The sequence below is a fragment of the Telmatherina bonti genome, assembly GCF_933228915.1.
Source record: "Telmatherina bonti genome assembly, chromosome: 22".
Classification (NCBI taxonomy): domain Eukaryota; kingdom Metazoa; phylum Chordata; class Actinopteri; order Atheriniformes; family Telmatherinidae; genus Telmatherina; species Telmatherina bonti.
This window is the reverse complement of record NC_136631.1, coordinates 33,857,308-34,001,486: the sequence shown is the minus strand read 5'-3', so window position 1 is coordinate 34,001,486 and position 144,179 is coordinate 33,857,308. Positions and strand designations below refer to the sequence as shown.

Sequence of the window (144,179 nt, the reverse complement as noted above, 5' to 3'; positions counted from 1 at the left end):
TCCAGTTTATTCTGGCTTCCAATTTATACTGGCTTCCAGTTTATTCTGGTTTCCAGTTTATTCTGGTTTCCAGTTTATACTGGCTTCCAATTTATACTGGTTTCCAGTTTATACTGGTTTCCAGTTTTTACTGGCTTCCAATTTATACTGGATTCCAGTTTATTCTGGTTTCCAGTTTATACTGGCTTCCAATTTATACTGGTTTCCAGTTTATACTGGTTTCCAATTTATGCTGGTTTCCAGTTTATACTGGTTTCCAATTTATACTGGTTTCCAGTTTATACTGGCTTCCAGTTTTTACTGGCTTCCAATCTATACTGGTTTCCAGTTTATTCTGGTTTCCAGTTTATACTGGTTTCCAGTTTATACTGGCTTCCAATCTATACTGGTTTCCAGTTTATTCTGGTTTCCAGTTTATTCTGGTTTCCAGTTTATACTGGCTTCCAATTTATACTGGTTTCCAGTTTATACTGGTTTCCAGTTTTTACTGGCTTCCAATTTATACTGGTTTCCAGTTTATTCTGGTTTCCAATTTATACTGGTTTCCAGTTTATACTGGCTTCCAATTTATACTGGTTTCCAGTTTATTCTGGTTTCCAGTTTATACTGGTTTCCAGTTTATACTGGTTTCCAATTTATACTGGTTTATACTGGCTTCCAATTTATACTGGCTTCCAGTTTTTACTGGTTTCCAGTTTATTTTGGTTTCCAGTTTATTCTGGCTTCCAATTTATACTGGTTTCCAGTTTATTCTGGTTTCCAGTTTATACTGGTTTCCAGTTTATTCTGGTTTCCAGTTTATACTGGCTTCCAATTTATACTGGTTTCCAATTTATACTGGTTTCCAGTTTATTCTGGTTTCCAGTTTATTCTGGTTTCCAATTTATACTGGTTTCCAGTTTATTCTGGTTTCCGGTTTATTCTGATTTCCAATTTATACTGGTTTCCTGTTTATACTGGTTTCCAGTTTATACTGGCTTCCAATTTATACTGGTTTCCAGTTTATTCTGGTTTCCAGTTTATTCTGGTTTCCAATTTATACTGGCTTCCAGTTTATACTGGTTTCCAGTTTATTCTGGTTTCCAGTTTATTCTGGTTTCCAATTTATTCTGGTTTCCAGTTTATACTGGCTTCCAATTTATACTGGTTTCCAGTTTATACTGGTTTCCAGTTTTTACTGGCTTCCAATTTATACTGGTTTCCAGTTTATTCTGGTTTCCAATTTATACTGGTTTCCAGTTTATACTGGCTTCCAATTTATACTGGTTTCCAGTTTATTCTGGTTTCCAGTTTATACTGGTTTCCAGTTTATACTGGTTTCCAATTTATACTGGTTTATACTGGCTTCCAATTTATACTGGCTTCCAGTTTTTACTGGTTTCCAGTTTATTTTGGTTTCCAGTTTATTCTGGCTTCCAATTTATACTGGTTTCCAGTTTATTCTGGTTTCCAGTTTATACTGGTTTCCAGTTTATTCTGGTTTCCAGTTTATACTGGCTTCCAATTTATACTGGTTTCCAATTTATACTGGTTTCCAGTTCATTCTGGTTTCCAATTTATACTGGTTTCCAGTTTATTCTGGTTTCCGGTTTATTCTGATTTCCAATTTATACTGGTTTCCAGTTTATACTGGTTTCCAGTTTATACTGGCTTCCAATTTATACTGGTTTCCAGTTTATTCTGGTTTCCAGTTTATTCTGGTTTCCAATTTATACTGGCTTCCAGTTTATACTGGTTTCCAGTTTATTCTGGTTTCCAGTTTATTCTGGTTTCCAATTTATACTGGTTTCCAGTTTATACTGGTTTCCAGTTTATACTGGCTTCCAATTTATACTGGTTTCCAGTTTATTCTGGTTTCCAATTTATACTGGTTTCCAGTTTATTCTGGTTTCCAATTTATACTGGTTTCCAGTTTATACTGGCTTCCAATTTATACCGGTTTCCAATTTATACTGGTTTCCAGTTTATTCTGGTTTCCAGTTTATTCTGGTTTCCAATTTATACTGGTTTCCAGTTTTTTCTGGTTTCCAGTTTATTCTGGTTTCCAATTTATATTGGTTTCCAGTTTATTCTGGTTTCCAATTTATACTGGTTTCCAGTTTATACTGGCTTCCAGTTTATACTGGCTTCCAATTTATACTGGTTTCCAGTTTATTCTGGTTTCCAATTTATACTGGTTTCCAGTTTATTCTGGTTTCCAATTTATACCGGTTTCCAATTTATACTGGTTTCCAGTTTATTCTGGTTTCCAATTTATACTGGTTTCCAGTTTATACTGGCTTCCAATTTATACCGGTTTCCAATTTATTCTGGCTTCCAATTTATACTGGTTTCCAGTTTATTCTGGTTTCCAGTTTATACTGGTTTCCAGTTTATTCTGGTTTCCAGTTTATACTGGCTTCCAATTTATACTGGTTTCCAATTTATACTGGTTTCCAGTTTATTCTGGTTTCCAGTTTATTCTGGTTTCCAATTTATACTGGTTTCCAGTTTATTCTGGTTTCCGGTTTATTCTGATTTCCAATTTATACTGGTTTCCAGTTTATACTGGTTTCCAGTTTATACTGGCTTCCAATTTATACTGGTTTCCAGTTTATTCTGGTTTCCAGTTTATTCTGGTTTCCAATTTATACTGGCTTCCAGTTTATACTGGTTTCCAGTTTATTCTGGTTTCCAGTTTATTCTGGTTTCCAATTTATACTGGTTTCCAGTTTATACTGGTTTCCAGTTTATACTGGCTTCCAATTTATACTGGTTTCCAGTTTATTCTGGTTTCCAATTTATACTGGTTTCCAGTTTATTCTGGTTTCCAATTTATACTGGTTTCCAGTTTATACTGGCTTCCAATTTATACCGGTTTCCAATTTATACTGGTTTCCAGTTTATTCTGGTTTCCAGTTTATTCTGGTTTCCAATTTATACTGGTTTCCATTTTTTTCTGGTTTCCAGTTTATTCTGGTTTCCAATTTATATTGGTTTCCAGTTTATTCTGGTTTCCAATTTATACTGGTTTCCAGTTTATACTGGCTTCCAGTTTATACTGGCTTCCAATTTATACTGGTTTCCAGTTTATTCTGGTTTCCAATTTATACTGGTTTCCAGTTTATTCTGGTTTCCAATTTATACCGGTTTCCAATTTATACTGGTTTCCAGTTTATTCTGGTTTCCAATTTATACTGGTTTCCAGTTTATACTGGCTTCCAATTTATACCGGTTTCCAATTTATACTGGTTTCCAGTTTATTCTGGTTTCCAATTTATACTGGTTTCCAGTTTATACTGGTTTCCAGTTTATTCTGGTTTCCAATTTATACTGGTTTCCAGTTTATTCTGGTTTCCAATTTATACTGGTTTCCAGTTTATTCTGGTTTCCAATTTATACTGGTTTCCAGTTTATACTGGCTTCCAGTTTACACTGGTTTCCAGTTTATACTGGTTTCCAGTTTATACTGGATAGATTTAAAACCTGCTGGATGTTTATAAATCCCAGAACGGTTCTGGACCAGAATCCATCTGTGATACGTTCAGAGAATATAAACCAGGCAGAACTCTGAGGTCTAAAGACTCAACTAGTCCAGACCAGAGTCCAGACCAGAGTCCAGACCAGTTTTCAGACCAGAGTCCAGACCAGAGACCAGACCAGTTTTCAGACCAGAGTCCAGACCAGAGACCAGACCAGAGTCCAGACCAGTTTTCAGACCAGAGACCAGACCAGAGTCCAGACCAGAGACCAGACCAGTTTTCAGACCAGAGACCAGACCAGTTTTCAGACCAGAGTCCAGACCAGAGACCAGACCAGTTTTCAGACCAGAGACCAGACCAGAGTCCAGACCAGAGACCAGACCAGTTTTCAGACCAGAGACCAGACCAGTTTTCAGACCAGAGTCCAGACCAGAGTCCAGACCAGTTTTCAGACCAGAGACCAGACCAGTTTTCAGACCAGAGTCCAGACCAGAGACCAGACCAGAGTCCAGACCAGAGACCAGACCAGACCAGAGACCAGACCAGACCAGACCAGAGTCCAGACCAGAGTCCAGACCAGAGTCCAGACCAGAGACCAGACCAGAGACCAGACCAGAGACCAGACTAAACATGGAGAAGCAGCAAACAGGTGGAATAATCTGCCAGTGGAGATTAAAATCTCACCAAATGCAGAAACTTTAAATCCGGGTTAAACACATTTCTTTTCTCTTGTGTTGACGCATTAAATCTGCACAGTAACTTTTAATTCACTCTGCTTTTAATTATTTTAATATAATTCATGATTTTATTATGATTTTGCTATTTGTATTTTATTTTATGCTTTTTTCTGTAATGCTTTTAATGTTTCATGTAAAGCACATTTAATTGTCTTGTACATGAAAGGTAAACTTGTATTTGCATAATGCAACACCAAGATCAGAGTGGAGCACTTATCACTGCATTCATGTTGTCTGCTAAATAAGAGCTGTGTCAGACCTGCTGGATCCTTATTATTAGACATTATTTGCACATAGACGTTAAACTCTTCGGGGATATTTAGAGATTTATACTGTTTCATGGGTGGTATTTTTGACTTAGACCTGTTGTTAGACCTGTTTAGCAGCTGGATATGAGGCAACAACACAAATTTTAATTTAGTTAATTTAGTTTAATTTAGTTAGCTTAGCGCCACTGAAATAAATTTCTCTCTGAATCTACAAAGTGAGGGTGCTGTGGCGGCCGCTGGTGGTGACCCTTCACACAACCCTACTTTAAAAATAAAAAACAAAACAAAGCAAACCTCTTATTTAGAAACACAACATTTAGAAACATCCCACACTCTCTGTCCTTATATATCACATTTTTCTGCATGTTTAGTCTCGTTCCGTTAACGAGGTTAAGTGTTTTATGAACTTACAAATTGCCTTCTGTTGGATCATCACAATAACATAACATCAAACTAAGATTTACAAATGATGCACGAGATTTAGAGCAGTAGCAGCTACTGACTTTATAGACTATGGCAATATGCATGCATGCAATCATGCATATATATAGCATCTGAGGATCTATTGTTGACATAAAAGCACGGCTGGCCTGCACTGACTCGGGAACAATAGCTTGTATATTTGAACGCTTTTTCCCAGCTCTTCATCGGGAGGATTCCCACTGGGAGCAGATTAGCCTCTTCATGGGGGACGTGACGCCCAGAGAGGAAGTACCAGAGGAGGACAAACACAAGGACAAATCATCTGGCCGACACTCAATATTCACCACAGACAAGCAGGCAGCAGGAGAGGGTTTCCTCTGAGCTGCAGGCTGAGCTTTTCCATCTCTTCTTCTCTTTGTTTTCGCTCTGATCTTTGTTGTCTGTGGCTAAAATTAAAATAAAAACTCTAGATTTTACATAAAGTCTCAGTCACAAAAAGAACCGAGTTTAAATATATTCAGCATTCATACTTAGTAAGACTAGTAAGCAAATTAATTTTCCTTCCAGTTTTTTTTTTTAATATAAACAGCTAATAACATTCTTTGAAAAACATTTTAAACCATTTTTAAATGGTCGTTTTTTAAGATTTCTTAGAAATAAAATTAAGTTACATTTTTCTTCTTTAGAGATGAGAAATAATTTTATATTTTAGATTGTAGTTAATTTAATCACCAACAGATGGCGCCCACATATAAACTTACTAAGACCGAACTAAATGTCACAGTTTCATACAAATATGTGTTTACTTTAACAACAAGTGTGTGTTTTTATGCAAAACATCTCTCTCTCACTTTACACACACACACACACACACACACACACATTGGTTGTGTCTCTGCAGTAGCTTTTTGTCACTTAAAGTTTGAAAAAAATCTATTAGAGCTTTATTAAAACTTATTTAGCTTCTGTTTTAGAAAACATCAAGATATTATTAGTGATCAATAGAAGAGTAACATTTCTTCCTGCCTATGTCCTTTTCTCCTTCCTCCTCCTCCTCTTCCTCCTCCTTGCTGGTGATTGACAGCTGCTGAGGTCAGGCCTCGGATCTTTCCCTCATGGCTGTTTAGCAGATAATTAAACTATAAATCGGACAAAGGCCACTAAGTCTACGGTTAAGCGTTACAAAGAGAGAACCCACATCCCCAGAGCTGGTAAACCAACACCTTATTACTGAGCCCAAAAGAAAAACACGCCGCTCCCTGCCAGCTGTTCACGACAACAGGCGTGTTGTGTTTGCTGCGAGGGCAACGATGCGTTCCAGCACCGTCGTAAATATGCGAATTTTATCATGAGCTACGAAATTATTTTCCTGATTATAACTGAAACGTAAAACTCATAAAACTATTTGTTTGCTTGTTTTTGAAAATAAATCTGAAATAAAATATCCGTGTGTTTTTTCAGTATTTTTCAGTATTTTTCTGTAAATATTTCTCTGAAAGACTATTAATGGAATTTCAACAACTACATCAGAAATGCTATTTTATACTTTTTAAATAAGATTTTTCTTCTTTCTTTTAATTTTTACACTTCACTCGAGGGGAAAAGTTCTTTTTCTATTAAAATCTTTGCGACTTTTTCCCCAAACCTTGTTTAGAAACACATTTGTTCTATGATAACCTTCTTGTTTGCTAATCATCTATCCTACAATAATAATATTTAGTTCTTTATTTAAACATAGACAACCATACTTACTGTTGTGGCAAAAATTCCAGTGCAGTAGCATATGTATGTTTCATTTTTCTGTCTCATATTGTTATATCACTGTTCACATTTATTATAATATCCGTGGAGAGGTTTGCATACATGAAGAGTCTGGATTCTTAGTTGTGACATTTATCTTTCAGCTGTTGATGTATACAAACATTATAGGCTTGTAGTCACTTTGCACTTGCATTTATGTTTACATGTTCAACAGCTTTAGTGAAATCTAGTTGACATGAATCAATTTTACTTTAGGAGTGCAGAATTGACATGAAGCACCTGAATGTAGCCAAAGATTGTTATGGTATAAGACTCATCTACCTGAAGGCAGTGAAAAATGTGATCACACCTCATGTTAAAGACACTACTCAGGATTTATGTCACTGTTATAATTATGACTAAAATACCTCCAACCTGACAGTAATTAAGCACAAATGTATTCATGACACAAGTCGTGTGTTCCTCATTGTTATTCTTTTTTTAGCTAAGAAGAGTGGGATGAATTCTGTTCAGCCCTCATGAAGCTCACTATGAAGCCCAGTTTTCAGTCTAAATATTTGGATTCTCATGAAAACACCGAATCACTATAGTTGGCAGAAATAACACTGACAGCTGCTGCGGCTCACTTTCCATCATTTCAGGCACAAGAAAAACTGACTTGTTTGCACTGCGTTTCTGACACTATACAGTTTATTCTGTTCACTGATCCAAAGATGCTGATGTGGTCATGGTTGTATGAAGCTAGCATCAGAAACTACTCACATCTGCCAACATAACTCAGTTTGTCAGGATTTATTTAAAGCATTAAAGCATTTAATTACTTCTCCAAGTGAATAAAAAAAACTGTCAGAAGCAGCAAAAAGTTGTAGGTAAATACTGTGTGCATCCCCGTGAACAAATCAGGACAATATAAAAATGACTTTCCCCCTTTTTGCTTCATTGTAAAAATGCTCCTTGTAGCCATAATGGCACCAGACTTTACTGAAAGTAAAGACCTGAAAATAGTGAGTAAATTTAATTTATGATCTCTTCTCTTATAGGCATTTAAAGCTGTAACTTTAGAAGCAAAAACACTAGAAACACTAGAAAATACAGGGGAAAAAATCAAATGAAATCACTTAAGCAAGAAATATAATAATACAAGTCAAAACAGTCAAAAGCCTAAAATTTTGTTTTGTTGCTGTTACTTTGTATCTTAATACTTTTACAGTTAATTGATTTTTATTTTTACTTTTTACCCCTTTAACTCCAGTTTTTATTCAGGGGAAACCTCCATGCCAGGAGTTCTGCTTACGCAGTCTACAGGGTAGTTACCGTGTAATCACCGTGTAGTTACCCTTGTCTGAGTGGCTGGAGGTCCTGCACTGCAGCCCTAGGGCTGTGACGTGGACCCCAGCTCATCCTTTTCTGATTGGTTCCTGTGGTGTTTCACAGCAACGTCACGTCAGATAATTATTTTACTATTAAAATTTAGTTTAGACATGAATATGTGTGCGTGTGTGAGTAAGAGAGAGCTGGTTCAGGGTGTTTAAATGTTTTTTTTAATCTTCCTTTTGTAAACAGAACTGAAAGAAGAAATATTTTTCCTTTTTCTCCAAATAGCAACATCAAAGGTTTAAAACACCCGAGAGAGCTTCAGATTTGATCTCCTGAGTAAATCTGGGACCCAGGACTGCTAATCGTCTACTTTAGTCACCTAGAAATGGTCAGTTCTTGTTCTTTTTACCTTGTCCTGTCAAAACAAGCAGAATGGTGGTGTGGCTGTTACGCTGTGCTAAGTGAATTTGTTTTGCCAGGTGAAGCTTTATGAATATAAATACAGCAAACCAAAGTGTGAGTGAACAGCAGAGGAAATATGAAAACCAGACAACCAGCTGCTCCATCTGTAAAGTACCAGAAAACGACCTCGTGCATCTGCATGAGAACAAAGCTGAACAACAAAAAATAAAAAGAATCATAAATTACAAAAAACTAAACATCAGAATGGAAAACACCAAAACTTAAGTTATTGTGGATTAAAGCTGGACAACACAGTGATTGTAGATTCATGAATGTGACTGCACAATATAAAGAATGAATAGTCATCAGGGACATAAATAGAGTGAATAAGCTTTAATAAGCCCAGATCTAATGACTTTGGGAGTCTGAAGAGTAAAGAGTGTTCATATTTTACAAATGGAGTATTTTTAGCTGGATCCTAAACTTGACTGGAAGTCGACGTAGGGACACGAGGACTGGGGGGATGGGGGGGTTGTGTGGGTTCTCAGCGGCCAGTTTTGCTGCAGAGTTATGATCTAAATGGAAATAACTGATAATCTTGAACTAAACTAGAATAAAGAAAGTTGCAGTGGTCTCTGATGAATGCACAAATATTTGTTTTCCAGTTGCTCAAAGAGAAAATAGATGAATTATAAAGCTTCAGCTGAAAATGGCATCTATGTTTAACAAATGACCTCATATCAGGCCACTGAATGATGTTTTTATTGGGATTCAGCTCAAAGGAAATTTACAGATACCAGTTTTTCAGGTTATAGATAATAAAGGCTGAGTATCAGCTATGTGACTCGGTCAGGTTTCATTAGTTTTGTATCTTTCTTGTTGGATTATTTGTGCTTTTCTGACCTCTGCCTGAATAACATCTGGATGTGTGGTACACACACAGAGCAGCCGCAGCTGCTGCAGGCCACGTCAGTCTGGGTCGGCGCGAGCGTCACTTACGAAGACGAGAATGCAGCATTTCATTACGTTCATCAGGAGGGAGAAAGAGAACCCCGATTAGGTTTCTAATTACTCCGTTTAAACCCTAAGTAGGCTATTTGCACTCTGGTGCTTGAACTGGATCCAGCTCAGGCCTCCTTCTATCTGTCTCTGATGGCTGGAAGAGTGCTGAGTGTGTTTGTGTGCGCAGCAGCTGCTGACTCGTACCAGAGTGTGTGTTTATACGCGAGTCTGCATTCAATCACAGCATCTTACCCGTGGATTAGTCGTAGTTATGTAACAGCTGTCGCTGTCGGAGTCTGATATGAATCTGAGAGCCTGATGAGGGGATGATTGACAGCTCAGCTCTAAGAATAGATGAAGAATCTCTCTTTGATGAAACCTCGAGCTCTGAGCTGATCTCTTCATGGGGCCCTCTGTGGAAATCTCTCTGCCCTCTTATGATTGGTGGAGATCATATCTTAATTGGACAGATTACTCTGTCAAACATATTGCTAAACATTTCAAGGCCTCATTTAGAGCCTGTTAGACGCCTTCAAGGCTCTCCATTAGGTTTGTCTTTTAGGCTATTAGGGATGTCGGGCAGCAATAAAACCTCAGACTAAGTGCACAACAATTATTTAGCTACTTGTTGCTCTTTTAAAAGAAAACATAAAGAAGAAAATTATATATTTTTAAAGATCCACTGAGCAGCTTTTCTGAAGTTTTAAATCAAATCACATGATCGTCATCAGAAAACAAAGAAGGCAAATGCAAAGATATAGATTTCCCTCTTTTCATGTGTGGTCCTTTTTTATGCTGCTTTTTTGTTTTTTAAGTTTTTATCGTCACTATTGAACATACAGCAAAGGTAAATTTCTTTATATTTATCTTTGAGATGTTCTTAAATGTTTTAAAATGGTCTAAATCAAAATCAGCTTTCTGAACATCCTTCAGTGAAATCACTGAAGGATGATTTTTAATACCATTTTTTTTGTAGTTTTTGTCTTTTAACACTGACCTATTAATGAATCGAGTATGGAAAAAGCACCTAACGTAAGGGGTGAACTAGTCCTGTCTCAACACAGCCAGGAGACATGTCACTTGTTCCCTGTGTTTGCTTCTTTAGAATTTGCGAGAGATAACACCGTCTCATTGGCATAAAATGATATGTTTGCCCCAACAAGCAAAGACCCATCAGCTGAAAACTCCGTACATCTCTGCATGGGGTGTCAAGTCCAGTACAGAGCTGACAGAAAACCAGAAAGATGCATCGAGGCCTTCAGCTGATCTACTGTTTACTGGAGCCTCAGCAGACATGGTCTCGCTTGGTAGCAGCTGGGACAGGCTCTATAGCCCCCCCACTATAACACTACATTGGGTGGCTGTAGCTCAGGATCAGCAGTCATCTGCCAACCTGAAAGTCGGTGGTTCAATTCCAGTTTTCCCCTGACTACATTCTAAAGTGTCCTTGAACAAAACACTGAACCCCTCATTGTCTACTTATGTGTTGTTTGGGGTATAAATATATGTGATAAAGCAAAACAGTCAGTACATCAAATGTAAAAGTGCTGTTTTTTTATCTATTCATTTATTCATGTATTTATTAATTTATGAATTGATCTTTTATATCTCATTGTCTTAATTTCATGACATTTCAGTTGTACTTTTTATGTATTTTATATTACTTAGGTTTAATCTTATTGTTCTAATTATTGTTTTACAGAATTATAGGTTCATTTTTATTCTCTTTTTCATTTTTTAGTTATTTTACCTTGTGTTTCTTTCCTAATTTATCTTTTTAACTTTTTAGCTCCAGTGTTTTCCTCATGGGGATCCTCCTTGTCAGAGGCTGTGCCTGTTTGATTGGCGGGGGTTGTCCTGGCCGGGGTTGTTGGTTGTGGTTGTGCGCTGCAGCCTTTAGGCTGTGGTGTGGACCCTGACCTGCCCCGTTCTGGGTGTTTTCTGTGACTGTGTCTCCAGTGGTCATTCATGGGGCGGCTCCTGATGTGGACGGATCATAACAGATATCGTTTCCTCACAGCAGCATCAAGTCAGACACAGATATACAATCCTGAAGGTAGTTTTATTTAGGTCAAGAGAAAGATGGGGTGTGTGTTTAGGCTGCGTGTCTGTATGGGTACTTATTAAATTGTTTTTATGTTGTTAAGCACCTTGAAATGCTCCTGTATGAAAAGTGCTATATGAATAAAGTTTGATTTGATTTAGATTTGAAAGTGCTTTGAGTGGTCAAGATGACCTAAAAAGACAATTTGTATGGAAATAAATTGGCAGAAAACAAAGACTATTTTTTTGGATATTGTGTCAAAAAAAGGAGATGGTTCAAGACCATGATATGTTGAACAGCAAAATCTACCAGAGTGCTCTGTACAAAATGATAGAAAAACTCTTTAAAAATGCACAGTGGCGAGAAGTCCACAGGACAATACAGTGAGAAGAGTGTGGTGAAGATGAGTGAGATCATGAAAATGTGACTGTGCATTTGCAAAGGTCAGACAGAGGGCCGAGAGACCCCAAGACCCAAGTGATCAGCAGACCTCAACCAACACACCATGAAGATGACATCCACCCAGATGGCAGCAGAGAATGGCCTGAGCCAGAGTCGCCTGCAGCCATGTGCCACAAGTAGCGGTGGTTTGAGACTAGCAGACACCGACTGCACCAGCCACAGGTCGCCCAGCGGGTACGGAACATATGGAACCCCAGGAGTACGTTAAGGAATAGATGAAAAATTAAAAAAAAAAAAAAAAATAGGAACTTAGCGCCTGATATTCATGTCATGTAGTACTTAAGTTGTTTATATATAAACATATATAAGTACTACATATATAAGTACTATATATATAAACATATATAAGTACTACATATATAAGTTTTATATATATATATATATATATATATATATATATATATATATATATATATATATATATATATATATATATATATATATATATATACATATGTTGGAGACTGTTTTCATGTGACTGATCAGGTAATAAAGCTGAAATTATTTAAGAAGCTGCATAGCTCTGTGCTTTTGGCCAGAAACATAACTTTTACAGTTCGTGTGCAGACTTTCATACCTTTATTATGCATTTCTCTCCATTCCAGCACATGGTTTTAATGTTTCTTTGAATTGTAGCTGTGACACTGATATGTAACTGCTTATTTGCCACAAAAATATAATATAATTTCGCTCACTTCAGACTGTCTAATAAGGATTTTCATCTTCTCTCATCGGTGCATGATGAGCAGGCCGATGAGGCATTGCTGAGCTGGAGGTTTTATTGCTCAGTGAGGTCCAACAGAGGGTGCTGTGAGCTTCAACTCCTGTCTGAAGTACATCTCACCATCTCTAGGAGTAAAGAAAATCACTTTATCTGAAAGTAGCTAAAAAACTTTTCATTTGCAGAAGCAAACAGGCCATTTACACTGAAGTGAAGCTACATTAGTTCAAGAGAATAATCACCTAAAATATCCAGGACAAATATGTCACTCTAATTTCTGCTTATGTATTGTAAGGTTGTTTAATTTTCAACAGCATGCTATTTATTTTACAAGCTCATTTATACATATATGTTTTTATTCTGCTACATATCTAAAGCTGTGGGAAAATATAGTAAAAAAAAGGAAAAAAAATCAGCACTATAATTCAGTATTTAAATAAATGTCCAAACAGAGGCTATAAGGGTTGTCTAACAAATTTAACAAAGGTGGGACAGTGGTTAGCACTGTGGCCTCACAGCAAGAGGGTCACTGGTTCGATCCTTGGCTGGGGAGGGGTTTGGTCAGTGGCCTTTCTGTGTGGAGTCTGCATGTTCTCCCTGTGCATGCGTGGGTTCTCTCCAGGTTCTCTGGCTTCCCCCCACCATCCAAAGACATGATGTTAGGTTAATTGGTTACTCTAAAAATTGCCCCTAGGAGTGAGTGTGAGTGGTTGTTCGTCTCTCTGTGTGGCCCTGCGATGGACTGGCGAACTGTCCAGGGTGTACCCTGCCTGTTGCCCAAAAGCCAGCTGGGATAGGCTCCAGCTTCCCCGCGACCCTGAACTGGATTAAGCGGTTCAGAAAATGAATGAATGAATGATAACAAATTTCCATCAAGCTCATCAGGGCTGTGGGAAAAACTGAATCGAGTTCTCACGAGCCATGCAAAGCAATTCACTCGCTGCTTTGCATCCACTGTGCTTTGCTTTGCAGGAAAACAACACACGGGTCGTACAGACAGAGGGGGAGGTTGGAGAATGGTGAAAAGCTTTTGCATGTGAGGTTATGTTTTCAGTTTAAGGCATAATGTTATTTTATTTGCTTACTGTAGATCATGTGAAATCGAGACACCCTACTGTTTGGTTCTTTATTATTATAAATACACATATAGTATTGACATGCAAGTCATTTACTTATACAGCACCTTTCAAGCTTAATTGAAACTCAAAATGCTTCACATGAAAGAAAAACTGTTTTAAAAAGGCAATTTAACAGAACAATTGTCATAACACAATCAACCTACCAGCTAAAAGTTCATAAATCCAATAGAAATGTAAAATGTGTTCGTAAATGGAGTGGAAACAATGTGATTAATTAAAATCATATTTAAAAGGTTTAAAAAAAAACAAACAAAAAAAACTGATTGCTAAATGCTGCAAAATATATAATGTAAGCTTTAAACCAAAGTTTTAATAAAAATCTTTATTCATTTTTTAACCAATAGAATGATGATCTAAAGCTGTTGTGCTGAGAAAACTTGCTTTGCAAAGGGGAGCTTTCTGTGTATACAGCTTCTCTTCATAATCAGATTTCCTAAATATTCTCATTTACTCATTTTTAACTTTTTTTTTTTTTTTTTTTTTAAATCACAGACTTTACATATTATTGCTGGTTGGGGAAAGAAAAAAAAATCAACATCAATGACAAGTACATAAGAACCAGTTTTGCAGCTATTTTTATTATAAATGTGAAACACCAGCTCAACACCAGCATACTACTTCACTTTTTGCAGCAACTGAGAAGGAGAAGAAAGACAGACCACCGAACACGGGAGGCAAAACAACGCACGTCATCGGGACAGGACAAGGTAACGAGCATGCTCAGAACGAATTAACTTAGAGCGGAATGAAGGTTTACATGACAGAGGAATTAAATAGTTCCTAAACCCTTCCCAACCCGCCGCTCTAAAGAGGAATTAAGTAAGGACATGTTTCATGTAAACATTCATTTGGAATTATTACTTTCATGTAAACTCGTACCAGAATACGTTAATTCCAAATGATTAATTCCGAATTAAAAACATCATGTAACTGTAGCCTGTGACAGTTCACAAAACACCCCTACTGGGCTCACAAACACAGAGTACAAATCTGTACTACACCACAAATCCACAAAACCACGTTTCAGGCTGACAAGGCAAAATGAGGCAAACTGAGCAACCAACACTCAGCTGCCTTGATTGTCTGCCAACCTGCTCCTTAAATAGGAGTGACGCGCTGGACCCAGCTGGAGAGGATGAAGAATCAGCCAATCCTGTTCAGGGGACCGTACAGCCAGTCAACCACAGAAACAAGGCAGTGCAGCCAGTCACAGCCAGCCAATGGTCTAGATGGGATCACACCGTCAAAATTGCATGAAGTGGTTGAGGAACGTAACACACCTGTACAGAAATATAACAGAAAACATTGTGTGGTCTCTACAGGAAAACAGACATGGGGAGCACCTGTATGAAATGAAAAGGCTGAACGAAAAACCAAAACAAGCTGTGTATCTAAGCAAAAATCTGGGTATGACAAACACACACAGAAGTAGCTTTTAGTGTATTAAGCCACAGGACAATGCACTGAACGTGTCAGCTTGCAGAATGTGAGGAATGCTCAAAGTAGACCAATCAGCAGCAGTCCTGAGCATGGATCCCAGCCATACCCCCAAGATGACATTGCATCCCCCGTGAAGGCCCCAGAACAAGGCCTCAATGAGAACCCCCACCATGGAGTGTGGTTCTGAGACCCGTAAACGGCCACAGAGGGTGGACAGAGCACCTGACCCAGGGCACCAAGAGAACTGACAATTCAAAGTACTACAGTATAATCTGTATACACCCATTCACAACCACCTTCAAACAGCACCTCTCTGTTTCGATAAATGGTTATATTTAAAGCCTTTGCTTTTTTATTCATATATTTACAAGCTGCTGAGACATTCAGTGGCGATTGTATGCAGATGATGTTGTCCTTTACATTTAAGCAGACTCCAAAACATCCCACTGAAATGAGCACTGAAATGACAGTGGCTTAGGAATACTGTTGTTTTAGTGTGCTTTTCAGTCAGACTTATTATTTGATGACATTTTAATCATAATTGATCGAGGAGACATTTAAAAGAAGAATATTTGGATATTCTTTTGGACTCATACACGTTTTGAGGAATATTAGGAAAGTATCATATTAACATAATCATATTAAAGTAACATAGTCACATATTAAAAGAATCCAAAAGAGATCCTGTGTGATTATTAAGGCTTCTCAACAGTATGTGAACATTTCTTGAATTGAATTGTCAGTCAGCAGTGACACATTTTCATATCAGCTTCAAAAATTTTACAGCAAAACCAATGAAGTGGCATCGCTATAATGTGTTGAAGAAATACTATATACTTCAATACATCCTAAGTGTTTATGTTTTTCCTCCATGCATGTGTGTGTATTTATAAACAAGTACAACAAATTAGCCAATAAACCAAGTTGTACATGCGTAGTCTTGCACATAGACACAAATGTGGAAGCAGTGACAAAGAAAAGCCATCAACGTCTGTACTTCCTCAGGAAGTTACAGGTTTTTAATGTGGAGAAAAAAAGTCTTTTATTGAATCTGTTTTAACATTCTCTTTTATTTCTCGGTTTGGAAGTGTCACAATAAAAGACTCCACCAAGTTAAATAGGGTGGTGAAGGTGGCCAGCAAAATAGCAGGCTTCCCACAGTCCTCACTGCCTGCTGCATAGGAGCAGCGGGTAGTAAGAAAGGTGAGATGCATTGTGGGAAACCAGAACCACCCTTTACACTTTAAGACTTACCTTTAAGACTTTGAACTGCTCCCCTCTGGCCTCAGATTTAGAACCCCAAGACTGAGGACAGGTTTCAAAATTCCTTCGTTCCTTGTGCCATGAGATTTTTGGGCTCAGTTTACTTTACTCCCTTTTATGTGTGTGTTTTTTTTTTTTTACTGTCTCTCATAGTGTTTTTATCCCCTTGTGGCATTTCTTTTATTTAAATTTTTAATTATTTATTTTAAAATTCTTTTAAAATGGTTTTAAAATTGTTTTTAATTATGGTTGTTGTGAGTGACTGGATTTATTGTGTGACTTTTGAATAACCTGTCTGAAAATCAAGTTTCCCATTGGGGACATTAATAGAGTAAATCTTGAATCTTGACTAGACAGTATGACATGTGCACTGGGAAAGGCAGTGTTTGAATCATGTTCACAAATCATCCTCTCACAAAAATATTCTCCTTCTGCTAAATTAAGACTAAAACAGCTTATGATTAAGTTTACTGATTATCTACCTTCTAATAGTTGTGGAAACAACGATAAAAATGGACGTCCATAAAAGCTAAACAAATGCAAACCAGGAAGAGCCAAACTGATTTAGTAAAGCGTTGTATTATCAACACTCATAGATAAAAAAAAACAGTTGTCACATGTTGGTATTTGACACAAGTCATTGTCTCATAAATGAATCAAATAGTGTGTATTTCATTTCAGTTGAAGGTTGGCGTCACGTTTAGGTTGATTTCCTTGACAATATAGGGGCTTATAATAAATTCTTTTGCCATCATTTCTTCATCTGCCATCATCAGTCCTTCTTGGACTTTTTTTTTTCATCCACAATCTTTTTTTTTCTTTTTCAGTCTCCATCAGAGAAGTTTAGATCAAAACAATTCCACATATTAAACCTATTTTCTGAGGCTTAGAAAATAAAAGGCTCCCTCCAACATGTCTAATATTCTTTCACCTGATGCTCCCAAGTCTTAATTCAAGAACTTTGATTTTTAAACTGAAAAGTCATTGTGCACATGAAAACGGGTATTTTGAATACTGTGAATAAAAGTAATTGCTTCAGTCAAGACCACAAATACAGAGTTAATGGGAAAATGAGGAATAAGAACATTTTCTCTGAGATTTTTGTATGCTTCTGCATTTGACTGAGCTGGTATGCCAGCATGTTACAGCAAAGAAAGTTGCACACAGTGCCTGGAATTTCATGAGGAAACCACTAGCGCCCACTATAGCAACTATTTATTTTTATTAAGCTATTTCAAGATCATGAGTCAATTATTCCAATATTTCCAGGTATATGTAAAAACAAACAAACAAAAAAAAAACATAGGTTCTTTTTTTGCATTGTCTTAAGAAATTATCCTTTTCCCCATACACCATCTACTGTCACTGATTGTCACAAGACAATAAGTTTTGTTTTTCTGAAATTATAAGTAAGCCGAGCTAAAAAAAGGGGTGGTTGCCGAATTTCCGTAATTGTTACGATCGGGAGAAATCAGTAAGTTAGGACATGGACAGGTTTTAACTTTCCTCAACTCTTGTAGTTTATAAAAACAAAAAACTGTTGTCTTAGATTAACAATTTAATATAATTATATCAATCTAAAAATAATTGTTGACACTAAAGTATGTTACCTCCCTGTCCCTGCTGATTTACACTTGTTTGTTCTCAGTTTACAATTCTATTACTTCTTTTTAATAAAATGCATCTTTTAAATGCTTTAAAAGATGCATTTTTTTCACATTTGGTTGAACAATAAACACGTTTCAGTCTGAGATCTTCCACCCAGCTGCTCCTCAATGTCCCATGTTCCAGATTAATTTTTGGAGGAGTTTCCCTACCTGCCTGTAAAACTGTGGGACAGTCTGCCTCTGCACATAAGAACCATTCAGTCACATTCTGGATTTAAGACCTTGCTCAAAGTGTATGTCTTTGCACCAGCCTTCACACGAGCCTGACATTTATATTAGGTTTATTTATTTATTTTTGGTCTTATTTCTCGCATTGTTTTATAATTTCCATTTTTCATTATTATTGTGCAGCACTTTGAGCAACCTAGGTTGTTGTAAATGTGCTCAACAAATAAACTCTCAATATTTATAGTGATGATAAAAACATTCAGTCATGGATGCCCTCTCCTTCAATAAAACTTGGTTGAGAAAATGTGGTTTTGTTTGGGAACAGAAGAAGGAAAAATGTCCATGTTTATGTGTGTTCAGCTTTATTTGTTGGGTTTTTCTTTTACCTAAATCCAAACAGGGATCCATTTATCCATTTTCTGCAGCTTTTCCAGGGGCAGCAGCCTAAGCAGGGAAGCCCAGACTTCCCTCTCCCCAGCCACATTTGCCAACTCTGCGGGGGGGATCCCGAGGCGTTCCCAGGCCAGCCGAGAGATATAATCCCTCCAGCGTGTCCTGGGTCTTCCCCGGGGTCTCCTCCCAGAGGGACGTTCCTGGAACACCTCACCAGGGAGGTCCAGGAGGCATCCTGACCAGATGCCCGAGCCACCTCACCTGGTTCCTCTCGATGCGGAGGAGCAGCGGCTCTACTCTGATCTCCTCCTGGATGACCGAGCTCCTCACCCTATCTCTAAGGGAGAGCCCGGCCACCCTGCGGAGGAAACTCATTGTGAGGTGAGGGTAGGAACGTAGATCGACTGATAAATCGAGAGCTTCGCCTTCTGGCTCAGCTCCTTCTTCACCACGACAGAGAGGTGCAGAGTCCACATCACTGTTGATGCCGCATTGATCCGCCTGTCGATCTCACGCTCCATCCTTGTGAACAAGATATCCGTCTATTACTCAAAAAGTTACAATTATTAAAATTTGTTCATCTAATGAATGACAGTATTTTTAAAGCTGATGTATAAAGCTCATGGGACATCTTTGCTGAGCAACATAGAAAAAAGATTTGAAAATGACAATGTTAATATTAAAAGGATGGCATGGGTTTCACTGCATGTAATCAGTTTATGGAACAATCTGGATTTAAAAAAGAAAACTAAACAAGCAAAATCAATTACTGTGTTAAAAAAAAAAAAAAAAAAAAAAAAAAAACATTGTTAAAGACACCATGAAAATATAATGAATAAGGCATTAATGTTTCATTATTTGTGTGAGAGGACAGATGTATCTAAAAGTTTCTTCTTTCTTTTTCTTTTCATGCAAGTGTTTGAATTTATGTTGTATTGATTGTTTGTTTGTTTTTAGTAAGTAATGAAATACACAATATTGCATAGATGTCTATTTTTTTTCTTTTTTAAATTTCTGTATTTGGGTTTCTAACAAACCAAACATGCTTCATTGTGCTGCCAGAATCATAATTCTGTCTTAACAATAAGAAAATAATCAAACAACTTAAAAATAAATTACAGGCTTGTATCTCTATTTATCAGAACCATTTCTGCTCCACAGTTCATTTCTCTGAAGAGCATTTTTTTCACTTCAAACCTGCATTTCTAACTCACTCAAAACCAATTTATTCCCAAACCTCATTACTGTCACCACGATTAACTTCATATGAAACATTACTGACACATGCCTGGTATCTAATTAATGTGACCACAGTGTACAAATTGATTTTTCAAGGGTAACGATAAAACTGAACATTGGGTTCAAAACATGATTAATATTAGTCCCAAAATTGTATAACCCCCCTTTTTTAGTTTTATTCAGCCAACTACTGTTTAAACCAAACAAAACATAAATATTGAAGCAGAATTAGTTGTGAAAGTTTAAAAATATAAAATTATGGGGGAGGTTTGTCGGAAACAGGAGGATGGTGCTATAAAGTGGAACCCACATTTTCAGCTTTTCGTTCCACTTCAGATTCCACAGATTTCCTAAGTGGCCCAGTTAACTCACTCTTATCAAATCTGTTTACTCAGTCTTCACCTGAGTGGAAAATCTCAAGTGCTTCTGTCAAAATACCACCAAGGAATCCACTCCAAGGAAGAAAAAAACTGTCCTGTCTGCACAAAAGTGGCATATAAAGTAATACTTTATAGCTGATTGCAAGACAACAAAGGTTTGACAACAGCTGGCTTCTGATGAAAAGGCTTTGACATAGAAAATCCAGAAACATGCAACACTTATTAGACTGAATGAAATGTCTGCTAAAACTCAATGCTGTTCAGTGTCTTATATGGATTCGTCAGTCATGGAAAGCAGACATAACACATACTTGCACTTAAAGTCATAATAAAATATTTAAGAAATTCTTTCATGCCCCTTATTTCTTCCATCCACTTTCTTAACTGCTTCGTCCATTTCAGGGTCACAGAAAGCTGGAGTTTATCCCAGCAATCTGTGGGTGAGAGGCAGGAACACCCTGGACAGGTCAACAGTCCATCATAAGACCCCCCATAGATCAGTCTGTATTAATTTAATTTACGGTCCGTGCTTATAAATAAAGCTAAATCTCGAGAAATCTGTCAATCCAGTTCTGAGTTGGTTTGTGAAGAAGTTTGATAGAAAATATGCTGTCAATTAAACTAAACTAAACTCAACTAAACCACTAAATTAATTAATCAACTAAGAAAATAATTAGATGCTTCCCATTGGAATAATAGTGCAATGATTAACTCAATAATTCAACTCGGCCTTGCGACAGATTGGCAACCTGTCCAGGTTGTAAACTGCCTCTCACCTGCTAATTGCTGGGATAGGCTGCACTTTCCCCACAACCCTCAATTGGACCAAGCAGTAAAAAAAAAATTAATGAAAGAATAATAATTCAATTTAATTTAAATGACTGTGTTTGTCCCTACTGGGCAATTCAAAAGGGCAAAACAGCAGCTTAAACAAGACACATACTAGCCATTCTAAAGGTCATTAATTCAATTCAATTCAGCTTTCTTTGTACAGCGCCACTTCACAACAATGTTGTCTCAGGGCACTTTACATACATGAATCCACATACACATCATTTCAAGCCAATTCATACATAGCCTATATAATAGAAACCAACTGATTGCATTGAATCATGACTTTAATCCAATCCCCCATCCTGAGCTGCACGCGGCGACAGTGGGAAGGAAAAAACTCCCCTTTAACAGGAAGAAAACCTCCGGCAGAACCCGGCTCAGGGAGGGCAGCCATCTGCGTCGACTGGTTGGAGTGGAGAGGACAGGAAAGACAGATCAACATGTACAACTTATTAAAAACACATTTAGAGAAACACATAAAATGAATGAATTAATTAAACATAATAGTAATTTAAAAGACACAAAAAGTTGTTTAAAAACATAAAAGTCGTTTGGAAAACACAGTAATTTAAATGTTTTAAAGGGCATTTAGCTTTTAATGTTCATAATGAAGAATTTGAGGAGCAGGACAACCATGAATGTAAAGGTAGTCCTCCTCCTCTGCATTGATTATCCTGGACATGGGAGTTTACGTCCTCAGGGGAGCTCAACTCAAACAGGGAACTCAAACTTAAGATACAGTATGTGGGAAGAGTCCTGTAAAAGCCTGTGTGCTGCCTGTTTGTTGATCATACAGAGCAGTGAGACTATGCCCAATGATTTTAAACAGGCTTTCACCCTGTTCAGCTCATGGTTGCTATTCTGCAGTGTAATGAATTAATCAAGTAGAGGAGAGGGTTATCACATTTTCAGTAAAAGCTTAATGAAATGTTATGTCACAATATCATACAGTAAAATATGTTTCAGCTTTCAACAAGTTGTCTTTGTTGGAAATAGTGTATGTTGGAAGAAATGTCACTATTTCAGGAGTAGCAGTGTTAGAGATTTCTAAAAGAACTAAAACTAAGAATTTTGCAATTGTATTATTAAAACTTGAAGGGATGGTAATGAACCACTGTGGCATAAAGACTGCAGCCTTGTACATACTGCTGAATGTGCAGCTGTAGGGACATTTTTACTCACATCTGGGATTTTCATTAGTTTACTGAATGCTGCAAGTATAAGTTAAACATCAAATTCTAGGCTAAGATGTCAGGTAGTATTTGGGTTCTTGTTTTTACTTAACACTGCTGAAGTGATATGTGCATTGTGAACAGTCTCGCAGCAAGATGTGTAAAAATTACCCACAAGTGCAAACTGCTCAAAAAATAAAGGGAACACTAAAGTAACACATTGTAGATCTGAATGCATTAAATATATTCATTAAACACTTTCTTTCCATAGTTGAATGTGCTGACAACAAAATCACACAAATAATCGATAAAAATAAAATGAATCAAACCACGGAGGTCTGGATTTGGAGTTATACCCAAAATGAAAGTAGAAAAACACACTACAGGCTGATCCAACTTTGATATAATGTCCTTGAAACAAGTCAAAATGAGGCTCAGAAATGTGTGTGGCCTCCGCGTGCCTGTATGACCTCCCTACAACGCCTGGGCATGCTCCTGATGAGGCGGTGGATGTTCTCCTGAGGGATCTCCTCCCAGACCTGGACTAAAGCATCCGCCAACTCCTGGACAGTCTGTGGTGCAACTTGGCGTTGGTGGATGGAGCGAGACATGATGTCCCAGATGTGCTCAGCTGGATTCAGGTCTGGGGAACGGGCGGGCCGGTCCATAACATCAATGCCTTCATGTTGCAGGAACTGCTGACACACTCCAGCCACATGAGGTCTAGCATTGTCTTGCATTAGGAGGAACCCAGGGCCAACCGCACCAGCATATGGTCCCACAAAGGGTCTGAGGATCTCATCTCGGTACCTAATGGCAGTCAGGCTACCTCTGGCGAGCACATGGAGGGCTGTGTGGCCCTCCAAAGAAATGCCCCCCAACACCATTACTGATCCACTGCCAAACCGGTCCTGCTGGAGGATGTTGCAGGCAGCAGAACGTTCTCCACGGCGTCTCCAGACTCGGTCACGTCTGTCACATGTGCTCAGTGTGAACCTGCTTCCATCTGTGAAGAGCTCAGGGCGCCAGTGGAGAATTTGCCAATCTTGGTGTTCTCTGGCAAACGCCAAACGTCCTGCACGGTGTTGGGCTGGAAGCACAACCCCCACCTGTGGACGTCAGGCCCTCATACCACCCTCATGGAGTCTGTTTCTGACTGTTTGAGCAGACACAAACATTTGTGGCCTGCTGGAGCTCATTCTGCAGGGCTCTGGCAGTGCTCTTCCTGTTCCTCCATGCACAAAGGAGGAAGGGGTCCTGCTGCTGGATTGTTGCCCTCGCACGGCCTCCTCCACGTCTCCTGATGTACTGGCCTCATGGTAGCGCCTCCATGCTCTGGACACTACGCTGACAGACACAACAAACCTTCTTGCCACAGCTGATGTGCCATCCTGGATGAGCTGCACAACCTGAGCTACTTGTGTGGATTATAGACTCCATCTCATGCTACCACCAGAGTGAAAGCACCGCCAGCATTCAAAAGTGACCAAAACATCAGCCAAAAAGCATCGGAACTGAGAAGTGGTCTGTGGTCACCACCTGCAGAACCACTCCTTTATTGGGTGTGTCTTGCCAGTTGCCTATAATTAGGGTCCGAGCCATACGAAGTATGGCAGGGCCCTATTGTTTTCCAAATGTTTATTATTTTTTTCCTCAGCACAACTCACTCAATTTTGACCCCCTTAGCCCCCGTCAAAAGTTGCCAAACTTGGCACACACCTCACATCCGGCAAAAATAGCGATATTCTGGGGTGCATGCCAATGCAAAAATGCCTCGACAGCGCCCCCTAGAAACGCCAAAAATGGCACCTCGAATGGGGTCAAAAAAGTTTAGTTTGACGTAGGTCGACGAAATTCGGTACACATGTCTACCACCTGAAGACGAGTAGAAAAGTCAATGAAACAGCTGTTGTCATGGCAACAGGGTGTCCACCATCTTGGCGTTTACGACCATATTTTTGCCCGTTTTTGTCAATTTGGGCACATCGTATTTGAACGAACTAGTCTGAGGCGATTCATGCTATTGGCTCCACATTCGCCATGGAGCTTCGTGACAAGACGGGGACAAAAAGTTATTCAAATCTTTCTAATAGGAGAAAGCGTGTTACTGTGGCAACCCATGGAAAAAAGCGTTCTTGCCATGAAACACGGTTCACTCATATCTTCGCAGAAATACATCCGATCTTAACCAAAATTAAAATCTTTCTTATTTGGTAGGTCCTTAATGCATTGTAATATGTATTGTGGAGGGGGGGGGGACTTTTTTGGGGGGGCCCCTAGGGGCCTGATAGTCTACTTTGACCTAGGGCTATGAAATTCGGCACACGTGTATTAACCCTAGACAAGCATAAAACTCAATTAATCACCTGTTGCCATGGCAACGGGGTGTCCGCCATCTTGAAAAAAATACTCCTCGCCATGAAACACGGTTTACTCATATCTTCGCAGAAATACATCCGATCTGCACCAAAAGGGTTAGCATTCATATTTGGTAGGTCATTAACACACTGAAACATGTAGTGTGGGAGGAGCATTTTTTTGGGGGGGGGGGCTAGGGGCCTGATCTTCTACTTTGACCTAGGGCTACGAAATTCGGTACACATGTGTAACAACCCAAGGCGAGTAAAAAAGTGCATTGACCACCTTTTACCATGGCAATGGGGTGTCCGCCATCGTGGCGTTTACGCCCATTTAGCACTGTGTGAGCATTGTTTTTGAACAAACTAGTTTTGGATTCATGCCTTTTACTTCACATCCACCCAGAAGCTTTGTGGCGAGTTTGGGTGGAGGGTTCGGCATGAGGCGAGGACCCGATGGATGCCGCTTGCAGCTTTAATTTCCACTTGTTGTCTATTCTATTTTCACAACAGCATGTGAAATTGATTGTTAATCAGTGTTGTTTCCTAAGTGAACAGTTCGATTTCACAGAAGTGTGATTGACTTGGAGTTACATTGTGTTGTTTTGGTGCTCCCTTTATTTTTTGAGCAGTGTATATAATTTTCAAAAGAGACTGAAATTGCAAAAATTTAAGGCTCAAAATGTCAGCAGGCTGCCTACCCTTTGTAAACGTGATCACACTTGTGTTTTTGCAACACAATAACCTGTCAGAAATGCGAAGTTCTGCAATTACGACACTTTTTAATTTCTTCCAAGTAGATAAGGTGTGTGTGGTGACTTTATACCACCAACTATTACACCAAAGAATCACTTAACAGTCCTATGCAACTAGATACAGTCCGAGAACTTTTCACTCTTGTACTTTTCTGTCACGGGCAGTGAATTAGATTTAAGGATTTATTAGGCTTACATAGTGTGACTGCCCTGCCCTTCTAAGTGTTTTCAGGTGCCGTCGGATTCGTGGCATGGGCCACACCTGGGCTCAATGTGCTCTGCCACTCCTTAAAACTTCACCAGTATGAGCTCATCGTGTCTCCCAGGCTTGGGCTGGGAGATCACCCTTGCTGTGAGCAGGCGTGGCGCTTGGTTTATGTTTTGTTCTGGCTTAGGTTGCGTTGGTTGGTTTTGTTTTGTTTTGGTTTGTTTTGTTTTGGTTTGGTTTGGTTTGGCTAGGTGTCTAGTTGTGTTTTTTGAATAAAACTTATTTTTGTAACACCCACTTTGTGCCTGCCTCCCTCCTTGGTTGCAGCCTTTGAGCCGGGCTGTAACAACAGCAGTGAGTACGTGGTTACAGATTTGCATAAAGTTGCATGACTGTTGTCTGATAATATAAAAATGAAATCATTTCACATTTCCTTTTGTCTGGTTTGTAACTCTGCAATGTTGTGGACAAGTCAAGACTGAGTCGTCACCTTATTGTGGTGGAGAGGTTTGTGCATCCCAAAGATCCTAGCAGCTATGATGTCGGGAGCTTTATGCCCCATGGTAGGGTCACCCATGGCAAACAAGGGTTACATGGGCCCCACCTCCCGTGGGCTCACCATCTGCGGGAGAAGCCATAGGGGTCGGGTGCAGTGTGAGCTGTGCGGCAGCAGGGGGCGGGGACCCTGGCGATCCGATCCCCAGCTGCAGAAGCTGGCTCTAGGGACGTGGAATGTCACCTCTCTGGTGGGGAAGGAGCCTGAGCTTGTGCGCGAGGTTGAGCGGTTCCGGCTAGATATAGTTGGACTCTGGAACCAGTACCCTCAAGAGGGGCTGGACTTTCTTCCACTCTGGATTTGCTCATGGTGAGAGGCGCCGAGCAGGTGTGGGCATTCTCATCAGTCCCCAGCTTGGTGCCTGCACGTTGGGGTTTACCCCGGTGGATGAAAGGGTAGTTTTCCTCCGCCTTCGGATGGGGGGACGGGTCCTGACTGTTGTCTGTGCTTATGCACCGAACAGCAGTTCAGAGTACCCACCCTTTCTGGAGTCCTTGGACGGAGTGCTGGAGGGTGCTCCTTCTGGGGACTCCATTGTTCTGCTGGGGGACTTCAATGCTCACGTGGGCAATGACAGTGAGACCTGGAGAGGAGTGATTGGGAGGCATGGTCCCCCCCCTCTGAACCCAAATGGTGTTTTGTTATTGGACTTCTGTGCTCGTCATGGATTGTCCATAACGAACACCATGTTCCAACATAAGAGTGTCCATATGTACACCTGGCATCAGGATTCCCTGGGCCGCAGTTCCATGATCGATTTTGTAGTCGTATCGTCGGACCTGCGGCCACATGCCTTGGACACTCGGGTGAAGAGGGGGGCGGAGCTGTCAACTGATCACCACCTGGTGGTGAGTTGGCTCAGATGATGGGGGAGGAAGCCGGTCAGATCTGGCAGGTCCAAACGTGTTGTGAGGGTCTGCTGGGAACGTCTGGCTGAGTCCCCTGTCAGAGCGAGCTTCAACTCCCACCTTCAGCAGAGCTTCAACCATGTCCCGAGTGAGGCGGGGGACATTGAGTCTGAATGGGCTGTGTTCCGTGCCTCTATTGCTGAGGCGGCCAGCCGGAGCTGTGGCCGTAAGGTTGTTGGTGCCTGTCGTGGCGGTAATCCCAGGACTCGTTGGTGGACACCAGCAGTGAGGGGTGCCGTCAAGCTGAAGAAAGAGTCCTATCGGGCCTTCTTGGCCTGTGGGACTCTGGAGGCAGCTGATGGGTACCGACGGGCTAAGCGGCATGCGGCTTCGGCTGTCACCAAGGCAAAAACTCGGGCATGGGAGGGGTTCGGCAAGGCCATGGAGAAAGACTTCTGGACGGCTTCGAGGAGATTCTGGTCCACCATCCGGCGGCTCAGGAGGGGGAAGCAGTGCTCCATCGACACTGTGTACAGTGGAGGTGGGGAGCTGCTGACCTCCACTCGAGACGTTGTGGGTGGGTGGGGGGAGTACTTCAAAGACCTCCTCAATCCTACCAACACATCTTCCGATGAGGAAGCAGAGCTGGGGGACTCAGGGGTGGACTCTCCTATCTCTGGGGCTGAAGTCGCTGAGGTGGTCAAAAAGCTCCTTGGCGGCAAGGCCCCGGGGGTGGATGAGATCCGCCCGGAGTTCCTTAAGGCTCTGGATGCTGTGGGGCTGTCCTGGCTGACACGCCTCTGCAGCATCGCGTGGACATCGGGGACAGTACCGCTGGATTGGCAGACTGGGGTGGTGGTCCCCCTTTTTAAGAAGGGGGAACGGAGGGTGTGTTCCAATTACAGGGGAATCACACTCCTCAGCCTCCCTGGTAAGGTCTATTCAGGGGTCCTGGAGAGGAGGGTCCGCCGGATAGTCGAATCCCGGATTGAGGAGGAGCAGTGTGGTTTTCGTCCTGGTCGCAGAACAGTGGACCAGCTCTATACCCTGTCTGGGGTCCTGGAGGGGGCATGGGAGTTTGCCCAACCAGTCTACATGTGCTTTGTGGACCTGGAGAAGGCGTTCAACCGTGTCCCCCGGGAGCTCCTGTGGGGGGTACTCCGGGAGTATGGGGTACCGGACCCCCTTGTACGAGCTGTCCGGTCCCTGTACGACAGGTGTCAGAGTTTGGTCCGCATTGCCGGTAGTAAGTCGGATTCGTTTCCAGTGAGGGTTGGACTCCGCCAAGGCTGCCCTTTATCACCGATTCTGTTCATAACTTATATGGACAGAATTTTTAGGCGCAGCCGAGGTGTTGAGGGGATCCGACTTGGTAGGCTCAGGATTGGGTCCCTGCTTTTTGCAGATGACGTGGTCCTGTTGGCTTCATCTGGTCGTGATCTCCAGCTCTCACTTGAGCAATTCGCTGGCGAGTGTGAAGCGGCCGGGATGGGAATCAGCACCTCCAAATCTGAGACCATGGTCCTCAGCCGGAATAGGGTGGTTTGCCCTCTCCGGGTCGGGAGTCAGGTCCTGCCTCAAGTGGAGGAGTTTAAATATGTCTGTCGAAGCTCTCGATTTACCAGTCGATCTACGTTCCTACCCTCACCTTTGGTCATGAGCTGTGGGTCGTGACCAAAAGAACGAGATCTCGTATACAGGCTGCTGAAATGAGTTTCCTCCGCAGGGTGGCTGGGCTCTCCCTTAGAGATAGGGTGAGGAGCTCGGTCGTCTGGGAGGGCCTCAGAGTAGAACCGCTGCTCCGCCGCATCGGGAGGAACCAGTTGAGGTGGCTCGGGCATCTGGTTAGGATGCCTCCTGGACTTCTCCCTGGTGAGGTGTTCCAGGCACGTCCCTCTGGGAGGAGACCCCGGGGATTATATCTCTTGGCTGGCCTGGGAACGCCTCGGGATCCCCCCCGCAGAGTTGGCAAATGTGGCTGGGCAGAAGGAAGTCTGGGCTTCCCTGCTTAGGCTGCTGCCCCCGCGACCCGACCCCGGATAAGCGGCACGAAGACGAGAGAAGAGAGACATTTGTCCTAAAATAATTACATTTAGACCTTTTCATACTTAAGGTTTCAATTTTTAATTTTTGTAAGATTGTCATAGATAATAGATATTTTAGATTACATCCTTCACTGCAACTTTGGGTTTATAGGAATGTGTCTTGTTATAAATGTGCTTGGTGAGACAGACTAAGGCCAACCAGTCCATTTGACTCTTCTTCAAAGGAACAACCAACTAAGTCCTACTTGGACACAGCAAATTAATAACAGAAATATACTGCTTATCTGCTGTCATGTGAAACCACCAACAGGACACATCAACAATGTCAGCATTGTGTGTCTACATGTGGTTGACTAAATGTCATCACTAATGATTGTCATGTGTGGGATAAGTTTGTTTCAGCACTCTCTTGGCACATGAGCATGTTAACAGCAGTGAAAGAGAAAAACCTTAAGCTTATATTTATAAGAAAGCTATTAAACATTGAAGAGTTTGATATAATGACAGACTGAACATAAACTATGATTACAACCCTCAGCTCTAAATATGTGGAAAACCACCAGCTGATGATGATAAAGTCTCCATGTATGTGCACCATCCTGTGTTCAAAACAGATATGGTGGAGAGGCTGGCACTAAAGGACAGCCCCTTTTTTTACATGAAAAATTAGCACTTTTACTTAGATATACAAAGACAATATACTGTTCATATGTTACAGCACAGATATTCAGTTTTTATTGTCAGAATGAGCCGATTATGATCAATATTTGGCTCAAACCATGCTAGCTGGACAGCTTAGCTTGAACTTGCTAGCTAACTTACTTGTTAGCCAGCTTAACATTTCATTTTTTAGCTGACTAAACATTTACATCCGCTATACATTCAGAAAAAATACTATGAACTGTAGTAATAGTTTAGAAAAGTTCACAATTGGTCCAGATGGATTCTTGTACATTTTGAAATCTGATTTGGCTGCATATTTCCAGCACAGAATTAGACCCTTTGTGGCTGGTAAAGTTAAAATGTTAGCCTGGGACCATGTAGCATTGCTAATCTAGTTATATGGTAGCACTAGATTAGCTTTAAGATAACATGTGGAAACCATGCCATATGTAGTTTTCAATGAGTGTATTTAGGAACTACACATCCTACACATTAACAAAGATTTTAATATTGGAAGTGAAAATACACAACAAAGTTGCTCAAAGGGTATAATATCGCTGTTACTTAGAATTGATTAAGGGATTACCTTGGTTAATTTTGAAGTCATATGTTTAAGTTTTAATATAATAGTTAATTACATTCATACATCGTTACAAAGGGGTTAGCACTGTGGCCTCACTGCAAGAAGGTCATTGGTTCAAGGCTTGGCTGGGAGTAGACTGGAACGGTGACCTTTCTATGTGGAGTTTACATGTTCTCCCCATGTATGTGTGGGATTTCTCTGGGTGGTCCGACTTCCTCCCACCTTCCAAAGCACAGGTATCAATCTCCAGTCCTTGAGGGTCGGTATCCTGCAGGTTCTTTTTGTCTCCATGCTTCAACACACCAGATTAAAATTAATAAATAGGTTGAAAAGAAGCTGCTGGATCCATTTGCTTTGAATCAGCTGTGTTGGTAGAGGGAAAACCAAAAACCTGCTGGATACCAGCCCTTGAGGACTAGAGTTTGACACCCCTGTTCTAAAGACATGCATGTTAATGGGTTACTCTAAATTGTTCCTAGGAGTGACTATGAGCTTGAGTGGTTGTTTGTCTCTCTTTGTTTGCCCTGAGATGGACTGGCGATCTGTCCAGGATGTACCCTGCCTCTCGGCAAATGATTGCTGGGATAGACTCCAGCTCCCCCGTGACCCTTAATCAGACTATGCTGTTCAGTAAATGACTTATGACTGATAGTTCATTTCAACTGAGTAAATCTGATTACCACAACAGAAATGTCTATAATCACTAAACCAATCACGCTTTGATTATGATGTGTGTCTCATTTTTTATGTCTCCCTGAGATAATGCTGATTTCTAGCCAACTATTGTAATAAACATTAACATTCACTGGCATTTCTGACTTTGTCACATGCTTGTCTTCTGACCCTTTCATCTTTTTTACCAGTGTCAACCTTGTGACCTTAAGCTAGTCAAATTAGTTACACTGCTGTCCCTAAAGGTAACCTACATACTACAGCTTCCAAATGTGTAGCATTCTTTCTTTCATTCATTCATTTTCCTAACCGCTTGATCCAATTCAGGGAAGCCTATCCCAGCAGTCTTTGGGTGAAAGGCAGAGTACACCTTGGACAGCTCGCCAGTCCATCGCAGGGCCACACAGAGACAAACAGCCACTCACACTCACATTCACTCCTAGGAGCAATTTAGCCAATTTGGCAAATAATCTAACATGCATGTCTCAAGACAGTGGGAGGAAGCCAGAGTCAAATGTGTAGCAATAATTTGAAATGATGTGCACAAACATCACTTCAAGCATACAGTCATGAATAAGCTGTCATGATAAACATGAGTATGAGTAATTAAAAGCAACTATATTATCAGCCTGATGTATAAAGAGAAATTCTTTCCCCTATGATTGCTGCTCCTTCTGGATCCTGCGTTGGCTTTATTCATCTGACAGTTTGGCAAAAATGTGTCTCTCCCACCAGAGCAACCAGTAGAGAAGGAGAATGGGAAAAAAAACCGGTTTTGTTAGGGCAGGTTTTCGCATGTTTGATCGAAGCTCAAGCATGTCAGCCATAGTTTGAAGCATTATTACAGTCTATGAGTTGAGAGGGGGGGGGGGGCTGTAGGACTGTTATTATATAGCTTCCTCTGGACTGAAAAGCCCTGCCTTGATGTGAAATCTTTGTTTTTAATAACTCTTTGCATCAGCCGCATCGGTATGAACTAATCACAAAGTAAATAATTCCTGAACCCAAAGCAATTTACGTACGGAGTTAACCCATTAACTTTGGGACTGAGCCCACGATTGTCATCACCTGGTCGGCCTGTCTTATTCTCTCACCTTTTTTTTTTTTTTTTTATCCCTGTCTTCATTTATTCCTTCCTTATCAGCATTCTATCCTGTCTCCCTCCCCTCATTCACTTATCCATTCACACATCATCCTCTCCTTCTCATCATCCCTCCATCTTCCTCAACTCTCATTCATCACCCAATCTTAGCTTTTCTTGTTTTTCTTCATATTATTTTTGTTGTTTTTTGAGCTACCATCTGGGCCATCCCAGTTGATTTGGGTCTCTGACATCCTGACATCTGACATTTCCGATATTGTATGACAACTTGGTCACAGGCATGTGTTACTACTCTTAAGCCTCTTGAATCACTATTCAAAAGTTCTCTTAAAATTCATGATAAAAAAAAATCACGAATTTATCATCATTGCAAAATTCTTACTAAATATAGTATTTTAAGTTTTGAGAATTGTATTAGATATTCTAATCTATGCTTATTGTTTAGGATCATTCATGGCACTGTTGCTCCACCACTGAAGACTTTTATCACTCTGTGTTCTGAAGTTTCTTCTCGAGACACTCGGACATCTCTCCGGGGAGAGTGCTATATAAGAAAACTCAACTCTGCTTTTGGAAGATCAGCATTCTCTTATGTTGCAATGAACCAATGGAACAAGTTACCTACGGAGCTTTTGAAATGTACAAATTTTAGTGAGTTTTCACACTTGCTGAATCGATGGCAGCTCTTGGCCCATCTTGTACCCATTACTGATTACTTCGAATGTGCTATGGTGGCAGCCTTGTTTGTAGAGGCTATGGTTAATAATTGGAAGCTTATTGTATGTAATGTTGGGAATTTTTTTATGTGTTGTGTTTTTATAACCTTGAAGTATCCCAACGCATCTTCAGCCTGCTCTGGGACTACAGGTGGAAATTAGCACTTGTGCTATAACCTGGCATGACGCATCTTTCCCTGCGGGGTTAATGTTGTTTGTGCACTGTTCCATGGATCAAATAAATAAATAAATGAAATGAAATCCTAAGACAAACACCCACACTGGGTCTCATACCACTGTAGAAGCTTGAGACACTCATGATAAGCCAAATACAGAACTTTTAAATCTATCATTAACTTCATTTATACTTTTAATTAAACCAGTAAACCCAAATTGTTGTGGTGTGGTCCTTATCAGTGAACTCAGTTATAATATTAGCATGCTAACATGGTGATTTTTGTGGTATAACATGAGTTTAATTGTGTTTTGATAGCAACATTTTGAGAACAACTAAGCAAGTATGATTGGGAATGCCAGTTTTGCAGGCATTTTATTAAGTCTTTGGGACTTCTCTCTAAATGCAATCACAAATATCTTGCAATCAATCTGTTTTCCTTTCAATTAAAATGATGGATAATCATGTCTCTGGGGAAAAAGTTACATAACTGCTGTGCTCATGCAGTTTTTAATGATACATCTCCATGACAACTGAACAAACATTGCCCATTGATGGTTGAAAGCAAAAGCACATGTTTCAATCTTGTGGTTTAGTTAGTGCAATTAGTTTGCAGAAATAAAGCTAAATCTTTTGGTTTTTGGAAAACATCATTCTTCTGGTTCATGCTTTAGGACTCTAAGGGAACCAAAACAGTCGCTTCATACCACTAGCAATAGATTCATTTGAACATTCATTTGTTCTGGTCAGTTTTTCAGCAAAAATATCAACAACTTGTTTCATTCTTTACATCTTTTTAAATGTTAATGCCCTTGCTTTTGTCTTAAAAGAACTTTTAAACACAAAATATACGCTGCTTGTGTATTTATATGGAAAGAACTTTAGTTTAATAAGGCTTGTAGTTTTAAAAGAATGATGTTTTGGAGCTGGAATGAGGCCTTTCTCATCAGGATGTCTGAATGTGGACTCGGAATTTACTTTAGGAGGGAGGAGTGGTGCTAAATTCGCTGAACAACACGCCGAGAGGAAGCATCACACCCTGCGTTCCTGCACAGGCGTTTCTTGTGCTCTGCACATGCAGACATGTGTTGAGTTGCAGCTGAACTTCCTCGTCCTGCAGAAGAAGAAGAAGGATAGAGGCGTGACGTCGCCGTCCGCAGACAGGCCCGTACGACAGGGGGAGCGAAGCAGGGGCGCGCCGTGCGGGGTCGGACGCTGCTTCTGCCGCAGAGCAGACTGCCCAAACGGAGGAGCAGCCGAGGCTCAAAGCAGCCCGACAATCACGGCAACTTTGCAGACACGGTTAGACGGCCATAATGCGGCACCGCTCGCCTACAACGGAGCTGATGTGACTGTGCACCCTGAGCAGAGAGGAAGCGGCGGACGCCACCACCACCTCTCCCCGGTTGCATCGGTCGGTCGGTCGGTTTGTCTGTCTGGAGGGGGGTGGGGGAAATGTCCTCGCTAACCGTAGAGGAGGAGCAGAAATGGGTACCAACACACGTCCTGGTGACAGTGCTGAGAGGCAGGGGCTTACGGGGCAAGGGCAAGCATGGCACCAGCGATGTGTACACTATCATCCAGGTAGGGAAGGAGAAATACTCGACCGGCGTGGCGGAGAAGACCACCGAGCCGGAGTGGAAGGAGGAGTGCTCGTTCGAGCTGCAGCCCGGCGTGCTGGAGAACGGCGGGCGGAGTGGATACCCAGCCGGGAGCAAGGAGCTGATTCTCACCGTCATGCACCGGGCGCTCATCGGACAGGACGCGTTTCTCGGACAAGCCGTGATCCAGCTGGATAAAGTGTTTCACGAAAGTAGATGCCTGAAAAACGAGTAAGTTTGTGTTATTTACATGTGTTTGTTTTCAGGACTCCTCACGTGCCATTTTGTTCTATTTGTTTTCCAGTTGGGTGAACCCATCAGGGGGCTTGTTTCTCCTCTAATCTGCTGGTTTATTTGCTACACAGTTTGTTACCAGACATGAACACAGCTGTCAAATCTGTGGTGCTGCATCAGGGCCCTGCAGACACACCCTCCCTCCTCCCACAGATACACTAAAACTAACTCAGAGCTCATCCAACCATCACACTCCTCACAGAGGCTCCTGACAACTTCTAGAAACCCTCACATCTTCCTTTTACAATAGATGCTTCTTGTAGGCTCTTAAAAATGTTGTTTCCCATTGGCAGAGACATTTGGAGAGCAGGGGAGGGGGGGATTAATGCTTGTCCCAAATCCAGGGATTAGCTAACAGTTTCATGATCCCAAAGCTACAAGGTATTTTTAGCATTATATGTTGTTTTACAAAAGCCTGAGAAGAATAAAAAGAGCTGAGGGTTGTTAGATTATAAAGTTTTTTTGTGCACCAACATATCCTTCATCCGAACCCATTTGTATTGAGCTACAAGAATAATCCCAAAGAATGATCCTGGCCTTGTTGCATTAAAAACGTGGAGTTTTGGTAGCTAAGGAAAATTAAAGTTTTGACTGTAAAGAAACTCATCAAAATGTTGTCATTCGGACTATAAAGGAATTTCAGCATATCCGGGCTTTAGGTTTTATGAATAAAGAGTTTAATGATGATGTTTTTCAACTTCAAAACAGATTGTTTTTAATTCAGAATACAATTTTTAATATTTTAGTTGCTTTTGTGATGACTTTTAAATCGTCATGTTATATGTTACATCTTATGTCAACCCTTGGTTTTTTAAACAAATCAAAATAAGTTTTGTGGCAGTTTTTATGATATCGGCAAACATCCAGTTTTTCTCCAGTGAATCGATATGTTGTATGATTCGTACTTGTGACTTGTGATTGACTTGTAACTTGGGATTTACATTCTTAGGAACAATTTAAAAGTCATTACAGTATTACACAAAGATGTCACTGCAGTAAAAGAGGGTTGCAAAATAACTGTTATGGAAATTAGTACGTTAATACATGCCTGTCATAACGGGATGCGAAACTAATAACTCACAATTCAATTCGATTCCAATTTTTGGGGTGACGATTCGATTCAGAATCGATCCGATTTTCGAATCATAATCATTACACTTAAGTAACAAAAGGTGTTAATTTCCCAATTAACTTCATTCTTCTACAAGCTAGGAAGAACTGAGACATTATTAGAGCCTATTTGATTTAAAATACGTAATCTACAAAACTTTTTTTGCTCGTCATTTTTCCTCATTTAAATTAGTAAAAAACAACACAGTAGCCAGACCATCATTCTGCAGCTATAATGCCCAAAAAGACAAGTGAAAAGATCAATAAAAACAAAGAAAATGACAAAACATTTGATAATGGATTATTTTTATTTATTTGAAAAAAAAATCGATTTCTTTTAAACAAAAATATCGAATTATAAATTGTGAAGCAAAAGATCCAGATTTTCAATTTTTTTCTATTCTATTCTCCGTCCCTCCTGTCATAAGTTTAGCTGCATGAAGGGCATAAATTTCAACAACTAACCAAGAAATGCAGTCAGCTCAGAGACTGTGCCAATAAAAACCTGGACATAATCTCAATGTCACACCAAGTCAGAATTAAATTTCCATTACTTTTTGAACATCGTAAAATATAAAAACTCTTTTTGATAGAATGTCAGCAGGGTTAAACGGCATTTGAAATTATATATTGATCAGAGTAGGACTGTAAAATATCAGGAAAACTTGTCTTTGAAAACAGACGTTTTGACATATATAAACAAATATGAACAACCAAAATATTCTTGTCATCTTTTGTGATGATATGAGTAACTCCCAGATTTGGCTGTCCTTTCACTCAGATATAGCTGTGAATTCGAGATGAAAAATGGAGCCAGTCTCCTCCTATGGGCCCTGTTGGAGATGGTCACTTGAAGGTTAGAGCCAGCATGTATTGGTGTGTCAGCAGTTTGGTGATTTGGTACATTCAGTGTCTCCATGTGGTATTCAGTCAATCTGGGTTTACCAGTAGCAACACTTATCATAATGCTCTTCATGCATGTAAACCCCCTTTTTTTAAAAAAAAAAAAAAAAAAAAAAAAATCCTGGATCGAACTGAAACTTCACCACTGGAGATGAACAATGTCTTGATACAGGCATCAATGTATGAGTTGGAATTAAATAAGTTTTACTTCATAAACACAAAAACAAGCTGCAAGTTTAAGCATCTCTAAAATTTCTTTGCCTCTTTCTGTCAGCACACGTCTTTAGAATTGGTTAAAAATATCAACATATCTTAAACAGTATTCTTTTTGTTTAAAAAAATAGGAAAATTATGTAGAAATTGACTTTTATTCTTAAAAATTCTTACCATGCTTTTCATAAAGTGAGGAAATAATTCATTGTGCTGTTAATGTGAGCTGAAAGTATTGCACCTCTGGCTACATACCAGTTGGTTGTGTTTGGTACAAGTGGAAAACTATTAATAACTGTTAATCTCATTATATTAAGTTCTTGGAAAATGATTGAAGGCAAAACTTTTTGTTGGAATAGAAGAAAGGCTTAATGTTAGCTAATTGAATATGCAATGTTCACAGCAATATCTGTGTAAAATGTTGCCAGTGCTAACATTTTGTGAGACAGCAGTGATTCTACTTTAATAGGAAATGTAGAATTCCCTCTTTTCAGTGGTTGCTACTCTTTCCTGGAGTCTTTTATTAAAATTTCTTTGACGTCACTGTTCACAGTAGCAGAGTGATACAGAAATCCAACAAATCTTTCTTTCACGTCTACAACTCTGTTTATATCAGCCAAGTTTATAAGATGAAAAGACTTGACAAATATTACATTGCTAATGTTTATATGATCCTCTTGACTCCACTCTGCTATTCTCCTTCATTGTTGAGATGAAACTTGAGCTTTTCACGATAATACAAACTCTCAAGCACAAATGACACAAATTGACTTGAGAAACTATCAGTCCTTTTGTGTTTTGTTTAAACTTTTGGCTTATATAAGCAATATTTTACTCATGTTACTTAAAAAAAAAGCTCTGGGTTTGTACTGCAATCAGATACAAATTATAATGCAGAACATCCAAATTAAACTAGGAAAAAAAGTTAAGCAAACAAGGCTGTAGCCCGAAAACATGTGGCTTGTCTTCATGCTTGTTGATAAAACCTTTATGTGCTGAGAATATGCTGCGCCTAGTGGTCATGAGAGAAACTATGTATGGATGTCCATGACGATGGTGACATTATGAACTAGAAAAACACTCAGAGTGCAAACCTCCACCTAGGCCTTTAAAAAGTTCCTGGATCCAAACGGTGACCCGGATCACCACCACAATTAAATCCGTTCTTCCTTTTTTGAAAATTAGTCAATAACTTTTTGAGTTATCTTGAACCCTTAGCCCTAATCATGACAGCTACTTTAACTCTAATCAAGTATTTTTACTGCCTGAAGGTAACCAGAAACTTATTTACTAATTTTCACTTTATTATTACATTATCATTAGTGGAAAAAGCCTTCTGTTGCGATGTACAAGTTCAGGTCCGGTTGGGGGATGTTGTGTGGGGCGGGTGGCTGAGCGTGTCTCAAACAGATTATTGATTGGAAGGGGAGGAGCCTAGACAGGATGCCACTTTAAAATCTTGCTAGTTCCCCAACAATGCCTACCCCAGCTTTAAGAGAATCTGGAAAAATATCTGCATTTAAGTGTCAAGGTCTAAACCAGGGGTGTTAAACTCCAGTCCTCGAGGGCCAGTATCCAACAGGTGTTTGTTGTTTCCCTCTACCAACACAGATGATTCAAATTAAATGGATCCAGCAGCTTCTTGTCAAACTATTTCTGAATTCCGATCAGGTGTGTTGGGAGCATGGAAACCTGCAGGATACTGGCCCTCGAGGACTGGAGTTTGACACCTGTGGTCTAAAACCAACATTGAATGTCCATGAACCTTCCACCTCTCAGTTAGCATTGCATTAAAAAGTGACTCAGGAACATTTTAGAACACCATCGTCAGGAAACACAGTTTGCCACTACAGCTACATGTGTGAGTTCAAACTTCATGTTGGAAAGTCGAAGCCTGTGATCAAGAAGACCCAGAAAATGCTGCCAGCTTCTCAGGACCCGAGTTCATCTGAGATAGACTGATGCAAAGTGGAAAAGTGTGCTGTGGTCTGATGAGTCCACATTTCAAATAGTTTTTTTAAGTCATGGAAGTTGTGTCCTCCAGACAAAAGAGGAAAAGGACTGTCCCGATTATCAGAGCAAACTTCAGAAGCCAGCATCTGTGATGGTATGGGGGTGTGTTAATGCCCTTAGCATACGTAGGCTCCACATCGCTGAAGGTTCCTTAAGTCCTGAAAGGTACATACAGGTTTTAGGGAAACATATGCTGCATCCAAGCTATGTCTTTTTCTGCGTATTTCAGGAAGACTATGCCAAGCACATTCTTCAGGTGTTACAATAGTGTGGCTTCATACTAAAAGAGTACTGGTACCAAACTGACCCACCAGCAGTCCAGACCCGTCTTCCATTAAAATTATGTGGTGCAAAATACCACAACGGAGACCTCAGACCTTACATCAAGCCAGAATGTAAAGGAATTTGACTTATAAAGCTTCACTAATTTGCGTCCTCAGTTCCCAAGTGAGTGTTGTCAAAAGGAAAGGTGATGTAACACAGGGGTAAACATGCCCCTGTCTCCGCTGTTAAGGAATTTGTTACAGACAGCAAATTCAAAATTATATATTTGCAGAAACAAGCTAATAAACAAAATAAGTTTTTAAATATTTGTGTATTCAGTGTGATCAGTTGCATATAGGTAAAAAGAAAAAAAAATCTGAAAGATTTCATGGTTATGAATGTGCACGATGTCATACCAATGTGTTGATATGCATTTCGACTGTTATCTTAAAATGCAGCGATTTTCTACTTTATCGGGGGGTTTTGCTGTAAATAGAAAATATCTGTTTTTAACCAATGTTAAAATCAAAAGCAGAGGTCTGGAAACTTGTAGCAAAAGCGATGCAACTAGAGATGCAGCGATATCAATATCAGTATTGGTATTGGCTCATTACTATGTGTGTTTACTCGTACTTGGTATTAATAAGTGTACCGATACCACAACTGATACCCAATACCACACTAATCAAGCCAGCGCAGATATGTTTGATGACATGCTTAGGACGTGTTTTAAAAGAAATAAATGCCTTGAATGTGACATTTTTTTATTACACTAAAACCGAGATCTTTGTTGCAAAATTGCACAAGTATAGCTGTATTTAGGTAAAATGTTCCAAATCAAAATAAAACTTGTTCAAATTGTTAGATCTGTAATGTTATTATATTTGTATTCGTGGGGTAACTTAAGAAAGGGTGGGTAATTTATTACAAGCCAATGAAATCCTACACATCTATAACAGCAATAATAAAAAGTAGTCACAATAATGTTCACAAAAACAGATTTGGTATCTGCAGATACTCAAATTTCAGATATCTGTATCTGATTGGAACTCCCAAAAAGTGGATTGGTGCATCCCTACATGCAACTCTGCACCACAGTTTGAGTCTTTTGGGTGTGCTCTACCTTTAAAAGATAAAAAGAAAATAGACCAACTCGGGTAAATTTGAATGCATATCTGTCCTCAACCTTTTCAGTCATATACCCACAAACACACAAACAGTACTAGCCATCTAATCTCCTCCGTTAAAGTCATTTATTAAAGCCAGATCAACAACTGCCCTCAAATGGGTTCAAACTGTTTCATACTGAATTATTAGTACAGAGCAGCTTTACTGGAAAGGTGGGCGTCAGGTGAATTCCCCTGCAGTGTCTGTCAGGAAGAAGCCACAGAAACACATAGTAGCATGCAAGCCATGCAGAGTATTCATTCTGCTTTGTTTTTCAATGAATATTATGTGTTCCACACAGTTTTTCTTCTTAATCTGGTTCAATCCCAAGACAGTATCATGTTTCAGCTGTTTTCTTCTTTTTTGATGCTGCAGGGCTGAAATTCTGGACTGAATTAGCTGGTGGCTCTAATATTATCATTTAGATTTAGCATTTTACTATGTCACTTTATTACATCTCTGTCTCAGTCCCAAAGCTGTTGTATATCTGTTGGAAGCAAACAGGGATGGTTTTTAATGCCTGCTAGCTGAACCTCCATCTGCTGAGTGAAGCAGAAAGTGTGTGTCTGCGATGTACATCCAGAAAAATCCCCTACAGTCAATAGTAACTGCAGCCTGGCGAGAACATAGTCTAATGGGCATTATAGGTTATATAACGGCATGACCTGGAAAGCCAGAGTGGATAAAATAAATGTAGCTTTGGTTTTTCTAAACATTTTCAGTAGAGATATATCAGATTAAATTTTATTGCCATGACTTAGAAAGCAGGATATGTAGTCTCAAACATTCCACTCATTCTTAGTCGTTTTCCTGAGTCATGTTGAAGTGATATGTCTGCATCTCACATCTCTTATCAGTTTTACAAAACAGATATATGTAGTAAGGAAAGTGCAATATCTCTTCAGAGTGCAGGTAATGTTATATCTTTCTGTGCTCTTCTGTGTGTTACATACAGAGTGTTTAAGGACTGAAAAGAAGGAACATAGTGGGGAAAAAAATGAAGAAGAGGATGTAGCCGCGATGTCACCCTGTGGCATTAATTGTATGGTTTTGAATCCTCAAATTTGGAAGTTTTTGGTCAATATGTTGATATTTTGGGAGCTAGAAATACCCATATTTGGGAAATGGGGAGGTGCTTGAAACATCACTGGACAAAAATGTACATCTTTTAGGAATAATGTCAACTGAAAATAAGTTTAAGTTTATAAAAAGTAACAGATTTGTATTTTATGAGGCGGGCGTCCTGTTTCCATCAAGGGATCTTGGCTGGGATGGGTGGTGTGGTTTGCTTTGGTAAACCCTGATCTCTATTGTGTTTCCACAGCCAAGTGTACCTTTACTGGGTAAGCAGGATATAAGCTGGAGAGATAACTGCGCTGTGACACATTCCTTGAATAATAATGGAGATTGCAACATAGAAACAAAGGATGAGAGTGGTGGACATCCAGCAGTTTGTGTTTTTTCTACTTGGCATGTGGCTTTAAACAACAACAAAAAAGATCACAAAATAGTTAATGGTGTTACTGGTTCATGAGAAGAGGCATTTCTTTCCACAAATCAGTGGATTGGACCAGTGGAGCGTCAAGCTCCACCCTACATGGTTAAGATTGTAAGATAGGAGCCCAAACAGAAGGGTTCCAAAAAAGGGGGATGGCACAGATCAGATAGTCTGGCACAATTTTTTGTCTATTTTCCTGAGGAAAAACAAATTAACAAACAAACAAAAAAAAAAAATTACTGTTGTGGAGTTTTTTGGTTTTTTTTTTTTAAATTAGAGTCTACCGGAGTAAGAAATGATAGTGGCCATCAGAGGTACTGCACTTTAACTCAATTCCAAGTTGAAATGCAAATACCGAGGTCCATCTTTTAGATGGGTATGTAGTTTTTTTGTGCAAAGATCTTACCAGAGTCCACAACACAATGTCCATCCATCCATACATCCATCCATTCTCTTAATTATTTAGTCCAATTAAGGGTTTTGGGGAAGCTGGAGCCTATCCCAGCAATCACGGCGCTAGAGGCAGGATACACCTAGAACAGATCTCCAGGCCATCACAGGGCCAACACAAGGAGACAACCATTAACACTCACACTCACTCCAAGGGCAGTTTGAAGTAACCAGTTAACCTAACATGCATGTCTTTGGATGGTGGGAGGAAGCCAGAGTATCTGGAGAGAACCCATGCTTACACGAGTAGGACATAAAAACTCCACACAGAAAGGCCACTGTTCGAACTGCTCCCCCACCGAGGCTCAAACCAGGGACTATTTGCTGCGAGGCCACAATGCTAACTACTATGCCACCATGCAGACATAATTTCTGGATCTAATTAATGAAAAGGGATTAGATTCCTTTTAGTGGAGCATTTTTTTCCAATATTTATTTCCAACTTGTTACAAGAAAGTATTTGATGCCTAAAACTTGGGTTGATAGACTTGATACCTTGTGGGAAAATTAGCTAAGAATAATAAGAACACAGGTAATAATTGGCTCGATAAATAACTTCTTGTAAATATCCTTATCTGTGTAATAATGCAAACAAACAAAAAAAAAAGAATCCTGCTTAGGTTTTTATCACTTTGTTTTATCATCAACATGAAACAAACTTCCATTGTTCCTGCTGATAGCTGGCATGGCTTGTCTCAAATCAGAGAATTATTGATCCTTCTGCTGACCAGTCTAATGGCATTTTCCATTACATGTTACAGCACAGTTCAACTATACACACTGGTAATGTTTCTGTGTGATCAATGACTGGTCTCCATCATTTTCATGTCATATGGGATCAGCTTGTTATGTTTTGAACCGTAGTTGAGGTAGAATTTAAAAACAAACAAAAAATAAAAGAAGTAGTCATTTTTGGATTTGTGGAACTACCAACAATGTACCCACCAGACCAAAAATAAAAGTTTCATATTCTACTATGTGATGGGGGAACAAAGCCAAAACCAGGCTAGAAACATGAGGATTTTATTTACATTGAAGAGTAAATAAAATGACAAATTCTAATATGAGCTGCTAAATGCTGCATGCTTCACCTTAATTATGAAATTGACAATAATTTCCAGATTCCTTCGTGTCATATTTGCAGCTCAAAGTGAATTTAGTGCCTGTGTATTTTAACTGACTTTAAATCATTATAATAGCCCACTTATAACCCTATAAATCATCATAATAATACCCCCACCCCCTTACATTCTGGTGCTTCCCCGTGTCAGCCCATGAATGATCCCTTTCAGTCTTCTGAATTTTATAGCTGAAAATAAACGCTTGTTTCCATCAGATCGGTTTACAAAATGTCAGACTGCCCAGTCATACCACATAAATTAAGTACATTTTGATGAAATCTAACATGAAAAAACTTCCTCAGATTTCCTGAAATTAAGTATTTTTGCACAGTTTTTATGCTTGTCAGATTTTTGATGTGCTGTTTGTTTAGTTACTTTGGTGAACACAAGACTTTTCCGTTGTAATGCAGATTGTCCTTGAAGATCTCAGAAGAGGGCCTTGACTGAGTTGTAGAAACCAACTCAGTCGTTTGAAAGCTGATTGTGCAGAATTATTTGTTGCAAGCTCCATAAGCACACAAAATATTGTTTGCTGGTTTTCAGACCATTTTTTTTTATCTGCAGCACCTTGCTTTTGTGCTGCCTGAGCAGTTGCTTTAGGGGTCCGTACCTTTTAAACCCTCAGCTTTTCTTCAGTGGGCATATAGCAGTATTTCAGTACTCAGCACTCATGTTAACTGCTGAGCTACAAATGTTTTTTAATCAAGTGTTTTTTATTCTGTGGTCATTGATCTGACACAGTAATAATAGCATGACCATCTATTATCTTCTGCAAGCAATAATATTCATTTTGCAATGTAATTACAAAGTTTGTCCTTGGGGAAAAAACTCTTATTTAATTTTTTCTTATATTTTAGCTTTAAAGCACCCCAACCGCTCTCACATCTGGCCTGTAAAGTCTTTATTTTCATTTTAATTAAATGATAGATTTCTAGTCCATTATTAAATATTTTTGTTGTGTGTTAGGTTTTTGAAAGTACTTGTTTCCATAACAAGCAGACATTTCTGGGATTATTTATTACAGATCCCTGACATGTGCCTGGCCATACGTGCCTTTAAGTTCCAACCCAAAGCTGCGTGGAAGTTTTCGAAGGGAAGTTGGTGGTGAGATTTGAGATCATCACATCCAGATGTGGAATGTAGTTTTGATCCTGCAGCCTGTCTGCTGTTGCTGCTGACAGAACAGGAATCCAGGACATGTGACCAGCATTACACAAAGTCTATTTTGAGGATCAGTTGACGTTATTTATTAAAACATGTAATGGTGAAGTATCTGATTTGTAACAAATGAAACAGATCCAGTTGTTTACTCGACACCTTTCCTAAGACAGTCAGTGAGACAGCCTGCCACCATGTAACATCCTACATCTATGCCATTTGGTAACTTTTCTGCTCAGTTGTTGATCAAATTTACAGTTGGACTAACCTATTACGTTTTTTACTTGCATAAAATATGGGTGTAACAATGACTAAACGCTGACTAAATGAACCAGTTGCATTGATCCAAATTGAAAATATTGACCAAACAGCATGTGGTTATTATTGGTGAAATGCTGAAGCTTAAGCTGTACCTCATGTTGAAGTTGCAGCTTAAACTTTAAGGTGCAATGCAAGCAACAAGCTTCAACATGAGGGACAATCTGAGCTATAACACAATCTACAAGTCACAACACAAGCTACAAACTACAACATGAGGTATCGTTTGAGCTACAGCACAAGCTATAAGCTACAAGCTACAACACAAGCTACAATATGAAGTACGGGTTGAGCTACAACACAGGCTACAAGCTACAACATGAGGTACAGTTTTTGCTGAAAAATAAGCTACAATCCACAATACAAACTAAAATATGAGGTACCGTTTGAACTATAAGATTTTCTGCAAGCTACAACTTGAGATACAGTTTGATCTACAACACAAGCTATAAGCTACAAGCTACAACACAAGCTACATGCTACAACACAAGCTACAATATGAGGTACAGTTTGAGCTACAACACAAGCTATAAACTACAACACAAGCTATAAACTACAACACAAGCTACAATATGAGGTACAGTTTGAGCTACAACACAAGCTATAAACTACAACACAAGCTATAAACTACAACATAAGCTACAATCCACAATACAAACTAAAATATGAGGTACCGTTTGAACTATAAGATTTTCTGCAAGCTACAACTTGAGATACAGTTTGATCTACAACACAAGCTATAAGCTACAAGCTACAACACAAGCTACACGCTACAACACAAGCTACAATATGAGGTACAGTTTGAGCTACAACACAAGCTATAAACTACAACACAAGCTATAAACTACAACACAAGCTATAAACTACAACATAAGCTACAAGCTACAATATCGGGTACAGTTTGAGCTACAACACAAGCTATAAGCTACAATCTACAACACAAGGTACAAACCACAACATGAGGTACAGTTTAAGTCTTGAACTGTAACTTGTGTTGTAGTTTGGCCGTAGTTATACATTGTAGCCTCTGTTAGTAGCTTGGGTTGTCATTTGTAACTTGTGTGGTAGTTTGTTGTAGCTTGAAATTTAGCTTACTTGGGAGCTTGTGTCCTAGCTTCCATTTAGTTTGTTTCATAGCTTATATTAGGATTGTAGCTTGTGCGAGCGAATGTACATGGGATGTAGACTGCAACAATTATGTATCGATGTCATTTTATCATGAATAAAAATATTAAATCTTCTTTTCATTTAGCTCACCAGGTTTTCTCAGATTGTTAATAAACATATAGCAGAATTGTGCCTGTGTTGCTATTAGCTGTTTTTGTGTCTAATCAATCTCTGCCAGTTTGGGTTAATCTTGCAAAGAAGCATAAATCAAGATACTTGGTGGTTAGAAACAATTTTCTCAAGCCATTGTGTTTTATAAAGTAGCAGTGAGATAAGTCTTGGAAGCTGTGCCTTACCTAAAGTTCCTCTGGTGTAACTCAGAGTAGTACGTTATACTCACATTTTTTAAGAATAAAGTACACGACTAAAACCTGACACAGCTTCTGCACCCTCTGAACTTGTTTTATTTCTGTCTTTTGTCTGGCCCTGATACAACCCAGGCTTAAAGAGCCCCACAGAGTCTCACATCTCATACCTGATAAAGTAGGTTGAGGATGGCCCATTTATACTGTCATTTCTGTCTTGTATTTTCTTGTAATGTTGTTGGACTGAGGTACACGTAGTCTGTAATAAGGCATCATTTTCAGGTGCAGAAAACTTGTCCAGCCTCCTCCACTGTGTCCCCGGGAGAGGAGATGAGGAGATGGGGTGGGGTATTGTGATTTCCTGCTTTTTGTTTTTTTTTTCTAAGATGTGGAAGCAGATATGCAGTCATGCTCTGAACCTGTGGAATGAGATTGTTTATGTAAAACTCTGCACAAATCGACTCATAAGAATAAAAAGGAAAAGCAGGTAGATGATCTAGTTTCTTATGGCACATTTGTCCCAAAGAGCATTTCAGGGTTTTAAGCATTTTATTTGATGCTGAAAACCCAAAAAGCGCCACCATCAATAGCCTTATATATGGTTTCCGTGTGGGATGCTGCTTTTGAGAAACTGGGTCCTTTTTGGTAACAAACTGCTCTGCCACAGTACGTGGGCTTTAAAATGTAGGCTGCTGCTTTTGTCTGTGGTTCAGTTTCTGAAATTAGACTTTTTTTGTGTTATCTCACGTCCACATGAGTTATTGTCGAGCTCTTTTGTGCACATGAGCCACAGATACACAAGCACACATAGTACTTCTGTATATCATTTTCATAAGGAGGATATGGTTTATGCATCAGTAATATTTTCCGGCTTTTGTCTTATCGTTATTTTCTATGTACCGTGTTAACATTGACATTACTCAATGAGATATTTTATTCTAAAACCAAGAAGAGAAATAAAAAAATTACTTAGTTTTTTTTTGTTTTAGTGTTATAAAGAGGTAAGATAAGGTAAAAAATTAAACTTTTCAGAAGTTTTAATTTATAGTTTGACGTTTTTCTTGGACAGTGGGAAAATTAAAGTAGTGGTAGTTGTTGCAGTAGTAGTAGTAGTAATAGTAAGGTTTTTTGTTTTTATGCAAGGGAATACCCTTACATAGTTCCCTCTTTCTGCATGTGGAATGTGAACCCCACCTTGGCTACAGGGAGTTGGCTGACACGCCAGGCTGAGGACTGATACTATTGTTGGAGCATCGATGTGAAATTCGAGTCTACACCTAACATACATTTTAGGTTCCATGAGAGCCTGCACGGAAATCTTTTCTGCTCGAATGCCTCTTTATGTTAAGAAAAGGCAGGTTCAAAGCTGTTAACATGTAGCTCAGTAATCCAGTAATAGGATTTAATTCAATAAAATACAGCACAGTAAATAGGCTATATCTGGATTAGAGACATACAGCCTGAGACGAGCTGATTTGTTAAACAAAATCAGCGTATATTGTCTGTACTTAAACATGGGAGGGCTGCTCCTCCTCCTCCTGTGTTTTTTCACATGTACAATGATATCTGGATTGTTTTAAGAAATATATGGCATGTCTTTGTTGTTTTTGTATGAATGGTAAAGTTTGTTGTTCCTGCAGAGCTTTAAAAGGCGGTGGCATTTCTTTCCTCCATCTGCTGCTCTATATTAGAGTTGGACTGCAGGGAGGTTGTTTGTTTACTAATTGTTTTCTTTGCTGTTCTTCGTTGGGTGTTGCCGTGTTTTCAGGGCTGAACTTGAGGTCAGCAGCAGGAGGATGATAATTGCGTAACAGCCTGTGGAGTGAACTTGAGTTTTTTCTTCTCTGCAGCCTACAGTTACATCAGCGTTGTTGCAGCAGGAAACTTTCCTCTGTAATCAAATAGGAACCTAACAGGACGTTGAAATAATAACTTTTAGCAGATTTGTTCTGTGCAATAGGCAGCTAGTTCTGGTCCACAACTTTGTCTCAGACGGCAGGTTATACTTCTTTGTTCAGACATTTGTTAAGTGCCATTAAACAAATAGTTGTGAGGAAACAGAACTTGTGTTTTAAAAAAACATATAAAAGTAAAATGTTTTACTAATTTATTTAAATATTGTCCCATTATTTGAAAGCCCACAAAAATAAAATTGGTGATGACTTTAAATGAAGAGATCATAAGGATAAAGTTGGGTTGTTGGGGTGGGAAAATCAGGACTTTTTGCTTCACAATTTTAAAATAAATTTTTATGTAAAAAATATCAATTTTTTTCATAAATAAAAATAATCCATTATAAAAAAATGTATTTTTATTGTTTTTATTGATCTTTTTACTTGAATTCTTGGGCATTATAGCAGCAGAAAGGTGATCTGGCTACTGTGTTGTTTTTTCCAATTTAAAATCAAGAAAAATGACGAGCAAAAAAAGGTTTTATACATTTTTTTTGTTTTTAATCTACAAAAATCAGCAATATTGAAAAATTGTGAGAATCACAATTTAAATTGAATCAGCACCCAAAAAATGTGAATTGAATTGGGACAAAAGCCTATCATCAGAGCCCTAATAAATAGGATTAAATTGAAAATGCTGAAACAGAGTAATTAAATGATTTTTTTTTTTAGAAACTAAACATTTGTTGTTTTTCTCTTTATTAATGTAATTTATTTATTCTTTTAAATGGTGTTTTGACAAGCACACCTTGTCTTTTCCATTTGTATTTTTTATTCAGAGTAAGAGGTTGTTGGATTTTTTTTTTTTCCCCAACAACAGAAGTAAAGTGAAATGCACCAGTTTTGAGGAACCCTGCAGGTTTAAGATAACTTTCAGCGAATCAGCATTTGACAAACAAGAAGCATCACATCTGGAGCACTGTTCGATGTTTTTTTTTTTTTTTTAATGTCTGGACATCTGTCTACTTGAGTACAGTAATGGTCATGTGCACAGACTGGGAGGAATGAAAACTACTGGCCATTTTATCAGGTACTGCTGTTGATTTGCTTGTTTTTGCAAATATCTAGTCAGTCAATCTTATGGCTGCAACTCAGTCCCTTTAGTCACATAGACATGGTTGAGATGTTGAACTGAGCATCAGAATAAGGAACAAAAAGGTTTCAAGTGACTTTGAGCGTGGCATGGTTGTTAATCTGAGCATTTCAGAAAATGTTGATATGCTGAAATTTTCATCCACAATCATCTTTAGGGCAGAGTCATTCAACTCGGACGCACAAGGACTACAGTCCGACAGGTGTTTTATCGATCCCTGCTTAAACACACTTCTTCAGATGTGTAGAAGTAGGGATACATTATTGTGGGACCAAGTTGAATGGTCCTGCTAAAGAGTCAAGAGAGAGTGGTCTGAAAAAGAGAAAATATCCAGTGAACAGCAGCAGTTTGGTCCATAATGTCTTGTTAATGTCAGAGGAGAATGGGCAGACTGGTTCCAAATAATAAAAAAGATGAAAAAAAGGTGTGTGGAACAGGGATACATCGAAAACCTGCAGGACAGTCTTTCTGATTGTTCATTTGTAAAAGAGTTATAGATGCAGATATCAAAGCAAATACAAAAAATTAAATAAGTAAAAAGAATGCTTTGTCTAAAAAAGTGTGAACACATTATTCATGAAACTATATGACAGCACAATACTACTTTTGGTTGACATTTATGTCCCCATACAAACCGTTTAACAACCATCCAGCTTAAACTTTTATGTTGCAATTGTTTCATGATCAAGGACTTTTTCAGCCTCGCAGTGCTTTGCTGAGTCATGCTGTAAGTTTATAGAAAAAGGAAGGAGGGAAATGAAAAGATGGTTTCATAGATGGCCACAATGTAAAGTTTTTGTTCTCAACTAGCTTCCTCAAGTTGAAGTTCCTTTTATCTGTTGATTTTATGTTTCTACTTTCCTCACAACACATGCTTTCTTTTTACCTTCTTCCGTTGCATTAGTGTGTGTTGCATGACATTTAGATGGTATTGTACTCAACTTTAAACATCTTTTTTTTCATTACACATTATAGGGATTTGTACAACTGTGCATTTTCCCACATGCTTTAACATGTCATGTGCTGCTTGTTATCTTCACACCCAACATGATTTTATTATAGATTTTCACGCCAAATTGACTCCTAATTCTGGAGTCTTTTATTTAACCCTTTTCATGCATAGTGGCCATATAGTGGACATCTATTTACAAGCTTTGTTCTTGCATATTCATAAATAAGGATGGTATATTTGTAAATAAACCACTTCAGTGGCTGTTAGTGCATCAGCCAATGTGTTTCCACTCACTGGAGAATAAATAAATGTTATAATGGGACATAATGTAGTTATACAAGTTTGCCTTTGTGATAAATAGGAAAACAAAATAATACAGGTATATTTTATAGAAGATTTACATGATATAATTATGATTGTATATTATTTTATAAATATTTTATACATTAAAATAAATCATGATAAATTCTAAATATTACAAATAAACAAAAAAAAGTATAATTGAATAAGTCTGTAGAGGTAAAATACTGTATTTAAAAAATGTTGCATTGTTTTTTATTTATTTGTGCCTGACGGGGTTAACCTCATTTGAAGCTACTGTAGCAAAACTGTTGAAATATGACCACAAAATGCTCGTACAAAACAAGCTGGGTGGGTATTTCAGGCTTGATGTGAAACCAAAAACATAGGAAATGAAAATCTAAAAACAGATATTGGTTTAATTTCTTTTTCTCCATCTTCCCTGCAGTTCTTATAAATTCACGCTTGGCTGCAGACAAGTGTGAGACAGGGAAATTTCTCTTAGTCATTTTATATTTCTCACATGTAAAAACATCAAATGGGTGAGGCTTCCCCCTGAAGTCATGGTGTTATGAACCAGTTGCCACCTCTCCGCCCACCAGTGTGCAGCATTTCTAAGAACTGCACCTCTTACTTCGTCCAGTAAAGGAATTTACAGTTGGCCAGACTTGTTTTTGGTTTGATCAATGTAGGACACTCCCTTATTAAATCAGGAATGAACATTGTTTTCCTTCATTGTTCTTGCTTATTGGTGTCATGACAAAAGCAAGGGGCCTCACTGAGGTATTGTGGGATGTCTGGCCTGATATAGACTTATAAACTGTGACCCTGCGTGAGGGCAGATCATCCTCGGTCATTTATATACATGACTACTCGTTGCTGAGCTAACTGACAACAGAAACTGACACAAAACAGGTTCATTGTAGTTTTGTGTGCATGTTTTCGTTTTTTCAGATAATCTTAAATTGAGAGTTTTTCTATTATTTAAGAAGTTTTAAACAAAGAGAGGCCATGTTTTAGTTTTGTTGGCTAAATGACTGTTTCAGCCCGACATATTGACACACTTTAAAGCTCAGACAAACTTTTTCAAAGGCTTGAATCAGAGTTCAATGTGTTCATTTCATGTGATGATATACATACTGGATTGCTGTTCAGTGTAGGGCTGGGCGATATGACCTTTTAGTAATATCCCGATATTTTTATGGCATGTCACGATATACGATATATATCTCGATATTTACCTCAGCCTTGAATGAATGCTTTGGTGCATACAATCACATCAGTAAGATGATTTTGTGTCTCCATTAAAACATAATTGTTCATACTGCATTAAGATATGCTGGTTTTAAACATTCATGCCAAAAGGATGAAATTGTAACGAAGCAAACTGATCAAAACCGTATTTATTGAACAGTTAAAGCAGTGGCAGAAACATGTCATTTTAAAACAAAATAAAGTGCCTTCGCATGATGTAATAAATGCAAGGTATGAAAATAGGTGCTCTAGGGGGGGCTTTTCAAATGATGAACTATTATAAGGCTTTGCTTTATGGATACGTTTTTGACTTATCGTGTATTTTTTTTAACCGCTAGATTTGTCGCTAGTCGCTTTTCACAGGAAGTCGCCAGATTTAGCGAGAAAGTGTCTCCACGCTGCCTCTCATGACGTAGCACGTAGCTCACGTTATGTACGTAACGAGGTGCGCTTGCTTTAACTCTCTGTGCAAAGCGGTGCAGAGTCGAGGAGGAGGGAGGAAACCCCGCCCACAGCTAAAAACACCTGCGTGACAACAGGATACTCGAATATGATGAATATAGACATTTTCTATATCGCACAGAGGACTAGCAACGATATATCAAGTATATTAGATATATCACCCAGCCCTAGTTCAGTGTAATGTATCAGTGATCAGAATTAACAGTACATAAAACTGTATCCTTAAGTCAGACAGTAGATTTTTTATGTAGGCCACAGCTGGGTGAAATGGCTGTATTTAACCCCAATAGTAAGTTAACTAAGTAAATTCGTTCTGAGCATGCTCGTTACCTCGTCCTGTCCCGATGACGCGCGTTGTTTTACCTCCCGTGTTCGGTGCTCTATCTTTCTTCTCCTTCTCAGTTGCTGCAGAAAGTGAAGTTGTATGCTTGTGATGAGCTGCTACTTCAAATTTATAATGAAAATAGTGGCAAAACTGGAACTTATTATGTAGTTTTTACAAGTTATGACTGAAAAGACGAGAATCAGGGAGCCAACTTTGTTTATTTCCAGTATACATCATACGTCATGTGCCCCAGCTGTCCAATCAGAACCCTTCCCAACCCGCCGCTCTAAAGAGGAATTAAGTGAGGACGTGTTTCATGTAAACCTTCATTTGGAATTATTATTTTCATGTAAACTCGTCGAACAATACGTTAATTCCGAATTATTTAATTCCGAATTATTTAATTCCGAATTATTTAATTCTGAATTAAAAACATCATGTGACCATACCCATTATTTCCCCAGTCTCTGGAATGACCTGCCAGAGAACCTAAGGCTGAAGACAGCATTCATAATTTTCAGAGCAGACTCAAAACTCACCTTTTTAATTGGACTTTAACTTAGTATTGATTGTCTTTTTGTGTATATTTTAATTCATTTTAACCAGCTCATTTTAGGGACATTTTATTCTATTTTAAGATGCTCTTTATAAATTGAATTTTGTGATATTACTTTTTTTTTTTTTTTTTAAGTATTTACTCTTTTATTTATTTATTTATTTATTTATTTTGTATTTTATCATGTATTTTCCAGTTTTCGTCAGAGAGAGCCCTCTGTGCCAAGTGTAATGTTGGTCTTGGCTTTCACACCATTGGTCTTTTGACTAGTGCTGCTGTGGTCTGGACGAATTCTGGTCCAGATGCTTCTGTGATTGTGTTTTCCTCATCGGGCTCCTCTGTGCTCAGGAATGTATAACTAGGTGTATGATGATAAAGACGAGCATTAGAAATGGGTGTTGGGTGAGTGTGTGTACGTTAACGCAGGGATCCTCATTACACGTCGTTGAGGACTGGTGTCCTGCAGGTTTTCCAAGTGTCCCAACTGCAACACACCTGATTCAAATCAATGTGTATTTAGCAGACTCATGCAGAGCTTGTTTGAGTCTGAGTCTGGTGTGTTCCTGCAGGGACACTGGGAAAACCTGCAGGACACTGGTCCCTGAGGACCAGGATTTAGGATCCCTGCGTTAAAGTGTGTGGGAAGAGCAGAGCTGATGGATTTTTCTTTGTTGTGCTTTCATAATGTGGATTTGTAGGAAAGGTGCTTTATAGTTTGATTTGATTTGAATGTTGTAGATTGCCAAATAAACACATTTTTTGTTAGCTGGCATTGATCCAAAACATCTGTATTAATCTTGCCTTCTGTTTTTCCTCTGACTATGTGTTATGTGACTGAATTTACAGTAAGGTGATTGTTCATATGTTTCAGCCTGAAGTGATGACTGAAATGCTTCAAGACAACAAGTTAATCGGATCTTACAGATGCAACATTGTCTGGAAAACCTATTTGTTAATCACAGCTGAGCTTTGACTGACTGTATTTTATACTTTAAATGAAAAGAATAAAAAAGTTAGCTTACTTGTGGAGCTTATAGAGAAGTGTTCTGTCACACTGTATACAGAGTGGAAGGAGAGGTAAAGCCAGTCCTCGTAGTTATTGGGCTGCTGTGAAAATTAGCTGAAAGAAAATCAAATTTGACCAAAAGCTTGACAAATTTGACACTTTTTTTTATTTAAACTAAAGAATTTAAAGAAATATTATGGAACTGTTAAATTCAGAAATAAGGAAAGTTGTAGGTTTTCTCAAATCTCAAGAGGTCTCAAATGGGCCTAAATACACCACACATACTTAAAGAAGAAGTGTATATATTAATGCAGCCCTTTTCCTATTAGTTTCTTCTTTTCACATATTTTTCTGTTTCTTCAGAACGCTGAATATTTCTGAAATCTTCACCAGAAAGCAGCCAATGGAGAGTACTTATCAACTCGCGGCTGGCTTAAACATTTCCATTATAACACTGTTTTCTGACAAAACTCTGACTTCATAACTGCAGCCTCAAAGCGACAAAATCGCTTTCCAAGTAACTACAAGACGACTCCAACATCCACAGAAAACATTGGAGGTGCCAGAATGTCTTCCACATCATCGCATCACAACATCGATCATGCTTCTGTCAATAGCTGCATTCTCCTCTTGCGCACCAGGATTATAACAGCATTACAGTTAAATGGTTGGACTCCAAACTTACTAAAAAACTGTCACTGTCACCATGTTTGCTCACAGGCTCAGAGTGAAAACATATGTAGTAAACACTGTGTACAGATGTCACACCTGAACTTATTGCTTTCCAGTTTAAGTTTAGAAAACTACTGGGATTTTCTCATGTACAAAACTACCCATAATTGGCAATCATGACATGATAAAACCCATTCATTCATTCGTTCAGTTCGATTAAGTGTTGCAGGGAAGCTGGAGCCTATCCCAGCAATCATTGGGCGAGAGGCAGGGTACATTCTGGACAGGTCACCAGTCCATCACAAGGCCAACACAGAGAGACAAACAACCATTCAAACTCACTCATAGGGACAGTTTAGAGTAACCAGTTAACATAGCATGTATGTCTTTGGACGGTGGGAGGAAGAAGCAGCACCTTGAGAGAACGCACACATACATGGGGAGAACATGCAAACCACACAGAAAGGCCACCGTTCCAGCCTCCCACCAACCACAGTGCTAACCACTACGCCACTCATAAAACTCATTATGCTACAATTTCCTAGTCAACAATATGACCATTGAACAGTATAATGTGTGATTTAGTGTTGGCCATGTTGGATTTCAAGGATTTCATAAAACACTGATGGAAGTTGCACTATTATATGTATGACTGATTAAATGTGACATGCTAATAAACAGTTCTGCACTTCAGATATAATCATTTTCTCATGTGCATGTTTGAAATATTTCATTTTGAAGTTGTAGCTTGAGAAGTTCCTCCAACATTCTGAATTAGAAACTTAACTTGGCTGAGAATTCCCGATGTGTTTTCCTGCTAGGAACTCCCAACAGAAAAACAATTCATTCAACATCTGTTGGATCACAAATGCACTTTATAGTTATCAATCTATGACTGATGCATCCACTGATTTCTGTAAGACAGCAGTCAAATAGTTCTTTTCTTTACTACAGACAGATTAAACATTGTGCGTTTGTAGCTTATGTGAATGATTGCTTTTCTGTTGCAGGTGGTACAGACTCCACTCTAAAACAGGAAAGAAGGAGAAAGAGCGGGGAGACATTCAAGTCACCATCCAGTTTATCCGAAACAACCTGACAGCCAGCATGTACGACCTCGTAATGAAGGACAAGGGATCCTCCACCTTCAGTAAGCTGAAAGAGCGTATTAAGGGGAAGAGGAGCTCAAGCGACGACGACTCCTCCTCGGCTGTCCTGCCAGGTGGATACGGGTCTCTGTACCGATTACGCCAAAGACTGCCAAGCGACGGAGGTGGAGAGGAGGATTATGAGGACGACGAGGGGGGTGAAGTCCGTCGGAGTAAAATGAGGACCTTCTTCTTCAGGGGAAAGTTGCGGAAATCGTCCGACACTCGCTCCAGCACCTCTCTGGGCTCTGAGAGTAGCGAGTCATCATCGCGAGGTGGGAGCCTCAGTCCCACTGCTGGCATCAGCGTGGTGGTGTCTGACCTCTCAAACTCTCCCAGTAACAGCAGCAACCTGACAGTAGACAGCCCAGGTGAGAATCGCCAGTAAACCAAAAGCTTGTTGTCACTCGGAAGAACATTCAACATTTCTACACCCAAACGTATCTGTTTGTTGGAAATACACCACTAGAAAAAGATATTATTCCCTGGTTATTGATTTAACTTGACGTCTAACTGCTTTTACTGTTTTGTGCTTTTCTTGTATTATTTTGCAGACCACACAGCGAACACGTCACCTAAGTCATCCTCTCTCAAATGTGAGTTTGGTGATGAGGCTGGTGAGATCAGCATCGCAGTGCCTCAGCACACTGTTTGTGTTAACGGAAGCCATGCTTACAATGTCCAGCCTCTGGACCCTGGCTCAGGAAAACCTGGAGGTTGTTTAGGCCCCGGCCCGTTGCAGAAGTCCTTGCCTCTCTCCGTGTCTCTACAGAACCTCAGCACGCGGCCGGTCACAGACCTGCCGAAAGGCCCAGTGGGGGACGGGCGTCGCTGGTCTTTTGACAGACCTGGTGAAGCGGAGAAAGCTGCCATCGCAGCGGCCCTGGAGAAAAGTGGCCCCATGACGGTCGAAGAAGAGGAGCAGCCTGAACAGACTGCCCTGCCAAAAGCTGCCTCGTCATTTTCTGCTTCCAAGGCGGAGTCTGAGATCCATGGGAAAAAACAGAAGAGGAACTTGTTCTCGCATGGGCGGAGTGAGTCTGCAGGGAAGGGTCAAAGTCAGTCAAAGGACGTGTCTGAACAGGTCTCTGCTGTCACTGAGGAGAAACACAGGGGCTGGTTTGGATCAAAGGACTTGCACAGCAAACCCAGGTGAGATGCACTCTGTGATCACACAGGAGACTAATTGTACACTCACAGCTTCATTTGTTACAGCCTTAAGCAGATGATCAGCAATCATTTCAGTACAATTTTACTTTAAATGAAGAAGATCAGGAGCAGTCAAATTGAGCATGAGAGCAGCTGCACAACAGTGTCATCGATGACAAAGATATTTGAAAATGTGCTGGATTTTTACATTTTTGTTTCATTTGGTAGTAAATAAATCAAGACAGAGTAGTTTTCAAGTGTAGGCAGTTGAGATAGGATACAAATGTACCTTTCAGTGATAAACAGTTGAATGTAAGTGTATTGATAAAATTGACAAGCAGGTTTAAAAAAAAAAACTTAGAGTGTAGCATAGATAACTAGATAATGAACATGCTGTAATTCTTGCTTTTTTTTTTTCTATATTTTTCAGTTATCAGTGATTTTTACCTCTGCGCTTCACCCAACTATGACAGGGGCACCCACATAACCCATCTGACATGTTTTTGTGTACATATTAAACAAGTTGATGGGTACATTTTGACCGATCCAGGGTAGCAAAACCGGTCTTTACAGCGGAATATCATTAATGCCAATTGCAGTGCTAGCATTCTTGGTATGTATGCCATTAAATTTGTCAGGCTAGCAATACTGGCTACTATAAATGCCAGACTAACATTAGTGGCTTTTATTGCTAATATCCTTGCGAGTGTTTTTTTTTTTTTTTTTTAAATACTAAGCTAATTGTCAGACTAGCATTACAGGTAAGCTACCAGCCTGGCTAGTGTTATTGTTTTTTATGCCAAGCTTATTGTCAGACTATAATTACTGGCGTATATGCTAAGCTAACAACCTGGCTAGTGTTATTGTTTTTTATACTAAGCTTATTGTCAGACTATGATTACTGGCGTATATGCTCAGCTAACAGCCTGGCTAGCATTATTATTTTTATGCTAAGCTTATAGTCAGACTATGATTACTGGTGTATATGCTTGGCTAACAGCCTGGCTAGCATTATTGTATTTTATGCTTAGCTAGTTACCTGGCTAGCATTACTGGTTGTCATACTATGCTGGTTGCCTGGCTAACATTACTGGGACTTATGATGAGCTAATAGCATGCTGTTACTTAACACCCAGACATAAACTGTTACATTTTCAAAAATGCGGGGCCTTTTTTTTTGTCAGTCAGCAGATATTTCTTTTCAAGGCTGGAATTTATTGATTTGGCATAGAATTAGATTATGAGTGCTATGCGTGAGTAAAAATAGAACGATTACTATATTTGATAAGCTTGAAGTGGAGTTTACACTTTAGATGTGCCCTTATAAATTAGGGTCAAATTTCAATGTAGTTGTTTACTTCCTGTGCACCAGCATCATACCTCCAGTTCTATACACATTCCTTCTGGTCCCAGTCTCTAGTTATAGCAGGTATCTGCAATGCAGATGGAGAAGGGGAGCTGCTCTTGTGAAATTAGCCTCATCCTCGCTTTAATGTGGTTGAGTTATATTGTTTCATTGAAAAGAAATGATGGTGTCAGTTGGAAAATCATTATTCTGTTACAGCTTGTGGATGAGAGACGTAATTTGTGTTTGAGCCGGGAGGAGGGAAGAACATTCCCATCTCAGTTTAGATGCACTTATAACATAAGCACATGCTCAAATGAGTAATTCATTTTGAAAGTGTCATCTGATGTACAGAACTATCTCTTCTACTACTCCCTTAAATGTGTTTTACATCAGATGTTACAAATGCTCAGAAGCCTAGGTACATGGGAGCTCTTGCGCAATTGCTGATGAAATAAGGACAGCTTTGCCAGATCAAAGTACACAAATTACTCTGCCAGTTCCATTATTCAGAATCAAATTATTTTAGATTATAAAGAATAAGATGGGGAAGGTGATGGGGTGGTGGGTAGCACTAAGTAATGACTACACCCAAATGTTTCACCACAAAAAAACAAAACATCATTTATCAAGGTAATCCCAGATAAAGCAGAGGCAGTGGGGTTTTAGAAATATTTCAATGCAATTGTAAAAGTTTGGATTTGTAGAGGTTCCTGTATTGACTCTTGCTCACACAGGCAAAGTTTCACCAGCCTTAACAAGGTTTTTGCAATGGTGGGATCAGGCTATGCAATATGTACATTTAACCATTGACCATTGTACTTACATTATATCCCAGACCTACTCTGAAGTTGAAGGTAATAGAACCGTATGCAAGAAGTACTATGATCTATGTGTGAGTAAGCATCGTCCAAATTACCATAAACCATAAAGTCCGACTTCTTGTGGGCTTTTTGTTGAAATGAATATTTCGACACCTCCATACAGTAATTTTTCATTTCTGTTGCAATGTTTGATGTGAAAGAATGTTTACAGAGCCTCCATATTCATACTTGTTTCAACTGGTTGGTGTCATGACACCCTTTGCCAAAAGGCTGTAGTCCTGAAGTGAAGAGTAAAATAAGATGAAAGAAATGAAATGGCAGCAGAGAGCTATTTATATTCAGATAATACACTAAGACACATTTCTACTACGTCTGAAGACTTTACATAAAGCTGTCTGTGTGGTATTTTAATGAGAATTCTGCATAATTTTACATTTAAGATTTGATTTGACACAAAAAAACCTTCTGCCCTTCCTTTCACAGCCTGGTGGTTTCACCTAATCTAGAGCCCAACACTGACCCCCACCCACCACCCTCTCCACCTGTCCACCACCCCTTGGGTACCCTTGTAGATTCTTTGGTTTTTACACTGCATCACACTAACCCCTTCTGCCACTCACATTCCACACCACCTCCAATATCCCCCTGCAACCCTTTCTTCTCTCTCCTGCAGCACAATCCTTTCTATGAAGAAATGCAAACCCCTAATAGCCTAAAACCTTCGCTGCCTCTTTTGCCCTATCTTTCCAGCTCCCGCCCTCCCATAACCCAGCTCTTTCCTCAGCCGAGTAACGCCAACTCTGTCCTGCCCCATGACAACCCAACCAAAGAAGACTCCATCGTTGGTGCTGATGCAAACAGCGAAGAGAAAGTTGGGAAAAGACCTCTTCCGCCACCTCCCACAGAAGAGAGAAAGACTCTTCCTAAGAAGTTGTCCAACCCTTTTATGTCTGTAAGGGAGCTTGAACCGGACTTCGAGTGGGATGAATCCTTTGAAGCATTTGCAGCTGGCAGGCTGCAGTCTCCTGAGGGCCTCGCTACAGAATGCAGAACACAGCAAAATACACTCACTGACCATCCACTGGAACACTGCAATAATAAAGCAGCATTACTACCAGTAATAGATGCTGATGAACACACAAAGGTTTATGACTCACTAAATCATCGCCCTGGGGTAGAATTTATATCTCAGGCACATGAGGTCTCCAGCCAGGAGCCCAGCCCTAACACACATTATCTGGACACTTTTCCACAATTCCTTGAAACAATCCCAGAGCACAGAAGCTTTGAGATAGACGATGTGGCTGAAAACACTCCGACTAACTCTCCAACATTGCATGCTCTCAATGAAACCAAACAAGGCAACACTACTAATGATTTAACCAACACTAACACTAATTCAGGCCCTTTTGATGTCTCACAAACACAACTCAACAGCGGCTCTCCTGATCCTGTGTCATCAGGCCTCGGCAGTTCAGCAGAGGAAGATGGCTTCTCCTGTTTCTCCTCTCACTCTGAAAAATTCTCTGCATCCTCCTCTGAGGAAGCTGAAAGCAGCATCATCCACCTGGAACATTTCTCTGAGTCAGCTGCAGGAAAAAATATAAAGCCCTCAGACTCTAAAGATGGCATTACTGAGTGGTCAGATGATCTATATTTAGTTAATGTTGCCCCGCAAAGTCCTGCCCAGCATGAAGGTGGCAATGGTGAACATGTAGAGTTGAGTGATTCAGAGGGGTCTTTAACTTTGCAGACATTGGAAACAGAAAGTACAGGCAGAGATGCACCAAACATTTCTATGGCACACCCTGATCTGTGGCCGAAACCATTTGAACCACAGTCAGACGATGAAAGTAGAGACCAAAGTCAAGAGGAATCAAAGGTCAGCGATTGCTCTGTGAACAATGCTACTGCTGTGATTCTTGGCTCTCCAAGTGATGACGTCTCATCCACTGGACCATCTTGTCAAATCATAACTTCCTCCCCTGAAATCAAGCTTGGTTTATCGGAAGAAGCTCTTGAGAACACTGGGGTCAAGGAGCAGGGTACCAGCCATGACTTTCTTGTACCTTTTAGCCTTTTTGGTGGCTCCCTCAACATCAGTAATATTGCAAACAGTCCAAACCAAGACTTTGACAGCAATTTGTTGCACACACAGATGTTCAATCAGAGTGGCAGCAGCTCACTGAAAAGCCTTTATGTCAGCACTGACTCGCAGGAATACCAAACCTGTGTATCCTACCAGTCCTCCAAGCTTGCCAGTATCTCTGAACCAAATGAGACTCTTCACTCTGCTAATTTGACACTGTGTGGTGAGTTGAGTGATATCCAGACAACCTCTGGTGATGCTAAAGGAGAAACCAGCCCATTTGGTAAGTTCATAGAGTCCTGTGAGGTTCGGGAAAAGATGGCAACACTTGAGGAAAGCCTCACAATGGAAGATGGATTGGAAGAACTCCCTGCATCACCACCTCCCTCTTACATGGCCGATAATCCAAAATGCTTCAGTGAAGAAGAGGTAGAGAAACCGTGTGGTGTTCCATCTGACATGTTCTCAAAATGCTCTGAATCACAAAATGCTACACTACACCGCTCCCAGTCCGAAGGTAGCCTGGCACCTGCCTTTGACCTACCCTTCCTACCCTCTTTTGGGAGCGATCCTGGTGCAATCCAGGAGTCTTTTTCGGCTCGTGTAGGCCCTGACTTCCCTTCTCTGTTCCCTTTGGCGCCTTCTTTAACCCCTGAAAGCAGTAGCTTCCAGGTAGCGTTCTTTGCCCCTCCTTCCCTTTCAAACATTTCAGCGACATCGCCGCCCAGCGCTCCACAAGGCGCCGCGCCAAAGCTGGCGCCAGAGGACATAGAGCAGCAGGAGATGGCCGACCCGCAGAACAGGTGAGGTTGCACATGCTCTGTGCTGGTGGAGAGAAATTTCAATCCTGTCATCTCTTCAGTCTCCCGCTGCTCCGCTTCCGCCTGCTTCTCTTCTATGCCAATTGTCGGGGGCATTCTCCTTTGTGGTGTGACCCTCTATTTTTCATCACTTTGTTAAAACGCACACACTCACAGGCACACAAACTGGTTTTAACAGGACTCTTCTGCAGGTTTCTTGTGTGTGTCCTGGCTGTGGTAACAGGAGGGGAAACAAAGCCTCAGGCCAATTAGCAGTTATTATTTTGCCCTGATCACTGCCATCCCCCTTTACAACACACAAACATACACACAGACCCTCCCTCCTCCCCACTGGGCCAACCACCGTTCACACACACACACTGACATGCTCATTTGCCAATACATCAACCAGAATTGGGGCTTTGTTTTGTTTTTGTTTTTCTTTTTTTTTTTTTTACAAGGAAAAAAAGGTGTTGTTTTGTCATTTCCTTTTCACCTTGGGGTAATAACTCACTTAACACAATTCTGCATGTTTGATTACACCTATGCATGCAATTAAGTCACTGGTTTTAAGATCATTTTAATTCTAATTCTTTACTGTGTTTTTCTGAGAAAACTTACACCTGTCAAACCTTCTTTGTGCTTGATCACTGAAGTGTTACCCTGAGTTTGAACATGTTCCCGTATGTCTGGTGTCATATTGGAGGGCTAAAAACATCACTTTATGCTCAAATAATAGCGAACCCCACAAATCCCAGGGCTAAAGAGAGACTGTGACAGAGTGCAAGTCACTGCTGGAAGTCTTGTAAATGTAGGTCATTGACACAGGAAACTGTCTTTCCTGTGCTATTGTCGACTCGTCTCAAAAGATTTTTCAAGTTTAAGTATTCGAGAGCTGGTATGTGGCTGTTTGTTTGCTGGCTTCCAAAGAGGAAACTATAGTTTCCAAACATAATATTGTTTCCAAAGGAAATTATTGTTTCATCTGTTATTCATTCTGTGAGTCAGAAGAAGAGATTGTTGTGATTGGCTGAGCATTTGCAGTGACTGAATAAAAGATAAAAATATATACATATTAACATTCAGCTTTCAATGCACAAAGCTACGTACAGATATTTCTTTTACATATAAACTTGAAAACTTGTGTGTGATCAATTATTTCTTTATTGTAACAATGCTTCATGGCAATAAATTTATACAGTTAGAGAGCATGTTTATTTCCCTTTTAAATGCAGCCACATTTGTAGGATGAGCAGCAGAGTTAAATAACAGTGGTCCCAGGACCCTGTCAGTGCAGTAATCAGCATAGCATTCTGCACGTCTTCTCTTCTCTGACTTTATTATCCAATCACAGTGGGCAGAATCTTAACTCATAAGTAAGCATAATGTTCCTGCTCATGGTTGGCTTCTATTGCACAAGTTTGCCTTCATTTTGTAAATATAATATGAAAATTCTCCAAAAAATGCTGCAACTTGGTTTTGCAGCGCACCAACCTAAAGTTGCCCAATGGCAGTGGACGCTAACTACAGGCCTCAAGATCTACCATCCTGCAGGTTCTAGACTGTGTACATGTTAGGGCTGGGCGATTAATTGGATTTTAATCTCAGTACGATCTGGGTTTTTTAACAATCATTAAAATAAAAGGGTGTGATTATTTTTCTCTTTGCAGTTTCCTCTCCTGCTGTCTTCAGTTGCCAATCGAGCGGCATTGCAGCGCTGTGCTGTAAACTCCTCCCACAGCCGCTTTGCTTTCATTCAGACACTGTTGCCAACTTGGCGAGTTTTTTAGCTAAGTCTGGCGACTTTCAAACCGCCTTGGTGACTTTTTTTTTTTATTAAAAGCGACTCGTGACAAATCTAGCGACTTTTACTGGAGACTTTTCTGGTGTTTTGGCGACTGACTTGAAGGCACGTATTGTTCTCCAGTTACATTGTCCACAAGAAGCAAGAACTGCGTTTTTCCTCTAGAGGCTGCAAGAACAAGAAAACAATTATTTTTCATCTGGTCCGTTCATGCTCCACGAGAAGCCCGTCTGATGGAGGAGGGGTCACTGCGGGTGGCGATGTCTGCTTTAATGTGCAATGAACCCGGTTGTTACCTCCGCCAAGTAGGTTATGTGTTTACCAGCTTTATCTGTTTGTCTGTTAGTATTCAAGATAACTCAAAGAGCTATGGACAGATTTTAATTAAATTTTCAGGAGTTTTTGGAAATGTGAAAAGGAAGAACTGATTAAATTTTGGTGGTGATCCAGATCCCCGTTTGGGACCAAGAACTTTGACATGATTCTTTAACATTGTGCTTGGCAGAGGTCTGTGCTCTCAGAGTGGTTTTCTGGTTTCATATTTAACGAGCAACTTCGTCCGCCACGGGGCGGGTTGTGCACGCAGCTGGGTCCGTGTATTTTAATGCCACATGTCGTAAAAATGTCCGAAAGCACTCAGAGACACAAGCCAGTCTCACAGTCGGCTCCAGCTGCAAGTGCAATGTAGAATAATTGCAGTAGTTGTGGAAGTTCACTACAACATGGTTTATATTTATCTATTCAGTTTACATCAGTATTTGCACTTTGTGAAGACAAAGCTTCATGTTATTTGATTGTTTGCTAAAATTTGTGGAATCCTAAAGGCATTGTTTAAAAGCTACTGTTTATCCATTATCTTCAACAAAATGGAATTTACTTAACATTAATTGTGTTAAATAATCGAGATCTCAATTTCAGTCAAAATCGTGATTGTAATTGTTGCCATAATCGAGCAGCCCTAACACATGTAGTCGGGTTTTTGTTAATGTGTTAATGTTTTAAACAAATCCATCCACATCTATTCGCATGTCTGCGTTGTTAATGCATTCATAAGCAAATCAAACCTTTAGGCGGCAGAACCGCCCATAATCCTATCCAATCAGAATAACCTTCCATTTTACAACGTCACTTCTACAAAACACGCCTCAAACGTGATCTGGTTAGGTAACGGAAAGTAGCTGTCCTTAATCTCATACTTCCCTGTTGGTCGTCTATGTGGAGCAGTACTGACGGCAGTGTAAAAACAAACACAAAGCACCTGGACAACGGATAATGCCAACACAGTTTTGAAAAAAATGTCCCATATATGACATCATCGGATTTTTTTGTTGCAGACAGCGAAGTTTTAAAACTTAAAACCCCCTGTTATATATGTCAACGTGCAGACGTGCAAACGCAGTATTCGCAAATTTTCACTTTGGTCGGATGTTTTCTTAAAGAATCGTTTTTAATTGCATCAGTCTGCGGTTTTGTGTGAATTACAGGCCAAATTGGATAAAAATATATTTGTTTTGTGAGATATCCGGCTACGTGTGGACAAAGCCTCATTGTTTCCCTGCTGCAGCACACCAGTTTAAAATGAAACAGTTCGCCAGCAGCTTGTTGTCAACGTTTGCCACCAGCCTGTTAATGCCCCGTTGGTTTGATTCAGGTGTGTTGTGGCGGGGGAACATAAAAGCTGCAAGATAGTACTGGAGTTGGTGACCACTGCCCTATGGCATTGGACTCTGTACCAGTAAAACTTGGGATGTTTTGGAGCAGATACTAATCAATCACTGATGTAGGATCCGTAACATGTACTGCTAATCAGACATCTGATTAGCAGCTCCTTGAGTGCCAGAAGCTCAAAACAAGTGTCAACAGCAGAATAAGCTGTTTGGCAGTGCAAGAAAAGATTTAGCAGGTTTTTCACTTTTTGCTCTATTCTGTCTACATGATCCCACACTGCTTTAATGACGGAAGTCCAGGCTCCGCAGAGGATTCATCACTCCATCAGACCTGTTGTTGATGATTTTTAGTCAAGTTTATGTGTAACTTGTCATATCTTGGCCTTCTTGACAACCTTCATTTGGGATAATTTTACTTCATCCTATAGATGCTTGCAGTCATTTAGGGTTTTGTCTTTCTGTGTTTAAGTGCAAATATCAAAGTTAACTGCGAACTCATCTCAGAGCCTTTTTTATTATGTGGGACTTAATAAGTAGGTGGTGTTGTACTAAAACACTTTAGCTGCACATGGTTGTAAATCTGCAGGCAGATGTACACATGTAGCCGGTTTTTTGTAACACTAAACACATTCCGTGTGTTTACATGGGAGTTTTAATTCATCTTTAATTCCCAATAAAAGTTAATTCTGCTTTAAACTGATGAAAAACAACCATGTAAACACTTAAATCCTAATGCAAATTTCTATTCGGAATTAAACTTAATTATGATGTAAGTAGCTGGTTTATTAGCATTTTAATTCCAAACTATTTAATCCCTCTGTCATGTAAACCTTCGTTCCGCTCTAAGTTAACTCCAGTCGTTCTGAGCATGCTCGTTACCTTGTCCTGTCCCGATGACGCGCGTTGTTTCGCCTCCCGTGTTCGGTGGTCTGTCTTTCTTCTCCTTCTCAGTTGCTGCAGAAAGTGAAGTTGTATGCTCGTGATGAGCTGCTACTTCAAAATTATAATAAAAATAGCAGGAAACTGGAACTTATTATGCAGTTTTTACAAGTTACGACTGAAAAGACGAGAATCAGGGAGCCAACTTTGTTTATTTCCGGTATACGTCATACGTCACGTGCCCCAGCTGTCCAATCAGAACCCTTCCCAACCCGCCGCTCTAAAGAGGAATTAAGTGAGAACAAGTTACATGTAAACCTTCATTCAGAATTATTACTTTCATGTAAACTTGTAGGAGAATACGTTAATTCCAAATTTAATTTAATTCCATATTTAATTCCGAATTATTAATTCGGAATTAAAAAACATCATCTAACCGTACCCATTGTTAATACATTCAGAGGACATTCATGTGGCTTTTGAGTATAAACACTGGTCGCACATGTGACATTGAGCATTTTTTGTTACAGGTAGTGACGTTTCGAAACCTAAATCCTCGGTTATGTACGTCCACATGTAGATGCGCAAACAGAGTAATTGTAAATCTTCACTTTGGCCAGAGGTTTGATGCCGTAAATTTGTGCTTTCATGTGGATGGTACATCCAATCATGGAAAAACATTTTTGTTTTGTGAGATGCCCTGCCTGATGTACTGGGTCACTTCTCTACAGCGGAGTTGGGTCTGAGTAGGGTCATGATTTATGGTTAAAAGCCTGGTTAAAAAAAAAAAAAAAGTACCACACATATTTTACAAGAATGACACTGCGTCTCTAATATTACCTACAGTGACTTGTTTCAGACCTTCAGTATGACAACCAGATTTTATTCTTCATATCAGCTGCGAGTTTAATGGCAAGAAAGGCGCCGAATGAAGTGGAATATCTGACTTGTTTGTGTTATACGTGTCTCCTGTCCAGCCCCCACCCAGTGAAACCCCTGACTACTGCCATACTGGCCGAGGAGAAGAGGTCAGTGCTGGCCACCAGCCTGGAGAAGCTGAAATCCACCATCCATCCAGGGAAGAGCAGCCAGATCACCGAGCAGGAGATGGAAAGGAAGAAGGTATGTATGGTTTCTCTTCTCTGAGAAATGCTGCTTCTGTAAAATAAAACTATCAGTAATTAGTTTTCACTCCTCTTCCTCCCCATCTTTCCGTTGCCCCGTTAGTCTCTGACGGAGGGTGCAGGCTCGTACTACCACCTGACTCACAGCGAACTGGTCGCCCTGCTGGTGCAACGCGAGGCGGAACTGGAGCGGCAGAAGGCAGAGTTTGAGCGTCAGAAACTTTTGCTGGCTAAGCGGGAGACGGAGCTGAGGAAGCTGAAGCCGCAGGTCAAAGACCTGGAGGACTACATTGACACGCTGCTGGTGCGCATCATGGAGCAGAAGCCCACCCTCCTGCAAGTGCGCTCAAAGTTCATGTGACAAAGGAGGGGGAGAAAAAAGGGGTTCGCAATCCAGTCCGCATCCGTTCACTCTAACCTCCACAACAGCTCTTTAGTCTTTTCACTGCTACGCTGTCCTTTTTTATACGAATATTTAGGCACTGAGAGATGTCGAGGCGAGGCTTTCAGGTCGGCATGCTTCACTGTACTGAAACGCGTCCTCGACGGCAGGTTCGAGCGGTTTTGAATGTAGCGCGTCCTCAGGTTGTTTTCAGGTTCATAAAGCCAGGCGGTGGGCTCCAAACCCAGACGCTTCCGTTTGGGGATCCTGATTGTAGAAGCATCAACATCCTCCTTTTCCCCTCACCAGTCACTTCTGTCATTTTGTCACGAGGGAGAAAACTGTCGGGTTTCAGTCCATAACGGTGTTCTTTCACCATTTATTCGACAGTGTTAACTTGAGGCGTGATCAAACGTTTTGTCCAATAGGAGATGTTTTCACAGCAAAGGTTTTAGTTCCATTCTCCTCTTTTAAAGGCAGAAATTCCTTAATGTGTTCAAAACCAGAAGATGTTTCATTTATAACATACGGCAAACAAAGCAAATAAAAGGAAATTGTTTGTTTTTAGTTAATAAACTGGTAAACGAGTTATTTGAGCTTTATAATGTCGGCTTTCAGAGCGCCAAGAAGAAGCTCCACCCACAGCTAATGCATTACACAATCATTACACCAAAAGAAATAACAAAAGGAGCACAGTGTTTCTTGGAAGATCTGGCTTGACTGAGACGATCCAAAATTGTTGGGAAGGAAAGTGGGAAAGAAATCAGTCTAATATCAGATATTATTTGCAGAAATGGTCAAATTTGGCACATGAGGAAGATGATCCAAAACTTCATCTTCTTTGCCTCCTTGTGTTTTATTGGCGCCACATTTTCCAGATGTTTTGTCTATGCTAATCAAGAAGCCCAGGAGCTGAGCCTTGTCACGTGCACATAACAAGGAACCAATCGTAGCTTCTGAATGTCAAAAGTGTTCTTAGCCAACATGTGAACGGTTTTTGTTTTCAGCGCATGATAAGTGCCGTTTATCCTTTGCTCGTTCCTTCCTTTTTCCTCACGTCTTCTCTTCTTCAGTCTGTCCTGTGGGGGTCTGCTCCCTGAAATTGTTTTATGATGCTCGGCGGCGTGAGCTGGCTGATGCTCATAAGGGTCACAGTGTTATCAGGTGAAGACAGCATCACTCAGTATCAAGATCAGGCAGAGCAGCCTCTCTGATCTTCATGCTTCTTCCTTTCCCACAAGTGTTATCGACACAACTCCAGGGCGATGAGAGGATGCCTGCGACATGCTGGTGCTTGACTCACCCACCCGTCTGCCACCCCTCCGTCCGTCAGTGTCTGTGTCACATGCGCACGCATAACGCTTCAGGTGTCACAAAGGGAAATATAGTGCATTTTTACAGCATATATGCCGTATTGAAATGCCAAATGCTGCCTTACTTTTCTGTTTCGACGTCCGTTGACTTCACTTTACTCGTCGGGGCTCGGGGAAAGGTTTTGAAAACGTGAAGCCATCTGTTCCGTCCGAAGGATTTGGTTTTCTTCTTACTCTTCTGATGCTTTATGATATTGTTTAGATCACTGCACACAGAGAAATCATATGCATACCAATAGGAAATAAGTAATAAATGCCTAAGAAAAAAAAAAAAAAAAAAAAAGCAAACAAAAAAAAGGAAAAACACAAAGCCTTGAAACTTAATCTATAGAGCTGATTGATACACCATTACGTATTCTGATATGATGCCACTTTTAACAGCATTTGTGGATGTTCTTGCACTACTTTATCATCAGAAGAACTCTACTGTACCCGTCTGTGTGATATCGGTAGAGATAGATCGACTGTACTGCACTTTTTAAATCGCTCTGTGATTAAGCACTCGGCCTTCTCTTGACACCATGATGATGATTTTTCCAGTCAGCTCTAGGCATTCGACATCCAAAAAGAAAGAAATGCCATCACCTTGGTTCTGCTGTGTGACTGAAACATCAGCAGTATAGATGACTGTAGGAACTTATTTAATGACTCGGCACTTGCAAAGTACGAGAATAAACGTCTTCTTTCATGTCTTCCATTTGACAAGGTTTTTATTTAAGTTTGAACTGATTGTATTTTGTCCTCGACTGTGTAGCCGGTGGATTGTGCTCAAGGTGGTATGTATGATCGGAACGTTTACAATCCGTGATGCAATTCTGTTTCACAAATTTTGTATATTTAATAAAGAGTATTTTGTGTTTCCTGCTCACCGTATGTTTGGTTTTCCTTCTTTTTTGGGGGGAAATAATTCCTTCAGTACCATTTTTATGATAGGATAAATGACTTTGTGTCAAATTCCTCTTCATTTAGAAAGATTTATTTAATATCCCCAGTTCCACATGTTTAGAACTAATTTCTTTGCTATAGTAAACAACAGGCACATGCAATGAAACTTATAAACTCCAATCAGCCTAACATATACTATGATACAAAAAGTGAGGGCTTTGGATTGAAATTTGCACAAAAAGTAAAGAGTTAATGCTACACTGATAGATCACATGTAGGATATTTCAGTGGAATCACGTGATGATCATTTCTTCATCTCTGATGCTTTCTGAAACAAGTGGTGGTGTGTGTGTGTGTGTGTGTAAAGTGAGTGTTTAAGTATGTGTGTTTAACTCAAATTGTCCAAAATAATTTTTAGAAGTGAACTTAATTTGACCATCTCTAAGCTTTTAAATGCACACATACAACTTCACAATGTATAAACATTGGTTTCATAGCATGCTGTTAGCATAGATATTAACCACAAAACCGAAAGTCTGAATCATGAATGGAGCACTAAATGTTCTGGTTCAACGACAGCTTGCATCTGAACAGTCATCTTCGTCATATTGTTCACATTTAGACATCATTCAACCAAGACAGCACTTAACAAGTGTTAATGACACATTGATAGTTTATGTTTATATACTCACCACTTGTTTCACAAAGAAACAGTAAATTATTAGAGATTAAGAAATTATCATCACATGATTCTACTGAAATATCCTACATATGTGATATATCAGTGTATCATTAACTCCTTACTTTTTGTGTAAATTTCAACCCAAAGCCCTCACTTTTGTTGGAAATGTCTGAGGATGTGAGACCGCCCCCCCTTTTCCCTTGAAAAAAAAACCAGCCACAAGGGGGCTTTGTTTCCCCCACAGGTTCATACTTCATGTCAGCGCACTCCAGGAGCAAAACAACTTCACAACATGTCATTTGGATCGGTTGAACTCCGACCTTTTTGCTACTGGATCCGCTCGATTTCCGTCACCCGGGCCATAACCCGGGAGGAGTGACGAGCAGGGGATGAAGGAGGAGTTTGCGGCCGAAATGGTGGAAAAATGTATTTTAGTTATTCTCTTGACAAAGTCCAACAACTCAGAGTGCAGACCCCAGCCAAGCCATTCATTTGATTCTTCCCCCACTATGAGTGTGAGTACCCTTACTGTTTGTGAGAAGCTTTAATTGATCCTTATCTTCCCACAGTAAAGAATCCTTTAAAATAAATCCACGGATCCGCCCCCCCCCCCCCCCCCAAATCTAATCACTTGTTCTTTATCCCAGGGATCCCCAATCCTGGTCCTCGAAGACTGGTGTCCTGCAGGTTTTCCAAGTCTCCCAGCTGCAAGACACCTGATTCAAATCAGTGTGTATTTAGCAGACATGTGCAGAGCTTGTCTGAGTCAGGTGTCTTTCAGCCTGAACACATGGAAAACCTGCAGGACACTGGTCCTTGAGGACCAGGGTTTGGGATCCCTGCTTTATCCCATTCATGAGATTTCCAGAAAAATGTGATAAAAATTAATCAATAATTTTTCGAGTTATGTTGCTAACAGACAGACAAACCAAGCCAAAATACCCGCCTTGACAGAGGTAAAGAGGACGATTCAGTATAAAGGAGTTGGATTGAGACTATTTTACTGCTTAGAGCAGCTGTTCTTTGAGAAATCGTTTTAACGTTCTGTTATGAACTTAAATAAAAGCTATGATCAATGTTATTTATTAAGATGGAACTATAACTATAACTATATATCTGCAAACCCACTCGGATTTGTTTGTTCCACTCGTGTGTTTAAAAGAGGCGTTTTCTGAGTGAGTCAGCCAGCTGATCGCCCGGTTTGAATGGCGTGAAAACTCCGCCCGCCCGCTCGGTTACCCGGTCAGTAAATGGTGCGGACCCACTAACTTCTTTTTTTTAACCCAAAGTATAAAAATCTGGGTAATGTAGTCACTTTTAAGAAAGGAAGCTGCTGATATAAAGACCAAAATACTCTTGAAAACGACATTACCCATGATGCAATTCGTAGCTTGCCATAGCTGGGCAAAAAGCGTTTTATAGTCCCAAAAAAGAGGAACGCTCCAGACACGAAAACAGTGTGTTGCGTGTTTGCTGCAGAATGTCTGAATATCCGATCTTCCAGTACGGCAAGCCCCGTTTCAAGCAGGTACATTTATTTATTTCCACTGTGCAGCAGACGCTCACATGACCTGCGGGTTGCTACTGAACCGATGACACAAAGTTATTAGCCAGAATCTTTTGGCTCTGTGGCAAGATTCTTAAATATTTCCAAGAAAACAAACAACAACAACAAAAAACTAACCAACTAATTATGTTTATGAATAACACAGGTTATTATAGTAGATCTAGGAGGGTTGGAGGGTTAAATCTGAGCAGAGTTTGAACGCAACACCAGAGGAAACAACAGCTGTCAAAATTTACAGTAACTTTTCAGTTTTGTGCACAGGTCATAACAGGCACGTGCACACAATGCTGTTGGGTCAAATAAAAGTTTAATTCTAAAATTTGCGTCAAGAGAGACTTTCTGTCTTACCCTGACGCCAAAATTTAGAGAAAATTTTAGTCTCAATAGACAAAAATGTAGACTGTGATTTAATATTGTCGTAGTGCTTTCGATCCAGATCAGCCCAAGACCGTCTGCACCAGCTCCCTAAAGATAAACAACAGAAATGTGAACTGATAAAATATCATTTTATTAAATTAACATGTCTACTGATATGCACTAACACTGCCACAGAAAACCTGAAGGTAACACATTAAGTTACAACAATGACAAAAGGAAAAACAAAAGACCTGCGCAATGTCTGAGTAGTTTTGTCTCTCAAATTTGAGTTTAATTTTTAAATTATTTTCAATGGTTCTTCTAAATGTACAATTAGAATCGAGTCACAGTGGTAAGTTGTTCTTTTTTATGTATAAATGCTCCAGGCTGCCTCCACGTGACCTGTGCCATCATGGCCATCATGTTATCCGTCCAACACGCTTTATTCACGGAAATGTGTCCATTAAGTTCTATCCAAAACATTTACTAAAATTTGCACTGATGTAGCTCATTTGTGTTCTATTTGTCACACATTTCCGTTTATTATTCTTTATTCTTATACATTGTTTATTTTGCTTTACTACAATGTTCTTGTGTAGAAAATTTTGGAGTAAAATTCTTTGCATTCAATTTAATTGTAGCTTGCTCAGTTTTTGTTGTGCTACAAGGTTTTATGATGAGGTCAAGACCTAAATAGTGACCTGACTATCAAAGCATGGCGATGTTGAGTCACCTGATGAAACAGTTACATTTTTTTCATAAATTAATTTTAATCTAGTTTTATTTCTGTTGTGTTCTTGATATGAAATGTTGAAACTGACAACACTCCATTCTGCATTCATCATCTCTGATTGTATTGGATTTTTGTCCAGGTGTTTCACCCAACATCATCCTACAGATGGTGTCAAGACAGGGCTGTATCTCAACTCTATTTTAACAAATATAAGGATCATTTATGCCAGGGGTGTCCAAGTCCGGTCCTGGAGATCTACTATCCTGCTGTTTTTAGGTGCAACCCTTCTCCAACACACCTGAATCGGATAAGTGTCTCGTTAGCAGGCCTCTGCAGAGCTGGATGACATGCAGAAGAAGAATTCAGCTATTTGACTCAGCTGTGCTGGACAGCGGTTGCATCTAAAGGTTGCAGAATAGTAGATCTCAAGGACTGGACTTGGGCCCCATTGGTTTATGCTTTTAAAATTTAACTAATAAAATGACCATTTCTATATATTTCCTTGAACTTTTTTTCTTTTGCAAGAAGATTGTCTTGGATTTACCTAAAACCAAAAGTACTTTGAAATAAACCTTTCTGCTCTTTTCGACGTATGAACATGGCAAATCCTACTTTTATGTACATATAATGTTACAGATTCCTTTAAATTATTTAATAGAAGCATTAATATAACTGTATCAACATCTTGACTGATGTTTTGCACTGCGTGATATTAACAGGTAAACTGCGTTTACATAAATTACTAACAGTATTGTAAATAATGGAGACAGCTCTTTCCATGGGATATTAATGTTAGAAATAACCTGCTTCCTAATTCTCTAGTCAGTGCACAGTTGAACTGCATCACTTAGGAACATTTTTTTTTTTTTTTTTTTTTTTTTTTTTGTCTTGTCCAGCATTTAAGCAAGCAGACTGATGTTCTGGATGCTGTGTTCTGCTAAGCAAATTTATTTTGCCAAGGGGAACTTTTGTAGATGTAATGATCCCCTTGTATTTCTTGATTCTTATTTTATTTTTCAATTTGTTTTGGATAATAGTTTGTATTACAGAGATTATGCTGCTGGACCCGACCGGAAAGGACAGGAAAGGGGCAGAAAGAGAACAGAAAAGAGAACAGAAAAAAAAAAAAAACAAACAAAAGAAAGAGATCAATGCATACATGTATATGCACATACATACCCACCTACATATATATGTATATACACTCGCACATACATTATATATATACATATATACATACATACATACATATACACATACATACACATGCATACACACACATGTACACATACATGCATACATAAAGATAGATATACATACATACATTTACACATACATACACACACATATATATATATATATATATACATATATACACATATACATACTCACATACATACACATACATATACACATACACACACATACACATACATATACACATACACTCACACATATGCATACATATATACATATCCATACACATACACATAAGTACACACACATACCCACCCACACAAGCCAACTCTAGATTCGTGGAGAACAAAACCGTTGACAATCATGAGGACCAGAAACTAGCAAGTTAAGTCAAAAAGACAGAAAGAGAGGTACCTGCTGTTAATGAATAAACTTGCTGGATGACTCAGTGACTGTGACACATGCAGAACATTCATGCAGAACATTTAGAGTGGAACGTGTTTAGAGAAGAGTGATCATGCCAATGTGACCCCGCCCGCCTAGGGCTAGAGGCAGGCCAGGAGAACCCAGAGACCCGGGTAACCGACAGTCACCCCCAGGTACAGATCCCAACCCCCCCACTCCAGAGCCAGCCATGCATCTGCCCAGGAGGTGGCGAAGGAGGTCCCCAACCAGAGTCCCCCGCAGTCAGGGGGAACAGGCCCCAGCAGGCCCAGGCCGGCAAGGGCCGATCCCGCCGGGCACCGGCCACCTAGGGCAGACAGAGCGCAGGCCCCAGGGCCCCAAGAGCCCGTGAGCAGCCCCCCGCCCCCGCAGGCAGAGGGTACAGCCCACACCGACGGAGGACCAGGATCCCCAGACCGCCACCCAGCGGCAGCCAGGTCGAACCCCAGTGCACCAGCTGCGCCCCCGGGTACAGGACACCACCCCCCCACCACCAAACCACACACACATATACATGCATACCCCCCCCAACACGCACTCCCCTCACACATATACATGCATACCCCCCCCCCCCCCCCCCAACACGCACTCCCCTCACACATATACATGCATACCCCCCCCCCCCCCCCAAACACGCACTCCCCTCTCAACCCCCATCCACACAACCCTCTGCAATCCATGCACATCATCCATCACATATACAACCCCACCCCACCTCTACTCACTCACCCATACCAAGTCACACGAACCCCAATCGCCCCCCCCCCCCCCCCCCCACACACACGCTCACCCCCCCACACACACGCTCACACCCCGCCACCCCATCCCTCTACTTCTACCCAACCACACATGCCCCACCAAACACCCCTCCACCACCCATAGCCCCCCTCCAAACTTCACCCTCACTCACACATCCCATTCCGCATATACACCCCCCCCTACACACACACACACACACACACGCACACACACACACACACACACACACACACACACACACACACACACACACACACACACACACACACACATACCCTCACTCCTCCAACACAGGCACACCCCAATACAACCCACGCGCCAACATACCCCTCCACACACACATCTACTCATCCTCACACATCCCTATCCCCTACCCACCTATATCCCCAACCCTAATCCCCCCCCCAGCCATCCCACCATCCATCTGTAACCCCATACACCCACTCCCACACATCCTCACCTCACCCCTCCATCATGTCCCATGTGAGATACCTCAGAGGGGGCAGAGGACAGGATGGCCCCGATCAGGGCCCCCATAATTACCGCCCACCACTCCCAGCGTCCCCCCCACCACCCCACAGATGCAGCCGACCCAGCACCCCCCCAGGGCCGGCGACAACCCTCCTACAGCCAGGCCAGCCCAGACTTAGGCCTAATGGACGGCACTCTTCCCCCACCCGTACCCCCCCCCAGTAAAGCCCCGAGAGCAGGGGCATGAGAAGACCCTATCGTCCCTGCCTCCCCCCCGCTTATGACTGATTGTGAAGTATGTATTAGTTGCAATTAAAATTGAGGGAAGTGCCACGCGGTGCTGGGAGAGGGACCACCTAAGCAGCCCCGCCCACCATACACCGCATGCCCCCCCCCCTAATCATGTGAGTCGTCAGTGTTTTGGTGTTTGGTGTCTAAGTGTAATTAAAACTGGGAGGTGAGCCGAGGCTGGGTGCAGCGATCAAGACCACCTTGATGGCCTTTCTCACCACCCAGCGCCACGTGCACACCTCCCAATACCCTGCCTGTGTGTGATGGGGAGCGGGGAGGAAGAGGGGTTGAGGGATTTAAGTCTGGAGGAAAGTGAGCTTTCCTCCAGAAGGTGAGCCGCCCGCGGCACTGGGCATGCCCCCTACTCCCAGGGCCCCCCAAGGACCAGGACAAGCCGGGGACAGCCATCCCCGTAACCAGAGCCTTCGGCGACTCTAACCAGAGAGTCATCACCGACCCAAGAGGGGACCAACTCACCACACGCAGAAGGGGGGCATGAGGACAAAGAAGAGGAGGGGCGGCAGAAGGGGAATCCCAGACCGATTGTCCACCGCCCCCTCACTCACAGAGGACACCCCCACCTGGGGACATGAAGTCCCCCCTTGTCCACACATCGGCACTTCACACTGTCTCAGCACACACCTACAGCCACACACACACACACTTCCGGACACATTCAGGTCCACCCAGCCACCCGTTCAGCCCACCCTTAAAACCATCCTCCTGACCCCCACGTCACATCCAAATCTCCCCCACTCCCATCCATCATATCTACACTTATCCACCAACCTACCACACACATGCACCACCCACTCCCCCATACATACACCCCTTCCCCCCCCCCCCACACACACACAGACAGCACGCCCCCCCTCCCCCCTCCCCCCCCCCCCCCCACACCCGTATACATGCACCACCGCCACTCCCCACATACACGCATCACCCCACTCCCCTACACACACGGCACTACCCCCCCCACAGACACCACGACACCCCCCACACACACGCATCATCACACTTCCCCACCCACACACATCCACATACCTATGTACCGCCACCAGTCCTCAACGCACACCCCCTACACACACCCCTCCATACACACTCACATCCCATCCACACTATCAAACACCCCCCACTCAACAAGTCCCAGGGTTGCAACCAGGCACCAGAGCACGTACCTGCCTGCCGCCGCAGCGGCAGGTCCAGGTCAGCCCAGCCCCCCCCCGGCACAAGCCGACCCCCCACCCCCAAGAGACAGGGGACAACCCCGGGCACCGGAGCCCGGGACCCAGCCCACTCCACGGCGGCACAGGCGCCCGTTACGGAGTCACGCCCGCCAACCCATCCCCCGCCAGCGACCTCGCCCCGCCGCTGCGCGGCAACTCCAGCTGCTGGCCCATCCAGGTCCACAGTAGGGCTAGAAACCTAGCCCTACTTCTTAAAAAGGGGGACCACCACCCCAGTCTGCCAATCCAGCGGTACTGCCCCCGATGTCCACGCGATGCTGCAGAGGCGTGTCAGCCAGGACAGCCCCACAGCATCCAGAGCCTTAAGGAACTCTGGGCGGATCTCATCCACCCCCGGGGCCTTGCCGCCAAGGAGCTTTTTGATCACCTCAGCGACTTCAGCCCCAGAGATAGGAGAGTCCACCCCTGAGTCCCCCAGCTCTGCTTCCTCATCGGAAGACGTGTTGGTAGGATTGAGGAGGTCTTTGAAGTATTCCTTCCACCGACCCACAACGTCCCGAGTTGAGGTCAGCAGCTCCCCACCTCCACTGTACACAGTATTGATGGAGCACTGCTTCCCCCTCCTGAGCCGCCGGATGGTGGACCAGAATCTCCTCGAAGCCGTCCGGAAGTCTTTCTCCATGGCCTCGCCGAACTCCTCCCATGCCCAAGTTTTTGCCTTGGTGACAGCCGAAGCCGCATGCCACTTAGCCTGTCGGTACCCATCAGCTGCCTCCAGAGTCCCACAGGCCAAGAAGGCCCGATAGGACTCCTTCTTCAGCTTGACGACATCCCTCACTGCTGGTGTCCACCAACGAGTCCTGGGATTACCGCCACGACAGGCACCAACGACCTTACAGCCACAGCTCCGGCTGGCCGCCTCAGCAATAGAGGCACGGAACACAGCCCATTCAGACTCAATGTCCCCCGCCTCACTTGGGACATGTTCGAAGCTCTGTTGAAGGTGGGAGTTGAAGCTCACTCTGACAGGGGACTCAGACAGGGGACTCAGGTGGTGATCAGTTGACAGCTCCGCCCCCCCTCTTCACCCGAGTGTCCAAGGCATGTGGCCGCAGGTCCGACGATACGACTACAAAGTCGATCATTGAACTGCGGCCCAGGGAATCCTGATGCCAGGTGTACATATGGACACTCTTATGTTGGAACATGGTGTTCGTTATGGACAATCCATGACGAGCACAGAAGTCCAATAACAAAACACCATTTGGGTTCAGAGGGGGGGGGACCATGCCTCCCAATCACTCCTCTCCAGGTCTCACTGTCATTGCCTACGTGAACATTGAAGTCCCCCAGCAGAACAATGGAGTCCCCAGAAGGAGCACCCTCCAGCACTCCCTCCAAGAACTCCAGAAAGGGTGGGTACTCTGAACGGCTGTTCGGTGCATAAGCACAGACAACAGTCAGGACCCGTCCCCCCACCCGGAGGCGGACGGAAACTACCCTTTCATCCACCGGGGTAAACCCCAACGTGCAGGCACCAAGCTGGGGGCTTATGAGAATGCCCACACCTGCTCAGCGCCTCTCACCATGAGCAACTCCAGAGTGGAAGAAGGTCCAGCCCCTCTCGAGGGTTCTGGTTCCAGAGCCCAAGCCATGCGTCGAGGTGAGTCCAACTATATCTAGCCGGAACCGCTCAACCTCGCGCACAAGCTCAGGCTCCTTCCCCACCTGAGAGGTGACGTTCCACGTCCCTAGAGCCAGCTTCTGCAGCCGGGGATCGGACCGCCAGGGTCCCCGCCTCTTGCTGCCGCCCAGCTTACATTGCACCCGACCCCTACGGCTCCTCCCGCAGATGGTGAGTCCACGGGAGGTGGGGCCCATGTAACCCTTTCGGGCTGAGCCCGACCGGGCCCCATGGGCGAAGGCCCGGCCACCAGACACTCGCTCTCGTACCCCACCTCCAGGCCTGGCTCCAGAGGGGGGTCCCGGTAACCCACGTCCGGGCAAGGGAACATTCATGCCCAGGTTGGTCGTCATCATAGAGGTCTATGGGTTCAGAGGTCAGGGTCTTTTCTGATGAACAGTGGGACAAAATACCTGTCAACAGGTGCAGAAATCTGACTGAGAGGAACAGAAAACACCTGACTGGAGTGGAAATATCAAATGATTTTTCTACTAAATATCATTTTATGAGTGATGTAACAATCATTTTATCGTATTTGTTTCCTTTTTTAAAAAAATTCTATAAAACCAAAATGAGAAAATAATGTAATGATTTTCATAATTATTTTTTATTTATTACTTTTGTCAATTTCTTCTTATTTCACAGTTAGCTGTTTTTGTTCTTCTTTAACGGAAGGGTATAAACAAATATGAGGATGACTGTATCTGGTTATACTGGGTTGGACCTCCTGTTGTATTCAGAACTGCATTAATTCTTTGCAGTGTAGATTAAACAAAGACTTGGAAACCTTCCTGACATTTTGCTCCATATTCACACATTGTGAGTTGAGAGATGATATTCTGCATATCATGGTTGGAACCAGTGCTTATTTCACTTCCTGTTATCTTTTTTTTTTTTTTTTTTATCATGTCCCACCAGTCTGTCCATTCTCCTCTGACCTTTGACATCAAAAAGATATTTTGGTCCAGACAACTGCTGCTCATTGGATATTTTCTCTTCTTCAAATCTTCTCTGTACATCCTGGAGATAGAGAAAATTCCAGTAAATACTCAGACCAACAACCAAGGCCGTATTGTCCAATAGGCTTTATGGGCACAGGCCCAGGGGCCCACGCCCACTTGGGGCCCATGTGGGGCATACACCAGCAGTTTGGACATTAAACAAAATATACATAAAAGCCAGATAGGTACACCACAGTGTGTAGTGTGTTGCCATTGGTACCACTGGCTGAGAGATGTTAGAAAAGTCATTTCAAAGTGTATCATTCACAATTTTCACAATGTTGCGGTGGTGAAGGGGCCCCCTGGAACACTCTGGGCCCAGGGCCTCTGCACTTTTAATCCGGCCCTGCCAACAACCATGTCATGTTCAAAGTTACTTAAATCACCTTTCTACCTCATAATGTGCTGTTTGAATGATACCAGGTCATCTAGACCATGTTTGTTTACTTAAATATACTGATTTTCTCCCATGTGATTGGCTGATTAGATATTTATATTAACAAGCCATTGGGCGAACGTACCCAACATCATGGCCGGTGAGTAGATGTGCAGCTACTGCAAAATCAAGCCAACATGCTCTTCACATGTAAAAACTGTGTCATTAGGATACAGTGTGACACAGATGAAACCACTGTTGCCCCAGCAGTGAAGGTAAAACCCTCCCAGTTCACCAGCATCAGCTCAGACTGGAGAATAATTGAATTTAACAGATTTCAGAAGCTTTTCCCACATGCCATGTTTTCAGCACCCATCCATATGTTCAGTCAGTCACAAGGCGCAGAAATGAGTCAGAAACCAGATTTCCATCCAAATTAGCAATAAGTGTAATTAAACTCCGGTTAGGGAGGGATGTGTGTGTGTGTGTGTGTTGTAGCCGCATGGTGTGCTGCTGCATCTCGAAACGGTTCCGTATGCTCCTCGATGAATAAATGATCGAAAGGTATTTCTGGCGCAGTCATTACAGGAATTAATTGCGTTGGGCGTGAGTGGATTTGGGTCTCGAAAAGATGCAGATAGGAAACAGTTTGCCAGAGGCATTAATGAGGAGGCTCCACCTGGTGTGTTAAAACAGCTGGCGGGCTCTAATATCGCTGTTTGCTGGGAGACAGCTGGGATCTTCCTTGCTCTTCCTGAACAAACTCTCCACAATCGGCTTCGGCTACATGTGTTTAAACAGACAAACAGATCTATCAGCTGCCAAGCGGACAGAAAGTTACATTTTCTTCACTTAGACATTTTGTGGGTTGAATAAACACAAAGTTTAAAACCTTTGCAGGTGCTTGTATTCCCTTATGTTTGGTTTCTGCTGATGATAATGCAGTAATATTGAGAAAAAGTTGATTATTTTACTGAGTTTTGAGTTTTATGTATGTCTTTCTCCTAGGACACATTTTTTGGACGGTTCAGGCACTTTCTGGATGTGATTGACCCCAGCACACTCTTCGTGACAAAGGTACACAAACAGATTCATTAGGTAATCATGAAAAAGTAAGTAATACATCCTTCAATGTTGAGATTTTACATAAGGATGTTTTACATAATATGTCAGGTAACTTGTCATGAGAAAACCATTAACAGATGACACAGTGCAAATCCTCTTTATTTATTTAACATAAACTGAACCTAAATGCAGAAGCAGTGTGTAGAAAACTAAAATGGAGGAATTTTAGTCCATTTTTTGATCAAAGGTTGCTTCAGCGCTCTGAGACCTGCAGGCGTTCACACATGGACAGTTTTCAGAAGGTCCCACTCTAAGTTCCGCTCTAAGTTAACTCCAGTCGTTCTGAGCATGCTCGTTACCTTGTCCTGTCCCGATGACACGCGTTGTTTTGCCTCCTGTGTTCGGTGGTCTGTCTTTCTTCTCCTTCTCAGTTGCTGCAGAAAGTGAAGTAGTATGCTCCTGTTGAGCTGCTACTTCAAAATTATAATAAAAATAGCGGCAAAACTGGTATTTATTATGCAGTTTTTACAAGTTAGGACTGAAAAGAAGCAGGGAGCAACTTTGTTTATTTCCGGTATACGTCATACGTCAGGTTTACCCTCTGTCCAATCAGAACCCTTCCCAACCCGCCGCTCTAAAGAGGAATTAAGTGAGGACGTGTTTCATATAAACCTTCATTTGGAATTATTATTTTTATGTAAACTCGTAGGAGAATTAAGCTAATTCTAAATTATTTAATTCTGAATTAAAAATCATCATGTAACCGTTGCCATTGTGAAAGTCAGACAGATGGTCTCACATTTGATTGGTTACTTTGGGATACAGAGGAGTTGATGTTTGATTCAGGGACTACAAGGTGTCCATGGAGGTGCTTGGTGGTTCCCTGGTCCCCTGGGTCTTGAGGCACACCTGGTCTGCCTGTGACCTTTGCAGTGGTACAACCACGCTTATCACTGAACACAATTTGTTTCTGATATTTTAACCTCACATTCCCTAACCTGCTGATACACACACTTATGCTGAAGGTGGGAGTTGAAGCTCGCTCTGACAGGGGACTCAGCCAGACGTTCCCAGCAGACCCTCACAACACGTTTGGGCCTGCCAGGTCTGACCGGTTTCCTCCCCCACCATCTGAGCCAACTCACCACCAGGTGGTGATCAGTTGACAGCTCCGCCCCCCTCTTCACCCGAGTGTCCAAGGCATGTGGCCGCAGGTCCGACGATACGACTACAAAATCGATCATGGAACTGCGGCCCAGGTAGTCCTGATGCCAGGTGTACATATGGACACTCTTATGCTGGAACATGGTGTTCGTTATGGACAATCCATGATGAGCACAGAAGTCCAATAACAAAACACCATTTGGGTTCAGAGGGAGGGGGACCATGCCTCCCAATCACTCCCCTCCAGGTCTCACTGTCATTGCCCACGTGAGCATTGAAGTCCCCCAGCAGAACAATGGAGTTCCCAGAAGGAGCCACCTCCAGCACTCCCTCCAAGGACTCCAGAAAGGGTGGGTACTCTGAACTGCTGTTCGGTGCATAAGCACAGACAACAGTCAGGACCCGTCCCCCCACCCGGAGGCGGAGGGAAACTACCCTTTCATCCACCGGGGTAAACCCCAACGTGCAGGCACCAAGCTGGGGACTGATGAGAATGCCCACACCTGCTCGGCGCCTCTCACCATGAGCAACTCCAGAGTGGAAGAAAGTCCAGCCCCTCTCGAGGATACTGGTTCCAGAGCCCAAGCCATGCGTCGAGGTGAGTCCAACTATATCTAGCCGCTCAACCTCGCGCACAAGCTCAGGCTCCTTCCCCACCAGAGAGGTGACGTTCCAGGTCCCTAGAGCCAGCTTCTGCAGCCGGGGATCGGACCGCCAGGGTCCCTTCCCCTTGCTGCCGCCCAGCTCACATTGCACCCGACCCCTACGGCTCCTCCCGCAGATGGTGAGCCCACGGGAGGTGGGGCCCATGTAACCCTTTCGGGCTGAGCCCGACCGGGCCCCATGGGCGAAGGCCCGGCCACCAGACGCTCGCTCTCGTACCCCGCCTCCAGGCCTGGCTCCAGAGGGGCCCCGGTAACCCACGTCTGGGCAAGGGAACATTCATGCCCAGGTTGGTCGTCATCATAGAGGTCGATGAGCCGTGCTTGGTCTGGTCCCTCCCCTAGACACCTGTTTGCCATGGGTGACCCTACCAGAAGCATAAAGCCCCTGACAACATAGCTGCTAGGATCTTCGGGACGCACAAACCCCTCCACCACCATAAGGTGACGGCTCGGGGAGGGGATTGCCCTCTCTGGGTCTGGAGTCAGGTCCTGCCTCAAGTGGAGGAGTTTAAATATCTCGGGGTCTTGTTCACAAGTGAGGGAAGGATGGAGCGTGAGATCGACAGACGGATCGGTGCGGCGTCTGCAGTAATGCGGACTCTGCACCGGTCTGTCGTGGTGAAGAAGGAGCTGAGCCAGAAGGCGAAGCTCTCGATTTACCAGTCGATCTACGTTCCTACCCTCACCTATGGTCATGAGCTGTGGGTCGTGACCGAAAGAACGAGATCTCGTATACAGGAGGCTGAAATGAGTTTCCTCCGCAGGGTGGCCGGGCTCTCCCTTAGAGATAGGGTGAGGAGCTCGGTCATCCGGGAGGAGATCAGAGTAGAGCCGCTGCTCCTCCACATCGAGAGGAACCAGTTGAGGTGGCTCGGGCATCTGGTCAGGATGCCTCCTGGACCTCCCTGGTGAGGTGTTCCAGGCACGTCCCTCTGGGAGGAGACCCGGGGAAGACCCAGGACACGCTGGAGGGATTATATCTCTCGGCTGGCCTGGGAACGCCTCGGGATCCCCCCGCAGAGTTGGCAAATGTGGCTGGGGAGAGGGAAGTCTGGGCTTCCCTGCTTAGGCTGCTGCCCCCGCGACCCGACCCCGGATAAGCGGCAGAAGATGGATGGATGGATGGATGGAGTTATGATTATGGTCCAGAATCGATATTTAAATTCACAAATTGACTAATTTAGAAATAAAAACAACTATGATGTATCAAGAGGAGCCTTATTTCCATAAAGCTTCTCTTGGCAAAGCGCATTTGTTTAGCACAACACGGCAGCCGGACCCTCATTCTGCCCGCTGTGAGGCTGGACAGAACAAGGTAAAAGATTAATAAACATCATTTTACACTTTTCTAAATCATTGCTGGTATTTATTTCTTTGGCTTGGCATTGGCACAGACCTGAATGCTGCAGACCAGCAAACAGCTAAAAGCTTACACTGATTAATCACACTGATGATTGATCATGTGATCAAGTGCATCTGATGCATAGGTAACTAACTGCTATGGAAACAGTCAGGCTTACTAGTTTTTTCACGCAATGCTTCTTTATTTTTGTTTAGTTTTTGTGAAATAAGTCAGGATAGGTTATTATGTATCACATGTTGGTTCATAATTTTGTAACTTTAACACCCGGTGAGGAACCAGTCTACAACAATAACAATGACTGATGATAGTGTATGACAGAAATAATCAGCGTCTCATTTTTTAAAATGCCAGAGCTCATTTTCCATCATTTAATGAGACTAATTTCCTGGCTGAACTGCGTGTGATCTTTGTGTGACAAACGCTGCTCCCTGCAACATTTCCACAGGGCTGACATGTGTTGCGGTGACTGTGCTCATGCAGCCATCAGAGCTGCGGCGCTCTGGGTAATGAAGCTGTTAGCGAGCTCTTTGGTGATGGTAATAGCAGAGGTAACTCCTGGGATGTTGATCTTAAACACAACACCTTACTGGGTTAGGCGTTGCCTCAACTTGCCCTTAATGGTGAGAGTGGAGGACAGGAAGGCTATCGTTCTCACACACACACACACACACACACACACACACACACACACACACACACACACACACACGACCCCAAAACCAGATGGAAAAAAAATGCAAGCACACACACAAGATGGCAAACTCATTGGAACAAAACAACTGTATTTTGCTCAGCATCAGAGCGCTCACGCTGCAGAAACCTACTTATTACCGTTTCAGGAAACTCATTTCTCACCTTAAAGCTGGGGGAGGTAATCTTGCTCAGAGACATCTTTTCCTTTTCCTCTGGGTGAAGTGGTTCCTCGTCCTGATAGTAGTTTATACATGTTGTAATCATGTTTAGTGTAAATGTTACTGTAAATCTGTAAAAACTCTGACCAATCCAAATGTTCGGACCGAATCCAAGTTGTTCATTTCTTATATTTCGTAGCTTCTTCTCCCGGCTCCCCTCCTCCCCCTCCAGCAGCGCATACCTGATAGCCACACCCTGCATATAAACAGTGTGTTAGGATGAAAATAGAAAGTAGTGAAGAAGAAACTCGGAAGGCAAACATGGCTGAGAAAATGCAGGAAGGATTTCCCGACCCGGCGCGGTTTATTTGCCTCCTCCTGCTAAACGGCCGAGAAAGAGAAAATTGTTGGTGGTAAAAGCTCTGAACAATAAAATCACTCGGAGACCGCAAACCTCCGATAATTTTTTCTTTTATTTTAACCTTTATTTCACCAGGAAAGTCCCATTGAGGTTAAGAACCTCTTTCTCAAGGGAGTCCTGGCCAAGAGGCAGCAAGAGTTGCAGGCAATTTACATGTTACCACTTAAACAGAACAAATAATTAAAAGCGATTACAATTAAAGAAGGACATCTCAAAATCTCTCACTCTGGAATTAAAACGTTCAAAGAAATAAGCTGGGACAATTTCCAGTCTCTCTGCAAAGCGTTTCACGTAGACGGAGCGGAAAGACTCGTAATTCAAGAAAAAAGACTTGGATCACGCAAGGAGGTAAAACCAGAAGGGAAGGAGACAAGACAGGGCGCCACTTTCACATCTTGCTACACTATCCAACATTACCTACCCCGGCTTTAAAACCTGCATGAATATTGTTGTAAAAAGCAGGCATCCCACACTGCACTGTGTAGTTTATATTAAAGCTAATTCATTTCCAAGGTATCCATGTAACTCCTGTAACTTCTGTCACATCAGAAACGGCTGCAGGAGTGTGTTGAGCTGCTTGATCGTTACAAACAAGGAACTCTGCCTCCAGGAGTGACAGATGCTCAGGTAAAAACACATCTTAATGACTAAACTAACACAGGATCAGTTTTTATGGACGTGACAAAGTAAGAATTTTATTATTGTTTATTTTTAAACAGGACGTCTTAAACTAATAACTATTTAAAATCCCATTGTCCCGCTTAAACACGAAAGAAATACCTCAATTTATTTATGACACATCAGCTAATGATGATTACTTTTTTTATTTGCAGACATACATATCCGCATATACACATATTTACACACACACACACACACACACACACACACACACACACACACACACACACACACACACACACACATATCCATATCCATGTACATACAAACATATATATATATATATATGAATAACATAATACTAATGTTTACACAGACATACAGTATATCTGAAAAGTAATAAAGCTCTAGTATAATTATAATTTTTCTAGGGACCCATATTTCTTGACATGTCTTGATTTTGAATCGTAGTCTTGCTGCTACGTTTATCATTCCCATCACATCCTCCACCCTTTCCTATCAGATGTCTTTGCTTGGAGATTGTGGTTTTACGCAGGAGATTATTAACTTTTTTGCTACTGTAATAAGAATTTGAGTATCTTTCTTATTTTTTGTTGACATAGTGCTGTATGAAACACTTGTTATTTTCTTTTCTTTTTATTTTGGCAGCTTTGGCAAGCCCAGAAGATAAAGCAGGTATGATTTCCTTTTGCCACAATCTGGGATCTCAATCTGATTGTTTTGACATTTTGTTTGTGAAAAAGCAAACAAAACTGACACCAGTTATGAAAAAAGATGACCATGTCACTGAGCTGCATGTATGATAAGGTAACTTAGTGTGTATATGGTGACAGTATGGCTAAAATGCTTTGATTTGGAGTCCTGTATCTGTTTGCATTGTTGACTATGCTTCTCTGTTTGATCTTGACTTCACTGCTGACAGCAGGACAGATAAAACTAATCACAAGTTATATCAAACATAAACCACTGTCTGTGGACATCAACTCACTGAATATTCAATCAATCAATAAAATTGTATTTATAAAGCACACTGGATTGTGTAAAGTGCTTTATAAATGACTTTGCAAATGTGCAAGCCATGTGCTAGCAAGCTAAATAAATAAATAAGTAGTTTGGTTTATTTATTAGTTCTGATCGGTATTTATTTAATTAAAATTAATTAATTTATTTAAAATTAGTGGCAAAAGTCTTGTTTTTAATGTTAAATTTCTCTGTCGGGTGGTAAACAGGCTTAGTTTCTCAGTTACTGAAACAGTGTGTGTTGTTGTAGGCAAAAAGATTTTACATATTGACTACATTTACATGAGAGTTTTAATTCCTCTCTAATTCAGAATAAAAGTTAAATCTATCTGGAAAATGACCATGTAAACATCAATGATAACTCCAAATTAAACTAAATTCTGAAGTAAGTGGCTGGTTTATTCCCATTTTAAATCCAAACTGGTTAATTACTCGGTCATGGGTATGTTTATTCCACTCTAAGTTCATTCCAGTGGTTCTCCACATCACCATTACCTTGTTACCCCCGCATGATGATGCACATATTCAGCCTCCGCCTCCCGTCTCTGGTACTTTATCCTCCTTCTCCTCCTCAGCTGCTGGAAGTGCAGCAATATGCTCACGTCAAGCTGCTGCTTCAAAATTAGAATAAAAACCAAAGCAAAAGTGGTTCTTATTGTGTGTTTTTTCTATGTGGTTGTTAAAAAGAGAAGAAGCAATAAGTGGAACTGTCTTTTTACGGTACGACACGTCCATCCCCTGTCCAATCAGGACGTTTCCAACCTCCAGATCTAAAGTGTAATTCAGGATAGGCAAATAAACGTGTTTTCCAAACCATGTAAATGCAAAGGAAAATACTTTCATTCCTATTGGTTTAATTCCATGATGATCAGTCTTCTGCGAATACATTTCACTCCATGTATTCTGCATGCTGACACGGTCACCGAGTTGTCCTGCAGGTTCATCTCTAATTTCCCTCCATCCATCCCTCCTTCCATCCATCCCTCCATCCATCAACCTACCTACCCATCCATCCATCCCTCCCTCCCTCCCTCCCTCCCTCCCTCCATCCATCCATCTACCTACCTACCTACCCATCCATCCATCCCTCCCTCCCTCCCTCCCTCCATCCATCCATCCATCTACCTACCTACCTACCCATCCATCCATCCCTCCATCCATCCATCCATCCATCCATCTACCCACCTACCTACCCATCCATCCATCCCTCCCTCCATCCATCCATCCATCCATCCATCCATCTACCCACCTACCTACCCATCCATCCATCCCTCCCTCCATCCATCCATCCATCCATCCATCTACCCACCTACCTACCCATCCATCCATCCCTCCCTCCATCCATCCATCCATCCATCCATCTACCCACCTACCTACCCATCCATCCCTCCCTCCCTCCCTCCCTCCCTCCCTCCATCCCTCCCTCCATCCATCCATCCATCCATCCATCTACCCACCTACCTACCCATCCATCCATCCCTCCCTCCCTCCATCCATCCATCCATCTACCTACCTACCTACCCATCCATCCATCCCTCCCTCCATCCATCCATCCATCCATCCATCTACCCACCTACCTACCCATCCATCCATCCCTCCCTCCATCCATCCATCCATCCATCCATCTACCCACCTACCTACCCATCCATCCATCCCTCCCTCCCTCCCTCCCTCCCTCCCTCCATCCATCCATCCATCCATCCATCTACCTACCTACCTACCTACCCACCCATCCATCCCTCCCTCCCTCCATCCATCCATCCATCCATCCATCTACCCACCTACCTACCCATCCATCCATCCCTCCCTCCCTCCCTCCATCCATCTATCCATCCATCCATCTACCTACCTACCTACTCATCCATCCATCCATCCATCCATCCACCTACCTACCTACCTACTCATCCATCCATCCATCCATCCATCCACCTACCTACCTACCTACTCATCCATCCATCCATCCATCCATCCATCCACCTACCTACCTACCTACCTACTCATCCATCCATTCATACATCCATCTACCTACCTATCCATTCACACACCCATCTCTCTCTCTCTCTCTCTCTCTCTCTCTCTCTATCTATCTATCTCTCTCCCTCTCTCTCTTACTGGTGCCCCTTCCAGTTGCTTTCTGTGGTGGGACCATGAGATGTCTTTTATGTTGCTGTACAGGTGTAACAGATGGTGAAAAATCTGTAATTGGATTGCAGTGTTTCCTAGTTTTGGTGTATTTTGTTCTTGTCTTTGTCTTCTGGTTATTTTCCTATTTTTCTGTTCTTATTCTGTCCTTTTTTTCTTTTTTCTGTCTACTTCTACTGTCAGGTTCAGCAGCACCATGTAAACTTACTAAAAGCCAGTTTTCTCAGCACAACACAGCAGTCAGACCACTATTCTGAAAAAAACAGAATTATTTAATTCCAAATAATCAATTCAGAATAATAACAAAAAAAAAAAAAAAACAAAAAAAAAAAAACATCATGAAACCACAAATGCCATGTGCCATAAAAACCATAAATTGTTATAGAGGCAGCTGCCTTTATTAGCATTTTCTGCAATGTGATGTTTGCATGTAGATTTCAGACTTTTCAACATTTTCAGGAACAACAGAGTAGCCAGGTGGACCTTTGACATATCATCACTGATGTGACCTTTTTTTTTTTTTTTAATCCAGTTATTTATATGTCGTAAATCACAACTAACGATACTCCCAGATAAACATGATGTCATACAGCAGGAAAATGTTCCAGAGTTATCACAACAGGATCACGCGTCTCTGATCCGAGTCAAAAACTGATCCATGGAGTCTGTTTTGTTTTAGTTACATGTTATTCATGTTTCATTGTTTGCAGTAGTTAAAATGTCATAGATTTCTTATAAGAGTTTCAGTTTTTTTTGTGTAATTTATGTAAGACATACTAACGCATACCTTTCTGTACTCATTAGTGTCTGATTCTAATCATTGTGCTCTTATTACAGGCCATCATCCATCCTGACACAGGGGAGAAGATCCTCATGCCCTTCCGGATGTCAGGTAATGCACCTCGGTGTGGAAGTCTCGGGGGACGTGGGGTCTGGGGGCTTGTTATGTGGTCCAACACTGGCGCCGTTGTTCACCCTGGGAACTGTCACGGCTCGACGGGGCTCTTCAGGTTGTCTCAGGCCTGGAAAAGGTCACACTCAGCGGGGTGCTGATTAAAACCTCTCTCCCACGGTGATAGAGCAGTTCAATGGTGGTTCTGAAGAAGCAAACATCCATATTTTGGTTGAGTTTTAAAGCACCTTTTTTTGTGGGGAAAACTTTGAAATGTCAGAGGGAGGGCAGGAGTGAGGACGGCGAGGAAGACAGAAGGAAGGAGGAAGAGACAGCAGGGATTGACCTGTTAGGACCAACATACTGTAAAACTACGGACTCTCATACATGGAGCATTAAAATTAAGAAGAAAATGTTTCAATTTTTATATTTATTCTTAAGAAACACAAACTGAAAATGATTTAGAGAAAATCTGTCTGTGCACTTTAATGCAGCTTTTCCTTTATAATGAGAAAAGGAAGAATAGGAGCATCAACTCTTTCCTAAACCAAAATAATGATTCATTATCCGTTTTCCAATTTATACTCGGAATTAAAATGGACATAAGCAAAAAAAGTGCCTTGATTTGATTTAGTTTTTTCATCTGAGACGAGGTAAACAAGTTGCGTGACTCAGGCGTTAAATCAGCCCTGTTTATGCTGTGTTGACAGCGCTTCCACAACTGTGTTGAACTCTTTACATCATCATAATAAACACATATATGGAGAGAAATTTGTGTCTTTATTAGTCAATCAAAAAAGTTAGATTTGATTTCTATCCCTCAAAAAATTTGATTCTCACTTCCTTTTTTTTTTTTTTTTTTGCTCTCAAAAATCATTTTGGTTTCAAATCTAACTTTTGATTGCATAATAAAGACACAAATTTCTCTCCATATACATACAGAATGAAATATGTCCTTACTCTGTTTCTCATGAGCATTTGATATAAAAGATGATTTTTGTTTCCACCTGTATCTGTAAATACTAAGCAGCTGAATTCAATTCAATTCAATTCAACTTTATTTGTACAGCGCCACTTCACAACAATGTTGTCACAGGGCACTTTACATACACGAATCAACATCCACATCATTTCAAGCCAATTCATACATATCCTGTAATAGAAACCAACTGATTGCATCGAGTCATGACTTGGATCCAATCCACCATCCAGAGCTGCACGAGGCGACAGTGGGAAGGAAAAAACTCCCCTTTAACAGGAAGAAAACCTCCGGCAGAACCCGGCTCAGGGAGGGCAGCCATCTGCCTCGACTGGTTGGGGTGGAGAGGACAGGAAAGACAGATCAACATGTACAACTGCACTTATTCAGGAAGACCTGCGGAAAAAAGGAGAAATAAGTTAGAGACGGCAATATTGTCATATATTTATACATTAATATATGAGAGAAATAAAGCGAGGTACTTCTCAGTGCATCAGGTAACATCCCCATTGCTACATAAGTAATGGATGACTAGACTACCCATAACTATAAGAGCAAAGAGCAGAACCTGGACAGTTGGGTCCCGTACATGCAGATTCCAACTCAGGAGATGCTCATATCCTCACTATAAGAATCATGGAAAAGGAAGGTTTTCAGCTCCATCTTAAAGGTGTGGAGGGACTCTGCCTCCCGAACCCACGGTGGGAGCTGGTTCCATAAGAGAGGAGCCTGATAGCTAAAGGCCCTTCCTCCCATAGGACTCTTTGAGACTCTGGAACCACCAGTAAACTGCAGTCTGAGAGCCAAGTGCTCTGTTTGGAATATATGGAACTATAAGATCTTTTATGTACAATGGAGCTTGGTCATGGAGAGCTTTATATGTGAGGAGAAGAATTTTAAACTTTATCCTGGATTTAACAGGGAGCCAGTGTAGAGAGGCTAAAACTGGTGAAACATGATCTCTCCTGCTAGTCCTCATCAGAACCCTCGCTGCAGCATTTTGGATCAGATGGAGACTTTTCAGGGCATATTTGGGACAACCCATAAATAAGGAATTGCAGTAATCCAGTCTGGAAGTAATAAAGGCATGGACTCATTTTTCTGCATCTTTCTGAGACAAGATGGCCCTAATTTTTGCAATATTACGCAGGTGGAAGAAGGCGGTTCTAGAAACCTGTTTTTTTTAATGTGAGCTAAAAGACAAGTCCTGGTCAATAATGATTCCAAGATTTCTCACAGTGGTACTGGAGGCCAGATTAATGCCATCCAGATTAATTACATAACTGGATAATTTTGTTCTAAGACAGTTTATGGTGTAACCATACATTGTGTAACCTCTCTGATTTCGTCATGTGCTCATCATAGCAGAGAAATTTAAGTGAAATCAGTTTCTTGAGCTGTAAGTCAAAGTTTCCAGTCACAAAGTTGTCTCTCTTTGAACCAACTTTGATCACCATGGCAACTGATTCAAGACTCATCGCCCAAAAGTCTTTTATTTTCCTGTAACTGACTGAAAGATGACAAATAAGAAAAAGTACTATGATACTGTAGTAAAGAGGAAAGCTGATGGAACAAACTTATCTAGGCAGCCATCATGTTATATGTCCAACACAGCTGCACTTAAAATTGTTAAACTTGTCTCAATAGGCATGAATTTGAATTGAAAAGTTCAATGATCATTTATTTCTTGCATTTAAAGGTTGTATTGTGTAATATATGCAAGTTAAATAAACAATTGAACACATGTTAATCAGCAGCGAGTGCCTACAGATGTGTCGATCAACCATAACCTATTAATCTAAATGCTAAAGATCTATGAATACATGAGGAAACAAAGACATTTTCTGACACATAAAATCTTCATTTTCTTTTTTTTATAATTCACACTGAAAGGAAATACTGCGTTTGTTAAGACGATCAAACAAATTCAGCACCGTTGATACGTGTAGCCAACACTGTGCACACAGAGCAGAGATCATTAACAGGTCATGTGACTCGTCTCAGATTAAAAATGAAACAAATCAAGGTGCTTGTTTTCTGTTATTTCTATTTATATAAAAACAGATAAAAGTCTGTTTTTTTCTTTAGGAAGCAACATATAGGAGAAAAGTGCTTTTTTTTCTATCAAAGGAAATAAAGATCACAATATGGTGATTTTATTCACAGATCGAACCCAAACCCACCATAAAAGATGAAGAAGTTTAATTTTTTTTTTTTTTAATAGGAAAGTGGCTGCAGAGAAACTTAAATAATTACAGGCAGTAGATGGTGAGAGTCATAATACTGAGTATCTTTTAACAGGTTTCATCCCTTTTGGCACACCAGTGGTAAGACTTGGACTATAGTCATCCAAATCCACTTTTTCTACTCATTTAACAAGTATAAAGCAAGACTGCCAAGTTATTTTTGGTAATTTGATTTATTTTTTCCTGCTGCAGGTTGTTGGCCTCCTCCTCCCAAATCAAACATTGGTGTCAACTGTGTTCTGGCAGGTATTACTTCACCTTTACAACTCCGACTGACATTGTGCCAATGTCACAAACAGCTATTAATCACTTTAAAGAGATGAGTACTTAAAATACTTATAAAGAGTTATAGGTATTTTTGTGAATTTTATAGTTTTCTCTTGCAAATTTCACACTGCAAACTTGGCAGTGAATAAATGTCCATCTAGAGCAACAAGTCCAACTTCAACTAGACGACACTTTAAGTCCTAAAGGGGCAATAATAGTTAAGATTAATATTTATAATATTGTTTCTGTTTCATTTAAAGAAGATGTGGATGAGAAAAGCATGAAGCTTGACTTCAGCAATGTCTTTTCTGTGTTTAAACGTGATCCTTTTCATCTTTTTGCAAAAATCAGATGATAACGCTTTCTAAAAACACAAAAAGTCCTTAAATCAGACATTAATATATATTCCTGACAAAACTATTTACTGTTTATTTTCAAGCTCCCATTTGTTTTGTTGGTTTTTATTGTTTTTTTACCCTTTGTTCTCTTTCTAGTGGTTAAACCAGAGTCACAATGCCTGTGTTAACTTCTGCAATCGCAATGCCTCCAAGGTAATGGCACGTTAAACAACTCCCAAAAAACAACTTATAAAGAATATTTAAAATGATTGATCTCTTCATTTCTGCCATGCGGACAGCCGGCTCCAGTTTCCAATTTCCTCCAGGGATACATCGGAGCAGTGACCAGTGCCGTGTCCATTGCTGTGAGTTACTTTGAGTTGCTGTTACTTTTCAGTTCATCATGATGGGATTTCAAAAACATGAAGACATTTATGTAGATGCCTCACTCAGTCCTTTAAAATCCATTTTTTACAGCCACCAGCCTCCACATCTTTCGCCGGGATTTTAAATTTGGAATTTTTTTGCTTTGTGTACTGATGCTCCAAAAAAAAAAAAAAAAAAAAAATATATATATATATATATATATATATATATATATATATATATATATATATATATATATATATATATATAATTTTATTTTATTTTATTTTTAAAAACTTTTTTATTTTATTTTATTTTTAAAAACTTTTTACTTTTGTTTTATTTTTTTCAAAGCTTTATTTTTTAAGAAACTTTATTTTATTTTCTTTTAAAAGCTTTTTTATTTTATTTTATTTTTAAAAACATTTTCTTTTGTTTTAGTTTTTAAGCTTTGTTCTATTTTATTTCATTTTATTTAAATTTAATTTATTTTATTTTATTTTATTTGCATTGAACCTCTAAAATACTTTTCTATCTAGTTATTGGTCATGGTTAATATTTACATGTATCATCTGATTTTTGTGCAGATTGCACTTAAGATGTAAATAAGTGTTTATTTCCAAAAGTACAAACAATTGATATGTGTGATAAGAAAAAAACAATATACTTTAAAACTAATTACTTATATTAATATTGATTTAAATTATTACAGAAATCTTATTTATACAGTCTTGTATAAGTATGGATGTATGGATTCCCTGCGTTGTGGCTTTTTGGAGCGTCACTGAAGTGAGGAGCAGATGAATCTGCATCTACGTTCATGTTATCAGTTACATAAAGAGCTGACACCTCATGATCTCTAACAGTCTGTCATACCAACTCTTTACATGTCAGAAGACAATGCACCACAGGCTAAAGGTTTCCATGGTTACGCTGCAAACCTTAATTTGTCAGTAATCTGATTTTAATGTGTTATTTCAGATTGTTTGTCACTGAATCAATCTTTTTAGATCCAAATCCAAATGTTTCATAGTTTAGTGGGGAACCAGAATTATAATACCACCATCAGTTTTTCTCTGTGTGTCATCAAAGATCCAAATATCAAAAGATTAGAAAGTACATTTGTACACCTGCCTGTCTGAACCCCGAGCATGGACTTGGAGCTCAAAGTGACCAATTACTGGTTCTGCTGGGCGTCATCCGGCTGATGGCCTCAGGCTCAACAATGATGGCAAGCGCAGGAAAAAATGGCAGGGAGTCTGGAGGGAGGAACGACAGGCCGGGAGGGGGCAGGAGCTTTTCCAATTAAGCATCCTTTCTGGTGACGACCCCCCGCTGGGCTGAGGAGAGTGAGAGGCTGAAGTGTTGTGTTGGTGTGTTATCTGAGCACATGCACCGACCTCTCGTATGTTAAGACTTGAACCAATCAGTTATTTATACACAGTGTCAGGAATTTCTGTCGCCACCCCCAGATTATCACATTAAGTTTCCAAATATGCAAGGTGTGAAACGTTGACTTTCTACATCGGTGTCATGTGTTTACCTTCAGGTTGGGTTAAATGCTTTAATCCAGAAAGCAAGCCACTTTAGTGCAACCACCAGGCTTTTGGTGCAGAGATTCATCCCTTTTCCTGCAGTGGGTAAGTTTTGTCTACATTCACCTGCTCCAGTTTTACAATAAACATGTTTTTGAATTATTATTTTGGTTAAATTTAAGGACAATCACCATCGCATTGTTTTCACACACTTGATTTTCTTTCCATTCTTCAGTCAGGACAATGTATCCTGCATCCTCTGCAGTTCTGGTATAAGCTCATCCTTACCCTACAGTGTAATAAAAACCTTTTGTTACTCTGCTGTGATCACAATAATTCTCTGTGTGCAAGCCGAGGTGGTTTCATCCAACTCCTCGCAGTCCGTTTTCGCCTCTGCAGGGTTAGGAGAGCTTGCTTTGTCAGACGTGTAGAGCCACAAAGCTGATTTTCATGCCACTCACCCACAAACACAATCGTCACCCAGGGGTATAAACCTGTGTCCCAGAATGCCCCGGGTTGCTGGCTCATAATTAAATTGTTTTCCCGCTCCCCTCCCACCTCCCTGCCTTACCGTAGCGGCTCTTCTAATTAAATCAACAGGTTTCTGCAGCGCAGCCTTTGCCTGGTAATTGGCTGATGGTTGGAACTCTGCTGCAGCAAACAAATTGGATAATTACCCCTAAAGTAGCGTCTATGTCAAGGCCTCATTTACCTGATTTCAGTCAGTGCATTGTTGTTGCTGTTGTTGTTTTTGTAGGCTCACATAAAAGGTAATTAAAATGGCTAATTGGAGCGAGGGAAAGCAAAGTGCTGTTTGATTTTTCACCCGTTTGATTCTGTTTGCTTACTTAAGGCTAGATTTATTTGTAATAACCTAATCAAGTGGCAGCCTGTCATTCAATTAAATTATGAAGACCTTAACTGGAGGGAAATCCGTGCAAGCTGAAATTTGTGGGTTTAATTAATTAGTTTTCTTTCGAAAATATTTGTCATTATTTGCAACATTTAGGACTTAATTATGTGAAAAATTCATGGTTGCATTTCCATTAATGTACCATAATTATCAGATATAATTAGAGTACATAAATGTAATTATTTAAAATAATTACAAATTGCAATCAAATGCCAACATTAAGCTGTGCTGATCTTGCAATTATCTAAATTTTCTAATTACTTTGATACCTTTATTATTGTAATTACAAATATGTTTTTGAGAATTTGATCTTTCTGCTGCAGTTTTTTTTTCATTCCTTGCCAAAACCATAGTATCTGTCCTCATGTTAATTGCTTTGGATTATATATATTAGAAAAATCCCTTGTAGGTAAAAAGAGCTGTTTGTTCAGTCAATTAAATCCCCTGACAAAGCAACCTGCCATCCCTGGAGGCCTCAGGAAAGATAACTGTGAACGCTGTTGTCTTAAATTAAAAAGGCTTGGGGCACCACCACTAAACTCTCTAAAATGAGTTTTTCTTATTCCTATTAGAGTCAAGAAGAAAGGTCCATCTACATTAACATACATTTGTGTTCATTTTGGCTTTCGTGAATAAATCAGAGGGGAACGACACTTGTGTTTGTCAACCTGCCAACCACCTCCGTTTCATCCCCTAATGCTGATTTCATCTTATTTCTTTCAAAGTCACACTCGCACCTTGTGCTCAGTTTTGTGAATTATGACACAAATGACAGCAGTGATGCTCTTCATTCAACCTGTGGGCAAAGCAGAGGAGTTTAGTGTCTTTCAGAGAGTCTGTTGGAGGCAAACGAGATATTTTAATAACAGGATAAATCCTGCTTCTAGTTTATTTAAGGAGGATCCTTTTCAAAAGGATTTGTGTCTTTATTATCCAATCACAAAAGTTAGATTTGAAAACAAAAATTATTTTTGAGAGCAAAACAAAAAAAAAAAGTGAGAATCAAATTTTTATGTAGATATATAAACAAATTAGGTTCCAATTAAAAAAATATATATTTGAGAAAGCAGACTTCTCCAACTTCAATCAGAACTAATGTTTTCAATCAAAACTACAGTTTTCTTCAATCAAAACTAATGTTTGTAAGTCAGAAATTACAACCATTGTGCATAAAAATAAGTCCTCTTCTCTTTTCAGTTCAAAACATTTGGTTACAAGTTCTAAAGTTTTGTTTGCAATTCAGTCCTCTTTGCTTGCAACTTCTAAAGTTTTGGTTGCAAATTTACTTGCATTTGATGGGTGGGGCCTGCGCTGGTGAATGAGAGCAGAGTTTCTATTGGTTGGTTTCTGTTGTTTCTATTGATTGGATGATAAAGACACTAATTTCTCTCCATATGATGGCACATTGGTTTTGTACTCATAAATACTCCGTATTTGGGAACAGACTCACACTCACAGGAAGTAATGATGGCAAATCTGCTTTTATTTTTTCGTAAAATAAAAGCAATATTTGTAAATTTCGACAAACAACAATTTGTGGGTGTTTCCATTGAACAATGTTTAGCGCATTAGCTTCAAGTCTCGTAAAATGTCATTATTCTCGTGAGATTTCATGAAAATTGCATTTGAAGCAAAATAGCCACGCTGTTATTTTGGAGTTTTCTAGTTGCTGTGAAGAATTTGCTGCAGCTTATTGATGCTTTTCCACCTTATTATCTTTTCTAAAACTCTGAAATTTGCTGTTGTTTGTTCCACACCGTGCCATCTTTATTAAAAAAAAAAAAAAAAACTAGTCATGACCCCCCACGTCACGTCAGGGGACACGTAAATGCGAAAAAAGTGTTTCCATTGCACTTTTGCGATATGTCTCTATATCAAAGCATCTGAAAAACCGCTTCATGAGAGCGTAAAATCTTTTCTAAGATTTCATGAGGTGAAAAAAGTAAAAACGCTCTATTTGAGACTTTTTTTTTTCTAAATGTAAGTGTTTCCATTAGCGTTTTTTTATTGTGATATTTTGTTTTTGTGCAATTCTAGGTGTAATAAAAAACACACCATGTGAGATCAATTCAATTCTTGGACCCCTTTTTATTCCCCTTCTAAAATGCTTCTTTTAGGGAACCTGATTCAATATTTAATCTTTTATTGTGATAAAACACAAGTTTATTTAGAAGTCTGGAAACTTTTCAAATATAAACTTCAATTCACAACTCAATGTCTATATTTTCTTTGGCTTCCACATATCTATATGAAGGCAAAAGCATTGGCATGTTCTTATTTGCTCAGCTGTTATTGTTCTGCTTACCTCCAGCCTCTCAAGCTTTCTCTATCTGAGGAGTTTCAGGTTTTAGAGGCTTTATTCGCAGGATTTATTCTTATTTTTTGTCCAAAGTGTGCAACTAAGATGAGGAAAAGAGTTCGGTTAAAATAATAGAAATACTGCTGGAAATGGTGCTACAGTTTCTGTTCATTAATCCCAGCCGAGTCCTCTGACTCTTTTCATACTGTACAGGGCCGGATGAAAAGTGGAGAGGCCTCTGGGCCCAGAGTGTTCCAGGGGCCCCCTTCCCCAACGCAACATTGTGAAAATTGTGAATGATACACTGTGAAATGACATGTCTAACATCCCTCAGCCAGTGGTACCAATAGCAACATACTGGATACTGTGGTGTAACTATATTACTTTTATGTGCATTTTGTTTTAAGTCCAAACTACTGGTGTTTTCCCTACGTGGGCCCCACATAGGCCCTACATGGGCCCCATAATGCCCATTGGATAATCTGGCCTTACACGCTTCCCAGCTTCCTTCAGAAACGATGCCCTTTGAGATGATTTTTACCACAAACTATGGATTCAGACTAAAATTTCCCCGAACTTCCAACATAAAATGCAGAGTGATAGGATCAGAGCCTAACACCAAACTTTACTTATGCTCATTCATAATAATTCATGTGAGCTGTCTGACTGAAATTACTTGTAATTCATGTAAATGCTACCTTTGCTTTTTATTTACGTTTGAACAATTATTCAGAATAAGTTATTAACATCTATGTTTTGTATATAAGTCAAATTATTCAAAGGGAGAACAAAGGTACATATCAGTTGAAAATGGGGGAAAAAAACAAGGGATGAATAGTTCTGTAAGCCATCATAAAAAAAAAAATAAAAAAAAATCAAGCTGATGGCAGCACTACAGGAAAGGGAAATGGGTCAAATAAAATGGTGCCTCTCAGCAAACACACTGACATCAGCGTGCGATGAGTGATGATGCTTCAGTGGCTAAAACCTCTCAGGAAATTAGACGTCTGTTTGAAGACGGAGCTTTTCTTTTTTTCTTTTGTTTCAAAATGACATTTTCCATAGTTCGTCAAACAGTTTTGTTTTTCTTTCTCCTGATGACACATTTATTTCCCTTCATCAAAGAATCCACAGACACCTTGTTTCTGCTGCCTGATCTTATACTCGAGCCATATACTATGAATGTTGAAAAATAAATATGCTTTGACTCCACAGCAAGTGCAAATGTCTGCAACGTGGTGCTCATGAGACACTCTGAGCTGTCAGAGGGAATCAGTGTGCTTGACGATGATGGGAAAGTAGTGGGAACATCAAAAGTGGCTGCCAGGCATGTATGTCTCATATCTGATGCACAATGATCATGTTGTTTTCTATTACGGACAAACAAGGGCCTAGATTCAACAGATATGATTTTTCATGACAGGCATTGTTGGAGACAGCCCTGACCAGAGTGGTCCTGCCAATGCCCATACTGGTGCTTCCTCCTTTGATCATGACTGGACTGGAAAAGTAAGAAACTCCTCTTCAGTAAAAACGGGTATATGATGGAAAAAAGAAACAACCTTTTTCATTTTCTAAGACATTCGCTTAATAGATTACAGTGCAGCATTTCTAGAATGTCTTATGTCTTGAAATTTGACCTTTTCTGTGGCATTTTCTTTGATTTGATCACAATTTGACTTAATTCTTCTCAAATAAAAAAAAAAAGGTTTATCTTTCAATGAATATTTACAAAAGAGGACTTGTAAAATTTCTTTTGTCTGCTTATGATCTGATCAAAAACACATCATACGAGCACAAAGCTTGCATAGTCTGCTTGTTATCTGTCATATAAACTTTAATCTGTCTAATTAAATTGTCACTTTCTATAAATAAATAAAATCTACTCTAACTTCAGGAGAAATACAAAACAATTTACATATATTTCTGGAAAACCTGATTGGTATTTAAAAGACATTACAACATGATAAGAATTTTGCCACTTTACTTGATCTACTTTTATCATTTTTGGAAACAAATTTTCAAATTAAGAGTCCAGAATCCGTTTAAAAGATTTCCAGGCAACATCAACAGGTGTTATTACCTCCACCAAGGACGTAACGTTTTTGTCGGAATTTATCTGTATGTTTTCTGTCTGTGTGCAACATAACTAAAAAGTTATGGACGGAATTTCGTGAATTTTTGTAGGACTTGTTGGAAATGTGAAAAGGAAGAACTAATTTGATTTTGGTGGTGATCCGGATTACTGTTTGGATCCAGGAACTTTTTAAAAGCCTTGCCGGAGGTTTGCGCTCTCTGAGTGCTTTTCTAGTTGGAAATGCAGAGTTGGTTTTCATAAATTTAATGTAAAACACTTTTTTTTAAAAAAAAAAGAAAATGTCTTGAATTGAAAATGTACATATCTACAGTTTCTGTCTGCTTTAATGTGTTACTTTGTCATTTTTAGGCCACTTCTCTGTAAATTGCATGATTATTTTGCAATTCTAAAGCTAGAAGTAGAAATACTAGACTGGTACTTTTAATCAGATCATTTAAAAAAGTCTCTCAAGCTTCCCTTTGAATTTTCATCCACCAAAAAAAAAAAAAGACAAAACAACAACATAATTAATATTTTTTAGTATGGAAGCAGTCACCTTCCCCTTTCCTCCACTACATGATTTCTGTAGGTGAATTTCTTTTACCCAAGCAAACGTTTGTGGCAGCATTGTGGCCGTTTAGCCTCCTCTTGTTTCAAATACCATTTCTGTTGCTGCTACATCCCTTAATACGCATTAAACTGGATAAGGATAGTTAAAACTTGCTAATTGTGCACTAAAGCATTGCTTTTACACGACTAGCTGTTATAAACTAGCTGTAAACTCATAGCTGTGACTAAACGAACAATAATACCACATGAATTTTGATGATGTCTCATAATTTACTTTCCCTCAGATCTTTGCATGATTTTATGAACAGCAGAGCTGTTGTTTCTAAAACATCCACCGTCAGATCCACCCTCTCCACCACTGAGATTCAGTGGCGTATGATTTGACTGTAATGATGCCTTAATGATGCGACATGTTTACATGGACGTCCTGTGATCGATGGGCTGACTGTGCCGAGGAATGTGGCCTTCTTTGTAACTCCCTGACAGCACTTGTCCCAACCGCTCTGAGTAGGCGGGCTCAGACAGCGCGTCCGGCTGCCAGGTGTGTTTAGGGTTCCTGGCAGCTGAAGGACTGAACAGGGAGATACAGAACAGAGGGTTTGTGTATGTTTGTGAGAGAGGGAGGGAGGGAGCAAGGAGCTGGCTATGTTTGCATGTGACTGGTGCTCAGCTATTCTTTATGTCAGCTTACCTTCACTGGCTTTCAATGGAGCGAGAACAAGAGGACAGAGACGGGCGGCCCCACAATGATGGATTACACTGCTGAGAACACAGTTAGTGCAATGACTGCAGGTTCTGTCTTAATGCCCACCTATCAGTGTGTTACTTTGCTGTTGTCCATTTTAGCCCACATACCCCGATAACCTGATGTGGGACCAAAAATGGCTAATATGTAGGTACAACTCTGTTGTTTTGTATAAAGGTAGCAATGTTCTGTGACCATAATGCTACTTATGTAATAACAAAGTATGTTTTGGCCCTGCAACAATTAAGCAAGTTTTTCCTCTAAAGAATTTGAATTATTGTTGTTGCAGCGTACCATTACTGACAGTAAATCCTGCTACATACTAGAGCTGGACGATATGACGTGTATGTCCTTTGGGCGATAGAAAATGTCTATCATTTCATGAGGCTCAATCGTTTACGCCACAATATGCTGCTTTACAGCAGTATTTTACATCAAGATGCGCTTTACGCCATGCGTGCTGCAATACACAAACAAACATGGAGGAAGACGGTAGAGGACACGTTTCAGAGCAGGATTATTGATGACTAGCAAACCCAAACCGAAAATATATTAAAAAATATATTTAACAAAATTTTACACCGTATAGTTTAGCAGCCTCCCTCCGAAGCATCATCTTGCTGCAGAAACTTGAAATTTATCAGCTTTAGGATCTATCACGTCATCAAAAAGAGAGTAAAACTGATTAAAAAATAACTTTAAAAGTAAATTCCACAATCATAAAATAGTCACAAATATTAACTGCAAATTCCTTGTTAAGGCCCATTTATGCTCAACACAGAAGATGGACAGATTAAAACATGTCCTGCATCACGTGTATAATTTTGTGTTTTTTAAAGGGGCTTACTATCCGTCACTTAAAGCAGAAAATGGAGTAATACCACTGGAAATCACAGGATGTGTTGAGATGCACACTACCAGTCAAAGGCTTGGAAACACTTTCCCATTAAATCCAGAGGAAAGTGTTTCCAAACTTTTGACTGGTAATGTATAGCTGACACACAACTGGCAAAAAGAAAAAACCAGAGAAGAAGAGGAACAGGAAGACGATGACACAGAAACCACCTAAATAAAAAGAAGACATAGAGGAAGTTGAGGAGAACGTTACCGCTAACAATCTGCGTCAAAACGTGGACGAGAACTCTGAACTCACCACTGCTGGCTAGCGCATGAACTGACTTAACTACGGCAACATAAAAGACACGTGGGAGCAGGCCTGGATGTTTGGACGATAGAAAATGTCTGTTTTTTCATATGAAAGTCTCTATCATTTACGCCACAACAAGGTGCTTTACTGCAGTGTTTTACGTCAAGAGCGCTTTACGCCATGCACACTGCAATACATAAACAAACATGGAGGAAGACGGTAGCAGACGTGTTTCAGAGCAGGATTATTCACTAAAAAGATGACCAGCCAACCCAAACCGATGAGCTTGTTCCTAAAAGAGGGGAAATTTCTGTCGCATGGATGCGGTTTGGATGTAAAAAGGCTGACGTGGAACCGACAACAAAGTAGTTCCAAGTCCCAACAACGGACTCCGACACAACTAACTAATTTTATCAGTTGCACAAGAATCAGGATAAAGAATACAGAATAAAGAATAGTCAACGAGCAAAAGCAGAAAAAGCAGCGTCAAGTGGTACGAAAGCGCTTATAATGAACTCCAGATGCAAACGCTACAACAGGCATTTATCCGTGTGACGTCCATAGTTCCCGCAGATGGAACCAGATCACTGCTGCCGTTGCCAAACACATCTGGTACATAACTGATGACTGACACAAAATGACACAAACAATTTTATATCGTTATGTATATTGTTATGGGGATATAAAATAAGCGATATCGGGGTATGAGATTTTGGCCATATCAGCCCGCCCTACTACCTACTGTACGAAAAACAAGAACTCTTTTCTTCTTCTCGAGGCCCGAGGAAGAAAATGACGTCATGTTGTTCTTATGGACGTGATTGAAGAAAGTTCTCGACACATCGGGCTTGCAGAACTTTTTTCTTGCAGAACTTAAAGGAAGGTTTGTGTGATTGGTTGAATATTTGAGGTGGGCGTGGTTAACACAGAAAAACATGAAGCGGACAGTCGCCGCTTCAGCATTGTTGCTGATGAAGGTAAGATGGATTGTTTTAGTAAAACAGATGAAGGAGGTGGTGAGAAAGTTTGAAGATTAAACACAGAGACGCAGCTGGGTCTGTGCGTCCAGCTTCTCATGCAGTGTGAATGGACAAGACAAAAAAGGTTTTTTTATCTCTTGTTCTAGCGGCATTGAGAGCAAAAAGAAAGCTCTCGTTTCTCGTGGAGCATGTAACAAAACTAACTGTGGTAATACAATGGAGGAGTGTCCAATATTATTGAGGATTAAAATGGACACAGTTGGTAATTGTGTCAAAAGTTCATTTTAACAGATATGAATGGAGATGCAGCAAATGGTTCATTAGGTATTTGAGTAATCAGATAATTAGGTAATTGATAAATAATTCCAATATAATACAACAAATATAAATCTTAATCTTGATGTTGCATCAAATCCTCATCAAGCTTCTTATTGTTTTCTGTCATCAGCAGTGAATCAGAAGTAGAGTAGTGGTTAAGATGCCAACTTAACCAGCAATTGCTGGTTTTAGTAGGAGCAACACTGATCAAACCAACATCTGTACTTAGATTTATTTCAACTTTTAATATAAAATGAGAATAAAAGCTAACGTTAACACTTTACCGGTTGAAGATGTAGAGATGAAATCTGGAAAGTGTTTCTGGCTAGCAGGGCAGTTTTGGTCACTTTTTGTTTGGATTTCAGCTCTTTTTGTCCAATGCAACAAACATTAGCTGCTTTTTTATTTAAAAACAAAAGAACTACAGGGCAGGAATAAAAAAGTCAGCCAACCATCCAGCTCACTTCAGCTAAAGTGTCTTGTTTTCTAGCATCCAACATATCTTAGGCTGCGTTCACACTAAAGGCTGAAGTGACTTAAATCCGATGTTTTGGCCCTGTGCGACCTGTAACCGATCTTTTCTTAACAGTCTGAGCGACACAGATCTGATATTTTCGAATGCGACCCAGGCCGCTTGGATATGTGGTCCTAAATCCGACATGTATCTGATCTTTTGCCATGCGACTTCAGTCTGAACGATCAGGTCGCATTAATCCGACCGATGTGCCATTGACACACAACAAACATCATTATTCTGCGTTTGTTGTTTATGAACTCTTTGCGCTCACATCACTCTCCCACCAATCCTGACTGCGACTCCGTACCCAAACGTTTCTCTCAGTTGTTGCTGCCACAGCTCCACAAAAGGCCTTCACCAAAAGTTTTACTTTCCTCTTCCGGAAACGTCTCCTTAAAATGAACCCATTCACAATGCTGTGGTTGGACAAAACTTTTAGCATTTTTTTTACTTTTACGGTTGGACCAAACGTTTAAAATAGCAAATGCTCTGCTGCCGTCCATATTTACTTCTGCAAACACAAAGGCGTCACACACACACGCTCACTGCACGTTGCTGTGCCTTCTACGCATGCGGGGCGCTTCTGGTGCGCATGACATTCATACAGGAGATCACATACAAGTCACATTTGAACGGAAATGTGAACAGACTTTCAAAAAATTTGGATTTCACAAAAACATCCGATATGAGCAGCAAGCCCTGCAGTGTAAATGTAGCCTAACAAGCAGACCAGCTAACATTTAAATGCTAACATGAATTATTGCCTTGTGTTTGATGTTGCACTATTGTGCAATGCTAATTTGGTTAGACAACAGGCAGTCTAAATTTTCATTTTTTATTTGAAATGGTCCTAGTCTTAAAGACACTTTCAGTAACTAAAGCACTGCATCCTTGTTTAATGACACAGTGACATCTATCATGTGCATTTTTGGAGCCGCTGCCACACAGCAGCGTCTTGAGGCTGAGAAACCGACACCATCCACCTTTTACATCCAGAATGCGACGTGTTGCTATGTTCGCGGTAAAATAAGGAACTGGCTGTTGTGAGCAGACAACGTCGCTGATTCAGCAAAGAGACGCAAAAAGATTAAAGGAGAAAAAGAGACAAAACAAGAGTCATCTTAAGATCGTTTTTTGCTGGCTGGAGAGAGCTAACAGGTCAGGTAGGATGCAAGATGGATGCTAAATTAGCCGTCGAAAAAGGGCGCTTGATGGGGAACATGAAAAAGTGTTCGGTAGTGTGTCTTTAAGCCATTTTGTTTTTTATTTTCTGATTTATTTTTTTTTGTTTTGTTTTGTTTTTGTTTATTCTCATTCTTGTCAAACCATCAAAGGAAAACCTGTCTAAGCTTGACACAAGCTCTGTTTCATACGCAAACTAAGTGGTATTAATTATTGTTTTAAACACGATGACCACTCAGCATAAACATCTTTTTTGGACTAAATAAACCATCAAATTATATCTTTCACGTCAGCCTTTTTTGGCAATGCTTTTTTCTTTTGTTTTGCGGGGGTTGAGACCTTTTCAGCCATTCAGATCAGGCTCAACCACAACTGATCAGGTTACTGACAGTAAATGCTGCTGTATTGCATGAAATTTTCATCAATTTAAAAAAAAAAAAAATCACCTGATTCTAAGGTTTATAAAGATTTATTACCTCGCCACTTGCATCTCATAATAAATCACAAGTTTTTAATGCACTTCTCAAAGATTTGCGTTAGTGTGTGTGTGTGTGTGTGTGTGTGTGTGTGTGTGTGTGTGTAGCCTAATTAAACCATGGCAGCCATAGGTGTTAATGAGCTCCCTCATTAGGCAGCAGCCCTTCTAGTTCTGGGGGAGGGGGTGGGGGAGGAGAGATGGAGCAGCTCCTTTTCAAGCTCCTGCTGAGTTCGCTGTCCCACACACTGAATAGGAGATTATTTTAAGGATGCCTGTGTGGAAAGAAAAGAGATCAAATGTCTCCTGACAGATTTGTGAAATGTCTTTAATCTTTATTTAGATTTTTTCTGCTGTTAACAGTCGATATTTCACTAAATTTTGTTTTTAAGAATGTATGGGACAGTGGAGAATAATAAAGGTGAAACAAATCCCTTTTAACAGCTAAAGGAGCTGGTTCCATTAGAACCAGAGTCAGGAAGGAAAGCCACCTGACTTGATCGAACAACTACAGGTGTGATCATATTTATTCATAGACTTTCATTAAAGAAGAAAAAAACAGCTGCCTGTAAAATAAGCTGAAATTGACCAAAGTAATAATAAATAAAAATGTTATGAAAATCATTAGATTTTTTTTCTAATTCTGGTTCATAGAAATATTTTTTTTTAAAAGCAAACAAATAAGATAGTTTATTACATATTCCATCAGTCATAAACTAATATTTAGTTGAACAATCCTTTAATGTTTCCGCTCCAGTCAGGTGTTTTCTGTTCCTCTCAGTCAGACTTCTGCACCTGTTGACAGGTATTTTGTCCCACTGTTCAACAGAAAAGTCTCTCATTTGTCCAGGACACATTTGTTTGTTGTTTGTTGTTTGTTTTTTCTTTTTTCAACTCAATTAAATGAAAAAACAGTGTCTTATTTTACTAAATTATATTTTTGCAAACTTTTAATTATTGTTCATTTTTTAAGTCTCCAGTTATTTGAGTGACTGTTGTAAATTTAGCCTTTTCTTTAATGAAAGGGGATGAAGACATACAAAACAACTATACTTAATGGTAGTCCTACCTGCAACACAGACAGAACTCTCTCAGCTCGCCACTAATGTTGCTTTTCCAGCCTTGCTCTGATATTAAAAGCATGGAGGATGCTTATTGGTAGGCTCAGGGAGGCTCATCAGCTGTGTAACTCTCAACCAAGACACTTGTTCCATGAAACCGCTTGAAAGTCAGTCAGTCCACTGAATTCCTCAAATGCCAGCAAAGCAAACTGAGCTTGCATCAGTTATAATCTTCACCTTCTGCCTGTAACAACACACTCTGTTTCTGACTGGGAAGCTTAGGGCATTTACAGATTGTGTGATTTATTTTACAGCCCCAAACGGAGAAATGTAATATTAAGGACCAAGACTTTTCCCATGAATTACAAATAAGTGATTTAAACAATTAGAACATTATGTTACTGATCAGAACACTTAAGCAAAGGAACCAGACTATTTATTTATTTACTCATTTATTTATTTCACACATTCATTAATTCGTTTTCCTAACCGCTTAATCCAATTCAGGGTCGTGGGGAAGCTGGAGCCTATCCCAGCAGTCTTAGGGCGAAAGGCAGGGTACACCCTGGACAGCTTGTCAGTCCATCGCAGGGCCTTATTTCACACATGGCAATGCCATTTGCAAAAAATACAAAAATGGGCAAATAGTTGGAGCTAAAAGAGGGGTTGTGAGTGCAGGGGATGATTGAAACCCATTAAAGGAGTGCTATGATGGTATTTTGAGTTTTCTGAGCTTTCTACAGTGTTACAGTGTTGAATCCTCATCAGACATGTGAACAGCACTGTTTTTTATCACCTAAACGCATGTTTGAGTTTGAGTTTGAGTTCCAGCACTCTCTCCGTTCGGTTTCCATGGCGGCGGAAAACGTGTGGTTTTAGAGAGTTTTTTCTACTTGGAAATCCTTGTGACGTCCCGGGGGATAAGGTTCGGTGATTGGTTACCTTCTACTGGTTAACAAGGGCATGTACAAATACATCAGGCGGGTGGGAAACGTGGGATAAAGTTATTTCCAACGATGGCTGGTGAGTTTACCAAAGAGAGACATCCTGCTGCATTCGTTGCTGTGGGTTGCTGTTTTCCACTTCGTTTTCAGGCTCTGATTCAGGTTCCAACATGTAGGGCTGGATGCTATGTGTTGACATTGTAGTTTGTTTTTTTTATTGAGTTCATATTCGCCTAATCCTTCTGTTTATGAGATGTTACAATGACGGTGAAAGCAGGTGCGGTGCGCGCTCTCGATGTAGTGCAGTGGCGGGAGGCGGGGCTTAATGCGGAAGAGTCTCAATCCACTCGTTTTGCCCGCAGGCTGATCTGACAGCCTACGGAGAGGGTCGGTCTGAAGTAAATAAAGCCATTTGTGAGAATAACTCCATCAATCCCAGCCCTTCTGGTCTCAGAAATAAAAATAAATTAGCCTGAAATGAACATAATAGTTCCACTTTAAACTCTGTATGCGCTTGTTGAAAAGAGCTAACCGAGCGTTAGGGAGCTAACCAACGAACAGAGGTTGGCAGGCTGAAGCCAAGGTGCTGTTAAGGCCCATTTATGCTCCCTTATACGTAAACTGGGTCATCTTTTTCAAGTGTTTTCATACGTCACAGCTCTCATATTTCCATGTGTCTTTTACGTTGCCACAGTTTTCATCCACCAGAGGGCAGTACTGAGTTCAGTGACACCTGTTGGTAGCAGTAATTTATAGTAATTAAGTCATTTATAACCATCTAAAAACACTAGAAGAAGTAGAACAATAAGATTTTTTGTCGTTCTCAGCTTATTCTATCTCTTTCTGGTCATTCTATTTGGTGATTTCTGTCTCTTCTTCTGCCTGTTTCTCTTCTTCACTGGTTTGTTTCTTTTGCTGTTTGCGTGTGGGCGATACAACTCAATACTGCCCCCACGATTTCTGGTAGTATTGATGGATCTGCAAAAAATCATTCATGTAACGACCCTCTGCATAGAGAACAAATGCACCTTTAGTTGTTCGACCCTCTGCCTTCGTGCTGCCGGCTATTGGATACTTGTCAATCAAAAAGGTGATATTGTTTTGATTTTACCTAAATGTGGCTTTCATAATTAATCTTTCTGTGTGTTTAAAGTGAAAAAGTGAGATATCGTCTGTAAATTGACTGCAACTCATCTGATTTGATTTTAGAACTAAATAAAAGAACTGAGCTGTCTTCCCTTCCTTCTTGCTTTTTTCAAAAAAGGTTTTTTCTTTACATCATCTGTAAATTGAAGAAAACAGCTACTCATATGTTGATAAGTTTATTTACTGGAATACAAAGGAGCTCGTGGTTTTCTTCCCACAGGCTTCCTCTCCTGCAGAGACATCGGAGGTTTGTCCTGCCTGTCCACAGCCTGGTATGTCTCGCTGCCTTTGGCCTGGCTCTGCCGCTCGCCATCAGCCTCTTTCCACAGATATCTCAGGTACTTCACACCTTAATATTACTTCATCAAAATACCTGAATTCTGTCATCCAGATGTCTTTCAGCTCTGCAGAGGCTTGGTAACAAGCCATTCTTTTGATTCAGGGATGCATCTAAAGCAGAGGCGCTAAAGTTCAGTCCTTCAGATCTACCATTCTGCAAATTTAACATACAACGCTTCTCCAAAACACCTGAATCAAATGAATAGTTTGTTTTCAGGCTTCTGCAGAGGTAGTGACATGCTAAAGAGGGAATTCAGCTATATGATTCAGGTGTGTTGGAGAGATGCATTTAAGAGTTTCAGGATAGTAGATCTTGAGACTAGACTACACTCTGCAGAAAATGATTGAAAAATCAATGAAAATAAAGAAATATTTAAAAAAAAAAAAGTCTGGAAAACTGTTTCTTCGGCCCACTTAAGAAGATAAATCCAGCTGCTTGGAGGAGAAATATTAGAACTGGGTTGTAGCTTAGTTGTGGTTTTGTTTAATGTTTAGCTTTGCTTAGACCTGCTACATACGACTGTTTCAGTCCATGCATTTACATGGGAGTTTTAATTCCTCTTTAATTCTGAATAAAAGTTAATTCCGCTTTAAACTGATGAAAAACAACCATGTAAACAGTTAATTCCTAATGCTAATTTTTATTCTGAATTAAACTTAATTATGATGTAAGTGGCTGATTTATTTGCATTTTAATTCCAATCTATTTAATTCCTCTGTCATGTAAACCTTCATTCCGCTCTAAGTTAATTCGTTCTGAGCATGCTCGTTACCTCGTCCTGTCCCGATGACGTGCGTTGTTTCGCCTCCCGTGTTCGGTGCTCTATCTTTCTTCTCCTTCTCAGTTGCTGCAAAAAGTGAAGTAGTATGCTCCTGTTGAGCTGCTACTTCTGTATTATAATAAAAATAGCAGTGAAACTGGTACTTATTAAGTAGCTTTTACAAGTTACAACTGAAAAGACGAGAAGCAGGGAGCCAACTTTGTTTATTTCCGGTGTACGTCATACGTCACATGCTCCCTCTGTCCAATCAGAACCCTTCCCAACCCGCCGCTCTAAAGAGGAATTAAGTAAGGACGTGTTTCATGTAAACATTCATCTGGAATGATTATTTTCCTGTAAACTTGTAGGAGAATTAAGTTAATTCAGAATTATTTAATTCGGAATTATTAATTCCGAATTAAAAAAGCATCATGTGACCGTACCCAGTGACTGATGTCTTCCTGACCTTACAAGTCTTCCTAATGACACGACGTAACCTGCGTTGTTAGTCTGCTTCATTTTCCAAAGAAACGTTTGCTGAAAGTGACAAAGGGCCTCGTTTTTCAAAATTTCCTAACTTGCACTTGAACCTGAGTTTTCCATATTTCTAGACAGCTGCGCCCAGTACCATCTGCAGCCCATTGTTGTCTTTATTACATTTCTTTTGAGTCCATTAAGTTTTGTTTGTAAACAGCACTAAGTTGCTGTTTTGATCAAAACGTTGTTACCATTACTCGCTAAATGTTGCGTCACATATGTGCTGTTTCATCTATGGTTACGTAGCTAACATATCACCAGAACTGGCTGATAGTTGTAGATGCTCACGAATTTGCTTTCTCTGAGGCATCCATTTTTCCCGATTATGGTTAGAAGGAGCGCCAGTCGCCTGGTAATGACGTAACCTTCTCACAAGCTCTTCGAAATCAGAGATGACTGGAACACACTATTATTGATGCCATCCAGGCCAGCGGGCTAAGGTCTAACTTTAGCCTTTTTGCATGTGCATGTGTCATTGTGCTCATTAATTGGCTAAGCCAAGATTTTGTTTTTCTCCATCTTTCTCCGTCTCCGTTTCCTCTGTGCCAAGTGACTTGCTAACACAAGCCATCCAGCTCTGGCTTTAAAATGTTTAGGATTTAATTACCAGTGGAAATAGCCCAGACAGCCATATGGCAAAAAACTTCAGACATATGTGCCGCCAACAGTCCTGTGAAAAACTGCCGCTCGCTCACGGAAGGGCCTATTTTTCTTTCACAAGTCCTTTTTGCACTTTTGCAAGGATAGCAGATGAAAAAAATGGGGGGGGGGGGGAGCTCCCCAATCAGCAACATGAATGCCCTCCTCCCCTCCTACTCAGTTTGTCCCACTTCCCCATTTCACACCTAGCTAGATGCCTGATTAGGATTCTGCCTCCAGCTCCAACAGCCATCTGTCTCTGGTTCAAATATTAGTTGATGCAAACCTCAAATTAGACTTTAATCTGCCAAATTGGCTCTCTTTTGCACATTAGCACCAAATAGAGAACATTTAAAGCCTTTAGGAGTGATTTGGTTACACAGAAAATGCTTTCAAATCTCATGTTATTGCCATGCATGTATTCAGTATGCAAACTTTCATTTGATAGCTTGTGCCAGATATTTCCATTTGAGCCACTGACCTTGTTCTGCTTTGATTCCCACAGATCAGTGTGAGTCAACTAGAGCCAGAGATCGCTATGGCAACAGATTGTAAGATTGTGACATACAATAAAGGACTCTAAACGATATCTGCTGATTCTCATATGAGGAAGAACCTGCTGCTCATCGAGGGTCAAATTGTCCGTGCGGAGGAGGCACCATGCGTTTACAGCAGCTCATAATGGGAATACATATTAATGCGTAAATAATTGTAGTTAAATAAACAGCAACAGTGAAAGGGAAGTACGCTTCACAACCTTAGTGTATCAATAACATAACAACATGGACATTTACCAAGGAGAAGATGCCAAATAACCAACACAACCCAAGCATGATGGAAGACCATTGTCTTTTTTATTGTATTTTCTTTTCAGTGTACCTTTTTCACGATAACCTGGAGATTACAAAATGATTATTTTTGTATTTTCTAAGTCTTAAACACAGATTGTTTATACGAACGGAAGTAGTTTTGCTGTCCACAGTAAAACCAATGGGAAGGTGCCTTTATGTGCAGCATCACTAAGATCTGCTAGGCCAAACTTATATTATATTATATTATATTATATTATATTATATTATATTATATTATGTTATTTTATGTTGTTTTATGTTATTTTATGTTATATTATATTACAATAAAATATAATATAATGTAATGTAATATTATATATTCTTTTGTACAAATTATTCTAGTGAGCTGGTTGGCAGATGGTAGATTAATTTAAATTGAGCCAAATTTCCTGACGATCCTCCATATATTTTCAGTAGGAGACTGATCTGGGCTGCAGACAGACTGTTTCAAACTTTGACTACATAAAGTTTTTAGTTAAATGCAATAGGAAATTGGACAAATTTTCAACCCATCATGTTGTGTTGACATTTTTTCACATGGTTGCATTATAAAAATATAATATATCATAGATGTAAGCATGATTATTTTGAACCACTTCTGACCCAGTCTCATTTTTGGTGAATTTATTTAGTATATTTTAATTGTAGAGATTGATAGTTAACAAAATTAATAAATAAATAACTAAACCTTATACATACTTAAAAGGCAACCAGAAAAGTAAAAGTGCTAAACAGAAACCAGTGATATTGATCCCCGCCCCAGCTTGGTTTTCTGATAACAAAAGCAGCAAATGATTTTGTTCATGTTTGTTTAACTCAGAGCAAAAAAATAAATAAATAAATAAAAGAAATCTGTGCTGGTGGTAAAATCCTGAACTCTGATGCCTGGATGTAATCAGGATTGTTAATAACTGCTTTCATTCACCAACTGTTCTGACAAACAAATATGTTATTTAGTCCTACTTAACGTTTTTCTATAAGGATTGTGGCATTCATGAAAAGCTTCTCGTCTTGGATGAGAACAAGTGAGGACTTTTACAAACATGTGAATGCCGACATGTCTGAACAACGTCAGTGTTTGTGTTGTTTTCTGTTCACTTCATTAAAATTCTGTGCTGAAATTATTGCAATGTCTTTTGACAGATCCGTTTCGGTTCTTCTTGTTTTCAAAGTCCTAATTCCTGCTCTGATCTTCCTCCTCAGTGCTGCATTTGGCTCAGCATTAAACCACGCACTGTGACAATGAACTCAGTGTTGACATCCATTTTCAGTGGATGGTTAAAGACTGCCAAGATATTTACAACTCCACTAACAGACCGGGGATCCTCAGTCCTGGTCCTCGAGGGTTTGTGGTTTTCAGGTTTTCCAAGCATCCCCACTACAAATCAGTGTGTATTAGGGTTAGGGTGTGCAGAGCATCTCTGACTCTGAATCGTAATGTGTTCCAGCAGGGACACTTGGAAAACCTGAAGGACACCAGCCCTCGAGGACCAGGACTGAGGATCCCTGGATCAGACATTCTTGCCATGAATAACACTGGCTTTGTGGTCAGCATTGCATTTTTTTTTAAGTCAATAACGAACTTTGTTTTGACACATTTAGGTTCAGATAGTTGTCATGACAATATTTTTTTTAAAAATGGCAAAGTAGGATTATGATCAGAATCATGACTCATGGAGCAGTGACAGAGACCTTTTTCACAGGACGTCCTGCAGCTCTTGGTGTGCATAAACAACAGTTAGACACGTCAACTACTGAAGGTCTGGTGACCGTTTAGTCTGGAAGTTTAAATGATCTTAAGAAGCTTATCGGGGAGTTTAAAATGAGAGGAAAGTCTATCCTCCAAAACACTGTCTCCTTTCTACTACCCCCAACCAGTCTGCCCATTTCCCTTCTTCAGTCCATTCGCTGTCAACCCTGGAGATAGTTTTGTGTGAAAACCCCACTCACCGTTTCTGAAACGCACAAACCAACAACCATGGCTCATTTAAAGTAACTTAAATCCCTTTTTTTCCTCTCATTCTGATGCTCAGTTTGAACTTCAGCAAGTCATCTTCATCTCTTCTGTTTGACTGGATGTGTTGAGTTGCCGTCATGTGATTGATTTACCATTTGTGTTAGAAAAGTAATTGAACAGGTGGACTTGTTAGGCGGTGGGAATAAAGTCATTATCTGTACATTGAAATAGTTTTTAATCATAATCTAAATTTAGGAAATGTCCTGAAAATAGAAATTTCAACTTTAAAGAGATTTTGTAATAGTATGCTTTAATAAATGAGATGCCAGTTGTGTGAAGTTTTAATATAAATCAGTATTTATTTTAAATTCCTCCTCTTAAACACTAAACCAAAATAATAACCAGAAGGCAACTGCTTTCAAATAGATGAATAGTTTTTAAGAAAAAGATCAAATTTTTCGTTTCTTTAAAGGTGGAGTATGTAAGATTTTCAATATTTTCAAAAAAAATTAACCAAAAAAATAACTACAATCATAATTTGATAGTTTTTTTTAAACATGTAGGTTCCAGTCTGTTCATATTTGGTACGTTATTAAATTACAAGTTTAATTAATGACAAAGACCCTTCTTAAATGTTTGCCTACCAGTAAAAAAAGTGCTTTTTGTCATTTGTCAGTAACTAAACTTGTAATTTAATAACGCATCAAATATGAACAGACTGGAACCTACATGTTCAAAAAACTTTCTAATTATGATTGTAGTTATTTTCTAAATAAATTAACTAATAAAATATTGAAAATCTTACATACTCCACCTTTAAAGTAAAATAATTTTAATCACAATAAATAATAAAACTATTTAATCCTGTTTTCCTTTTTTTCCTTGTTGAACATGCAGATCCTTACGTTTGTAAAGTCTTGGTTTATATAATTACTTTGTCTTTCGTCATGATCTGTGCGATTAGTGTGTTTGCATGGTTGCCGAGGTAACAGCGCACCACAGGTTGCAGTGAAGCAGAATTCGACAAGAGGGCACTTGCAGGATGCAGGGTGAGAGTTATGACACGTGAAAACAAAGCAATGTTCGTAAAACATGCAGCAGTGGAGACAAACACATCTGATATATCACACTGTCGGGTCATTATTTTCAGTATGCTGCCGGATTTATTACTGAACATAAAAACATCATTAATTCCTGAAAGACTTCAACAATCGTACACAAACCAAGAAATCCTTGTGATGAAAGCAGCCGATGGGATTGGGTTGGGTTTTCTGAGACCTTTGCTGCAGCTTCAGCTGAAGGACTCAGTTGCCGTCTGTCCTCACCTCGCAGCCTCTGGAGGATCCAAGAGGCTTTTCACTCAGGATTCCCACTCAGTCTCCTGTTGGCTGACTCAGGCAGCTGGAGGTGCAGCGTTTAGAGAGACAAGTGTGATTTTCCACATAATTATTGCCCTAACAGACAACTGAGAGGTGCAGCTCCTACTAATTGTGCTAACCTTTAGCTAAGCCGGGCTGTGACCGGGCTAAACCAACCTTCTTTTTTGTAAGGAAGCCCATATTGTAGTGTTTATTTAGATAATAAAGAATTGTGACATCCTTTTAGCGTGTATTTGCACCTGCAGTGAGTATAGGATGTCCTGGGAACTCAAAACAAGCCGTGTGACCCTTCTGCACCTCCAGATGTCTGATGCATTGTTCACTTTGTAAGAAGGTGAGACTTCTGCAGTGTTTTTTAGTCCTACATCTCCTCTCTTTTCTCCTGTGTCTCCCTGCCTCTTAGCTTACAAAACAAGACTTCAGGGTCAGACGTCAGGGCTCTTGTGTGATTCCTCGGGGTCATTAAGCAGAAACTCCTTCTGTTTCTCTTTGACAGGTGATTACTGAAGTAGTTGGTGAAAGGCCCACTGCCCTATAGTAACTACTTTTCCTTTTCTTTTTCTTTTTTTTAAGAGGTTGCACCTTTAGGATTGGAATTATTTCTCTGCTGGAATTCAGAGGAAATACCAGCCGATGGGAAGCACACCTGACACCTGTGCAGATGTCTGGCTACATTCCTAACACATGAATTGCACATGATAGTTTCTGAGTTAAATGAGGCCCTGTATAATGTTTAGAAATACACACCTAGGAAAAAAAACAGGGATATTTTCTTAAATGTATAGTCAGTGCTGTTTATTTAATTAATTTGATCCTTTATTGAACATTGACACCAACAGCACACGAATGTTTATCATTATTTTGCATCAGTCTTCTGTTTTAATTGAACTTTTTTGATCATTTGCAAGCTGAAAATATGAATTGAGGCAGTTCTACAAAAGGAATCCATGTAAAACATGATTATTTTCCTTAGTGTTCTTGCAGGCCAAAGCTGTTTACATATACAAAATATGTGACCTCTAGTGGTCATGAGAGCAACACTGTGGGGATTTTTAGATCCCATCCATGAAGTTAATGGTTGTGCCATAAAAAGGGTGTATTTAAGCTCTAACTATGGTTGTTTTGTAAACATAATAAAGTTTTTTGTTTTGTTTTTTTTTTTGTTTTTTTTATAACACTCACCAGATGTTGCAAAAATTCATTGTAATGTTTTGTGTTTGCATCAGTGGAAGACAACTATCCATGAGGATGCTAGTTGCATTGTAAAAAGAATGGATTTTAGTCTTAACCATGAGCACACTGTAAACATAACCAAATACCTTTGATTCTATCTAAACATGAAGTAATAGTATTTTTTTTTATTTAATAATGTTGTTATATAGTTATTGTATTATAGTTGCTATTTCGAGCCTCAGCTTAGGGGGAGGTTTGAAAAGTGGCCTTTATGTGTGGAGTTAGATGTTAATGGAAAGAGTTATTCAGGATGTCGATAATGGTGAAATGATGGTTTTCTAAAAGTTGTTTATATCTTTGGCTTTTAAACACTAATATTTTCTGAATATCTGAAGTCTTTTCACATTAAAATGTTCTGTAAAGTAACATGAACGTTTCTGGGAACTAAATGCTTATTTTTCTCACAACATATGGCACAAAAGTTGTGAATAACCTATCTTTGCTTTAAAGGGCTTAAGCCTTTACTTAATATTCCTTTTTATACCCAATCCTGGTGCCCTAACGTGTCTCCAAATTTATGTTAATTGTGCAAAAATGTTTATTTTTTGCTTCTTTCCCAACATTAAGCAGGTTCTCACATCAAAATAACCTTTAACTTTTGTAAATATGTTGAATTTGATCAGTGAAGATGCAGAGAAGCTTGCATTCAGTTAACTTTTCTTATTGGATGTCAGATCCTTGGGAATCAGATTTTCATTTTCATCTTTCATTTTATTTATATCTTTTTTTTCTTCTAGATTTTCAGGTTTGTTAGCTCCAAAAACATAAAACAAAAAATAAAAAATAGGAAATTCTTCATCCTCCTCCTCATCCCTCACACCCCTGCATGCACCTCAGCTGAAGAATAAGACCTAATGAGTGAAACCAGTAGCTGCTGTTTGGACTGAAATGCTGCATGTGGAGCATTTGAATTTCACAAAAACGCTACATCTTCCAGCCAGGAAATAACTCTTCATTTTATTTCTAAACCATCTCTTTGTAATTACATGTTCTCTGTGAAGGGTGAGTTTTAAATAAGCTTTATTCTACACAGCGCTGACTGAATTCTGCAGTCAGCAAACACAGACGTCATCCATCACTGACCAGTCGAACATGGCAGAAGGTGTTTGGTTGTCTGATGTGACCCCAACATGAGAGGTCTCAGCAGCTTCTCATCTGTCCTGGAGTCATGCACAAACGGTCTTTAGTCGCCTCTGTAAAGAATCCTCTCAAGCAAAAGCCTTTGAAAGTCTCTCAAGTCACAACGCCGAAAAGGAAAATCATGCAGCGGGCGACAGAATCAGATCTTTTACTGACTTGTTAGTCTGTCTGGTCGTGATCATATTGGCTGGGCGGATGGAAAGTGTGAGTCGACGCGTCTTGTCATTAAGGAGAAATTTAAATGAATGTGGTGCACAGACTGGATGGGATGATTAATAAAGTGATAATGACCTTTTTTTTTTTTTAAAAATGAAAAAAAAAAAAAAAAAGCTTTGATGAAACATTTACTCCTTTGAAAAACAATCTCCATTAGTGGCCTATATGTACAACAACAATAATAACGATAAAAAATATAAAATACAAGCACTATGGCGGAGGTTTCCCATCATCTCTGGCTCTCACACAAACCAAAGACTATTTCAGCATCTCTCTGCATCCACAGACATTCAGGATGGATGTCACTGAATGTAGCACCTTAATGAAGATGTGAAGTGATCACATATTTTAGTCCTGGAGTCTTCCTCTAATTGTGTCTAATTACACTTAATAATATTACATAATAAATAGTGTTGGTCCTCTGGTGCGTCAGAATGGGACGCTGCGGTTAAGGTCACCATCGCGGGAGGTTTTTAGTCCTCTGAGGTCACGTCTATGTCCTCAGAGCTGGCCTGCTTGGTGGCGATCCGCCATCTGTTGATGTGATGGTTTCCTTTCTTCTTCTGCTGGCTCTCCGGTCCCTCCTCCTCCAGCTTCTGTCGCTTGTACTTGGTCCTCCGGTTCTGGAACCACACCTTTACCTGGACAGAGAAGAAAAGTCTGAAACCCAAAGTGTAGGCACACAGAAATTTCCTTTCCTTTTTTTTTTTTTTTTTTTTTTTAAATTAAACATTGTGGATTTGCTCCTTACTTTTATTTATTTATGTATTTATTAAATATCACTCTAAGTTGATCATTTTTGTTTTGCTTCCACAAGTCGAAGTAAAACCTCTTACAACATTCACAGACCAGATTTAGTTCAAAGAGAAAACAATAATCTGATATTTGGCTTTTAGTAGCAGCGGATCTGTGCACCTCTCAAATTTTAGTGTTAAATTTACATTATGAAAATAAAAACTACCACTTTTCTTGCTCACAACCGCGCAGAAAAAGACTTTTTTTTTTTTGTTTGTGGGAAAGTTTGGGAACTCTAAAAATGCTTCCTGCTGATTTGGCTTTTATAACTCTGGAATATGATTTCAATCGATGCATTTTTTAAATAGCAACACATGCAGTCACACTCATATCACTTTTCTCTTGTCTTGCATCTTGATTTTCACTCAGCTTTGGGTTTGATCTGCTCACTGAAAACTGTCTTCATTAAAACTTCAAAGTCTCTAAACTCCACAGCTGACTGCGCTTGTTCCAGGAGTTTGATGGCATTTGTTTTTCTTCAGGCAGAAAGAGGTTCAGCACAATTCATTTTTAGCATTTTAGTTTGATTTTCTGCTGTTTAATTTGGAAATTAAGCGGTTCAGTTCATTTAGAGCAGTTCATGAGGATCAGGTTATAGCTTGAATGCGGAGATAAAAACCAAACTTTAGCGCAACATTTGATCAAATAACTGACCCGGGAAATATTTCTTCATCATGCTTTTTGGCTCGGACTCATTAGACTTGAACAGCAACAATATTCATGCCTACTCTCTTTATTGTATAGCAAGCATGAATTTAAATAAGTAAAAACAAAAACTTGTGGTAGAAAAGGTGTGGCTCTTATTAATATGATCAATATTAAAACCAGATTTTCAGATTTTATCATTTCTACCAGCGAGTTAAAACAATTCATTTCCAGCTCTGAGACAGACGGAACTTTAATTGCACAAATGGTTTCTAAAACCTAAAGATTTTAGTCATTTAAAAGCTTTTTGGTCGCTTTTCTCCAACATGAAACCTTTTTCTAGGATTATTTACAGTTAACTGACTTCATTTTGGGTGCGCGCGGAGACCCAGGTGGATTAAAATGAGTGAAAGAAGCAGGAAAGTTACCTGCGTTTCGGACAAACTCAGACTGTTCGCCAGCTGCTTCCTCTCGGCACCGACCACGTAGTGGTTCTTCTCGAAAGCTCTTTCCAGACGGAGGAGCTGCGACGGAGAGAAGGCCGTCCGGATCCGTTTGGGTTTCCTGGCGAAAGGTCCGTGCAGGAGCAGGCTGTCCTGGGACACGTCGTTACCTGCACACACAACAGCTTTATTTTATTTTATTTTATTTTATTTTATTTTATTTTACAGGCATTTAAAAATATAAGGTGTAACACGGGGTCAAATATCGGTTAAAATGTCTAATTAATAAAATATACACGATAATATGTAATTAATCTTAATGTTTTGGTCATTGTTTGAAAATATTTTTGCATTTCTCTATTTTGTGTTTTTCTAAGATTTTTCTTTTTATGTAGTTTTATATTCCGATTATGGATTTTCCTAAATTATATTATTTGTTTAAATATTTTAATTTATAGTTGTTTTCTATCAGTTGTTTGTCCGTAAATGTCATTTTACCCTTATCCTTTTCTTTGGATCCTCTCTTTCATTAATAAAGGTTTTTTTTTTCATTTTTCTCTTATTTCCAGTTTTTGTTTCAGTGTTGTTTTTTTATTTGCATCTATTTATGTGCACCATCACTGAAAGAATGACTGAAATAAAATAGAGTAATGATAAACAAATAAAACCCAAATGAAGAACTAATTTAGGAAATAATTACCTGTGATAATCCAACCAGATAAACAACCTGAATGAATTAAGGTGATGAAAAACTGACACACTCGGAGAGACTTTCTTACAGTAAATAGAAGCAAAATTTCAAAATTTTATTTTGAAGAATTGTTACCAGAATTATGTAAAATGTGAAAATAAAATCATGTTTGTAGTTTATTTATCACTGTTAGTCATGCCATGCCCTCATTACGTTTCTTCCCAGATCTGACACCATAAACTTTCGTATTTCGGGCATTTTTTGTCATTTGATTTAAACCTTGTCTAATCATTTTAACAGTTTACACCGTTTGTCTTCTTGCATCCTACATATAAACACGAAAACAACTTAAAACAGCTGACCTTTAATGATTATCATTATATGGATGCATAAATCCGTCAATGTTTTTATTTGCTTTTTATTTTCGGTTTTATCGCATCGCTTTCCGTCAGAATCTCACACCTACAGGAGGAAATAACAGAAGATTTAAGTTGGTTTTTGTTGTAAACATCTTGTAAAAATAAATAGAAAGTGTATTTTAGTTGTGCAGGAGAAGCTCCAACATCTGCACCAAGCTGAATTATTTCACATTTCGGTCACCATGTTGTAAATCTGATCTGGAAGGTCTGCTGTATATTAGTTATTATGTCATTATATATTATATTAACATTATTTTTTATTAAATGGAGGGAACGGGGGAATTTTATGCGGGGAGAAAATAATTCCTTATCTTTTCCTGTTTATCTAATTATTTATTTATCTATTCATTGTTTCCTAATAGCGTGGCCTCTGGAAGAATGAAACTATGAGAACACATGCTAGAAAGTGCAAGTATGTTGCTACCTGTACAATTTTAGTTAATATAAAATATTTAACATTGATCTATGGTGACTTGTTCAAACATCGATGCACAATGATTTATAAAGTCATTTAAACATGGAAAGCTTCTTGTTCAGGTTGTTCAGGTAAAAATAAATAAGGAGTGAACTTTCTGTTTGTGGTATTTAGTACAGAAATCATGAAGTTAAATGCTTCTTTACAGCCGCCTACCTTGAAATCTGTGTCCAAAAAATCTGTTTCGTAAGACCCACGGGTAGAAGTTCAGCGGGTCTCGGTGTTGCGTCCCAAAGAAATGCGGATGTTGGAGGTGGGAGCCTCCGAGCTGGTGTGGAGCCACGGTGAGGGAAGGGTGGTTAACCGTCTCCGGGAAGACCAGGTCCGGGCTTTGGTAGAGGGACCTGGCCGGTGGAGCCTGGTAACTGTTCATTAAGGCATCTGTTGTCGGGTTGGAGTAACTCAAAGCCGTCGGGCGGATGGGATCCTCGGCTGTTAGAGGACTCTCTTTGGCAACCAGAGACTCTATCGTGAAGCAGCGCTTCCCTGAAGACGAAAACATAACCTCTGGATGGCAATAAAAAATTAAACATGAATAAAAAAGAGTCTGCAAAGTAGCGAGAGGTCTTCTCCTTCCTCCTGCAGCTGTAACCCCCGTTCAGAGTTCAGGGTTGCATAATGACCAGAAATGGTTGGATGTTGGCGGGTCTGGGGGTTTAAGGAGTGGATTTGTCCTACATATAAGCTTAACCGATGAAGCTGCTTCTCCAAAACTCAACAATGCAGCAAGTTGCCCAGATTCTCGGCGTCTGTGCTCCCAGAGGGTTTCTGTGCACAAGTGCGCACAAGGCGACGCGCCGCAAACCTTCCAAGAGGCTCGACGCCGCGCAGGAACACAGTTGATTGGACCAGAGCTGCTGCCAATTGCTTTGCTCAAGTACCTGCTTCATGTGTCACACAAGACCGCGCAGCTTCCAAAAGCTCGATGAGGGGGCTCCAATCGAGCCAGTTAATGGGTTATGGTCTTTCTCATTTAAATAGAATAAATCGTGGTTTTTTTCCAGGGTCTCCAGTGGTGTTGAGAACTAAAGCCTGTGTTCAAGCAGGACAGTCGTAGTTTTTAACCCCTTATTAAGTTATTTAAGCTTTGGAATTACATTAAGATGCGTCGTTCCACAGAACGTCGTGGATTTTACGCATTTATATCGGCAGAAAATGGAGAATATGGAACAATAAACCCCCCACCCCACCTCCAATAAAGACAAGACGAGGTTATTCAGAGGTCAATGAATATTTTTTTCCACTTAGCTGTTCTTTTTCAGCTCACATTTCCTCCAGAAATTGTTATTTTTATTACGCCTAGATCACTTTTACGCAAAAGCACATTTACATATTTTTCCTTTTTTTATCACGTTTTTCCCCTTTTTTTATTTTTTTATTTTTTTATTATAAAGAAATTTTTATTTTTATGCATTTCATGTTGAGAGAGACTGTTTTCACTTTAGCTTTAATTTGTGACAAATAGCCCAACTTATCAGGACGAGTTTTGTTGGTTTCAGTGCAAAAACGTTTAATAAACACGCACACTTAACCTGTTACGCGTGGTTAAAAGATGTAATTAGTCTACAGCCGATGTTTCTCTTGCCAATGTTTACACGATGACGTTTTACACAACGGAGAGCTTGACGATACTGACATAAAAAAGAAGCTCATAAGGAGGTGAGGGGAGGACTGCGGACTTGCACCGAGATTCATAACTGCGCCAAATTCTCATCCTACAAGATTTTGTAGAAGAAACAGGAAAACGTAAATATTGAGGCCAACATATGAATAAATACCTACAACTGGACATAAAGAGTTGCCACTTAGATTTATCTAAGCAAACAGGCACGAGCAATTAGCTCCTTTCAATCGGCAACAAGCTATTTAACCCTAAACAACTGTAAAGATGCGTCCCGTGATCGTGGAAACCTGTTAGTCTGTTTAAGAAGGGCTAAGAAATTCCATCAAGCAGATATGCTAAAACTGGTTAAGAACTGTGGAATGCATTAATAAAATCTGGAAGGATTGGAAACCATCGTCTTCCATAAAGAAACGTTATCAAAGAAAATGCTGAATGGTTGTGATTGGTGATCATTTAAACATCTGGTGATATAAGAACTCAGAGATATGTGTAATATAAATTAAAAAAAACATGTCATGAAGGACTGAAAAGCTGTGCCAGAAAAATCACTAATCAACTTGCTTGGGGATTATAAAGTTTGACTCTGAAACATTGGAAGGTCACGTGGTCTGATGAGTCGAGATTTACCTGTTTTAGAGTTTTAGAGCAGTCTGTGTGGTTGCTAATTAGGTCTAGGTTCAGCAACATTCATGTGGTCAGCTGACACCTGAATATACCAAATGAGCAAGAAATTCCATCTTCCACCGATGGCACCATGTTCCAGGATGACAATGTCAGGATTAATGGGGCTCAGATTGTGAAAGAGTGGTTCAGAGAACAGCATGGGCCACCACAGAGTCCAGACCTGAACCTCACTGAGAAGATGTGCTGGAGGAGGCTTTGCACACAGGCCAGACTCTCCCACCATCAATGCAATGGTTTTTAAAAAAAATGCAGATTCATGGTTTTAAAAAAAAAATCTGCATTTGATGGAAAAAAAAAAAACTTGTGACATTGCAGAGCTTTTAGAGACAATGCAGAGAATAATGGCCTCCAAGAAAATGTTAGGTGTTTCTTTCTTTCTTCTCTCATCTTTCTTTCTTTCTCTCTTTCTTCTTTCTTTCTTTTTCCCCTTTCTCTTCTTCTTTCTTTCTTTCTTTCTCTCTCCTTTCTCTCTTTCTTTCTTTCTTTCTTTCTTCTCTCCTTTCTTTCTTTCTCTCTCTTCTTTCTTTCTTCTCTCTCTTTCTTTCTCTCTTTCTTTCTTTCTTTCTTTCTCTCTCTTCTTTCTTTCTTCTCTCTCTTTCTTTCTTTCTTTCTTTCTCCTCTTCTCCTTTCTTTCTCCGTCTTTCTTTCTTGTCTTTCTTCCGCTTTCTTTCTTTCTTTCTTTCTTTCTTTCTCTTCTTTCTTTCTTTCTCTCTCTTTCTTTCTCTCTTTCTTTCTTTCTTCTTCTCTCTTTCTTTCTTCTTCTCTCTCTCTTTCTTTCTTTCTTTCTCTCCTTCTTTCTTCTTTCTTTCTTTCTTTCTTTCTCTCTTCTTTCTTTCTTTCTCTCTTTCTTTCTTTCTTTCTCTCTCTTCTCTCTCTTTCTTTCTTTCTCTCTTTTTCTTTCTTTCTTCCTCTTCTTTCTTTCTTTCTTTCTCTCTTTCTTCTTCTTTCTCTTTCTTTCTTCTCTTTTCTCTTTCTTCTTCTTTCTTTCCTCTCTTTCTTTCTTTCTTTCTCTCTTCTTTCTTTCTCTTCTTTCTTCTTTCTTTCTTTCTCTCTTTCTTTCTTTCTTCTTTCTTCTTTCTTTCTTTCTCTCTTTCTTTCTTTCTTTCTCTCTCTCTTTCTTTCTTTCTTTCTCTTCTCTTCTTTCTTTCTTTCTTTCTTTCTCTCTTTCTTTCTTTCTTTCTCTCTCTCTTCCTTTCTTTCTTTCTTCTCTCTCTCTTTCTTTCTTCTTCTCCTCTCTCTTTCTTTCTTTCTTTCTCTCTTTCTTTCTTTCTTTCTCTCTTTCTTTCTTTCTTTCTTTCTTTCTCTCTTTCTTTCTTTCTTTCTTTCTTTCTCTCTTTCTTTCTTTCTTTCTCTCTCTCTTTCTTTCTTTCTTCTCTCTTTCTTTCTCTTCTCTTTCTTTCTCTCTTTCTTTCTTTCTTTCTTTCTCCTCTTTCTTTCTTTCTCTCTCTCTTTCTTTCTTTCTCTCTTTCTTTCTTTCTTTCTTTCTTTCTTTCTTTCTTTCTTTCTTTCTTTCTTTCACACACAAACTCTCCTCCACATTTTCCTGGGGAATTAAAAGCATAAAGTTTTGTCCTCTGGGAGGAAAAGTCCTGCAAGCTCCATCCACCGCACTAACCAAGTTAATCATTGTCTTGTTAATGCGCCCGTTTGCACAGCGGCTGCATTAGAAAATCATTACCGATGGATATTATAAGGTAAAACAAGTTGTTGATTGGGTGTTTAGAACTAAAGGCTCCTAAAGACAGCAGGTGGTTCTGGGTATGGAGCCATGTCCCCTTGGTTTCTTTTCGGAAAGATTTTGCGCCTCGATAAACATTGATTTCCTGGATGGCTCCAAGGTGAAGTTCCGAGTTTCTCTGGAAAATATTCCTTCTGTTTTGCATGACTCACAGGAAAGGTTAATGAACATGCAAATCATTTAACTCCTTTATCAAGCAAATTTTTAAGGTTTTGGCTAAGAACGGTTTGGCTTGGAGTCATACTGCAGGTAGCAGACATCAGAGGAATCATGAAAGGATGCACATGCGGGAGAGATGTCTCGTGACTCATTGACACAGTCCTGTAATGACACTTTTTTGCTTCACTTCAGCAGCAGCAGCAGCAGAAACAGCAGCAGGAACATGTGGCTTGACCGAGCTCTGGCTGAGAATGTCGTTGAGTTTAATGATGAAACCCTGCGGGCATTTACGCACTGACCCTGATCGTTGTTGGTTAATAGATGATCGGAAAGCTCCACTTTAACGAAAACGGAGCAAAGTTGTCACCTTTGTTCCCTTTTCCCCCCTGAGGCTCCGGAGGAGAGTCACTGAGTCTGAGGAGACCATTGATCCTCCATGCGTCCATTGATATATATATATATATATATATATATATATATATATATATATATATATATATATATATATATATATATATATTTATTTATCTTGTAAAGGTATCTTGTAAATAAAATGGCACATTATAAAGAGCAACACTGGAAAAACTCGTATAGTTTTTTTTAAACATGAGTTACTTGTTAACTCTTTATCAAAACAATTTAATAATTTCACCAGCTGATATTGTATTTTTATCATAATAAATACAAAAAGTGTTCATTTAGGTGAATCATCTTTGTCCCTTATGATAAATGTTTGCATTTCATGTCTGCTTGTCAACTTTACAATTGCCTCAAATTAGTGCTTAATTGATATTATTAGTGTAATTACATATAAAAGCAGACATTTTAATTTATTTGTGGCTCAAAAATCCCCACGGGGTTTGTTGGGGGGCGGTTCCAGAAACTGAACCAAAATGGGGACAACTGAAGAAAACCGGGGAAGTGTAGCTGCTGCCATCCAGTGTCAACTGGTTGTCATGTTTACGTCTTCTTACTGCATATTTATACACAGGAATGGACTTAATAAAACTGGCTGTTGTATAAAATATACTCATTCTAATATAAGCTTTTCTGTAAGGCCAAGCCCAGTATATGTTTAGAAATGGCTGCTCAGCAAATGATAAAACCTTCTTTATAAACACTGAGATGTGAGAGCAGTCTGGCATGGTTTGGTGACCCTTTGATAAGCAACATTTCTACGTGGTCACATGTCCTCTGCTGCTTGATGTCAGGAAATAAACTCCAGTGGAATAGCTGTGCTCCAGGCCTCCTGTTTAAACTAATCAAATGAAGGCAAATCTGAGCGGCACAGCCAGTCTTTAATCTCACTTTCAGCAGAATCCCCAATGTGGGGCAAACAAGAGGGAAGAGGAAGTTTAGTTTCTTATATTGCACCATATCTGCATTTCTGCACCCAAAGTCTGTTAATTCATACAGTAAAACTATACATATCTGAAGTTTTAAATGATTTAAATTATGTTTTTATAGTAAGTTCAGATATTCACAATCATATTTAAATCTGTTTTATATGGACTTTTACTAAATCTGTTGTGATTCAAGACAATACAGATAGAACAGACAATGTCACTATGAGGATGCCAAGTGTTAAGCTTTAACACTGGCTGTTGATCAACTTCCTCCATGTTTAAATTTCAATAATTAACAGTGAGATCACAAGATCTGTTCATTTAGGATTTTTAAAGGCTTTTTATTTAAATCTAACATTTTATGTGCTCAAAAAAATTCTGTGGATCCATTGTGTTTTCTTTCTTTTTAAAAATGTTTTTTTTTCCAATAACACGCAGCTTTGGATGCATATTTAATTGAATTGAATTGAATTGAATTGAATTGAATTGAATTGAATTGAATTGAATTGAATTGAATTGAATTGAATTTAATTTGGGAAAAAAACAGAAAAACAAAACGGAAAAATAACTTTTTCAAAGTCTTCTCTTCACCGAATATTTTGGGCCACTGTGCCAATGCTGCCATCCAGTGGGAATGTGTGCAAGTGTTTTAAGTCACCTTCAAGAGGAGAAATTGAAACGATAACCTCTGTGTTTTCAGGCCAATGAGCTGCTTTAACTGTATGTGGGAAAAAGAGAGAGAAATTACATTTTAATATATGAACTTTTATTGAGATATTAATATGCAATAACTTGTAGCGCTCTTGTGCCGAAAACATTTAACAGTTACTAAATCTTTTCAAATTATCAACACACTTAATTTTCCCAAAAAAGTTTATAACATTTTTCTCCTCACTGGCTTTAAAACAACAGAAAGATAAATATGTAATTGTCAATTTAATTTGAACGTTTGTTGGATAAACACAAATTGGTCCCTTTATTAACCAATAAGTAGCTTATATATTGAATCTGATTCAGCAAGACACAAAAGTCGGAATTAAAGGCACCATGTGTTATTCCACTTTTCTGAAATATGCTTCTGTGTCAAATGTGTTCACCCCCCTTTGGGTTAACAGCAAAAGCAACAACATTAATATTATGATCTGTAGGTGTGTGTGTGTGTGTGTGTGTGTGTGTGTGTGTGTGTGTGTGTGTGTGTGTGTGTGTGAATACAAAGTTTTATGCCTTGGTTGAAAAGGTTAAAAAAAAAAACCAATTTGTTGTTTGTAAACATGCAAATCTTTAACTGCCATAATTCTTTGGCAAGATACTCCTTTTATATCCAATCTTGGCACCCTTACCTGTTACTTGCATAGACTTCAGTCTTTCTGCACATTTATTTATATTTCTGCTAGCATTACATTTCCTATCTATCTATCTATCTATCTATCTATCTATCTATCTATCTATATATATATATATATATATATATATATATATATATATATATATATATATATATATATATAAAATACAATAAAGTTTCTCAGTGAAAACAGAAAAATTGGTTTTGTTTCTGCTCGTGTTGTATGTAGACAGATGAAATCGGACCTCCGAGGTCAGCAAAAAACGCCGTGTCCCTTTCACTTCCCGCGTTCATTAATAAACTAATTGGTCATTTTGTTTCGCATTAGCTTTGTGTGTTCAGCTAATTTATCCCACTTAAATACTTGGAAAAATTCACCCCATTATAACGAGATGGGAAAAGTAGCACGTCGCTGTGTTTGTGCCACCTGCATGAGAAGCGGGTCGTTTAGCCACCTGCGCGCTCTGCTTCCCCCACCGGCTTCCGTACTCCTAATAAACAAACATCCCAGTTTTAACTTTACTTGGAGAAGAAATTTGTGCGATGAAACAACCAGAAAATGTCCCAGTCTTCTTGCTCGCTTTTGAAACAGCTTTTTAAAACGCTTTGAATGAACATTTTATGATATTTTCTTAATTTAGCATCATTTTAAAATTGACTTGCATGAATTTGAAAGATGAATCCAAAAGTTTTCTATCTGGAAAAACCTCAAAATGATTGAAAAGCCTCTTGTTCCCTCTTGCTGGAGACGTTCCTCTCTTGAGGGGTGCTCCTGCTGTCAGGAGTCATTGTGCGTATCAAACGGGGCCTTTCACGCGCACACAAAGAGCGGACGGCACTTCAAACGCTTGTAATGAAAGCTAATGACTATTAGATGGAGTAGAGTGGTGCTCACCTCTGCAAATAAAATGCAAAGTGGGATTTTCTTCCTCTTTTTTAAACAATCACCTGCCTTAAAAGGCGCATTGGTTTAGGCTGTCCATGAGAACTTTCACACCTTCTCCCAGCTGCATTACAATGTGAAAAAGAACTGGTCTGAGTCATATGACCACCAGTAAAAGTAGAGTTTACAGCAAGTTTTACGGTTGTTGTTGTGTTTTGTGTGCTGATGATAGAATAAAAAAAAAGAAAGAAAGCAACTAAACAGAAGAATGTCCAAGATAACTTTGGTTAGTCTTTCAACAACTGAAAGAATGGGTAAATATCAGAATAATTTTTAATTAAATTACTATTTAGCCTCTAATAATGGTGACAAAGAAACAAAATTTCTCTAAAACCTTTAATCACTCACCACACTAAATAAAACAAACAAACAAAAAAGACAGCAATGGAGTTTTAAAGTGTGTTTTTTTCACTTATCTCTCCATTGGGCCTGCAACACGACATGAAAAGCTTCTACTACTTTGTAAAACTGTTTTTTAACTCTCACAACCAATGGGATCTGATGTTAAAACTTCTAGTTTAAAGCTATGATTAACCAAATCAAAGATACTTTATTTATTTATTAAATTCAAGAATAATAATTAATATAAAGCAATTATAAAGCAAATTGTGTCCATACAAAAAAAAATTAAAAGGACACATCTTAACATGTCTCAGAATGCACAGCAGTTAGTTTCTGTATTTACCTACATGGGTACTGTTCAAAACTGCCGACAGGACAATCCAGTGCAGAATATAGCAGGCGCCACATTTTGTGATATTCATGAACTTTTTCTGCATTAATGCTGCAATCCTAAACAATGTGACAAGCTTAATAAAGAGCTCTGATACAACCCCAACAGAAAGTCTGAAGCCTCTGGAGGTGATGTTGACAAAAGTCTGGATGTTTATTTTATTCTCTGATCTGGAAAGTGCAGCATTTATTTAATGGTCATAAAACCCCCAAAATATCCAGTATAAACAATCTGATTAATTCAGATATGTTGTAACACAAATGTCAAGGAGGAAAGACAGTGATCTCAGAAAAACAGTTGTTGTCTATCGATCTTGGCAGGGTGACAAGGTCATTTTCTAATTATTTAGATGTTTTTATACCATGAGGAAAATTATTCACCCGTTGAAAACATGCAAGACAGCTACCAGTCTACTCAAGAGCAGATGTCCCAGCAAGTCTTTTAGAATCCCAGACAGTGTAACGCCTGAATAAACAAACAAACAAAATAAAGCTACATCTCAGATTAACAGGTCTCAACTAGCATGTAAAATCTTAACCCATAAAGACCCAACCCATGAAAAAATGGTAAGAAAAGTTTCATTTTTTTAAAATTGGAGGTCTTTTATTTGTCAAAATGTCTTAAAAAAAGAAAGCAACTAATATTTTGTATGGATAGCTACCATTTTATCACCATGTGAAACGCCAAAATGTTTATCTTTTAACCTTTTTCTTTCTGTTGTCCATTAAGGGAGAAGACATAAATCAGATTCTGTTCCACAGGAATTTTAGCAAATGTTTTACCTTAAAATGATGCTAAACATTTAGAAACTGTATGTATCATACATTTCACGCTGGACTCTTATGGGTTTATAACCTACTGGACATTTAGGGTGCAGTCACATCAGGATAGTCCACTAGACCCGGTCCGACTGGGGACGCTGCACTTTGGTCAAACGAGCCAAACCCATAGAATAATATATCCCCATTTTCACAATAGGTGGCGCTGCACTGGTATTAAGTAAAAGAGAGAACAAGACCTGCGTGAAGAAGAAAACGGTTTCCTCCATTACAAGTTAAACATGGAAACTATGGCTGTTTTGGGTTTTTATTTTGTTTTATGCAAGTATACTGCAGAAATACACTGCAGCAATGGACGCAGCTTGAACAACAGATGAGGCAGAGGACTCTAAACGCCATCGCTATGTATTTACCCAAAATGTAATGCAACACCAAATACAGGAGGTGACTTTTTTCCAGTCCACTTCCTGTATTTGATCCACTTGAAATGGACTGAGATCTGAGTTTGTAGAAGGATGGAGTCCGCTTCTTTGATCCGTATCAGAATTCGTTAGGTGCATCATATTTTCCCAAACGAAGCGACTTTCCGAGCAAACGGACGAGGATTCGAATCAGAAAGGCTGAATGTGTCCTAAAGAACTGAATAATGGACCATATTTCCTGCACAGCAATGTGACAGACTGGTCATGTGGTACAATGTGGTACAGAAAGGATGACTTTGTGTTTTTGCTACACAGGATCCTCCACATGCTGTTAACTAAATCCTGGAGTGTTCTTGGTTTTTCACCCAAGCATAGTTTTGCTGAACAAAATAATAACATAATAGGCCTGTAATTACCTACAGCCAGACTATAAACCACCTACTTTTCAGGACCATTGACTGTATATAAAGAGATGGACGTAGCTTGCGTGACGTCACCCACAGGTTTCTGAAGAATTGAGTTAAAGCTCAGTGGGCGGTTCCTATCGCCATCTTGGCAGGGGCATGTGTGTCATCTCGCCCGGAAAATAAAGATATGGGCAAAGAGGTTGAGGTGAGAGGGGGGCTGTGTGCGTCATGGTGGATGATTGACATCAAGCAAACTCAGAGCTGCCTGTCGCTAAGAGCTAACCAAACTAACCCGGAGATAACAGGAGCTAACCAGCTAACGGAGGTAAGTGGTTGTTCTACATTCTTTTTACTTGAAGCGGGAGATTGAGTACCTGTCAATCAAAAGGACACGCCCCTAAATGTGCCTAAATTACTTTTAAACGGGTGAGTTAGAAAAAAATTAATTCCCCCCCACAGTTGTCATGAAGGTAAACCTGACCTATTAAACCTAAAATGGATTTTTGAACCAGGCTGTAAACATGTTTATTTCTGCTGTAAACATGTTTATTTCTGCTGTAAACATGTTTATTTCTGCTGTAAACATGTTTATTTCTGCTGTGAAGTTGGTCTTTTTAACATGGGAGTCTATGGGGATTTGCTCTGTTTTGGAGCCCCTAGTGGATGAAGAAGGAACTGCAGTTTTATGCACTTCTGCATAGGCTTCACTTTTAACCGCCAGAGGTTATTCAGGACAAATAATATGCTCATATTGATATTTCCAACTTCTTTTTAAAGATATTTATTGTGTGATGAACTCTAAATGAACTATACAAAAGTTAGTTTGTCACTCTCACCTTTTCTGAGCTCTGGTGCCTTCACATTATGTGTCCAAGTCTGGATTACCACTTTATAAATGTGGTATCAAGATGTTGCTGATCACTTGTTTGCACATCATATTCTCACTTGTTTTAATTTAATTTAATTTAATTTAATTTAATTTAATTTAATTTAATTTAATTTAATTTAATTTAATTTAATTTAATTTAATTTTATTTTATTTCATTTTATTTTATTTTACCAGAAGTCTTTTAAAAGTTGGAGATACTAGTTTTCATTTTCAGGCCATAAAACATCATTAACACTCCACGTTATTCAAATTTCCTGATGAAAACGTTTAAACCCAATTCCAAATTTGACGAGTAATCACAGGATCATAGACATTTGGAAACAAATGCCAACCATATGTTGCCTTTTCTTCAAATAATTTCAGCTCGTGGTGATCAAAGCTAAAACCAGCAAATAAAACAAAATGTTGGATTTTAACGGAGTCCAGACCTGTAAACCTCTGAGAGCTGATGAGACAAATAGAAACAGTTTCTTCTCATAAGAAGCTTCCCTTCAGATCCTGCAGAGAATCTTAAGTAACTCAGCTAGCACTGGCGTGTTTCCAGCCGTTAAGGTGCCCTGTGCTAATTGAGACGATGAGCTTGGTGACCCCCACCTCCCCTCCCCAGGATGCTCGTGGTTTTCCCAGGCCTCTGGCTGCTTCTTTCTGTCCCTCAATGGGATTACGTGGGCTGTAGAGAGAAGAGAGGAGGAGGGGGGGGATCCAAGTCTCATACCAGGCTGATCACATCAGAAAGATCTCTCCAGGGTTTTTACACAAATTCTGCTCCTTCAGCTGCTCTTCAGCCATAATCAGGCTGGGCAGGGGGTGGTAGACAAGAGACAGAGGGGGAGACCAACACTGATGTTATTTATTAACTTTCCCAACTGTCCCCTGCTTCCTACATCAGAGCTGCTGTACTCGGAGGGGTTTGGCTGTTGCCTCAAAACGCTATGTGGAGAATAAAAACGTTCATTTTCATTAGCAAGTAATAATTAAGGCCCTGATGGTCTTGAGTGATAGTTCTTCAGACTTTCTGAAGTTTTTTTTAAAGTTTTTCTTTGGACAAAAACTGCTTTTTGATCATGCTTAGTTCAGTTCTTTGACCTGATCATTTTCAGAGGAATCTATTTGTTTATGTTTCCCTTCACACAGAACTTAACTGGTTTGCTGCCAGCCATTGTTACAGATGTCTGGCAGCCAGAGAGTGGTGATGAAGGTGATGAAAAATTAAAATAAAATAAATAAATAGAAACACCTTACTTGAAGAATAAACCAAAGGGATATGCTGACAAGTGAGAGACAATTTAGCAAAGAGCAGATTTTTTGTTTGGACTTTTCTATTAAAGTATAAATTATTCCAATTTTTTTTAACAAACATAAAATTATAAATAGATTTAGCAGAAAAAAGGGTTTCCAAATAACCCTTTAACTGCCTCAATGGTTTGGTCAATTTCGCAGTATACCTATGATGAATTTTATAGTGTACAAATACTGAACTTTGACAGATTTTCTCAGCGAGGAACCTTCTAAAGACAATTAATTCAGCTTCCATCTTGCAGCCTACCTCCACTCTGATCTAGCCAGAAAAAGTTGGTGCGACGTCGACTCTTGTCTCATCCAAACTGGCTGATGTGTTGATAACCAGCTGCTGGCAAGTAAAGCAAAATGCAGCGGTAACATGATGCTCCAGGCTTGAACGTAAAGTTATGAGGTGTGGTTTCTCAGCCTCACGATGCTGCAGGGAAATGATAGCAACAGGACGGTACATAGTAAATGTTACTGTGTCAAAAAGAAGTCAGAAACACTTATTGTTAAGGTCACAAAGTAAAAAGTCCTATATTATAAATCTGTGTAGATAAATTGCCTGAGCCACCTCTGTCACTTTGTTTTGATAAGCAATGCCAAAACTTTTGACCATTATTATAACTATTTCTCAACAAAACAAAACAAAAAGGATTCTAATTAATATTGTCCACAGGACAATAAAGACTCTCTGAACAACGTCTGGATGGGACCTAAAATAAATGAATGAATTAATAAATAAATACATAAATACATAAATAAATATTCATTCATTCTCTATACTGTTTAGTCCAATTAAGGGTCATGGAGCTTGCTGGAGCTTATCCCAGCAATCATTGGGCGAGCGGCAGGGTACACCCTGGACAGGTTGCCAGTCCATCACAGAATGAATGAATGAATAAATAAATAAATCACAGGACCTGAGAGATGCATCTGAACCTTCAGTTTTTACTTCTACTGTTCACTGAAAGCTCATCAGAAATGAGGAAGCCTTGTTTAAGTGAGGGAAAGAGGAGGGAACGGCAGATACATGAGAAATGACACATGAAATGGACCGAAAAGTCTTATGGAGGGCTGAATCCTCCTGGGGTCTGGACCTCAGAATCACTGAGGCAGTGTGGGACCATGACAGAGACCAGAACAAACACAGCTAAAGAAAAGCTTTGGAAAGTCCGGGAACTATTCCTAAAGACGTCACAGAGTGGCAGAAAGTTCAGTAAAAACTGCCTTTCAAGCTTATCGTGAATTCTACAAACGCTTGTTTTTTCTCTACAACAAATCCCAAACATTTTAGGACTTACCCAATACTTCCATTTCCTATGAGAGGATCCCAATGCATCTCTGGTTTTCACCCGTTCATAATGATTATGTAAAACATGATCCTATAGGTATTATAGACGATATAAACTGGTTATCAGCCAGAGATGCCTCTGTGGAGGTTAAATCCATTTGTTGACATGGAATTAGAGTATCATAACATACCTTGGAGATTTTAAGATTAAAGAGATGGAGGCCTCTGCAGTGTGTTCCCATCATCCAAATTCTTCACAGGACGCCCGTTTCAGGTTGACCACCCCAATTAGCTGCTCTGATGGGCTCCCACATCCACACACTGTCCTCCCTCCAGTTTTATCCCTCCTGTCTGCCAGGCAGGCTTCAGCCAACAGCGTGAGGCCTTTTCCGCCTGGAAGGAGCGACGTCAACTTTCAATAGAGCAACGAGCGGACACCTGCCGGCGGTGGGTGGGCATGTTGGAGCCCTATCCACTGAGAAGCAGTGAGAACAGGCGTAGAGACCATTTAAACAGATTAAAACAGCGAGACCCAGCTCTGTAGCTCTGAGACACAGTGACCCCTACCACCCTGGGTTACAGATATCCCAGCTAATCCCTGAGCTGCTTATTTATTTGCTTAGCTTAAATCAGAGGAGAACCCCGGTCGGTCTCAGCCTTTACGTGAGATCAAACCTGGGAGGAAATGTCTCCATCATCTTCACACTGTGCACAGAGTGAGCTGAGGGGACAATAAGGAGAGGTCAAGAGGGCACGGCGAAGAAGTGAAATACGGAAGACGAGATGTTTTATCGGAGCAAATGTTCTTTTATTGTGAGGGTTTTAGAATCACAATGCGGTGCTTGGTTTCCACTTAAAAGATAAAATGATACTCGGGTATTTATTTAGTGTAAAGATAAAATATTAAAATGCTCGCAGCATCTGTGGCTTCAGCTTTCAAACGTGCCTTTTCAGCCCAGCATCATGTACCTGGGATGTGTTGGTTTCTTTCATGTGTTTTTAACTTTCAAACATGTACCATGAATTTAGTTATTTAAAGCCCAAGTTTTGAGATATTAGATCAATAAAAACGGCATAATTAAACTAAAGGAAAACCCGTCTCACTTTTAAAGCTCTATCAGTGGACTTAATTTTAATTCTTGATTGGTGAATATAGTCCCGCTGAGACAACGTCAGTGCTCTATGTGGTATATTGTCTACTGGCCATTATCAACTACTTCACAGGGAAACACCAGGAAGCCATTAATGTCATAAAATATATTTATGAGTATGTCACATTACATGAAATAAACTCATCAACAAGCAATAAGTGTAGAAAATTAAATATATAACTATAAATCTATTAAATATTCATAGTTGGAGACAAGAGCCTCCTTTCTCAGCAGTATTTACAGTAAAGTCTCTGTTTTCCCAGTCCGGTGGAGCTTGGTTAGCAGTGGTCTGTGGAGTCATCTGACACGTTGATGTCCACGTCTGAATCGGATAACTCTTCATCCTCATCGCCTTCATCTCCGTAGCCTTGAGATCCGGGGCTTTTCAGCGGAGCTGCCAGACCCAGTTTGGCCAGTTTGGCCTGCTGCTGCTCCAGACTCTGTTTGCGCCACTTGATGCGTCGGTTTTGGAACCAGACTTTGACCTAGAAGAAAAACAAGAACCAGGTTAGAAACGTTGCTCACGTGAATACAGACTCGGCGATGGTTTATTTATTTTTTCCAGCAGTAAGTTCCCACCTGAGCTTCTGTGAGCTGCAGTGCTGAAGCCAGGAGGAACCTTTCTGATCCAACCATGTACTGCTGCCGCGCGAACTCCTTTTCCAGCCGGGACAGTTGCTCGCTGGTGAAGCTTGTGCGCATCCGTTTGGATTTCCCACCTTTAGCCTTGAACCCGTGCAGACCTGCGTTTACTTTGGACATCGCAGCTGCAAAGAAAACATGAAAATTTTCAATTTTACAGCCAGATCAGTGTCTTATTTGAACTAAATCTGAAATAATCTGCTCAAATTCCACATTTACCTTGTGCGTAAAATGCTCCACGACATGAGGACGGATAGCTGAAAGGAGGGCAGCAGTAAACAGAATATCCAGGCTGTGTGTGAATGGTGGAGTGGAGCATGTTTGGTGAGTAGAGGTACGGCGCTGGTGCCACAGGCAGAGGCAAAACCGGCGCTGCTGGTTGGTATTTCAGTCCGCAGTGAGTCGGACTTGCCCGTCCGCTTGTCGCCTCCTCTGGTTTAGCCAGCAAAGCCTCGATGGTGAAAGATTTCCCACTAGGTGGCTTCGTTGATGGACTGTACTGTCCCCCGTTGTTCAGTGGGGACAGTGCTGACGGTGCGTAATTACGCACAGAAAACCCATAAGCTCCTACTGCCCTGCTCGGTACCTGCATGGTTGAATATTAGATTTTGAAGATCTTTGTAAAAAACTCAGAAGTTGCTCCAAGCTGCAGCGTGGGGACAAATGATGCTCCTGCGCAGGAGAGGCCTGATTTATAGTCCTGGAGCACGAGGAGGTGTGAAGAGTCCCCCCCATCGTTCCTTTGTCTTTTCAAGTAGCAGATGAGAGAGACCAACATCCCTACAACGTATCCAATTAATTGCTGGAGTTGTACAAGCTGGGATTGTCAAACATCCTAACCCTTTGAATGAGAAGGCTTTTGAAGAACGCTGGGGGCAGGGGAACTCAGGAGATTTACTGGGCAACAAATTCTTGCATGGATCTTAAGTCCAAATGTAATCATTACCGCTGGGAAAGCCTTGATGTTACTAAATCATCTTATTTGGAGCCTTTTGAGTCCTGGTTGGCCGACAGATGCTTAAAGCAGCGTAACAAGTCACTTCACAACTGGAGTCTGACTTTTGAGCTGCACAAATAGAGAATCTGCTGAGTGGGTTTATTGTTATTGTTTAGTTTCATTTGAGATTTCACGCCATCTGTATACATACACCCCTTGCTGAATTTATAAGAACTGGTATAGCCCATATTTAAAATAAATGGGGGGGAAAGCAGTTCATAAACTCCCCTACTGCACATAGTCCGGAGGTGTGCCTTTTAGCAGCTGCTTAATTGTTCAACTGAAGCGTCAAACTCAACAAGTCAGGTGTGTTATGGTGGCTCTCCCTGAAACTTTACTAATCTCACTTCTCCACATTAATCCACAGGTTGATCATTTGAATCTCTGCCTGAAAGCTCAGGCAGAGAAGAGGTCTTCACAATCTGACTTTTTGTTCTTTAATGTATAAAAACATTATCCTAATTGAAGCTCTTTGTTGTTCTTGTTTTGCATGCGGGGTTGGATCTGTTTCTTTAAAGGAAGTGATTTCTTAAACTAGCAGATTCTCTCTCTCTTGCATCCCGGATTATTGCCAGCTCTGCAAACTTTCCAGGCTCATTTCCATCATTTGGAAGTGGCAGAGAGGCTCTCCGAAGCTTTAAGTAACTGTTAAAACACATTTAAACACCGGAGCCAACTGCTCCTTCCCTTTGACCTCAACTTGTTTTATTTATCCTCCTCAGATGACACTAGAATGTCTAATGAAAAGGGCAAACACAGACGTTCAGACCAGAGACCGAACAATGAGGATTCGTCTTCTGAAGCCTCCACGACGGGACCACCCACCCCATGACTGTTGGTTGTTTCTTTACCCCTATCAGGTCCTTTAATTCACATTTAGCCTTGAAACAGACCAGATTTAACTTGGATAGAGCATCTGGGAAAAGTTTAGTTGACAAGGTTTTAGCTACAATAAAAACAAGTGACCTTTCCTTTTGTGATGCTGTATTGACAAGTGAGGACCCCTAAAGTCAGCTTGTCCAAAATCAAATAACACAAATGTATAAAAAGTGAATATATGTCTTCCAATATTCTGTTTGCTCCTCTTTAACCCACCTTTCCATGAAGGAAACTTGCAGTTGTTGCTGAAGTTTCTCATATTGTGTATTGGGGCCAGACAAGGAATACGCAGACCTTTGTCCCAGAATGCCTGCTTTTCATAGTAATGGCCTGAGAGGAGAAAGAGAGCTGAGCTCTAATGGCTCGATGGACTATCCTCTAAATGAGGCTCTTACCAAAAGCTTCAAACTAATCAGCAGTGATCAGTCATTCTTTATCTGAAGATTCCTTCACATGCAACAGCGTTGGCTCATGATTATTCCAACTGCTTGGGATTTGTTTTTAACTTTAAGAGAGATAAACCCAAGAGAATTTATGTTAAATTTGTCAACTTTTCAAAGAGGGATCCACATGTCTTCCAGCTTTAGCTCTTTAACAGGCCAGCTTCACTTCAACACTCTGCAGAGATACAAAAGTTTGCTGCGTACCATCTTGTTTCTAATTTTCTAACATGAGCATGATAAAAATGTGCAATAACAGAAGTCAACAAAAACTCATCAACAAATCATCAAAAACTTCCATAAAGGAGGTAGAGAGGGGCAGTGGGTAGCTTTTACCATAGAAAGTCATGAAAAAAATAGTTTGCATTTAATCCACCCAACTGTGTCTAAATAAGTTTAAGTGTTTCAGTACCTGATTGAGTTGCAGTATGTTATGAAATATTAAACAAATTAAAAACAAATATGGCACACTAATGTCTGAAAGCATGGGAAATATAATAGACGGAGAATGTTTGGTCATTTAAGCTTTTAATTGGACTTTAAATCACAATCAAACTATTTTTAAAATGAATAAAAGCATTCAGGGCAACCAGCAGAAAATCACTCTCATTTTTAAGCCTTTTTTCCTGTTTGAAAATTAAAAGTTAAGGGAGCGCTTATGAGATCTATTTAGACATAGAAACATCAGTGTCTGAGTTGTGGTGAAGAATAAAGGAAGATGGCACATAGCAAAAATAAAAGAGACATTTCAGGGTTGTTTAAACACACACACACACACACACACACACACACAAAACCCAAATACAGCTGTTATTCTCGACCTCTAATAGTACAAAATGTCAACATCATCTAACCTGATAAAGTCTAAAGCAGAGCAAAATTAAAAAGGCTTTTGACACAGTTTGGGACCATCTCTTCTCAAAGACCCCGCTGTTTTTCTCTGCAGGACATTAGTGAAGTCTGGGGGGCAGATCATGTCTATAGAACTGTATAAAATAGAATTTAAATAAATGTTTGGATAATATACGTGGTGAGGAGGTCTTGGAAACTTTATACATCAAATATCAGACATTTTTAAAATGTTATTATTAAAACTTAAGAAAAACTGATTTAACAGAAGTAGTAAAAAAAAAAAAACCTAGATCTTACAGTTTCTACTTCTTTATTGACATTTATTTATATTTTTGACATGTATAAAAATAAACACATTGTACATAATCTTGTGATTCTTCTCTGCTCACCCAGTAAACTAAACTTTCAGTCTGTTAATAAGGATTTGTCCTCAGTTTCAGTCATTTTTGTTTATCCAATACCAAAACTAAATGAAAAAAACCAATAAAACTATTTTAAGATTTTAAAAATGCAGACTACATACTGAACCCCTGCATTGTTGTAGGAACACAGTGTACCACAGTATTATTTTTCTGTATCCTACTAGGATATCCAGTACTTGCATGAAAGCTTAATGTTGTCATTTTTTACATTGTTATGTGTTGTTGAACAGAATTGCACACATTTAAATAAAGATCTGGATGTGTTTAGTATCAAAACTACATTGTCTTTGTTTAAAATGTAAGTCTGAAGTTCATCTTTGCAGATGTGATTCCTGTGTGAGGTGTGATGCTAACCTGTAAAATATTTTCCTTGACAGAAGTGACATCACTGGTCAGGCAACCCTCCTCTGTCACACCTGGAATCTCAGTTCACACATGATTGAATGAAACAAAGGCACGAAGAAACACTGTCATCATTATTATTGCTGAGGTGCTTTTTCTCACCTGCCCAGCACATTTAACAGCCACTGTACTCTCAGCCTTTCCTGTCCACACACACCCATCACTAATGAGTTTATGAAGCCGTTAGCAGAACGACCTACCGCTGCCGCCTTGCAGCTGGCCCCCCTGAGGGCTCATGACAGGTACCTGCTGGGCCTTGGCCCTCACCTTGACTATGAATGGGAGTCCGGTAAAAATTGCAGGTATGTTCTGTCTGGCTCCAATCCACAACCAGGCTCTGCTGAAGGGTTGTTGAGCAGCACAAAGCCGATAATACCACATACATAAGACTCATTCTCATTTATTTATGAGTTTCAACAGGATGTCTGTTTTTAGACAAGTTTTTTTTGTTTGTTTTGATTTTAAAAAAGTAACTTAATAGAAAAAATGGTTTTATTTTTTATATAAAAAGGGAAAAAATGTAAGTACAACAGTGTTATTTTTCATTATTCATCATA

At 40.0% G+C, this 144,179-nt stretch overlaps 4 protein-coding genes across 5 annotated transcripts; 2 read left to right on the top strand and 2 right to left on the bottom strand.

Annotated features, from left to right (window-relative positions):
* The first annotated feature begins 34,152 nt into the window (after window positions 1-34,152).
* On the top strand, window positions 34,153-70,383 carry rab11fip5a (RAB11 family interacting protein 5a (class I)). The gene is made up of 6 exons (XM_079261686.1): window positions 34,153-34,806; window positions 56,136-56,644; window positions 56,828-57,425; window positions 60,075-62,483; window positions 67,808-67,952; window positions 68,058-70,383. The coding sequence occupies exons 1-6, from the start codon at window positions 34,430-34,432 to the stop codon at window positions 68,313-68,315; spliced, it is 4,296 nt and encodes a 1,431-aa protein (XP_079117812.1). The 5' UTR covers window positions 34,153-34,429; the 3' UTR covers window positions 68,316-70,383.
* Window positions 70,384-71,676: 1,293 nt separating this feature from the next.
* On the top strand, window positions 71,677-115,887 carry sfxn5a (sideroflexin 5a). 2 transcript variants are annotated; one of them, XM_079262599.1, is made up of 14 exons: window positions 71,677-71,791; window positions 82,352-82,420; window positions 87,422-87,499; window positions 88,163-88,189; window positions 91,514-91,568; window positions 94,849-94,874; window positions 94,986-95,039; window positions 95,555-95,611; window positions 95,698-95,763; window positions 97,314-97,404; window positions 101,727-101,842; window positions 101,935-102,020; window positions 111,894-112,011; window positions 114,455-115,887. In XM_079262599.1, the coding sequence occupies exons 1-14, from the start codon at window positions 71,690-71,692 to the stop codon at window positions 114,530-114,532; spliced, it is 1,023 nt and encodes a 340-aa protein (XP_079118725.1). In that variant the 5' UTR covers window positions 71,677-71,689; the 3' UTR covers window positions 114,533-115,887. The 2 variants fall into 2 exon arrangements, with proteins under 2 accessions (XP_079118725.1, XP_079118726.1); XM_079262600.1 differs by lacking the exon at window positions 71,677-71,791 and adding an exon at window positions 72,717-72,804.
* Window positions 115,888-121,198: 5,311 nt separating this feature from the next.
* Window positions 121,199-124,695, bottom strand: emx1 (empty spiracles homeobox 1; the record flags this gene model as incomplete). The annotated part of the gene is made up of 3 exons (XM_079262793.1): window positions 121,199-121,366; window positions 122,594-122,778; window positions 124,350-124,695. The coding sequence occupies 3 exons, from the start codon at window positions 124,693-124,695 to the stop codon at window positions 121,199-121,201; spliced, it is 699 nt and encodes a 232-aa protein (XP_079118919.1).
* Window positions 124,696-139,266: 14,571 nt separating this feature from the next.
* Window positions 139,267-140,222, bottom strand: noto (notochord homeobox; the record flags this gene model as incomplete). Its single annotated transcript, XM_079261685.1, has 3 exons — window positions 139,267-139,473; window positions 139,568-139,755; window positions 139,850-140,222. The coding sequence occupies 3 exons, from the start codon at window positions 140,220-140,222 to the stop codon at window positions 139,267-139,269; spliced, it is 768 nt and encodes a 255-aa protein (XP_079117811.1).
* Window positions 140,223-144,179: the final 3,957 nt, after the last annotated feature.

Bases quoted from the DNA above. Each gene is read 5' to 3' on its own strand.
- rab11fip5a (XM_079261686.1), top strand. From the start codon at position 34,430: ATGTCCTCGCTAACCGTAGAGGAGGAGCAGAAATGGGTACCAACACAC. The intron at 57,426-60,074 runs GTGAGATGCACT...TTCCTTTCACAG, and splicing joins GACTTGCACAGCAAACCCAG to CCTGGTGGTTTCACCTAATC. The intron at 62,484-67,807 runs GTGAGGTTGCAC...TCTCCTGTCCAG, and splicing joins ATGGCCGACCCGCAGAACAG to CCCCCACCCAGTGAAACCCC.
- sfxn5a (XM_079262599.1), top strand. From the start codon at position 71,690: ATGGTGGAAAAATGTATTTTAGTTATTCTCTTGACAAAGTCCAACAAC. The intron at 82,421-87,421 runs GTACACAAACAG...CTGTCACATCAG, and splicing joins GCACACTCTTCGTGACAAAG to AAACGGCTGCAGGAGTGTGT. The intron at 88,190-91,513 runs GTATGATTTCCT...CTCTTATTACAG, and splicing joins AAGCCCAGAAGATAAAGCAG to GCCATCATCCATCCTGACAC.